Consider the following 144,179-nt stretch of genomic DNA (forward strand, 5'->3'; position numbering starts at 1 on the left):
TTATTAGTTTTGACCACCGGCTATCATCCATTGTCGTGATGTGTCCTGCCCATGATATCTCAATAAATAAGGAGACCATGCTCCTGCCTCTTTCGCATATCTGTCCCTCCATGTAAACAAAATCGAAGTCTTTTTTTTTATTCCACATCCCATCAGCTACAGTCTTCTGGGAGAGCACAATTTCAGCAGCTTTGGTTTAACACACTCATTTGTCTCAATGGCAGAGTTATATGTCTTTAAATTATTTAAATTCGTCCTCTGATCCACATGTTCCTCTTGCCGTATCTTAAGTGTGATTCATCAGCTTTTGTTCCATGTCTATGGACAATATCCTTGTTATACAGCCGTTAATATACGCTGATTAAAAAAAACTGGTCAGTGTTTTTTCCCCTGATTATATGACATTATTATTATTATCAATCTACACAAACTCATTAATGTGAAGAATTGTGGGTAACAACAGATAAAAATATACGGTCGGTCTGCATCTGAAGATCCAAATACCTAATCTGTTGTCATTGTCCTACTCGCATTTGTTGAAGCAAGAAAATCCTGGACAAAAACCGGTCCAGAGTTCGTTTGCTTCAACAAATGCTTTTGGGCAATATGGTCTAGGAAGCCAATAGACCGATGACTAAAACACATTCTACGACTAAAACACATTGCATTCGTATACGTGGAGACGCAGAAGGAAGGTGCGTTATCCATTATTGTTTTCATTATAGCCCCACACACACACACTGACTCACCCTGACCCAAAGCGGCACAGAGAGCCGCGCTCAATCACAGAGCACGGCGAGCACGTGACCTCTCACCGAACAGCGCCGGATCTCGCTGCCGTCTGCTCAAAGTGCGTCGCGGCACGCAAGGATGTCACACAGAGTACCCCCCCCCCGTCCCCGCGCCCCCCCCCGGGAACGTACACGGAGTGTCGCTTTTCACGGAATAAAAAAAAGTAAAAATGTCCTGGCGACACGCCGGAGGAGGAGGGGCTTACGGTTAAAGGGTCAAGGTCAGAGTTTGTGCGAGGAGATGGTTGGCTCGCTTGTTAGGGCGAGGGCACGTGGTCAGTCGGCTATTGTGCTGAGTCCCCTGGCAAGTTGCCACCGCCGCCCATTGCGAAATGTGGTCCCATTTTGATTTATGTCGCCTCCATCCACACTTACGTCGGTGACAGCATCGTGGCGTCCTTTCTCGTATCTGTGGCCTCTCAGCCTTCACCACCACCACGACACGACCACCACCACCACCACCGCCACCACCACCGCCACCACCACGACCACCACCACCACAACCACCACCGCCACCACCACAACCACCACCACGACCACCACCACCACCACCACCACCGCCACCACCACGACCACCACCACCACGACCACCACCGCCACCACCACGACCACCACCACGACCACCACCACCACCACCGCCACCACCACGACCACCACCACCACGACCACCACCACCACCTACCCTGTAAATCGCTGCGATTCACGTCGTTTCAATCTTCGTCGTCGCACATTTCAGGAACGCATCCGCGATGTAGCCCGGGCTATTGCTGTACTCACATAATTGGACAGCCCAGCTGTGTTGCACTTACTTCTCCTGTACTGCAATACTGGAGCGGCCGACAAATGTATTATGTTATGTCTAACCCTGCTGCACTGACAAAAACTGCACTGAGACGCATTCCATAGTCACACTGGAATGAACACACGTCACGCCAAATGGTGAAGTATGGTGAAACAACTCGCTTAACCGACATGACATGGAGAGACACACATCCACCAGTTGATTGACAAAGGGCTGTCGATGAATATTATTATTTATTATTTCATTCTAACTAAAATCAGGCCATCCCTCCATGCCGCCATCACCTCCCCTGCAACCAAATAAGAGTTTCTGTCCTAAGCTGTTATTTGCACGAATGTTTTGACTCAATTTCGGCCATTAGTGCTGTGCACATCAGGAGGCTGCTTGACTTGTAGAGTCCAGCAGACTTTGCCCACTCCATTAGGGAACATCGTGTGAGCCTCTATTAAGCTCCCAGCAGGTTGCAGTCTGGTGCGATTGGTGGATTAACAGATGCGAGAGGGCTCACACAAGCCCGTCGCTTAATTCATCGTGGCAGAGAGGTGGCTCGGTGTAGGGGCATTTGTTTCGTGCATGGGAGGGGCCTTTCCGTTAACCGGCGTATTTGTTATCGGTACGTTTAGATATCGCCCGTGGATCGCTGGGCTCCATTGCAAGGGAGCGACACGACACCAAGCTATACATAGACATTAAAAAAAAACATTAAATCAGTTGCGCAATTGATTTTGTTAACAGTTGTTTCCTATCATTAATGAACAAAAATAAATAGGTTAAGAGGTCACTGGATGGCTCAGGGGGGATGAGGCCCATGTCCGGGAAATGAGCCAACAAATCTGGAGATCCTGTACTGAGGCTCGGGAATGGACACACGCGTTAAAACGAAAATGAAACGGCGCAGGCCCCCGGGTCTACTCGACGCAATTCTCACGAGCGGAGATTGCAACGGTCCCGACACCGGCGCGGATTGGCTAGGCGCCAGCACTGACCCGAAACCGATGTCTGCAATCGGTTTATTCGGCATCGGCTTCAGAGAGCAAACGCAACCTCACCGGGATTTTTGTGGATGAGCGACTGTCTTTCTTGGTTCTTTCGGTAAAGTCACGTAGAAGGGAAATGATAAAATAATAAAAATAAAACATACTAAAATAATTCTCACGACGTTTCGGCCACAACGCAAGCAGCCGTCCTCTGTCGGGAAGACAGCTGTCTTCCCGACAGACCTGTTCTGCAATGATTCATACTCTTAGGTTATTTTGGTAAAGTCACGTAGGTAAAATAATAATAAAATAATAATAAATGAAAATAACTCAATTAAATCACGTTTCGGAAGCAACACAAGCCTCCGTCATCAGGTGTAACTGCTCCAGTAAAAATTAGTTACACCTGATGACGGAGGCTTGTGTTGCTTCCGAAACGTCGTGATTTAATTTACTTATTTTCATTTATTACTTTTTTACCTACGTGACTTCCCCGAAAGAACCTAAGAGTGTGAAGGCCATGCGGCAGTTTGGCGCCAGCTATTACAGAGCGCGGTTGTGTCGCTAGTTCTCTGCGTGCGGTGAGTAGAGTTCAATATCTTTAAAAACTAACGGCAATATGCGTCTCTAAATAAAATTAGCGTTGAACCGCTTGCACGTTCCGAGATTGAGCGGTGAACGGGGACACCCCACCCACCCTGCAACTTGCAGACGTCTCGCAACGGGAAAGGGTTCATGTGCACCGTGAAGGCGACGGTGCTGTATTTGTACGGCCCATACAGTCAAAGAGCGTTAACCAGGGCAGCCTGCCGCATTCCAAACTGTGAACCTCTACACTGGTGAACGCGCCACCACTGAGCTGTCGTTTTTGCTAGAGGTTGTGTTTCCAAGTTTTAGGAAACTCTTCCTGCAATTTGGCCAGTTTTCAATGTTCTTAGGTTTTTTCGGTAAAGTCACGTAGGAAAAAATTTTAAATTAATAAAAGTAAAATAAAAATAACGACGTTTCGGAGGCAACACAAGCTTCCGTCTTCAGGTGGAACCGTCACGGTTCCACCGAAACGTCGTGATTTTAATTTAAATTTTTTACCTACGTGACTTTACCGAAAAAACCTAAGCATATGAATCCTTGCAGTCACGAAAGCTTCAAATCGGTTTTCAATGGGCTAATATCCGACTAGGAATACCATGAGTCCACCAGACGAAGGTTGAAACGACACACTCCTCTTTATTTTCCACACGCGCTCACCCTGCGTGCCAACACTTCACTCCAAATCCCGTCAAGAAGCAACCCGATCGCCCCGCCCCATCCGGTGACGTCACCAACCGTCTCCTCCTGGGCGTTCCCTTCTCTCTCGCTCTGTCTCTCAAGCCCCGCCTTCTCTTTCTTATCCTTCGTGACGTCATCGTCAACAGTCTACTGGGATCCCGTGGGTATTTCTAGCCCCAGATCGTGTAAGTATTTGCCCTACAAGAACACGACTTGACAACCAAAGCTCCAACCCAAATTTGGATCATCATCATGAGAGTTACGGTGTTACGGACGGATGCACAGAGCTGATGCTCTCACACTTGCAAGGTCTGAAAGAATTTGGATGTAAAACAAAAACCCGATTATCCAATTTGATGCTACCCTGTAGATATTTTCATGCGGATTACATCAAAAGATGTCTTCCTACAAAAACGCCAGCACTTTAGTTGATTTGTCTACTTTGAGTTAATGCTGACCAACAGGCAAGTTCAGTAACATCACTTCGAGTGTCACTCAAGACCACAGTGGATGTTAATGGTTTGGACAGGATGATCCAAGTCGTCGAGTTATGTTATTTGGGTCTTTCGGTAAATGCAACATGCTTGTGTTGCGATCTTTGAACCTATCTACATGACTTTACCAAAAGACCCAAAGAATATGAATTCCTGCAGTCAAGAAAGCTTTAAGTCAAGACCATCGAGTTATACTTTACATTTTGGATACATAAATGGAACCCATTATGTTTTGGGCCGCATAGGCCTCACGGCATGTCTAGTGTGCTCTGAATCGAAAGGTTGCGAGTTCATATTCTGGTTGGGGTTTGACTAAGCCCATCATCCCTCCACGGTCAATAAAGTGTTAAGCGCTTTGTGGGGAAGTCAACAGTGGTTGTCCTCTGGATAGCCTCACCCCCGCCATAGGGACGTGGAATTTCCACCACTGGCTTTGTGGTGTAAACAGGAGATGAGCACCGTCCCATTGCTCATTTGAGCACCAACGACTTTGACTTCACGTGTTACTTTGTTTGCCTCGAACATCAGGCGACTCAGCAGCATGCGTTTAACTGACAACTCCCCGCTGATGAGACCCCAGACGTCAAAAGCAGTTCTGAGTTGGCCTCCCTAAACAAAAGCTGCTGGGAAACGCCATTTTGGAAGCGTAATAGGGCGATCGATCAACATTTAATTGTATGAAACGTTTTCCATGGACGTATTAAGAGCTGGTCGATCAGCAGGTCATGTGCGGTGGGGTAGAGTATGGTTACTACCACCTCTTCCAAAACATCTGACTAGGATGGAAGAGTAGGCCCAAGACCCTCAGAGGGGGGGGGGGGGGGTGCAGGGGTCTCTCTAGTGGAGACCTTCCAGCAGCAGCTAATTGCAGGGCTGCACCTTTACCCATCGACGCTTGACTTTGCCGCAATGTGAGACTGCACAGAAGCTGACATTTGCGAATCGCTTGAGAACGCCTGAGGAGGAAACAGGGCCGTGGATACGTTGGTGGTTTCGCACCGACCCCTAACGCTGCCCCGGATAATAGGACTCATGGGCAATGGGGCTGTGAATTCGAGAAGTTGTCCCGGATTCATTGCCAGGGTATCTCGGCATCACTGAAGGAGCAAAGCCTACGGAGAGAGGGGCACGGGGCAAGTTCCGTTTGTGGGTCACGCAGGGTCAAGAATCCCAGTCTCGTGTGCAGGTTACGCGTTTGTGCCTGTACGACGTAGAATTTGTAAGACAACTCGTTACTATTATTTAAGAAATTATGACGACATTCATTTACAACCCTTTGTCAGTTCACTGCTGGAGGAAGTCCTATCTACGCCATTTTCGGTCATGTTTGACCATACTTCCCCACGCTGGTCAATGTGGGCTGGTGAAGGAGTGGTTCAGTTATCACTCACCACTGATGTTAGCCATGGCCCTCAATCAAACTCAGAGATCTTTATGTTCAGAGCGCAGCGCGCTAGTCACTGTACCACCGGTCCACCCGGTATATAATAATGTGAAGAATTTTTCACGTGTTAATCCTATTGATAAGTAAAACTGATCTTAATTGAAAATAATGAAGGCTTAAATGCTCCAGTGGCATGATTGACCTCTGACCACATTTTTTTGATTGCATACCAACGTACTTAAAGTGGCGGAGAACCAAAGCAAACTTTCGCGAAAACCTCTTCGGTACGACGTGCATCCAACAACGTCTGCAACCGCCGTCCCTCTCACAAGGTTCCTCGAAGTGGATCGATCGCCTCCCAGAAATCTGCAGCGCAAGAAGAAGCGGTCAGTCATCCGGTCGGTCGGTCAGTCGCTCGGTCGTTGGTCCGGCCCCGAACCTTCCGTTTAGCTTGTCGGGCCGCGCTGTTGGCGGTGAAGTTTGCTCCACTGCCTCAACTCTTAGAGGGATTTGTACGGTCGAGTGCTAATCCACGGGGTGTCAAAGCGGCCCACGCTTACCCCCCCCCCCCCACCGGCAACCACCCCCACACAGCTATTCTCCAAGTCATATGACCATGGCGCCCGTAATAAGCGGGGCGCGTGGGCACCGCTGCTCTCACGCAAAAAAGGGGGCGAACGGAGCCGTGAGCGCGCGGAGGCAAACGCCATGCTCGCCAACTACGCCAGCGCGTTCCTGCAGCACATCCTGTGCAAGACGGTCAGGAACGACCGCGTTGGGGACGACTCACACGGTCGGCGGGAGGAGCCGAGGTTCGTGAAAGAAAAATGACTCGGTTTGCCGCATGCTTTTTTGGCTTTATCTTCTGCTCTTTCTATTTTTAGTGTTGGGTCGATCTCTCCCCGGTGCATTCTTGTCAGCTTAAAGCTAATGTCACAAGTCTCCTGGTTTTTTTTTTCTTTTTGTGAGTGTGAGGTGCGAGGTGTGTGTGTGTGTGGTTGGTGTCGTACACCGGTGTCTGTGAGTTGGCCAAGGCTCGTGTGTAGTTACAGTAATTATCATCTCCGGTGAACTGGTGGCGAGACAGCGATAAAATAAAAAAAAAATATAAAACAGCGAGGGAGGGGAGGTAGGAGAATCAATTTCACAGTTATTACAACGACGGGAACATTTTTCTATTTTTAAACGCTCTGTTTACGGCAGCTGATAATGGTTGTTATACGTCGTGTGTTGGTCTGTGTAACGCTGTAACGATTACCGTTAAACCAATGGCAACGCTGGTCCGAACCACCACGCGTTAACATGCTTAATGACCAGATCCTTCCCTTTTTACACGGTGCGATTTTTTTTCTTAATTACACAATGTAATTATTGATGTGTATCACAATTATTATTATTACGATACACATCGTCGCACATGACAGTGTTATCCGGTTAATACTCGGCGACTCGTTTGGAGATGCTATTACCTGTAAGAGTTAGCCGCGCTTTTAATAAAGCATCAGCGGAGTGGTGGCTCAGTGGTTAGCTCACGATGATGCCAGAGACCTGAGTTACGATTCCGATGTGTCTATCATCAGTGGTGGGTGATATCCGAATGCGTTCCTGGGGCTCCCTCCCTCAGCAAACCCGCACTTGCCAGCGTGGTGAAGTATGGTTAAACCATCCGCGTGACCAAGACGGCGTGCGGAAGCCTTCATCTAGCGGTGGATTGCCTAAAGGGCGTACACGTGGCCAGATAAATAGACGCGTACGTTTCGTTGAACTTCATTCGCACCGTGCTAAGACAACCATGCTCATCGGCGGTGTAGGTGAAGGACAACAAACTCACACACACACACAAAAATCAGTTCTAAAGAAATGGAAAGGTGACCTAACCCTAAATTAAGAAGTTAATAGTAATCAACAATTAATGAAAATAAATTTTTGTGGACGAAACACATACTTTGGATTAAACACATATATTATTTTATTATGTTTTATTGTTATTATTTTATTATTTCCATTCTACGTGACTTTACCGAAAGATCCAAGAAGATGAATCCCTGCAGTCACGAAAGCTTAAAATCACATGCACCTATTTATGGCGCTTGCCATTGTATTCTAACTACGGTAATGACATAACCCGTTTAACATTCTGAACTGCAGAGCTGCGTTTCGAGGTAGACGGGACAAGTGGCATGAATTGTGTCCAGTTAAGCAAAAACTGTTTGAACTGCACCCAATAACCCAAACTACGTTTGCTCACGTCAGTCCTGGAAGCTGTCAACATCTCTCGAGAAACTATTCATTGCATTAATTGCTTCCTTCGAAAACTTTCCGATTGTTGCAAGTTTTAATTGGTGATTAGGCAACTAAACATATAATTAAGCCAAGCAATTACTGCTTACGACATTTAAAATTGAGATTTTTTTTTTTGCAAAGAAAATGTAAAGTTTGATAAAAAGAGAATGGGTTTTCTGCTGCTGAAAATATCACTGATTTCGCCACTCATGTAGAAAACTGTCTACCAGACTGATTGTAGTCTCATCCACACTGTACTCAACCACTCACCCACTGAGTCATCCACTCACCCACTCACCCACCCACTCACCGACTCACTCACCCACTGAGTCACCCACTCAACCACTCACCCACTGAGTCATCCACTCACCCACTCACCCACTCACCCACCCACTCACCCACTGAGTCATCCACTCACCCACTCACCCACTGAGTCATCCACTCACCCACTGAGTCTCCCACTCACCCACTCACCCACCGAGTCACCCACTCACCGACTCACCCACTCATCCACTCACTCACCCACTCACCCACCGAGTCACCCACTCACCGACTCACTCACCCACTGAGTCACTCACTCACCGACTCACTCACTCACCCACTGAGTCACCCACTCACCGACTCACTCACTCACCCACTGAGTCACCCACTCACCGACTCACTCACTCACTCACCCACTGAGTCACCCACTCACCGACTCACTCACTCACCCACTGAGTCACCCACTCACCGACTCACTCACTCACCCACTGAGTCACCCACTCACCGACTCACTCACTCACCCACTCACCCACTGAGTCACCCACTCACCGACTCACTCACCCACTGAGTCACTCACTCACCGACTCACTCACTCACCCACTGAGTCACCCACTCACCGACTCACTCACTCACTCACCCACTGAGTCACCCACTCACCGACTCACTCACTCACCCACTGAGTCACCCACTCACCGACTCACCCACTCACCCACCCACTCATCCATTCACTCGCCACACAGCAGGTCAAAGCACTCTCTGATTCTTCCCTCGCATGGCTCAACCATGAAATCCCTTCCCATCTCCCCCCCCCTCCCCCAAGTTCTTGCATCTTTGCTCAATTCAAGAAACACGTTGACTCTCATCGATTACACCTTCGGCGTTGCTATTTGTTTCTGGCCTTTTGGCGTTATAAGCCTTTGGGCCATGTACTCAACAACCGTGATATGTTACAGGGTTAACACTTATATGGGACTATCGTTTTTAATGGAAAAAGAACGAATAATACTGCACTGTAACATGATAACAAATGTATGTTAATAGCTTCAAAAAGTCAGAGTCTCCACTTATTTCACCATCATTGCCAACATATGCCTGGAATCTTCTCCAGGTGGTCTCCAGAGCCCGGGAGCACATCTCTTGCGGTATTGTTGCAAGTTCTCAGAAGTGTTAAAAAACATTTTTAAAGCGCCCTGTATTTTTGCACACGACGTTGACCAATTTCTCTTGTAGCCCCGCCCACCACCCTCACGTTCCATTCCCTGGTTACCACATTCAGATAAGCCCCTCCCCCCTTAACTTGTATTTAAGGGCTGGTCTTTTGGAATTTTCCTCACTTGATACAGTAAATCTAGCTGTGACGGTCACACCTGATGACGGAGACTTGTATTGCCTCCGAAACGTCGTGATTTATTATTTAATTTATTTCCATTATTACTTTTATTAACTTTTAATTTTATTTTTTACCTACGTGACTTTACCGAAAAAACCTAAGAGTATTTGGGAAGGTGTTGCAAAGCTCTCAAGAAGAAACCTGCCAGATTTATTTGCGCGACGAACGCGGTGGTTTTAGGCAGAGAGTAAATAATGGCTCCTGGAAATCCCGGAAAAGCAGTGAGCTTGAAAATAGACATCGAGGCAATCGACGCTTTTGCCAATAATTCCACCACGATGCCCCCCTCCCATCCCATTCCACGGTGCCTGAACTATTTATTTGCCGGATATTTCGCGCAGACAGTGTGTGTGCCCCCCCCCCCATAAATGAACGCTCAAGACAAGACAATTACCAATCGTGGTGAAGACTCATAAGCCAATAATCTGGCCAATTCCTCCCCCCCCCTTGCCGCGTTATTGGAAGGAAATCAAAACAACCAGGTAATGACAGACACACCCATTGGTCAACACAGTGAGGCAGGGCTGTTTTCGGGTTATTCAGTTGAATTTGTTTAAATTCTACCTAAAATTGTTCGCTTTGATTGCAAATGCAAACGAATTGATTTTATTCGAGTAACGCTCAATCAAACACGCGAATTGCTATATCTAATTATGAGGGATTCCTCACGCGGAGTGCCTCCCGTTTCTTATTCCTAAAAACGTGTTCTTCTTGGTTAAACCGATGCAACATTTGATATATTTGTGGGATTGTCTTGAACGTTTGAATGACGTTCAGCTTAGGCTGCATCATTAATTTAGGATCGTGTAACAGGACATTCGCCATCAGTGGCATCGGCGGACATTTACACGGCTACACCTTTTATCCTTTTACCTATACTCCGCGAGAGAGAGATACAGAGTGGGAGCCTCTGCTGTGATTGATCAGAGAGTATATTTTGCCCCTTCTGAGGCACGGAGAGGCGGTTTCCCGCATTCAAGAGGAAGCCTTATCAGTTGCGATCCAGTGCTGCATTCAATAAAGGACCCTGGAAATGGTGTGATGCTGCACACAGTTTAACCGTTGTTCGCCGGCTAGCAACAGCCTGTGTGTCAAGAGCACAATAGTGCGGTGAACATGAGTAGAATTGAAGTCGACTGCCGTTCCTGTGACCAGCGTTCGCTTAGCAGGGTGGCCAATCCTCGTGTCGATACGTTGAAAGCAAAAGCCATCACATCGCTAGGCATTGGCCCTCCAAGCGCCAATGGGCCTCTCATGAAATGTGAATATGTAACCAGTGAATTACCACCAGCCCACAGGATATTTCAGTGATATGTGGCCTTTCACCACATGCGTGCGTTTGATCACAGTTGGGAAACTATGGGTATGTGTGTCTTCGTTTTTTTTTTCTGGGCGATAATTTCTGGTGTCCCGGTCAAACTCGGTGCTGTGTTATCTGTTCCAACCTGTGCCGGGTGGTTCTCGGTATACACCCCGCCATTCCTAACCCATTGCCCCAATGTGACAAGGCCAATTCAGCTCCCCGCTGCTCATTGGCTCGTAATTCTCGGTGGGTTTTCAGTGGTGTTTTTGTTTTTACCATGGGCAGAGTTTGCGGGAGGGGGGGGGGGCAAAGCCCCACCCAAACTGGACATCTTTATTAATTAATTTTCAGAAGTTTATAATTACGATTACAAATGAATTAATTATATGCACCCGCGATTCCTAATGTTAGGCACAAAGCAAACTCCTGACCCCCACCCCCTCCAAAACACAGGGTGCTTCAAAAAAATGTTAACACTTCTGGGAATTTGCAACAATGCCACGAAAAAATGTGCCGCCTCCTGGCTCAGGAGACCACCTGGAGAAGATTCCCGGCCACGCGTTGACAACGATGGCGAACAAGCGGGAGACACTCTTTGACTTTTTGAAGCTATTAACATCACATTTGTTCTCATGTTACAGTGCATTATCCGTTTATTTTTCCATTAAAAACGATCGTACCATAAAAGTGTTAACATTTTTTAAGCACCCTGTATAGAAGCCAAACTCCGCCTGTGGTTTTTGCCTTCCTCTTTACGAAAGGTAAGGGCACGGCCCCGCAATGTCTTTCTCACGCCACCGGTAGCAGAAGGGCCTCTCCTGGCCAGAGCTGTAGAGAGGAGACGGCACCTTCATGGAGTTTGCGGCACTGCTCTTCCAAAGCTGGCCAGATGTCTTGGAAGAGGCGGAAGTGCCCACACTTTACCCCACCACATGCAAGCGGCCAATCAACTGTTTTGCACACATGTACAGCACTGGGTGGACAGAGGCGGGGCGGGGTGGGGGGGATGTAGAAAAAAAACCCGCCAATTATTTTTAACTGCCATGATGGGAGATTGAATCGGACCGGGCGACCTCTGGATTGCGAACCATTACACACCATCCTAATTGATTGGTTGAATCTTGACTTAAAGCTTTCGTGACTGCAGGAATTCATATTATTTGGGTCTTTTGGTAAAGTCACGTTGATAGGTTCAAATTGATGAAAATAATAAATATAAAATTAGCAAAAAACTACGACGTTTCGATCACAACACAAACGATCGTCATCAGGAGGAAAGAGGGCAAAAGCTGCTGAATGACGACTGTTTCATAGGGTGTCGTCCTAGGGCCATAAATGACGTGGGCGGGGCTAGTGATGTTAATGTGAGAGATTAGCGTGTTAATGTGAGATCGGAGAGCGGCCTCCGCGGAGAGTGCGCGGGTAGCTATGTTCATGTGAGATATTCGCGTGTTAATGTGAGAGATTAGCGTGTTAATGTGAGAGATTAGTGTGTTAATGTGAGAGATTATCGTGTTCATGGGAGAGATTAGCGTGCTAATGTGAGAGATGAGCGTGTTAATGTGAGAGATTATCGTGCTAATGTGAGAGATTAGCGTGTTAATGTGAGAGATTAGCATGTTAATGTGAGAGATTAGCGTGTTAATGTGAGAGATTAGCGTGTTAATGTGAGAGATTAGCGTGTTAATGTGAGAGATTAGCGTGTTAATGTGAGAGATTAGCGTGTTAATGTGAGAGAGTGGCGTGTTAATGTGAGAGATTAGCGTGTTAATGTGAGAGATTAGCATGTTAATGTGAGAGATTAGCGTGTTAATGTGAGAAATTAGCGTGTTAATGTGAGAGACGAGCATGTTAATGTGAGAGATTAGCGTGTTAATGTGAGAGATTAGCGTGTTAATGTGAGAGATTAGCGTGTTAATGTGAGAGATTGGCGTGTTAATGTGAGAGATTAGCGTGTTAATGTGAGAGATTAGCATGTTAATGTGAGAGATTAGCGTGTTAATGTGAGAGATTATCGTGTTAATGTGAGAGATTGGCGTGTTAATGTGAGAGATTAGCGTGTTAATGTGAGAGATTAGCGTGTTAATGTGAGAGATTAGCATGTTAATGTGAAATATTAGCGTGTTAATGTGAGAGATTATCGTGTTAATGTGAGAGATTAGCGTGTTAATGTGAGAGATTATCGTGTTAATGTGAGAGATTGACGTGTTAATGTGAGAGATTAGCGTGTTAATGTGAGAGATTAGCGTGTTAATGTGAGAGATTAGCGTGTTAATGTGAGAGATTAGCATGTTAATGTGAGAGATTATCGTGTTAATGTGAGAGATTAGCGTGTTAATGTGAGAGATGAGCGTGTTAATGTGAGAGATTAGCGTGTTAATGTGAGAGATTAGCGTGTTAATGTGAGAGATTATCGTGTTAACGTGAGAGATTGGCGTGTTAATGTGAGAGATTATCGTGTTAATGTGAGAGATTAGCGTGTTAATGTGAGAGATTATCGTGTTAATGTGAGAGATTAGCGTGTTAATGTGAGAGATTAGCGTGTTAATGTGAGAGATTAGCGTTTTCATGTGAGAGATTAGCGTGTTAATGTGAGAGATTAGCGTGTTAATGTGAGAGATTAGCGTGTTAATGTGAGATCAGAGAGCAGCCTCCACGACGAGTGCACGGTAGGCTATGTTCATGTGAGAGATTAGCATGTTTATGTGAGAGATCAGCATGTTAATGTGAGAGATTGGGGCCGGTACATCAGCATTCAATCCTTGTTGGACCAAATCTTCAATGATTGCAACGGTGTCGGGCACAGGAACTTTGGTGAAAAAAGAAACGACATCGAAACTAACGAGAAAATCACCTGGAGATAGTGAGATGTCCTTAGTTAAGGATACCAAGTGAGCTGAGTTAAGTACAGATGAGGTGGTCTTACCAGTGAATGGTTGAATGTCTCAAACAGAAACCGGGCCAGTTTGTAGGTGGGTGGGTCAATGGTGGAGATGATGGGATGAAGGGGTGTACCATCTTTATGCATTTTTGGTAAGCTATACAATCTGGGAGATCTAGCAGCAGAGGGTTTTAAGGAAACCCGTTTGGTTTGTTCAATTAATGAAGCCGAATCAGTGATGATGTTGTTGTTTTTTGTGACGAAGCTGTTGGTGGGATCTCTTTCAATATTTGTGTAGCTACCATCATTAAGGTGGTCCTTAATGTTATTATTGTATGTGGTTTTGTCCATGATGACCGTGGCATTGCCCTTGTCGGCTGAGAGGATGACGATGTCATCTCTCTTTTTTTATTGAGATAGTTCAAAACGTCCATCCTACTGATGTTGCTGATTAGTGTCTTGGCGTTTTTGAGGATTGCCACGATTTCCAATTTAGCTGCAGCGATGTGTCCCAACCCCTGAAGGGCTACATCGACATGGGCAATTATATCATCCACTGGGATGTGTTTAGGGGTGACTGCAAAGTTCAACCCTTTAGCCAAAACCGATTTTAGGCCGTGGGAAATTGGATTATTACTCAGATTAGTAACAACCTTGTCAACGTCTAATTTTTTTACGTCTTGATCTGGCTTCTTCTTGGAAAGGAGGTTGAACTTGGAAATCAGGTTATCTTTACATTTAGCTGACCTCTCACATTAACACGCTAATCTCTCACATTAACATCACTAGCCCCGCCCACGTCGTTTATGACCCTAGGACGACACCCTATGAAACAGTCTGCATTCAGCAGCTTTTGCCCTCTTTCCTCCTGATGAACGATCGCTTTTGTTGTGATCGAAACGTCGTCGTTTTTTGTTTATTTTATACTCATTATTTGTATTAATTTGTACCTATCTACATGATTTTACCGAAAGACGCAAATAATTACTGGTGAAATATTCGCAATTCACAGGTACAGGAGGGCCAACACCCAACCGTATGCTTGCTTTGATTTCAACGTATCGACACGAGGGTTGGCCACCCTGCTAAGCGAAACGCTGGTCACAGGAACGGCAGTCGCCTTCAATTCTACTCATGTTCACCGCGCTATTGTGTTCTTGACACACAGGCTGTTACGCTGCGTGCAGCATAAAACCATTTTCAAGGTCTTTTATTGAACGCAGCACTGGATCACAACTGATAAGGCTTCACTTTTGAATCCTCGAAACCGCCTCTCGATACGTCACAGAGGCAAAATGTACCCGCTGATAAATGACAACAGAGGCTCGAATTTTTCGATGTAAAGTTTTCGTGACTGCAGGGATTCATCTTCTTGGTTCTTTCGGTAAAGTCACGTAGAAGGGAAATAATAAAATAATAATAACAAAACATAATAAAATACAATTCTCACGACGTTTCGGCCACAACGCAAGCAGCCGTCCTCAGGTGAAGAACAGGTCTGATGAGGACGGCTGCTTGCGTTGTGGCCGAAACGTGGTGATAATTTTTTTTTATTACGTTTCATTTTTATTATTTTATTATTTCCCTTCTAAACGTGACTTTACCGAAAGAACCAAGAAGATGAATGGCCGTTGTGTTCAAGAAACGGCCGTACTGGAGCGACCCACCTTTGAGTTAGCCAGCACACACTGGAAAGCATCGTTAAGCGACTTTTACCCGTGTCACTCGGCCCTCTTTCCCTCCGGAGTGCATTGTGGTTGCTGCCCCGAACCAGTGGTTGTCCCGAGAATAGAATCAGCCTCGCCATAAGATTGTGGAAACGTCACCACTTGAAAAGTGCTATGAAAAAGATATTGAGCAACGCTTCAATGATCTTTGATGAATAATTAACTTTTTTATTGTATGTATGTATGTATGTTGAACTTCTTTCACACAGTATGTAGTCAACCATGCTAATCGGATGTGCTGGGGAAGGACAACAAACTAAACACAAAAAGGGGTTCTAAAGGATAAAATTGTCAAATCTCAATTGAAAAGTGCATAGCTCCAGTGGCTTCCTACTATCAGAAGAGCATTTCAGACGTGCCGCAGAAGCACATCTGAAAGCGCGCGATGCGTTGACCATCTTTGTTCGATGGCCAGCCGAAAGCCGCTGCTGTGAAGATGACCGGATGTCGCGTGATGATCGTTTACGGTCCTTGACGAGACCATCAAGGCATTTGCGGTTCATTTGTGGCGAGCACTTCGTGCGCCACCTCGTAATGACCCTCACCGGCGCGCTAATCACCGTGCGCACAGGTGCGTGGGCATGAGCCAGCACCACGCGGCCGAGGAGGGGCTGAGTCGGCGTGGCACCATCTACCCTGGCGCGCTCCATGCCGGCGGGCCGGACAGCGAGGCCCAGGCGGGCGGCACAGAGGGCTTCTCTGCGGCGGCCGCGTCCTCATCCCCGTCGGGGCCCGACGAGCCGGGGTCGCTCGGTGGCTCCAACTGCAGCGTGAGCGGTGGCAGCGGCGTGAGCGAGAGCGGCCTGGACAACCCCGCGTTCGAGGAGAGCACGGACGAAGAGAGTGAGTGACGACGACGACCGTGCAGGCGACGATGCGTGGCTCAACCCCCGAACGTTGGGGGTGGGGGAGGGGGGGGGTTGGAGGGTGGTTGTCCCTCCCCCCCACCCCCCCATCCCCCCACTGAAAACTCAGACCGCCCCCATTATATATGTATTATCTATTTTGAAAAATTCTAAAATGATATATCCCGATAGTGCAATCGGTGGAATGGCACCAAGAAGTGAAGTTTCCTTTTGGATGTCTCGCAGAGCAGTGCGACTTCTCGAGTTGGCGAATGGCCACGGCAGTAGACATCTCAGAGCTGTGAATTGATTATCCTCGCTCTGAGATGTCGCAGCACCCCTTCCGAGTGATCTAGTCATACACGCTGGTTCAATATTTAGAAAGGGGGTGAGGGCTAGAGTGGAATGTATGATGTACAACATCAGATCGTTTTGCTGTTCGGGTTGAGTGTCCCAACGTTTGTTTAAAGTTTGTTTACTATTGACTGTGATGTCGTGCCCCCCTAGTACCCGATTAGTGATGCTAATATGCTTGAAGTGGTGGACAAATATCATTTGTGGGCCGTTTTAAAGTGGCGGACGTTACGTCACCACGGGGCGTATGTGTGTATGTTGAATCTCTTTCGTACCGTACATAGCCGACCGTGATAATCATGAGTGTGAATTTGTGGGTTGCATCCAGGTCATGCCTCTCTAGGTCCCCCACCCCTGATGTCGGATGCAGTCTGTGTTGTGAATTGATTATCCTTAACATCCAATAGCAAACTTTACAACAATTACTTTTTCTTTTCTTCTGTCTTGTTCTCAAGTGTTGCGAATGTCGCTTTAACTTGATTTCACGCTTGCAATTTCGCCAGACAATTGCAGAGTCCCTTCCGGGCGTAATTGTTTGGTCGCCTCCTCCTTTAATCAGGACTCGTCTGCAATTGCGGTGCTTTCAGAAGGGGAAAAAAAGTCACACGATACTTTGTTGATCCAAATTATGCATATGCGCTCTAAATGCAATTCTGCTGGGATTTCTCAGTAGAGCAGACCCAAGGAAACAATGCGAACAGTAAATTGTTCGAGTCCGTGGCCACTTTAAGATGTTCCATTTCGTTTGCAACTCTCCCCGCAAATGGCTTTCTTTTCAGTCGTCTGCAAATGCATTCATTGTTGGGGAGCACCAGACAGTCGCAAATGTTCCAGCAGTGAAGCATTCAAAGCACAGCCGTCTGCATGGGCAACTCTGTGGTGATAGCAGCAGAGAAGAAATTAATACAATGCCAAAGTGGTTACAAGGAGGAACACAAATCGGCCCATGTTGAGAATATCAATGGGTTCAAATTCAAACCGGTTCAGTGTGTGTATAAGCGCAGGGTGTGTGTGTGTGTATAAGCGCAGGGTGTGTGTGTGTGTGTGTGTATAAACGCAGGGTGTGTGTGTGTGTATAAACGCAGGGTGTGTGTGTGTATAAGCGCAGGGTGTGTGTGTGTGTGTATAAGCGCATGGTGTGTGTGTGTGTGTATAAACGCAGGGTGTGTGTGTGTGTGTATAAGCGCATGGTGTGTGTGTATAAATGCAGGGTGTGTGTGTGTATAAATGCAGGGTGTGTGTGTGTATAAATGCAGGGTGTGTGTGTGTAAACGCAGGGTGTGTGTGTGTAAACGCAGGGTGTGTGTGTGTAAACGCAGGGCGTGTGTGCGTGTGAGCGGTTGTGTAGCGGTTATCGCGCTGCGCTTCGAACCCAGCAAACCAAGTTCGAATTTTGCTCACGGCCAATACCGGTGACGATTATCTGAACTGGCCATGGGCCTCCCCTTGGTCTACTCAGCCTCAAATGAGTACCTGGTGCGCTGTGTAAACATCGCCACTAGGGAGACAAAGGCGGCCCGGCGCGGTGTTGGCCACCCACCCCCTCGTGTGCCGTGCCGGCATTCAAAGGGTGCTCCTCACTAACGGCACTTGCTCCGACAATCTCAACAGCTATAAGGTCGGGGGCGGGGGGAGTGTGGGGGATCTTTGTCTCCATGTGTTTGAATCCATGTATGCGCATGCCAAATCTGCGTGTAACAATACTGCGGGATTCATCTTCTTGGTTCTTTCGGTAAAGTCACGTAGAATGGAAATTATAAAATAATAAAAATAATACATAATAAAATTAGTTATTGTGAGAATTATTTTATTATGTTTTATTATTATATTATTTACATTCCACGTGACTTTACCGAAAGAACCAAGAAGATGAATCCCTGCAGTCACGAAAGCTTTAAATCGAAACATACTGCGGGAGTTTGGGACCAAATCATCTGCGCTAAACCTGGGTGGTCTCAACCGATGCACACCCCGGGTGCCGTGTTTGCCCATTTTCAGGGCCCACTTCCGGTTCTATCCACTTGTACACAGCTCCTACCCTGCCCTTGTTCTGCCCTGCATCATGCCATGAATTGTCCCCCCCCCCCCGCCCTTGCTTTACCCCCCCCCCCACACACCACCAGCTGATGTTACACAGTGTCGTGAGATACGCTCCAGCTTAGATGCTCGATTCAAACTATGATTATTCTTATTCTGCCAAAAAAAAACGGTACCTGGAACCGCATGATTGCGCCATTGCATTCAGAGATTACAGTATTATGCGATTATAAAACAACACCATTCGTGTTTTTTTTGGTTTGTATTGACAAGATCAAGCTGTCAATACAAACCAACCAGTCAATGCAAACCAAAAACAAATGCCAATTTCTTTACAACTGATTTTAGTGTTTAGTTTGTTGTTCTTCCCTGCACCTCCGATTAGCACGGTTGGCTACGTACGGTGCAAAAGAAGTTCAACGTACACACACTGAGTTCCCTACCTGTCACGTGGGGTACGCGTGGCCACGTCTAGGGAGTCGACAACTCGTGTAAACGGTCACATGGTGCATAATAAAGGTTTTTGGGTCAGATCGCGTTATTTATAAATGTGTTGTAACCCTCCACCACCCGACACGGCCAAACAGTAAAAAAATGTGTCACGTTTTTCAAAGGACAAAATAATTCACTTTTTTAGCCAACCGGTGTGCTGAAGAGAGAATCAACAGCATGCCCGATGAAGCTGATTGTAATTATCAGCGAAACGTCGTACTACTCAAATTTTAAAATGCTGTTGATTCTCTCTTCAGCACACCGGTGGGCTAAAGAAGTGAATTATTTTGTCCTTTGAAAAACGTGACACATTTTTTACTGTTTGGCCATGTCGGGTGGTGGCGGGTTATGACACATTTATAAATAACGCGATCTGTCCTAAAAACTTATATTATGAACAATGAGTAACGCTTTGCGGTGAGGTCAATGGTGGTTGTCCTCGTAGATAGACGCCTCCACGATGGGATTGTGGAATTTACGCAAATGGTTCATGGCTACGAAGAGGAGGTGAGCACCACCTCAATGCTTATTCGAGCAGAAAATTATCTTGACTTTTGACGAAGGGAATGGTCAGTCATCCGCATCCAGTGAAACTCAGCCTCCCCCCCCCCTCCGCTTCATCGCGATGGTAATTGGCTCGCATTAAACTGTACGGGATTTTTTTCTTTTCTTGTGAAAGTGTAAATATTTCATTCTAAATATTTAGTTGTGATTAAGTTATTCGGTGCTAATAATACGCATGAGGTTATAAATCAATGTAAATGTAATTAAAATGTAGATTTTTTCTTCTTCTATTCTTTACATTTTATGTTAAACCTATTTGTTGGTAGGCATAGGGCTCTGCGGGCAGCTGTTGTGGCTGGTAGGGGGTTCACGAGAAGCTGAAGGTTGGGAATGACGAGAGAAAGAGAGAGAGAAAGGGAGCGAGTGAGCGAGCGAGCGAGCGAGGCTCACAGCTCCGAATTGCACGCAAATATTTCTGAAAGAGCATCCACGTGTGCCCAAAATGCACTCGGCGTAATTACTGCGGAGCAAGCGGCGTGAGAATAAAGCGCAGATGACATTTTATGGATGAGCGCCCCCAGACTCGTGATGCACATGCTATACCACGCCGGGTATCTCTGCACCAAATAGCAGCAAAGACACCCCCCACACAATTTTACTTCCTTCTCAAACAGATGCCAACACCTGCGGGTTTAAATCCAATGTTTGTGAGTGAACACAATCTTGCGTTTGGCTGGCCATCTTACAAAAGACGGTCACCGCATCACACGCTTTCAGATGCACATTGCGGCCGTCTGGAACGCTCTTCCCCACGATGTTGGGATGCCACTGGAGCTATTGCACTTTTCATTGTAGATTGAAAACTAATTTGTTCAGAACTGCTTTTTGTGTCGAGTTTGTTGCCTTAACCCCCCACCTCCGATTATCACGGTTGGCTACGTACGGTGCGAAAGTTCAACATACGTACAGACAATATTAAAAAAAATGGGAGAACCAAGCAAAAAAATCAGACATTGCTTTTAACGGTGAATGCATTGAGCATGTGCGAGTGTGTAGAAGTATCGTGGGCACTTTGTGTCGAGCTGTACCCTCTCGTTCGAGGCCTCATCAATCATGTGTTGACACAGAATATGCATCCTCGCCGCCCGCATTACGCCTGTTTTGGCACGGCCGTGCGTACATTTTTAACGGGGATCGACTGCGTACCGTCGGACAACGTTTGAATAAAGAGCAGAGTACAACTACACTCGCACGGTGCAGGATGTCCGTAAAAGTATCGACCGTTTTTGAAGAATCGTAATGAGACAGCGGCGTGAAACTGCGTGGTTTTAATGGTGGAGTCACGTGAAATACAAAAGTGTTTGCCACGAGAGAAACGACTGAGCGATCTTCAGCAGTTGCACGACAGAAGCAATTGAAATAATCACGGCAGTGATGTTGGCAGACACTTAGGGCTCTCAAATCTCGATGCGATGGACATTGCGGGAGAATGAGCGTCGGACGGCAAAAAAAATAGAATCTTCACACGACCGGATTGTTGAATTGACCCAGCTCACACTGCGGTCCCAACTGAAATATTTTAATAATTTATGATACCTTTATGGACATCGTGTGTTTCATGCTTTGCCAAGGAACATAATTAGCAAAAAAACACTGCAAGGCCCGCAGCGTGTAGAGCACTCGTCAGCTCGAGCAAAATCAAACTAAAATACGTTCTCCTTTCTGTTCACGCTGCAAATGCAGTCCCACTAAGCCAGTAGTCAACCCTAACACTAACGCAAGCACATGGTTGTACCCACCATCATAGGCTAAGCACTAAATCACACACAAGCTGTAGGTGCTGGCCCAAAGCCAGTAACTACCGATTCAAAATACAAGGCTCTCTCCGCAGCCAATCACTCACACCTGTGTTCTCTGCGCCAGTCCTTCCCAAATCGCACGTTTTATATTAGACTGGTGAAATATCCACACGTGCACGATGCCCCCCTCCCTCCATTCACACCTGCGAAGACTCGGACCCCTGCCATTGAGCACGGTCAAACACTGGACTGGGAGGTGGCCAGGTGGTGCAATTGTCAGAGTGCTAACCTGGCATTGCTCTGAGATCCTCGGTTCAAATCCAGACAGCCGCCTGTGATTAAGTCGGGTCCTCAAATGTAGCGGGGCTGATGGCCCAAACGCGCAAAATATATCATCACTTAAAATTTGTTCCTGCACTTTATTTGGCCAAATTCCATCTCTGAGAATTGAAATATCAACGATATTGCAGAGTGTGTAGGAAGCACTTCCCTCTCCTGTGTGTGGCTCCGATTATCACTTGAAAAAGGGATTTTCAGAGGTAACTCTGCGATATCCACTTCCACAGGCCGTTCTCTAACACTAAAGGTTGCACTGCGCAGCAAGAGGTCTGGAATGATACTTTGTCTACTACATGATAAAACTAGGGGGGGGGAGGGGGGTTGATGGAAATTACTGAAAACAAAAGATGACATTTTATGGATGAGCGCCCCCAGACTTGCGATGCACATCACCGCGGACCTCGTAACCTCGTCACCGCTTGCGTCCCCCCGTCCTGCAGTCGCGCCGGAGCACCCCCTGTCGCACATGCGCCGCCCGCTGTCCCGTGGGGCGGGAAGACCAAGCCGACGACGGTACCGGCATCGGCCTCACCGGCGGCGTGGCAGGCGGTCCAGCCGCTGGGCTATGAGTGGCGGGGAGGGGGGGAGGCGTAGAATTGGACTGAGGGTGACCTCATTTCGTTTCCTACACCTCGACCGATGCACATCGTGCCAAGACACTACATCTCCGATTACCACGGTTGGCTACGTACGGTGCGAAAGAAGTTCAACGTACAGTACACATGCATACGTAGACCCCCACAGTTCAACCGTTGTTGGACCTTCCTTATCGTCAGCCATGATCAATCCACTGCTGCATAAGCCACCCGGAACATTACTTGGTTTTGTGATATAGCACCTGCTGATTTTGTTGCTCTATCACGAGCGAATTTACCTCCTTTGACTGCCATTCCGATGTTAGTCTTGACCACTGTCCGTCATCCATTGAAGCGATGTGTACTGCTCAAGCCCGTGGACCACCAACACATTCTAGTTTTGGTGGTCAGCAGAAGCATATTGTAAATGATCGCCAGGTTTAGGGGCACACGCATTTAATCGGTTGTTGTATAGGGAGGGTTGGTGGGTCACGCACAGATGGAGCTTGAGTAACACATCTATCTGTAGTCGTATTGTGCTTTAATAATAATAATGATAAACTCAGTTTTCCAGAGCGCTATTCGCACAAAGAGATTGTATGCTATGCACTGACCGCTGACCTCTTGCAAAAACCCCAAAAAATTGAGGCTACTTGCCAAACATCTTGAAGCACAACCCTCCTGAAAAGGAATATTGATACTTAATTAGGCTTTCTTGGGTAAATAAACCACATTTTTGCAAACAATAATTCAGTGGCTTGGTACGATGTCCGCATGGTAAAGTAACAATAGTGTTAACCTAAATCCACTGAAGTGCCAAGCGCTATTCATTATTCTCAACAAATCCTAATATGTTGAGCTAACCATAAACAAAATGGCTAATAAACAATGCTAATTATAATCTCTTACATCTGTTTTGACATTAATGCATTCTAACTGCATCCTGTGTTCTCATTCCTCTGGCTTTATCGGCAATACTTAGGCCCACATTGTTTTCCACAGTCCCAAAGTAATTATATTTAATTAAGGGCACCTCTCTAAGCACAGGCAGCGGCGCACAAACATTAGCAAGTTTAATGGCCACTGCGAAAGAACGCTTCTGATTACCAAAGTAATGGAGAGACAGATAAGCATTAAAAAGGCGAGAGCAGTGGTCGACGTTTGCATTTAGAATTTTGTTAAAGCCCTCGTGACCTTCGTGATGTCACGCTGCGGGTAAACGTGGCTGTACAAAAGTCACGCCTCAGTGACCAATACAAGAACATGGGTTGGCCATCAGCAGCGGCAGCAGCAGCAGCGGTCTCCCTGGCCAGAGCCGTGGGGGTAGGTGTCTCAGCTTGATGTTTTTTTTCTTCCTCCTCCATTAAACACATTCATGGCTTGAAGCGCATTGAGATTTGACGTGAGCAGACGCCGCTGCGTTTTGTCCAGTGGCGTTCACAGTTAATATCGCAATGCTTAGGCGGTGACTGCTATTTATTCCTGCTATTCCATTCCTCTCTCTTTACTTTATTTTCATATCGTTCCCGAGATCATAGCTGATGACCCGCCCACACATTGTTGACCCGCCCATACTGGGCATCTGTGAAAAGAGCTTTATAGCTCTTTAGATTCCTCCTGCAGTCGAAATAGAGATTCTGATTCTGTGGGCTGCTGCTGTCTTTTATTCCGGTCAGCTGGAAAGTTACTTACGTGGTTCTTTGCCTATTTTTTTAAAAACAGTTGTTGGGCATAGGTTCAAAGGCCCAATAATAACAAGCAACCAGTAGCAATCAGCACCATCAAAAGTTGGAATGGATAGAAATCAGAGTTTCTTGCATTGAGCAAGGTTATTATTATTATTGTAAGGGATTTGGAGAAGAGACGACAGGAGGGAAGTCCCAAAGTGGAGCAGTGAGAGGCAAAGAAGCAGGATGGGAAGCATCATGACCTGCAGGTTGTCGGTTGATCACCGTGTGGATGAGAAGAAGAAGTAGTAGTTTTCAGCTACTTCAATGTCAACCAAATGTAAAGTTAACGTGATCGCTAAACTCAACCTCCTGTCAAAAAAGAAGCCAGAGCCACACATTGAAAAGTTAGATGTTAACAAGGTTGTTGTCAATCACAGCAACAACCCAATTTCCGAGAGCCTAAAATCGGTACTAGCTAAAGGGTTGAGTTTCGCAGTCACCCCTAAACACATTCCAGTGGATGATATCATTGCCCAGGTAGACGTTGCCCTCAAAGGTTTGGGACACATCCCGGCAGATGTTGCAAGATCTGAAATCGCTGCTATCCTCAAAAACGCTAAGAAAGCCATTAGCAAGATCAGCAAGGACGAGCGTTTTGAACTCGCTCAATTGAAAAAGAGAGGTGACATTGTCATCCTCTCATCCGACAAGGGCAATGCCACTGTCATCATAGATAAAACCACGTACAACAGCAACATTCAGAACCTTCCTATGATGGCAGCTATACCAAAATTAATAGAGATCCTACCAACCGCATGGCCACGAAAACCAACAATATCATCACTAATTCGACTTCTCTAATCGAACCGACAAAGCAGCTCTCTCTTAAACCCTCGGCTGCTAGACCACCCAGATTTTATGGCCTTCCAAATAATCCATAAAAAAGGTCGCCCCCACTCCGTCCTATCGTCTCCACCATTAACTCACCAACCTACAAACTGACTCGATTTCTGTCTGAGACCCGGCTTCCTTTCACGGGGTGATGGGGGTGGCGATTAGCGACTCTGCTTACCACGTATCATCCTCAACGATGGGATAGTCATGTTCACGATACGGTGTGTTATGATCTTGATTTTAAGCTTTCGTGACTACAGGAATCCATAGTCTTTGGTTCTTTTGGCGCAACACAAGCAGCAGACCATCCTTTTGCCACCTGATGATGGACGCTTGTGTTGCGCCCGAAACGTCGTGATTTATTTTATTTTATACCTACGTGACTTTACCGAAAGAACCAAAGAGTACGTGTGTCATGATATTTCACAATTCTATCGTTGTGCTTCCGTGTACTTGCATCGCTTCGTGACTGAATACACCTTCAACGATGTCCAGCCGTAGTCCGCTCAAAAGAGCATTCACGGGATAGGCGTTCATCCCCATTTTAGAAGCAGTCTGGAAATTCCACATTGCTATGGCGGTGGCAAGTCTAACCCAGAGGGGGGGGGGGTGAGAAAAAAAAACACCCCCCACTGCAACCTTACTCACGGGCCCAAACGTACGTACTCTTAGTTATTTCGGTAAAGTCACGTAGGTAAAAAATTAAATAAAAATTAATTTAAAAAAATATCAAATGAGGCCTCACTTGATGCAGAAAATCTGGCTGTGACGGTCCCACCTGATGACGGAGACTTGTGTTGCCTCCGAAACGTCGTGATTTTTCTTAAAGTTAATTTTTATATCATTTTTTACCTACGTGACTTTACCAAAAAACTAAGAGTATGAATCCTTGCAGTCACGAAAGCTTCAAATCTAGAACCAAACGTACGTGTTTGCACAGAGCGGGGTTGTCCATGCAGAGCCACTGGTCATTGTGTGGGGCTGGCAAGATTGAGCCGTGGAATGTGGTGGCTCTACCTCATTTGAATGAGGACCTCGTCCTCCTCCCTCCTCCTCCTCATCCTCCTGCGGGCCCGTGCGCTTTGTTTCCCGGCGCTTGTGTTCCCGCAAACGTCTGGGAGCCGTGACCCCGTGGGCCGAGCCCTGTGGAGCACAAAGGAAACCTGGGTGAGAAAGAACGACCTTGACTTTGTGCTGACGAATCTGTCTCCGTGTTCAATTATTGGCTATTTTCCTTTCTAAAGCGACCGGCAATGAGGGTTAATATTCACCAAGCACAACGCGCCTCGGTACGGAATTTGCACTTCAATATAAAATAAAAATAAACGTTTCTTGCAGTAAAAAACTAAAGTGTCAGAGCGATTTCCTGCTCAAGTGACACCTGAGCCAGTGCTTGTATCCAGTTTACATCCTTGAAGCCAGCGGTGGAAATTCCACATTCATATGACGGGGGGTGAGTCCATCCGTATAATTGAACACTGCCGACTTGCCCACAACGTGGTACTCTTTTTATCGACCCCATAAGAACAACATTACTTTGCGTCGATGAGCATCGATGCAGTGACGGTAAAATCTCCAGTGTGTTTGTGGGTTGGGCCGCGTGCTGTTCGGCAATGTCTGATGTTTCACTCCTCGTGGTGTTGTACTGCACGTCGTTTTTGTTATCAATGCGCACTGCCTGCTGTGACATATATGGTTCAGAAACACGGTCATTATTGACAAATCGAGACCGAGAGCTGAAAAGAGCTCAAAGAAGCGTGGAGAGATGCACGGTTGGAATTTCAATGAGACAACAGAGAGAGAATACATGGATTTTAAAAAAAAACATACGCATGTTAATGACGTCACTCAAACTGTTAAGAAAACTAAGTGTGTTTGGGGGAGGACACATGGTAAGAAGGGATGATGGCCGGTGAGCAAGACTGGTTGATGGAATGGCAGTCAAGAGAGAACATGCACTGAGAAGATGGAGCGGTAATGGTCAGTTCTTGTGCAGCAGTGAGATGGATTGTGGGGATGGTGGGATCAGCAAGGATCACAGCAGCGTGGCCATGCCTTCAACCAGCAGTGAATAGACCATGGCTGACGAATGTCAATGACAATCATTGGTGTTGACGTTTGTCATTGCGAGAAGGGAGCGATGATGGCCTTTGGTGAAGAATAACAGCCGAGCAATGGAACGTGCCGGAGGGAGAGATGGAGCGATGCGATAGGCCGGTGTTCAGGTGCTCATCGGATCGTTACATTGCAGGATTGCGCGACGTGACGGCAGCTGGGAGAAGCCTCGATCCGGCAGCGGAATGATCATAAATGATGACGACGACGACGATAACGACGACGGTGATTGGTCCGCGCGTCTCCCGTTTAAATCCCGCTCGACCCCAGACACGCCGCGAGCCCTGGGGGGCATCCCGGACGGCGAGGTGACCACCATCGAGGTGGCGCGTGCCAACCCCTACATGGAGCTGGGCATCAGCGTGGTGGGCGGCTGCGAGACGCCGCTCGTCACCGTGGTCATCCAGGACGTGTTCCGCGAGGGGGCCATCGCACTGGACGGCCGCCTCCTCCCCGGGGACCAGATCCTGCAGGTGCGACTCCTCGCTGACGAGCTCGGAGGCCGAGCTAGCCGGGAACTCGCGTGCACCGGCTCTGTCCAATGCATTTCCACACCTGGCACTACACGTCCAGTCGAGCTGCTTTTGGTGTTACGTTTGTTGTCACTCGCCCCGCACTTCCGATTCGCACGGTTGGCTACGCGCTGTGCGAAACAAGTTCAACGTACACACATTCGGAGTCTGTCCGTGCCCACTGTGGCCTGCCAGCAAATTGGGAAATGTCCACAACTTGCACACCACATGCAGTCTACCTTTTGCTGTGGCTTTGGCTGCGACGAGTCATGTACTGCCTACTCCTGTCTGCCAAAGAAACGGAAAACATTCCCGCGCCTGTCACACTGCACGCAGCACTCTCGAGGCGACGTTTGGTGCGTGACGGTGGGTAATAGTCATCCGTTGACTGGGACGTCGATGAATTGATTGAAATCGATTCCACGCTCGTGATGAGCGCATCAATTTTCGCATGTAGAAGAATTGATTATTTACACAAATGGCACGTTCACGTGGGGTGAAGAGTGGGTACGTACTCCAACCTATTCCAAGACGTCGGGCCTGTGCGGAACAGTTGGCCAATTACCCTCGAGACGGGGCAAGAACTGGTTTAAAAGCTTCGTCAAACCGACGTCGCCGGGCCAATGCTAACCACCGTGCCACCACTTCACGTGCTAATAGACACATTGATACTATTAGCACGCGTTCATTCGTACGCAATGTCACACGTCGACGCCGCCCGCCCCACCCTCCCCCCCCCAACGCCGTCCACGCAGGTGAACGGCGTGGACATCAGCAACGTGTCGCACAACTCGGCGCGCGCCGCACTCGCTCGCCCGTGCCCCTCGCTGCGCCTCACCGTGCTGCGTGAGCGCCGCTACGGCACGTCCGGCACGCGCGCCGCGCCGCCGCAGCCTCCGCCGCCGGCGCAGCAGCTGCAGCTGGCGGCCGGCCAGCCCGCCCCGTCACCGCCCGGCGCGGCCGCCCCCCCGCAGCAGCACGCGCAGGGCTCCCAGCATGCACCCGCGGCGGCAGCGGCTCAGCAGCAGAGTTCGGACGGGGGGCCACCGGCATCGGCGGCGGCTCCGAGGGGGCCTCACTGCCAGGGGGGGCACCCACCGCCACCGCCGCCTCCTCCGCCGCCGCCGCCGCCGCCGGGGCCGCCGAGCGCGGAAGGGCCGGCAAGCGCCGTGGCGGCCGGCGGTGCGGGCGCCAGGGACGACAGCTTCCACGTGGTGTTGCACAAGCGGGGCGGCTCGGGGCGCGAGCAGCTCGGCATCAAGGTGAGGCAGAGGTTGCAACCGGGTACCCGATACGCGGCTACCCGTACCCGGCCGGATACGGGTACGGGTACCCGTTTGCGACCCTGGTGCGGCCGGGTACGGGTAGGTCGTGAGTCACTGGTGAGTCACCGTTTGTCACTCATTTCCCAACGTCTTGTCTCTTCTCACAATTCAAGTTCCTAGAATCAACCCACCCGCGCCTGCAACATGGCTTCATCCCAGAGGTCGCAATCGGGTACCCGTACCCGTACCCTACCCGATACCTGGCCGGGTACGGGTAGCCGGGTATTGGGTAGGGTATGGGTACCCGTTTGCGACCCTGGTGCGGCCAGGTACGGCAGAGCATCGCCGGCCGCTCGCAAAGTGGCGAGATGTTAACTGCCTCGCCGGGTGTACAGGAGGTCGTGGGTTCGATCCTAACCCTGACGACGCCTCTTTATTTGGAATTTGCGTGTCTCTCTTTCTCTCTGTGGTTGCATGGATTTTTCTAAGGGTCCTCCAGTTTTCCCCCTCCACATTGAGAATCAACGTCACGCGCCCAGAGTATTTGGCTGCTTTGAATGTCCACGTGATAAGCCACTTGGTCGAGCTATCATTTGCGGCCAGGTCGCTTCTGGAAAAAAAGAGCTCTCTATGGCTCAGTGGGCCTTCACACCTGGTCAAAAAAAAATAAAAAAGCTTCGTAGCTCATCGGATTTCTCCAGTCCAAAGAAAGATTTCAATTGTGATATCTCATATCGAGAAGCAAGCACATGAGCGACACTGCCTTCGCTGCATTGTGGCCCAGAGGGACTCGCGCAGCTCACAAAGTTCGGACGCTTAAACAACAGGAAGTTTTGCCCCGGCCGTTGTCGCGCGATGAAAATCTCATCACATGAAATATAATTGAAAAGTCCAAAAGAATTTAGGCGACACAGACTCCTGAGAGAAACCGCCCTGGGCTCGTTGTGCCAAAGCCACTGGCCCGGTGCGTGCGGCAAGAGGCGTGAGAAGCAACGCGAGAATGAACGATCGGCTCGCAAAACAAACGCTCGCATACACAGCACCCCCACCTTAACCACTTGCAGTGCTCGCCGTGGCGGAAGCGAGCGACACCATCACGCGTGTCGAAGTTGCCGTCTCATTGAACGTACGTGTGTAATGGTAGCACACAGTCAATCAACAATAACAGGTTCGTTATGTTAAACATCATGACGGGGTGGGTGGCTCAGAGGTCAGAGCGCGGAACCGGTTTCCCGCTGGGCTCCTGGGATCATCGAAGCCTGGTTGCAGCAGAGTTTAATCCGCGTTCTCGAGTGGAGTGTGAATCTGTGGTCTCAGCCCGGTCGCCGGTGATTGCGCAAAATACCAAAAAATATAGAGCATAAAATTTGGTTCTGCATTGGGGTGAATTCCAGCTCTTTGGGAATTCAAAATATGGGATTGTTATGAGACGAACACCCCTCTCACATGGCAGAACACGTCACTTGAAGGGATCTCAGAGGTAGCTCCGGCATATCCACTTCCGTGGGCCATTCTCTCACACAAAGGGTTGCACTGCTCTTCGAGAATTCCGACAGTTTTATTTTTTTTGGAGCAACTCATATGTCAGGCTGCCCAGGGTATCAGTTGACACACACGCATGACAACCACTCTGATGACAACCGGGATAAAACTGTCAAATATAAATTTACAAAAAGTTTCTTTTTTCCTGGCAGTGAGAAGGAGAAAATATGTTGGTGTTTTGGCATTTGGGCCAGATGTATTTTGTATTACAGAGGAAGCATTTTCGATATACATAACTGAAGAGGGTAGCATTGGGGAGCTGGTGATGTCAGACTCGGTGGAGAATGGATATCCTCTTCGAATGCCAGTCTCGAAACAAACGTGAAGAATGGAATGTGAGTAAAACATTTTGAAGGCACAAAACAACATACAGGTTCCATTTCAACAGAATCACGGTTAACCACGCTCCGGTGACACACTCGTTACGAAAATGTATTTACACATGGTCTTAAGAAATCGGTGGTTGGATGTTAAAGGAGCGAGTGGTTCTCAAGCAGAAGGTCACGAGTTGAAATCCTGACTAAACCCATCATCCCTCTGGGGTCGATAAAATGTATTCTGCTCTGTGAAAAAGTCCAACAATGGTTGTCCTTTGGAAAAAAACAAGTCGCCCTCGCCATAGCAATGTGCAATCTTGTTGTATGTGGAGGGTCTTACAATATTTATAAAAAAATGTTTTATTAATTTGTGCAAGCTCGTGTCTCGGAGTTTTCTAATTATAAGACCTTCTCCACAATGGTAACCAGGTTCATAGATCCGTCCAGCAGTTCAGGCTTTTTTTAAGTAATATGACTCATGAAACATAAATAACCCACTCGGACATTCAGTACATTAAAAAGCTGAGTATTTAATGGATCAAAGCGTCAACTATTGTCATAATCACGTCAACTCTGCACAATTCTTCTTCTACAGTGTACATGAAAAACACGCAACCGATTGGAGCAACCGTACGAACCAATGAACGATAAAGAAAAATATGTCTAGGTGGATAATCAGCTAACGTATGAGCCCTCTAAAGTGTACTCCCCCCCCTTTTCAGTAAAGTGATGTTATAATTGGAAAAGATCTGTTACAACAAGGCAACCGCTCGATGCGCCGTCCATGAGCGAGGACCGACACCTCCCGTCAGTCTCTCGCCCCTCTTGGCTTGCAACCACCCAGACAGTCCGCAGCTGGCACGCCGCTGCATGGCACCGTCTCAAGGCTGCCAGCGAGGATGCGTTTCGCTCCTTCGGCGCGTGCGTGCGTGCGCGTGCGTGACGCACGGGAGCCCCAACCGCCGACGAGGCTGGCGGTCGACCGCCAGCCTCGTCGTCGTGCCCTCGCTGGCGCACGGCAGATGCCCGTCACTCCGGCCGGCAGGGCCCCTCGTGGTGTCTCCGGTGTCGGGCACGAAGGTTCCTGCACCACTCTGACCTTTCACCTCTCAGGCGATGAGTCAGACTCGGTATGCCTTGTGTCAGACTCACTAATTAAAGACTAATAGATTGCGCACTCATGCCATGCGTAACAATGTGCCCACGTATGTGTTGCACTCCTTAACAGATATATCAAAACCAACCCACATTAGCAACTATAGAAAAATGTGCAAATTCTATGATATAGCCTTAGCCTTAACAAAATATGGAATCGCACTGGCGTTAGCACGAAAAAGTGCTCCAAGAACTTGACAGTATACGCAAAGTCTGTGCACCACGCAACAGACCACAAACAGAACAATTCATCACAGAAACAATCATTCTCCAGTAATATATCAGAACAAGTATCTTGTTGTCAGTGGGTCCTCTTCGCGAGGTAGCTCCTGGGAGCCCCATGCCCTTGGCATAGACGGACTTCGAGTTCAATATGAAAAATGGAAATTTCCAACCTTGAAATCACGCCCCTTCTCATCGATATTAATTACCGTTAATGCAACCTTCAAGTTTCAAGTTTTCAAGTTCATCTATTAGGCATAGCCCTGTGAGCCATTCGGCTCTTGAATCGGGTGCAACCGCAACAAACAAAAAACAAAAACATGAGCAAGAAAACATCTCAAAGTGAATATGTGACTAAGTGCAAACAGAAAATCCAAGAAAAGACAGCAAAATATTGCAGAAAAAGCACCGTACACCAACGCTGTGTGCAAAAATTCCAGTGGGATGCAAGTCAAACAACAACAACAACCACAATACAACTTAGATTAAGGCCATCAGTCTTACTCCGTACTACAACAAACAAACATGGCCCAACCTAGACCGTGGGACGATATAGACCCTAAGACTTTAGACTAGGAACCCGGATGTTATATCCATGTATGGTGTTTGCTACTCCTTGCAAGGACCAACATTTCAACTAACTTAATTCGGACAAAGGACCGATGCCCCGTGAAGGTCTCAGGTGCGATATCACTTATTTATATATTTGTGGCCGTGAGAATGGAAGCCTCCCTTCCTAGACGTAACTCTGCTGATAGGAACGAAGGCCCTGTCTTAATGAGCTCAACATATATGTAGTATAAACGAGAGCAACTCAAAGGCAGTTGTGACGAACACTTATAAATATAATATTAATCACGTATTCATTATCATGACGGGGTACACACCCAACACTCTAACGGACTGCATCTCTGAACGTGTGAATTGAGCTGTGAGGAATGCAAACTGATGTTTTTACCCCCACCACCCCCGTCAATGTGAAACAGCAAACGTTTCACACATTCCTCTCCAGTATAAATTAGACTAATTTATCTGTAAACATAAGCAACGCCTGGAAATAAACATTTGGCAAAACACAAATCTATTTTGCCTTCTTCTCAATGACAGTAAAAAAAAAATATTATATTTTATTGTTATAATCTCTACAGCGTACAAGCAGAGGAGCGCCTATTTTTAAATCCTTTATATTAAGTTCACTTGCTTGCTTGCGCGCTAACGACCATACAAATCTTTCGGTCGTTTTTTAACCCACTTCCCGTGATCCAATCGAGCTGACATTTTGCACACAGACTCGTTGTGCGTGACAATTTATTTTCGTGAAAATTATTTTTCAAAATTTTACACTTTTTAGGAAAAAATAAATTATATTTAATTACCAATTGCTTAATGGTGGCAGGCAATCATCTGGCCCATAGGTGGCAGCCATCTCAAGCCAGAGGACGAGAGGACTCTAGCCGCCAGGCATATAAAGGATTTATAGTGAAAAACTTTGTTTTTACGGGTTCATTTTTTTTGGAAACCTATCTCTTACTCCTCTATCTGCACCCTTAAAACTCGACGATTTATATTTTTCTCCGCTGTTGGTTAATTTGTGGATGGTAATTTGTAAGTGAGCACAAACACACGCAATCGATGCCATTCTTTGCTTGTGATTTAAGTCCCGGGGTTAGGGTTAGGCTTCGCAGTTACTCAACAATCAAATTCAGCCCTTCGTGTCAAGAAACATCATCGCAGGTGCGCTGGATGATTGTAACAAAGCAATCATAAAGAAACCCTTTGTCAGTTCACTGCCAGATGAAGCCCTCGCCATGCTGTGTTGGTCGTGGGGCTTGTTTGACCAATATTTCGAAAGGTTGGTCAGTGCGGGTTGGTGGTCGGTGCAGTGGCGGCTCCTGCAAAATCTCTCAGGGGGGGCAAATGTCTGGATGATTGATAAGGATAAGGTCCACCCATGCAATGGATAAACTAACAGCTTAAGCATGTAAAGGCAACTTCACTTCTTTAATATTAATGAAAAATAAAGTGACTCTTACAATACATCTTGTTTGTTTCTATACTCACTATTATTACAATCCACTCAGTTTCTTTTATTAAAGATTCCACTAGGTGGCGACAAATAATTTTGTTGACTGAAACGTGCTTACGTATGATGACGTAAGCACGTTAGGGCGAGCCCTCCCGGAAGCCATAGAGAATGCATTGCAGCGCCCGCCCTTCGAAAAAAAACATCTTTGAATGTAAGTCTATGGGACCACACGGGGCGATTCTCAGCCGGAGTGAAATCGCCCAAAAAGAGGCGGTACTCCACAGAACGTGACATGACGCTGATTGGACTATATCCAGAGGCACAGTAACGGCTAGCATAGCTCTGTGGTTGAATGAGATTGTTAATGTGATTGAAAAAGTCCCTTTCACACATTGGTGGTGCGTCGCCTAATCGCCCTAATGAAGAAACCGCCCCTGGGTTGGTGCCTGCCCAGGACCATGTTTGACACCGCGTGGCACCGGTGTTAGCCGTGGCCGTGAATCAAACTCAGCTTGGGGCGGGTTCGTAGCGCAGCGCGCTAACCGCTGCACCGCACCTCCACCCAACGTGACGGTTCGAGGCAGATAAGCACTTGTTCTAAGGTCCACCAATATTTGTATTCCCGTTGATGATAGATGCGTTTTATAAAAAAAAAAGGTCCCAGTGCTCATTTCCTGTTTACAGCCCTAAACCATCTTCTTGGTTCTTTCGGTAAAGTCACGTAGAATGGAAATAATAAAATAATAAAAATAAAACATAATAAAATTATTCTTACGACGTTTCGGCCACAACGCAAGCAGCCGTCCTCAGGTGAAGAACAGGTCTGTCAGAAAGACAGCGTCTGAATGAACACCACCAGGCTTGGCAGCGTATATTTAAGCTGGGTTGGAGGGGGAAGAGCGCCTTGACAAAGGAATTTGCATAACAAGAGGCAATTAGCATATTTATGGGAAATGCCCTAAACCAGTGGTGGAAATTCCATATTACTGTGACGAGGGTGAGTGTGTCCACAAGACAACCGATGTTGGTTTTCTCACACGGTGGTACTCATTGTATTGACCGTGAAGAGATGATGGGTCGAGTCAAGACTTCGGCTCGCAGCTTTCTGATTGCGAGCCGCTCGCTCCTTTACAATATCACCGATTCACAAGCCCATGTATGAATACAATTTCATAACGAACGTGAAAGACGCATGGTTAACTGTGATTTTGTTAAATGAAATCCATGCGTTTCCCATAAAGTCTTCTTTGCAAAATGTCGACACTGATCATTTGTGGAAATCAAATGGAAATGGGTTCCACGTGCATTACATGCATTTTGTATCACGCCCAGCAAGCCTTGTCCATTCTGGTTAATTCAACTGTGCGGTAATTCTCCGTATTTTATTGTATATTCAGTTTAATTCTGCTTTAATGCATTTGACCGTCGGAGCTAAGTATTGTTATTAAGACGTCATGTCGAATGTAATTGTGCAAATCGGCAGACATACTCCAGGCTCGCAACAACATTGGGCAGTCTGATTGATTTGACACTGAGCAGAGGTGAAATGGAGAAAATGGCCAAATTTGCCGAGACACAAAGTATGGAGCGCGATGGGCAATACTTTGTACCTCCTGAATAACGCGCACGAGTGATCGTCATGGGGAGCCACGAGTGGGTTCTGTTTGCTTGTCCGAGCAGCATCTCGGTTTATTTCCTTTGGCCGTACAAATTATCTCATTTTTAATTTTCCGATTTCCAATTTAAAAAGCCGTCACTGTTAATGATTTCTGCGAGGGTCTAAAATAACGCGCGAAGCTTCCCGCCGGATGAATTGAGAATAACAAGCGCCCTAAAGAGAGAGTTCAATTTCCACCGCCAACACATCCAATTTCCAACAATTCCCAACAGCGAGGGTCAAGTCAGCCGCGAACAAGCAGGCAGACGCTGCTGCTTTTGCATTACTGCGAACAGGCTGGGGAGAAAGACACACAAGTGAAAGCTTGACTTAAATCACCCACACTGCTCCAAGTGGAGCTGTGTTGGCAGATTCATTTTTTTTTACCCTTCATATGTTGAAGTTTTATTTTTCCTTCGACCCATTGTACTCGGAAATGCAGAGATAAGAAATTGGATTTTTATTTTTTTTTGCTGGGGAAGTCAACGAGTCAATCTTAGATGCGTTTACACTGAACGGGCTGAGGTTTGACTCCATTTGATTCATGGGAGTATTTAACCCGAAAATAGGAACACAGAATCATCAGTAGGGAAGCTGCTATGTTATGAAATGGCCAGCACACCGGATTTGCAATTCAGAATCAGGATCTTTATTCAGACTGGAGGAGGAGGAATCCGATGAGCTATGAAGCTCTTTTTCACAGATATTCAGTGTGGGCAGGTCAGCAAGTTACAACAGCAATCAATATAAAACAAACGATAGGAATGCAAAAACAGTAAAATCGGTAAGCAAGTGACTAAATATGAATAATAGAACATGATTATTTAATTCTAGATTTGAAGCTTTCGTGACTGCAAGGATTCATACTCTTTGCTTTTTTCGGTAAAGTCACGGAGGTTAAAAGAAAACAAATAAATTAAATCACGACGTTTCGGACGCGACACAAGCTTCCGTCTTCAGGTGAAACATCAAAATCACTTGATGCGGCATAATCGTCACCGGCGTTGCCCGTGAGTGGGAATCCATCCCGGGTCGCCGGGTTCGTAAAGCGCAGCGCGCTAACCGCCACGCGACCGCTCCCCACATCCTCTTGCACGCACGCGACCCCCGCTCTTCATGTCCCCGGCAGCTCGTGCGTTGCGGCGACGACTCGGGGGTCTTCGTCCTGGACCTGCTGGAGGGAGGCCCGGCGGCCGTCGACGGGAGGCTCAGGCCCAGCGACCGCGTGCTCTCCATCAACGGGCACGACCTGCGGCAGGGCACTCCAGAGATGGCGGCGCAGGTCATACAGGTGCGACCAACGTCCATCCCACCACCCGAGGTGGAAAACGTTCTTGCTTCAGCTCCGTCCGGCTGTCTGTCCGTCGTGACACTCAGCTGCGTGCCGTGACGTAGCTGCAGTGCCGGCTCCCAGCTTGCACTGCGCAGATACGCTCCCCGTCGCCCTTTGCGCAAAGCCAACGGCACGGCGAAGTGCATCTAATCAGCAGTCACGCAGCATGAGTCGCTTCGCAAATTAACACTTGACAACAGCCGACCAATGTTGGACAAATGTAAACCCATTGTTGGCTTAACCTCGGCGCGACCTTCAATTAATCACGTGCGGCCGCTTGTTTTTTTCCAATGATCTTTTTATTTTTTATATATAACGCTTAATTCATAACGCTTCAACTCATTAACATCAGAGCGTGACCTGCAATAATTCAGAGCAGAGCCTGTCGTGCTTTTCGCGTTTGAACTGCGGGGAGGGCCGAGGAGGCAGTGGCGTATTGGCTGCAGTTCAAATCAAAGGCAGGGGAGGGCCGTGACAACGCGAGCACTGTGCTTAATATTTGCATTATCTGCTTAATTTAGAGCCTGCCAGCACTTGATAGGACAACAGCAACTCAGCATTCCAATGAGAGTGGGGAACTGGGGTATGAGACTGGCATCTCAATGGGCAGGCATCTCCGAATTTTCTTTTGGGGGGAAAAATAAAAAAAAAACCCAGCAAAAACCTCTCCGTCTGTCTACGCTGCGAAACATATTCAACCCCACTTCAGCGGCTCGTTGTCACTGGGATAAAAAAAAAACACGAAAAATGTGGCCAAGGCAGAGGCGCGCGCGTTAATTATGTATTACGTAGCGCTCGCCAGCGCGCGTACGACACTCCGGCGGTGTTTAGAAAGCCGACGGGCAGAGAGAGCTTCCACAGGACAAAACAATACGTTTGCTCGTTTTGGCAGCCCGTCAGTAAGATTTGACAATTAGAACCACTGTTGGTGTTTAGTTTGTTATACCCCCCCAGCAACCTCTGATTATCACGGTTGGTCACGTAGGGTGCAAAAGAAGTTAAACTGACGTGCACACGAGATAAGTCCGCAAATTTAGCGTGAAAGTGTCATTCATATTTCATTCTATTTCGGAGAGTTATAGTGCTGCCACACCCCCTCATTGAACACTGCTTAGCGCATGGACACACCGTGTACACAACACGTGTTGTATAACACCATGTACACAACACGTGTTAGTAGGTAATACAGAATATCTCGATTCCTGCCTCTAAGTTCTCGACTAAAATTCATCGTACGGCAAGTCAGGTTGATGATATGACACTCATTGATCCAATCGCTCGCTCACTGGCTGTCAGTCGCCCCCTTATCACTCCTCTCTTGCTGCTACCATGGTTACCATTCCCGTGAACTTCACTCATCGATTCCTCCACCCAAAGTATGTGGTCTACCAGACCGTTTCAACCCATCCATGCTGTGTTCACCCACCACATGAGGAAGCCACTGGAGAAATGCACTTTTTAATCCAGATTGAAAACTCATTTCTTTCGACCTGCTTTCTGTGTTCAGTTTGTTGTCCGTCCCCTGCACCTCCCAATAGCACTGTTGGCTGTGTACCGTGCCAAAAAAGTTCAACACACACGTAAAGTGCACGTTGTAAAATATACCTTTTTGCGTCTTCCATCGGCACTGCTCAAACTTGCAATTTCCTCCATCTCTCCACCCCCCCCCCCCCCCCACGTGCTCTCTGAACACAACCTCGCTAAAGAAAACTCAAGCAACGCATTCACTCTCCATTGACCGCAACATTAATAGCGCGGACACGGTCTGCTGCTGCTGGGCCGCTCGGCATTGGGTTTTTTTCGGCGAGCCTTCGGAGCCATGCTCGGTAGCCGAGCCGCGACGAATGAAAAGAGACATTTGGGCTCCGCCCATTTCAAACCTTTATAAACAGTTTGCCTTTAGAAGCTTAACCCCCTTTTCCTGATGACGACCGCTTGTGTTGCGGTCGAAACGTCGCGGTTTTTTTGTTATTTCCTTTGAACCCATCCACGTGACTTTACCGAAAGACCCAAAGAATACGAATGGAAAGATGCGCAAAGGTGTGAGCGGCGGCGGTGGGCGGGGGGCTGTGCGCGGCACAGGGAAGCGAGGACCGCGTGCACATCGTGGTATCGCGGCCGGGGAAGCCGGGGCCGCCCGGCGCCAGCGGCCAGGACGGACGGAGCCACACGATCCCGGGAGCCGCCCACCCCAGCCCGCCCAAGCCCTGCCACTACCGGGTACCCGCACGGCGACGCGCGGAACAAACGCCAGCGGGCGGCGGCGGGCCAAGCGGCGCTTGGTGGCGGTGACGCGGCCGAGGGAGCGTTCGCCGCTCGTCGCGCGGGGTTTGGCGGTTCAAACCCTGGCGGCCGCCCTGATTAATACCGTCCGTGTAAAAAACATAATACTGATTTACACCATTGGAACCTCATTTGCCAGTAAAAAATATGATAATTGTTTTTTTTACCCTTCTATCTGGCAACAAAAGGCGTCATCTGGTCGCGTACACCTTTTGGCGTAATCTGGTCCAACCCATGTGAGACTAGGCTCTAAGGAAAGCTGTCTCGGGTGTGGACCAATCAACCTCAAGGACAGTGCATATATTATTAGAGTTATGTTTTTTGTTTGCATTATGGCTGCAGCTATTGTGGTCTATGCAAACATGACTCCTTGTAAAAAAGGTGTCAGTTTTGTTGCCAGATAGAAGGGTAAAAAAAAACAATTATCATAATACTGATTTATAAGAGTAGGCCATTGCGTACCACCATCAGGGTCCAGATGTAGCCAATTCGAAAAAATTACATCGCAAATTACTCAATTGGGATTACATACAAAAGGCAGCATGCATCGGCTCCTACTGGCAGACTAATGCCCCATGTCATGCTTGCAAATACGACTGTCCTGGCATCTTCAGTTTTCACCTGGTTGAGACAAAATAAACTGAACTTGCACTTGTGCCACGCTAGGTGCAATTTGAGGCTGCTGCGTTAAGCGCTGCACATTTGTATTCTAGTATTTGTTCATTGTTGTACTTCCAGCGTGCATGAAGATTACTTACAAGTTTTTCAGCAGCAGTTCGCTGAACATGTGCCTGCCAGGAGTCTTTCTAGCCATTACAATCTCTCAACGCTAATAACGTACACACAGTGGGTGAAAAAAAAATGAAATAAGTATAAGACCTACAAAATTGATGTCATTTCGATTACCCAGAAGAAGAAAAAGCATTACCTCGATTCTAGATTTGAAGCTTTCGTGACTGCAAGGATTCATATTCTTAGGTTTTTTCTGTAAAGTCACGTAGGTAAAACATCAAAATTAATAAAAAATAAAATAAAATAAAAAATCACGACGTTTCGGAGGCATGACGGAGACTTGTGTTGCCTCCGAAACGTCGTGATTTTTTATTTTATTTTATTTTTTATTAATTTTGATGTTTTACCTACGTGACTTTACCGAAAAAACCTAAGAATATATTACCTCGATTGTTACATGATACATATTTGGTCGTAAATATTGTTGTATTCTCCTCGATACCTTATCACTTCTGCATAGTGCACAGCAGACGTTCGCGGGTGCTGGGTGGATTATTAATATCGCGGGATTGCGAGAGATGGCGATGGCTTGCTGATGGCATTGGTGATGTTGTCGAGGCAGCACGAGAGCGAGTGAGCTGCCGTTTGTGTGCTGTGGATTTCGTGAAGAGTCCACGTGGCGTACCGGGACAAGTCTGCCTCGCTTCACCGTCATCGTTACCCGCGTTACTTACCGCTGTCGAAATGTTTTTTTACGTGTGCTCATAGTTAAGGTGACGATGGTTATCGTTCCTTGTGAACCAAGAATAACAATTATGACGTGACAGAATTCCTTCAGGTTTTACAATCCACTTGTGCTGGGTCAGAGGAAGAATATAAGTCTTTTTTATAAGCTTGTGAAAAAATACGATTATTAAGTTGGCTTTGGTGGCTCGAGGCATGGGACTTATCCACTGATCCAGCACCTCGTGGGCGCTGGCTTTAGCCATGGAGGGAGACAATTGGAAAAGGGAATGACGTCAATTTTTTTCGGATTGGAAATGCCATGAGTGTGATGAATTATGCGCTCTCGGCATTGTCTCTGACCAAAAAACAACTCTGCAAATGTGCAGTTTTATTTGCTTGAAGTTATATCCAAGAGAAACATTATGCCGTGGTTTTGAGTGAGACAGAATTGGCCAATTCAAAGCAAGCCACTGACATTTCCTTAATTCTAGGAATTAAGAAGAGACACTTTTTGAGAGATAATTTCAGAATTAATTGAATTATATTAATATAAATTATTCTACTTTCTTCAACGGCTACCCTGCTCAGATGGGAAAAGAATACTGCGATTATAATGATAATTCTCTGTATGCTCGTAAAAGCCTCGCCGAGTCAATGCTTTATAATGAGAGCCCTTCTTGATATGTTTGGCCAGTTTCTTAAGTATTTCTACGTTAGTGGCAAAACAGACGCATTGTAGGGAATACAAACGTAATAATGGTCTCTGCACTGTCATCAATGGCTACACAAATGCTCTCATCATATTTGTTTAATTTCCAAAGCAAATCTATTCCATTTTGATTACCATGACCATCCTGTCTCCATAAAACATGCACGTGACAAGGTTCTCCACTTGCTGTGTGGCACAAGAAGCACTTCGAGTAATATCAGAAGTAGTTCGATGATGTCATATTCCAGAGGCTGCGTTTTCCACGTGTGTGTGTGTGCATCTGTGCGTGTTTATGCAATTTCCGTGTGTGTGTTTATGCCTGTGCGGACGTGCATGCACGCTTCCATGAGGATGCGCGTTTTTGTGTGCGAGAATGTGCGTGCACACATATTCACGTGTGTGTGGGAAGCGGAAATGTAGTGGTTAGCGCGCTGCGCTATGAACCTGGCGACCCGGGTTCGATTCCCGCTCACGGCCAACACCAGTGATGATTATCTGAACCGGTCCCGGGCTTCCCTTAGGTCGACTCAACCTTAAATGAGTACCTGGTGCGATGTGAGACAAAGGCGGCCAGGCGTGGTGTTGGCCACCCACCCCCTCGTGTGCCGTGCCGGCCTTCATAGGTGCTCGCTAACACCACTAAATGGGGGATCTTTTTGTGCGCGTGTGTGCGCGCGCGCGTGTGCCACCTGCACGGCAGGAGCTGTCTCAAGCGGTGTCGTGCCAGGAGAAGGTGGTCACGGTGCGCAAGGAGGCGAGCGAGTCGCTGGGCATGACGGTGGCGGGCGGACTCGCCAGCCGCAGCGGGGAGCTGCCCATCTTCGTGACGAGCGTTCAGGGCCACGGCTGCCTGGGCAGGGACGGGCGCATCCACCGCGGTGAGCTCCCCACCCCACCCCTCCGACGCATTCAAATGATCGGCATCATCAGCCACCACCGTCACTCATGATCCTGATGGCACCTGCACGTGAGCTAAATGTCACGGCATCATCTCCCCGGTGGACGCCGTCTCGGACGCGTTCCATTGAAAATGGGCGCTCGAATATCACCCGCGCGACTTGGACCGGCTCTGGAAATTTCGGCACGGCTTGACTTTAGCAATAAAACTAATGATCAGCTTGTTTAATTATCAATTCGGGAACAATTGTTCTCAAGTGCATTTTTTATGATGCGTTTCTTTTAATGGGAAAATTGCATTGCAGACATCGGCCCTGTATACTTGCACCCTGTATCTGAAACTAAGGCTTGCCGGTTACGCACCGGCCTTCAACACAAAGGTCAATTGGCCTCTTTTAACCCTTTCCAATTCTGAGACGTCTGCAAGTTGCGGTGTTCACCGCCGAATCTCGGAACGCGCAGGCGGTTCAGCGAGGGGCGTAGGGCCATTGTTTTTAAAGACATTGTACTCACCGCAGAGAACTGTAGCGACACGACCGCACCTATGATAGCTGGCACCAACCTGTGCCACACGCCCTCCCACATGACCTTGTGGGAGCCTCAGTATCGATAAAGTTCGTTTATTTTAGTTTGTCTTCCGATTCCATTCTGATGATGTACACGTACGGCGGTGTCACTGGAACTGAATCGGAAGAAAAACTAATGACGTACACGTACACCTATGTCAACGGGATAGGAAAGGATTAAGGAGGCCAGTTTGTCAGAAGGCCATTCTCTCCCTCTCAGTAATTCACAAACAAACCAAGAGGATTTTTTTCCACTCTGCCTGGGCATTATTATGTCTGCCTTCTTGCCCGTCTATCCATCCCAAGATAATGCATATATTTTCATGAAAACTACAAAATCAACGGCTACAATATTTTACGCACAGCTCACCAACGCCATTATCCAGATCTCTTATAGTTCTTTTTGGAAATTGTTGGCAGAAAAACTCTCCGAAAAGTTTTTGACTTCACTTCGCAGTGTGACGGCACCACGGATACCGCCGTTATTACCGCACACTGGAGCACTCGTGCCACAGCGCACCACTTCCGCACCCAACATGTGCATCCGTTTGTGTGCACGGTTGAGTGTTTACGTGCGCACATCTCTCCTTTGTGCGCTTGAATCACGTGGCAAAATAGATCACTTAAGAGTGCTTGCCTGACAGCTTGTTTTTTGTGACACCATCCCCATCTGTTTCCTGACACTTTCCGCATGCCTCCGTTTTTCGCCTTGACCCTACCCCACAACCCCCCCCCCAACTCCTGTGATGGCTCGCATCCAGCTACTGTTAGGTTTTGATTAACCGCGGATATTAATAATATGCACTCAGCTCCTACCAATTAGTGCAGGCAAATGAGAGACTCATGCGCAGAATATTCTAACCAGCAAATATGGCCAGTGCTCATCTTGGTTGGCAGCCCTGAGCCTGTGGTGGAAATTCGACATTCCCATGGTTGAGGCCAGTCTTTTCCATGCGATGAACACTGCTGACTTCCTACAAAGTGGTACGTATTTTATCAATCCCGAATGGATGTTATGCAATCGCCGGCCGTGGTCTTCAACACACCGCCACTTGTGGTTTTGTGGCCAGAGTGTAAGAGTCGCCCAAATAGCCTCGTATTCGCTGTAAGGAAGGCCCTTCTGCTAGCAGTGGCGTGAGCAATCAGTTGCAGGCCTGCACCTTTACCTTTGTTAATATTTTCGTGAGAGTCTGATGTACTAAACACATGGCAGTTACTGATGGATTGTGGTACACTATAGAAATAATCGTAATTCATTTACTGGGTAACTATTTACTCATTTGTCTGTTGCAATATGTTCACAGTACAATAACAAGTTTTTTCTTGTAGTAAAATAAGTATATAACAAATAAATGCATTATCATCCAATAATTAGTATGTCCTCTTGTATTTTCAAACCTCATACTTTGGTAAATATTTTTTTCAATAGATTTTTTAAGTGAGGAATGTGTCCCTGATGTTTGGAAGAATCCATAAATATCATTAGTTACATACATTTCCCGCCAGAAATGTTTTGTCACGTGGCAATCGGGTGACATCATTTTTGTGTGCACGTTGAATTGTCACGTGATGTAAGTGATCCAACAAAATATCCAAAATTGTCCTTGAAACATCTTAAAATTCGAATCTGAAACGCATCGCTCGGACCAGCTGTTAATGTTGCGGTGGAGCGCTTGACCGCTGCACCACCGCTCCACCAGTCTGCCCAAAACAAGAACACACATCTCAGGAGGACACAATGCCGAGTATCCAATCATCGTCCCCGGAATGTATTCTTTTTGTTGTCTATTTAGCCGGCCTGTCCCCATCGTCACGATCCACGGGAGGAGAGCGGACGGGGCTGTGTGCCAAATATCGTAGCGGTGGATTTTGCAGTTTAATGCACGAATGAATTCAACTGCACGACGTAGAAAATTGAGCGTGACATATCAAATAAGCACGATCAAAGCGAAACAAATACAACAACAAAGCTGCACATACCCTAAATCAAACACGAGTGACCAAAGCTACTCAACAACAATAACAACAGCAATTTGACACTCGCACGAAGCTTCAAACAGTCTGGTTTGGCCTGGGTTTCAGAACGACAGAAATCCACATTAACCCGGTTGCAACAATCTGAATTCTGTGCTGATCCAATATACTCTGGGCTGCACGCTTAGGGGCCGTCCATAAATGACGTCACGCACCTAGGGTGGGGGGGGGGGTCAGACATTTGTGACGATGTGTGACGAGGGGGGGGTGTTGAGAAATGTGACGTCACATCAAAATGCGCAACTTTAAATAAATAGAGAATTGTTAAAACAACACTAATTGTTGAGCCTCGTAGACATTTGGATAACTTCTGAAGTAAATAAAACTAAACTACTTTTATTTGACCTGGTAAGGCCGACTGAGCCATGCACCTATTTTTTTAAAGCGACCTGGATATCACAAATGATAGCTCAACCAAGTTGCATTTCACGTGGAAATGTATCGCAGCCAAATACTCTAAACGGATGTTTCTACATGCGGAGGGAAAAACCGGAGGACACTGAGAAAAATCCACGCGACCATGGGGAGAAACATGCAACCTCTAAGTATACAGCAGGCATCGTCAGGGTCTAAATCAAACCCACGACCTCCTGTATACCAGGCGAGGTAGTTAATATTTCCTGGCAGCGATTTAAGCCGCATCATCTCTACATAACAAAAAGGCTCAGTCCCTTTTACACGCACCTTTACATCATCCGCACCAAGTTTACACAACAAAGGCTCATTCCTAGCAGCGTGCTTCAGCCGCACCGAACCTCACAAAAATAATATTCAGGGCCTGCCTTGGCTCCTCCCACCCTCAACCAGTATATATAAAAATACGGTTTTCTTGGAATTTCTCTCACTTGATACAGCTATCGTGCTGTGACTGTTCCACCTGAAGACGGTAGCTTGTGTTGCCTCCGAAACGTCGTGATTTTAATTTTTTATTTTTATTTTACTTTTATTAATTTTCTTTTTTTACCTACGTGACTTTACCGAAAAAAACTAAGAATATGAATCCTTGCAGTCACGAAAGCTTCAAATCTAGAGTTAATATCTCGCCACTGTGGCTATCGACCCCACCCCCATGCGGCACAGGCGACGTGCTGATGAGCGTGAACGGCGTTGACCTGACGCGGCGCAGCCACAGCGAGGCGGTGGCCCAGCTCAAGGCGTGCGCCGTGTGTCCCGTGGTGACGCTGCGCGCCCTCGAGGTGCGCGTCCATTCCGGGGCGGGTGCCCCCGTCACCGCCCCCCCCTCCTCCTCCTCCTCCCCACCGCCGCCCCCCAGCGCTGGCACCGGCGGCACCGGCGGTGGCACCGGCGGTGGCGAGGCCACCAACGCCGAGCACGAGTATGACGCCAACTGGTCGCCGCCGTGGCTCATGTGGCTCGGACTGCCCAGGCAAGCAGCCTCCTCTGCATCGCCACTCACTCGCCGGGATCAATCGCCCAGTCAACCATCCATCTGTCCATCCATCCATCCATCTGTAAATCCGTCCGTCCGTCCTTCAATCCATGCAGCCATTAATCAGTCCATCAGCCTGTCCGTTCATCGGTGCGTTCATCCTGTCAGTCTGTCCATTTGTCTGTCCATAATTCAAACGATCCGTCCATCTTCCTCCGACTCCACCGCATCCGTTCATCAATTTGTCGATTCAAGTTTGTAGGCCGGGGTAAGGGGGGGGGGGGGCGGGGGGCGTTATTCTGGTCGAGATGGATTGTGCACGGCATGCTGCATCGCTGCTCAATCTTCCCAACTCATATTTCCGTGTGATCATCATCACCCATGGACTAGCCACTGTTGAATGAAGGCATGCCAGAGCTGTCACCAAACCTCATGGTCACGCGATGCAACAATCCGTCTAGCACCGACACACAAGCTGATCTCGTTGCATTGCTTCATCCCTCTTCGTGAGTGTCCTCTCTGCCGCTGCGTTGTTAGTCTCGGTCCCTGGCCAGCATCCCATCCATCTGGTTTTTGTATAATGTGTGCCAAATTATACCACTGGTGACTTCATACAAATTGGTGCTCACTTGATCAACCCCTGACTCCGATGCAAACTCGTATTCTTCCAGATGCGATCCGCACACTACGAATACTGTGCCGCTTTGCCGGATGGCTCATGGTCAGGAGGGCATGTAATGTCAGGTTAAATCACCGAGCTAGCACTGCTGAGACCATGGGTTGGACTCTGTAGATCCATCAATGGCCGCACTGGGTTCTCAAGCCAGTCTCAGCCCATGATGTAGAAAATTCAGCCGATCCTAGTTTTTGGCGCTTAAATCTATAAATTGCATACATTACTTACAGAAAATGTATTTATTTTAGTATAAAAGAGTGTTATCTAGTGTTGAGTAATAAAAAGAAAGCTTACAGTATTAATGGGATAGTTTTGAGGTGTCATCCTTAAGGGACATTGCTTGAAATCATGTGCCGATGTTCCAGCTGAGAAAATACGAGATTGATCTCTCAAAGCAATGATGCACGAGGGTGATGTAAGCAACAGTCGTCACCGGTAACGCATTTCCTGTGAAAAACCGCGTATGGAGATAGCATCGCAATGGATGTGTCTGCAAAACAGAACATTCTGCGGTAACTTTTACCGGTGAATTTTGTTGTGGAAATTTGCTGTGATATCGCCTTTCTCTATCGTGTGATTTAGCCTCATGATAAGACCCTCAAGTTCAATGTAGGAAACTGCAGGAAATAAAATACATATAAATGCAATTGTATGGCATGTACGTTGAACTTCTTTTGCACCGTATGCAGCCAACAATGCTAATCAGAGGTGCGGGCTTATATATAAATTCAGGACCATGCTGTAATATTGCCATTCCTGTCAGATGTATCCAATGATACAGCCAAGCACTGCACGCATTACAGGAAGCTTACAACAAACTCGTGGTCAAGTTTAATCTACTGGACGTGTGTGAAAAATATCTTTATAGCTCATTGGATTCCACCAGTATAAATATTCTGATTCTGATTTGCAAAGAAGATTGTGACATGCTCTCTCTTCATTATCGTTTAGCACGAGCGAGCTCCTGCGAGCTCTCTGGCAAATACGAGTGATGTTTACAATATCTGTGGAATTTAGTCTCGTGGGAATTTCCTTGACAGTCTTGAATAAAAGTTGGATAATGTGTTTGCCATCTTGTTCATTGCTCAACCACACCAAAGCAAGACACGGTGCACACCGATCAATAACACGGACACATACATGCCAGTGGAGAGACATTAACATTCATATTTATCAAAATACGTTCATTGATGTAGAGCGGTGGTGTACACACTGCACTTAAAATCCGGCGTCCTGAAGTCAGTCTCCGAACACGGCTAACGGTTGTGGCGAGCGATATTTGAACCGGTTCTGAGCCCCCACCATCCTTCACCAATCCACACTGACCAGCGAAGTGAAGAAGGGTCAAACAATCGCCACGGCTAACACGGCGACCTTCGTTCTACCAATGGGTTGGCAAAGGGCAGTCGGTACATTTTTTTTTACATTACTACGATTAAACTCACAGAAGGCCGTGGACTGTGAATGCAATGTCACGTAGATTACACAAGCCGCATGGGATTTCTACGGAACGGTTTTGGCGAGGGTTTATTTTTTCTTTGTTTTGTATTCCTATTGTGCCTCCGGCAGCTTCCTGCAGAGCCGCAAGGAGGTGATCCTGCGCAGAAGCACATCGGGGAGCTGGGGGTTTAGCATCGTGGGGGGGTACGAGGAGAACCACAGCAACCAGCCCTTCTTCATCAAGTCCATCGTGCTGGGCACGCCGGCCTACAACGACGGCCGCCTCAAGTGAGCGCCACCACCTGCCACTCGTAACGCGTTCTCGGCCACTGCAGCCGCTCGCTCGCGGCAGTCTGTGGCCCTGGCGCGGCCAGGTGTGACATAGGGCCAGGTGTGATGAGGGCCAGGTGTGACAGGGCCAGGTGTGATGAGGAACAGGTGTGACATAGTGCCAGGTGTGATGAGGGCCAGGTGTGACATAGTGCCAGGTGTGATGAGGGCCAGGTGCGATGAGGGCCAGGTGTGACAGGGCCAGGTGTGAGATGGGCCAGGTGTGATGAGGGCCAGTCCGCTGGATGATTCAATCACCACTTGGTCTCACCCTGCGTTTGGACTCAACACACGCAGCTGCAGAGGCTGTAGTTGCTGTTGTAGCTGTAGAGCGGCATGAGCTGAGATCTTCTCCGACATCCGTCTGAAGTGAGCGAACAGCAATCATCACCTCCCAAAGATCACAACGTTCATGCTTCTGAAGCCCGCTGTTATTTTGTCCTAAGCACACGCATTATGGCAGCCAGGCTTTGGTGTCGGCCCGGTAAAACATCCAGTATATCTCTCGCAATGGCCGTGGCTACCACTAGTCACATGCTTACTCCAGTGCATCAGCGACACGGAAAATATCCAGTGAGAAACTGAGCCCTGATTACAGTGCAGAGTTATGTTATTTTTACACTTCCGGTGGCGCAGAAACATCGACAGGGTTTTGTAAATGAAACGAAGTGATTTAATTCCCGGTTGGCCAGTGGTGTAGCGTGGTTGGCAATGAGCCCTCTTGGAAGGAATTACATTGCTCCCCCGCCCACCATTGTCCAACGTTCCCTCTTTTTATAGCCCACCACCTGGACCCCTCTGGTTTACTGGCCCCGGGCACAGTTGCACCGCCTGCACACCCGCGAGCTAAACCCTGCTGTCGGTGCAACTCACAAACCGAATGCGCATTATTTGCCTTTAAAACACGAACAATATTTGGCCCACGAAGCCTGAGAATTACACATCACTGAGCTAGGCCGCTGTGTGGTCGGTCAGCTATACCCTCCTCTTTCACATCCGAGTCGTGTGAGCGCTGGGTGCGGGGGTGGGGAGGGGGCCTTGCAGCACGGGTGGCCTTCCAGCAGCTATTTGAGGAGCCAATCTCAAACCCAAACTGTGAAACTGGCCTTGGGACCCATCTGCATCTGGCTCGATGACAAGCGGGGCAAAAGACCCTTGGTTATTCGCTCTCATCGTACATGCGACCCGACACCTTAATTGTGCGTTACATCAGCGGTACTATGACTCGGGTTCCGCCATGCAAAGAGAACCTAAGCCTCCGTCCTTCTCTCCGCACCCCCCGTGGCAGGTGCGGGGACATGATCGTGGCCGTGAACGGGCACGGCACGACCGGGATGAGCCACGCGGCGCTCGTGACGCTGCTCAAGGAGCTCCGCGGGAAAGTGACGCTCACCGTCGTGTCCTGGCCCGGCAGCATCCTCTGAGAGTGCGGGCACGGCGGGCACGGCGGGCACAGCAACACAGCCGCCAGCACCACCGCAGCCGCCACCGCCACCAACGCCACCATCAGCACTACAACCACCGCCACCAACGCCACCGCCACTGCCACCATCATCACTCTCACCGCCACCACCACCATCAGGGGTGTAGCCAGACTTATTTAAGGAGTCCTGGACGGTAGGAAAAGTCCCAGTATATATGTGTATTTCAGTTACACGGAAACAAACACCGCAACTGTAATTTGAATATAAACAATTCCAACGAGGATTCTAATTGGAAGCCTCGTATATTGGTTATCAGCATAGGCAGTTTAAATTGAGGCTGTTTTCTCTGCTGCATTATGACAACTGTTTAAAACCATTTTGGAAAAGCAGAGGTCACCTTTGGTATTAAGAGATTGGTGTGTGAGGCACGAGACATGTCTATTACGGCTGATTTTTAACAAACCATGAATTAAGCATCTGGCCTTTGAGTGAATTACACGTCCAAACAATGTACTGTTTGGAGAGAGGATGAGGAATGCTGCAGTTCTAAAGAGAACACGGGCAAGGAATTGTCCCTGTAATCAGTAGGTCGTTATGCATGGGACAAGTCTGCAATGCCGAGGGAAGGTTATTGGGACAGGTGACCTTAGATTGGCGATCAAGGGGAATATCTAAAGCCAGATCGTGGAAGAATCTAAATGCTGACCTTGAATGTCAACAGCTTTGAGAGGAAAGCAATAGAGATGTCTGATGACCTCTTGACCTTGACACGATTATACATACAGTGCACAACAGAAAATGTCATGGTTACAAAGTAGAGGAAATGAAATAAATTTATTGGGTCTAATATGAAGAGGAAAATTATATTAAGTGCCTCTCCATCCAGTCGGCTCATTCACAAGAGTGAGCAGATCGCATTCGCAAGGTTCCGGAGTTCACATCCTGGTTGGGCGCCAATCATCTCTCCGGGGAAAATAAAATACGTACCACTTTTGGGGGAAGTCAAGAGTGGTTGTCCGATTGAGGGACTCGCTCCCGCCATAGGAATGTGGAATTTCCACCACTGGCTCAGGGCCGTAAACAGAAGATGAGCACCATCTCAATGCAGGAAATCACTTCAGCTTGACCTACTACCTGTCTGGACAATGATTTAAAACAAGCTGCCACATTTATCTGTGTGCACCGAATCTGGCTATACCCCCAAATACCACCACAACCACCACCACAACCACCACCCCAGCATGATCTCATGAACTATGTCACTTTACTTGACCGATAAGTATTTTTCTATCTTGGATTGCTCTACGTGTGGATAGCTATCGTGTAGTATACGCTATTGTGGCTAGCTGCCTTACAATGCTTTACCATGCAGCGGCGGATTTATTTTCCTTTTTCAAACGTATGAATTTTCCACAAACCGGGTCGTTTTATCAGCGTCGGTGTTGCAGGCACAGCATTCAGAGCCGCGTTAAACTGCAGGCAAGTTACAAAAGGTTACAAAGTGATGAATGCAGCTTGCAAAGATTTCCCCCCAAGACTTCCAGTTTTGCATTACCGTTTGGAGCAGACCGCCAACGAATACGTTTGGACTGAATTTTTTAATTGCTCCATGATTTTAACTGTGAGTGGTATGTACCCACAAAAAACGAATAACTTTACAGAGCGGAGTAGTGGTGCAGTGGTGAGCACACTGCACCATTACCATTAATGACCAATTTGATTTGCTGGCTACAGCGAACATCAGTGTTTATATCTGAATCAGTCCTGGGCTACCTCTTCATCACAAACTCGCAGTGACCGTGACTGGCACAGCATTCATCTAGCAGCGCATTGACCAAGGCCTGCAAAGTATTTTTTTTAAAAAGCTCCACTCACGTGAGCAAAATCTTGGAACTTTCCTCGACCAAAATAATTTTTAAAGGAAATACTTTAACATCATTATTTCACGTTATAAGAAGGCCAGAGGCAAGAGCCGGCCACGGTTCTGATGCCACTCGCAAATAGGCTCTTAAATGACTCTCCGTCATTATAAATTCTGGGGTTTTCAGCTTATTCGGGTGCAAGGCTCGCTGCCGTGGAGTAATGGCGAGTCCAATGGACTTAAAATTGCCGGTTCGATCTCCCACTGCCTCTGTCCAGCCAGCACTATAAATGGTTACCACCGCAGTCAAGGGATTTGCAGGTCGCGTTTGGTGGGGTCAAGTGTGGCTACTGCCATCCTTTCCAAGACGTCTGACCAGCGTAGAAGAGGAGGCTCTATCGCCAGCCGTGGCATGAGCAAGACATTGCTGGGCTGCGCCCCTTACCCTATTAGGCACAAGGCCTAGTTATCAGAGCACAGCGATATCCAATGGTTTTATGGGTCCAAATGAAACTCACAACAGTGGACAGGTGTGGGAAAATAATTCCCCATGTTAGCTGCTGAATTGTTCCCATTATATTTTAGCCTTAAACAAAGTGCCAAACAAACCTTAATATTTTTCAGCTACCTTTCATCCAGCGGATACACGAATCCATCAGACATTGTGTTGATGTATGCACACAGAGAGAGATACCTTTTTAAGCTATATGCTGCATACCGTGAATCGTTTGAAAGTGCTTTGCCACCAATCGTTTGTACTGATCAATGGATAGCGAAAGAAACGAAATTGCGACCAAATGTGCACAGCAAGTTTTTTAAAGAAACATTCGTGAATGTCAAACGGTGAAAAATCACATCTTGAAATGTCAGAAAAATATTCCCTCAGCTATAATAGCAAGTAGGCAGAGACGGTGTTCACTCGGGGTGACATTATTTCATCCCTCCCCGATTCTATGCATTCTTCCAATTTAGTATTCAATCCCGTTTTAGCTTTGTGGCTGCATACGGAGCCGATGAATTGTTGCCATTCAAGAGTTGATTCTCAACTTAAATGCTTCGTGAATGACAGCACCTCCAGTGACTGCATGGGTCACCTAGACCCATTGCCAAATATACGCGTGGAAAAAAGAAAAGAAAAGATGGAATTCGATGCACATCTCGCGAGCTTAAGAATCGCTATTAAATCGCCGACGCAATGCATAGACGCATCCCGAGTGTTCTGCTGTCTGTCTCAAGCCACCGGGGGACTGGTCTCCTTGGTGTCTTTATTCTTACCACTGGTCCCTCAGAAATAAACAAGAAAAAAACGAGGCCTGCGTACAGCGATGGGTTTATCCCGAGGCGCGAGAGTGACTGCAGAAACGTAACCCCGTGCTCCCAGAGCAAGAGTTCTGGTGGATTGCGATCTGTAGGAGGGTCGCGCGTACGTGCAAGCGTCATCTCCGTGCCCGAAACAACAAAAAAGCGCCACTCTAAATCACGTAAGCTCAAACTATTTGCATTTTCTGCGATGCGAGAATGACATTTTTGCTCGTGGATTCAAGAAAGTGCGTGCAAGTATGTGGCTGTAAATACTTTCATATGCATTCTGTTACATTCCTCTTCGCAGAGACGCCCTGCGTTTTTATGTTTTTAATGGGATTTTTTAATGCGGATGGCAAAAATGCTTAGACCTTAAAAAAAAACCAGGGCTTTGCTATTTAACATAATAATGTAATAGCTAATAGTGACCTTTAACACTCTCTAAATGTGATGTAATTATCATCTGTAAATTGTTTGCAGAGTTGGGACTTTTATTAAACACAACGCAGAAAATATGGCGTGGGCCTTTATTTATTTTGCTCCAAATACGAAGACAGCACACGCAGTTACTTATAAATACGTCTTAAAGTCAATGAAAAACACGTAACAATGGGCACACACACACACCCACGAACCACGGTATTTTTGCAATAATAACACTCATAAATATAGTTGTGCTCATTCAATGGACGTGACGGCAATATCAAGCTTGGACAATATTAACCCCTACATACTCGTTTAGTTGCGGTCATCTAAAAGCTCTTTTTATTATTCGTGTTACGTTAATATTTTTGTATTACTTTAATAAACTGCAACAAAAAAAAACATTCAGAAGTAACATTGTATTATACGAAATTTCAACGATTACATTTTAACATCCAGAATCACGTTTGAGACCGTACAATTAGCACGCTCCATTAAAAAATAAATACAATACAGTTCCCGCAGCAAGGTCGAGCGATAAGTCCGCCCCGAGTGTTAGCACGCATGCACGGATGCATAAATGTTGTTCCATACACACCCCGCGCTGGGCCAGGGTGTACATAGTCCACCAATGGTGCTCTCCACATGAAGATGTGTTTTTGAGAATAATTGCGGCTTTGGGTCCTCGCTCACGGCTCAGGTTCCCACAAGGCATTAAAGGCGGAAAATGTTCACACTAAACAGACGCACGCACGCACGCACGTGCGTCCGTGCCTCCGGACCTGCCAACTTTCTTGTGAAAAATACAGCCAGCCAAAAAAAGTCAACCTCATAAGGCATGCAAAAAATATATATAAATATAATTACAGCCATCAATATTTTTGTTTTTTTTCTTACAGAACCCAGTACTTTTACCGCTTCATTTTAAGCTTTGTACCAACCCCTTAAAACAATCTGACTTTAGCCCTTCAGTGGGAAGATGCCGGTAACTTGAAGCGAACGGCAACTCTGACCTTTGGTCCGACAAACTCTGGTCGAGAGGTGCCCTCTCAGGCCATGATGTGGGGGGCACCGTCCATTGTGTCGCTTTGGTTGAGCATCACCCCGCGGTGTGTGCGGCGAGTGCGGTGTGTGCAGTGGGTGAAGTTGGTGGGGTGCGAACGGTGGGTGCGGTGTGTGGAGAGGGTGCGGCGAGTGCGGTGTGTGCAGTGGGTGAAGTTGGCGTGGTGCGAATGATGTGTGCGGTGTGTGGAGAGGGTGCGGTGGGTGCGGTGCGTGCGGCGAGTGCGGTGTGTGCAGTGGGTGAAGTTGGTGCGTTGCGAACGGTGGGTTGCAGTGTGGAGAGGGGGCGGTGGGAGCGGTGGCCATTCAGCCGCACAGCCTCAGCACAGGCTGTGCTCCTCCGAGCCGGCCAGCTCCTCCCTGTGCCGGAGCCGGTGGTTACGGTGCCTGCGGTGCCCAGCGGCCGTCACCTCATCACCGCCGCCGCCTTCTTGCCGACGGCTGCAACTAATGACAGAGACAGCCGTATCGGCATCCCGCCGAACTAATCGCGGCACTCACCGCTCACCGCGTGCAAGGGATAAGGAGGGGGAGGGGGGACCAAAGAACGACATGAATAATTCATGCTGCTACTGTCCTTTCTCCACCACTCCTTGGTTTTCACTTTAATAATTTGGACGTGCAGTGTTAATCTCTCACTTAGCAGGTGAAGGTGTTTTCTCCGTCGCGCCAATAATATACGCTTACTGCATTCTCCCGCACGATAAAGCCCACTCCGGAATCAAAATATGCACGCCAAAACTCTTGTCCTGGGTGTCTGTGTACGTTGAACTTCTTTCGCACCGTACGTAGCCAACTATGCTAAGAGGTGCGGGCTTATGTATAAATTCAGGACCATGCTGTAATAATGCCACTCCTGTCAGATGCATCCAATGATACAGCTAAGCACTGCACGCATTACATGAATACATTTTTAAGAAATATGGTCTCTCGCCAGCGCGCACCTACACTTAACGGATTGGGACACACCCCTCAACTTGTGCTTTACAAGAGGGCGAAAGAAAGTGATCCATAATCCGCAAAATGTGGCAATTGTCCGTCGAATGTGTGCGCAATTAAACCACCATCAGCCTTGCAGGAGGAGGAGAAGAGGGCATGGGGGGGGGGCAAGTGAAGCGAAGAAGGGAAGGGTGACTGGTGAGGAAATTTTCTCAAACATTGATCGTGACGGGGCCACCAGCAAGCGCCTCCACGCAGAGTTAATGAGCGCGCGCGAGGCGACGCAGACCTGTGGAGCTGTTGACAGCAGCTGTCTGCCCTGTTGTCCCGGTCGTGACGCTGATTCTCCCACGGCCTGTCCTGGCCGCGCGCCGCCTCCCATTGGTCACGGCCGCCGGCGAACTCCCCCGAGCTCCCCACGAGGGCCTCGTGAGCTCCTCCGTGAGCTCTGCGGAACACGCACCCTCCCTCCTGCCACCTGCGATCCACCTCCTCCACCACCTCCTCCACCTCCTCCACCTCCTCCTCCTCCACCACCTCCTCCCCCTCCTCCTCCACCACCTCCCCCTCCTCCTCCACCACCTCCTCCACCACCTCCTCTACCACCACCTCCTCTACCACCACCTCCTCTACCACCACCTCCTCTACCACCACCTCCTCCTCCACCACCTCCTCCTCCCCCTCCACCACCACCTCCTCCCCCTCCTCCTCCACCACCTCCACCACCACCTCCACCACCACCACCATCACCTCTACCACCTCCACCACCACCTCCTCCACCTCCTCCACCACCTCCTCTACCACCTCCACCACCACCACCTCCTCCTCCACCACCTCCACCACCTCTTCCACCTCCTCCTCCACCACCTCCTCTACCACCACCTCCTCCACCACCTCCTCCTCCCCCTCCACCACCACCACCACCTAATCCACCACCTCCTCCTTCCCCTCCACCACCTCCTCCCCCTCCACCACCACTTCCTCCTCCCCCTCCACCACCACCTCCTCCACCACCTCCACCACCACCACCTCCTCCCCCTCCACCACCACCTCCTCCACCACCTCCTCCACCACCTCCTCCCCCTCCACCACCACCTCCCCCTCCACCACCTCCTCCCCCTCCACCACCACCTCCCCCTCCACCACCACCTCCTCCACCACCTCCTCCCCTACCACCACCATCTCCTCCTCCTCCCCCACCACCACCACCACCTCCTCCACCACCTCCACCACCACCTCCACCTCCTCCACCACCACCTCCTCCACCTCCTCCACCACCACCTCCTCCACCACCTCCTCCTCCCCCCTCCACCACCACCACCACCAACTCCTCCACCTACACTTCCTTCGTCTCCTCCTCACTGCGGGAGGCATCCCTACGCGCTCCCCCGCCCCCATCGTTGAGCGCAAATCACAAACCAGAACTAGGACTACCCTGAGGCACGGTGACTTTTTTGAAATTATTTAATTTTATGTTTAATAGCTTAACTTTTAATTGGCGAATAAGAGAGTCGTTTTGGCATTGGTTGTGCACTTTGGTTGTGTGTATAATGCTTTGCTTTGAAGGTAGATTCAAATATTGTTCATTAGCCGTTGTGATTCATATATTTCTATACTGGGAACAAATTCCATACCGTGACATTCAAAACACTTCCCTTTTCACGCCATTTCTCGCTCTGCTCAACAAGTTCTCGTCAGCGTGCTCCTCTCATTGAATACACCTCAGTGGTGCTGTTTGTTGCCGTCCCACTTGGGTGCCTTTCGACATTTCGGCCTGTGCTCAGTGACCGCGATAAATAAAAAAACATGGTTTTCTCATGCCTGCACGGCACGCTATGCTTCTGGGCTGCCAGCATTACAGCCTGTGTGGCACCATTACAGACTGTATGTACGTACGTACGTGTGTTGAACTTCTTTCACACCGTACGTAGCCAACTGCGCTAATGTAAGCCTGGTTGGCATCGCAAAGAAACTGCCCTGTAAACGAAGGTTTCGCGGATTCATCAAATTTTTGGGTTATACTGCATAAGTAAAATGCTGCGTCGTATAGCCTCCTCTACCCCGACACGGCCAATAAATAAAGTTGTCACGTGGTGAACAAACGTGCCAATTTATTAACTGCTTCAGCCGTACCACCGGTGTTGTTTGAGAGGCATCCACACCACGTTTAACAATTCAGTGTAAACGTTTTGCTGCTAGTTACAACCAGCATCAGGCAGTTGCCAGAATTTTGCGCAAATATCAAATACCCTCGAGTCTTTGGGAGCCTTACAATAGGTATAACTGCGTGATATCACGCAACATGATATCGAAAGTCAATACAGCGCACTACATATTATGATTGTTAGTGCCCCTCAAAACATGTATTTTGTGCAAGAGGGCCATCAACATAGGGACTAATGTAGCCCGTTACACCACAGGCCCTTTGCGTCAAGAATTCAGTGGCTGCAGAAGAACATTGTGTGTTTTTTTTTCCTGCGCTTTTTAAACAGCGGACTGTTTTTTGCTTATGTTTCCATGCTAAAATGTATGGCCGTGTGTGCTGTTGTTCTGTCCGTGACAACATCTTACTCCCCCCCCTCCCCCCCCCCCCCCCATGATTGCGGAGATCGGTGGCCTTGGTCTGAATCGGCCCACGTTGCTCAACGACAGATGAAAACTCTGCGATCGCGCAGCAGCCACGGCGTTCCATCACTCAAACGAGAACAGAGCGCACGTAAAAGCCGGGACATTTTTTGAATTAGATATTGATGGGAATTAAATTATATTGCACTGCGCCCAAGCAACCTAATACGGGACGCCCCGTTGCCCCGTGACGCTGGACGCAATTCACGGGTTCGCTTAAGTGGTTTTTACAGGCGCTTTACTGTAAAAGCGACCGAATCTACCACTCCCAATGAGCTTCGCTAAACTCTTAACTGGGGAGCAATACGTTTTAATGCAGGTGTCACTTCATTAGTAACAACCCTCCCAATGCCCGACTTGTCCTCAGAAGACTCCTGCACACCGAGACAATAAGCCACGAGGACTTAACGTAGACAGAGCCACTCGCAGTCGAGGCCAAGATTGCGGTCACCTCGCTTGCACTCTGGCGGCGCTCGCAGAACCTCGCGGGTGGTGAACAAATTTCCGTTGATGAAAAAGAAAACACCCCTCCCCTCTCTATGCATGTGTGTATGTTGAACTTCTTTTGCACCGTACGTAGCCAACCGCGCTAAGCGGAGAAGCTCCTCTAGAAGATTCCTCTAGTGGAGGCACCTCTGCTAGCAGTGGCGTGAGAAAGGTGAAATCCTGCAGCGGCTTTGCCCGAATAATAGAAACAAAAATAAACATGTAGACAACAAGTGTACAATCAGGAAATCCCAGCATGCTTTGCATGTCAAGATATTGGCACCCTTCCTGCGCACATTCTGCACACAATCAAACTATAAACTAAACTTTTTTAATATTTTACCAGGTAAAGCCCACTGAGCTATATAGCTCTTTTCAAAAGCGACCTGAACACAAATGATAGCTCAACGAAGTGGCTTATCGCGTGGAAATGTATAGCAGCCAAATACTCTAAACGCATGTTTATAAATGTGGAGAAAAAAACCGGAGGAGCCAGAAAAAAATCCACGCGACTACGGGGAGAACATGCAAACACCAAATATACAGGCATCCGGGTCAGGAACTCAACTGAATTCAAGAACTGAAGTCACGGTTGGAGAGAGCCATGCAGCGCAACTGTGAAAGATCTGCTCAGCAGCAGCACCTTATCGCGTATAATCATCATTGAATTTCTGGACCGCGTTAATTTTTGCACGAGGCCGACCAGTTTCCACACGAGTTGGAGAAAGTGCTTGAATTGGCCAGCACTGGGCATTCCCCTTGGCTCCCCTCACCGACATGCCCCCCCCTCGCTCCCTCTGCCGCTATTAACCGTCTGCGCCGAGAGGAAGCTGAATGTGGAGCGCGGGAGGGGGTCAGGACGGTACCCGTTGTTGCACGTGGCGGGCATGGCGCCGCTCAACTGGCCGGCGAGGGCCACGTCGCGGGCACACTGCTGCATGTAGAGGTCCCAAACGGCAGCGGCGCCCGATCTCCTGAGCAACGACGGCCAGCCCAGTGGTGTCTGCCCGGGGCTGGGAGTGTAGCTCATCCCCAGGGCTACGTTCGTTGCGGAGGAGAGAAAATAAACAAATGTGAGCCATCGCCATTAGGCGCGCAGCAATTCACATCGCCCACACACACCGGCAATTGAGCAAAATGTCACGATTCGGTGTCACGTTTTTCCATTCAAGAGCCCTGTCGTTATTTTTGAGTCGCTCGTTAACGGGGCCTCGTTTCTGTACGATCTCGTACGCTACGCGTGACTCGGGTGAAGAGCGGTCGCACGTTGTAGCCAACAACGGGAGTTTGATTCCTGGCCATGGCTAACATAAGTGAGCGAATTATATTTTAACCGGTCTGGCACGGATCCCCCGTACCAAACCGCACTGTGGATCAATGGGGTGAAGTATGTTCATGACTGGGACAAGCAGTGCATTGACCAGAAGCTTTAGATTATATAATGTGTCTCATTTGTAATTTATATCTTGGGTTATCGCCTTATCCTGCCTGATCTTGTAGCTGTGCATCTCGAATTGTATCGCCTGCCTAGTTCATACTCTACTTTATAATTTGTACGATTATTTAATTGTCTATACTGTACCCTTTCACTCACTAATACTGTCAATTTCCTATTTTCTTAATCGTGTGTCTAATTTATATTCTCTATCATATTTCATCAAGTCAGTATTGTCCGACTCAATTGTTCCATTAGCCAACATGTATTTTAGTACTATAATTTACAAACTGTTCGTACGAATCCCGAACAACCAAACCTGACACGCACGATTCTACCCTCGTACCGCGAACAAAAGAATGGACGGTTCGAGAGACAAAACGTTATGCGGCGAAATCATCGGCACATAAACGCCCACCTGAGTTGCTTAGCGCACTCGCTCGCTTAGCCAAATTTCACGGGACGTGGCGGGGGGGGGTCGATGCCGCGATTCCCGGCAGCCGCTCGGTAATTTCTGCGGGGAATTAGCGAAGTGAGCGGTCTGCTGTTGTAAAACGGATGTTAAATACCCCGTGGCATCGTTCGCCAAAGTAGGCGTTTACGTTCCGGCGCTAGAGTGTGCAATCCCAAGATGAAAAACCGCTCGCAAATTGCTACAAATTGACAACATTCGCTGCTTAGCGTATGCCGGCTTCCTCCGTGCGGCTCTGTTGCTCGACTACATTGGCGTGCAACCTTAATCCACCCCACCGCCGCTCGGAAGCAATGAGTGCACAAAAACAAACACAAACACTTAAATATTAATGACCTCAAGAGATACAATACCCTTATACATTAGAAATTAGAGGTCGGTTACAAATATCCGAGTCTTGTTTTAATGATGATAAAAGTAACAAAAAAAAATTCGTAACGTAACGTACAAAATGCACCAACCAATTATATTTTGAACGAACGTAATTTATGGCGGCACTTACCGTTGTAGTCGTACGCGTGAGCCATCGCACCATCATAGCTCGGAAAGCTTTAAAAAAAGAATAAAAATAGCATGTGTGCACTTTGTAAATCAATTTATCCCGCACGTTAATCCATTGGAAACGATGTCGCTTGCAGCGAGATACCGCCGTGCGACACGTATTTTCAGCCTTTTTTTTTTATATAAATCCGTACATCAAATTAAAATTCGCCACGTACGATTGTGAAGTAAATGGTAATCAAGAGCGAAACGGTTGACAATCCTGGACGCATTTAAACGATTGCGAGCGCGCCGTATAAGTCGGATGTTATTTTAATTGAAACTCACCTTTCCGCTGCATTGAGGACAGCAAATAAATTGGATGGGGAAATACCTGTGAAAGCCGCGTGGCCTGAAACAAATGAAAACGGCGATCGGTGAGAAGGGCACATACCCCTAATGAAATGGGACTCGTTGCAGAAACTGCCGCCTCAGCACCAAAGGCGAAATAAAAAATCGTAACGGGATTAAAATGGCACTAACGACTGAAAAACACGACGCGGTCCATGTTTCGGCTTAGAGGGCCCACCCCTTTTAAGACTCCGTTGGGAACCTTGATGGAAACCCTGTCCAGCAACTATTGACAAAAGCAACTGCTAATTTTATATGTTGTTTGTGTTTGCAAGAGGTGTGCACGAAGCGAATTGGGTGCAAGCGCAGACTTTGCCGCCTTTGATGATGTATTCCACCTGTCTCGTTGAAATACTCAACGAGTTAATCGCCTTTCCGCACGCGCGCGGTGACCAGCCTCCGTGTTCGGCCACCGCTAAGTAAGCCGCCCCGTGCCGTCTGATTGTGATTGATGCGACAGCGCGGCCTGACCTCGTAGAACGAGCGGCGCTCGCTCGCCCAGTGACAGACGCGGGGGCAAAACAAACCCGGCTCGATTTTTATTTCATTTCGTTATATTGAAGTTTTTTTTTCTCTCTCTCTTCCCTTTTTTTTCTCCTGTCAATTATATTCCAGTTGCGCAATCGGTGTCATGCCACGACGGGGCGGAGACGCCGCCACTTCGGAGCCGCGCTCGCGGAAAGCGGAGCAGCGTCACCCCCGTGACGGACAACGGCCTCTGGAAGAGGACATCAAAGAACCACCTCCGAGGTCGATCGAGTTGCTCGTTCATCCGTATTCCGCGCCGCACTTTCTCGAGTGCGATGCCAGAGGCGTCCGTCTCACGGGGGATCAAGCCCAAATATTTGTTTTGGTTATTCTATGCCCAATTGTCAGTGACAAACCACGTTCACTATCGTGGTTGTTTGTGTGTTTCGTTAAGGACGACCCTATTGAGTAATCACAGCACTACACTTTAATCATGGGTGGCCATCTCTGTTGTTCATCTCAGGATCTCGGGAGGTGCTGCTGGGCTCAGTGTTCTGTCACGATTAAGTCCTTGGGCCACCAAAACCCCTTATTCCACCGGCACATCCGACCTGTGCCAGCACGGAGGCCCTCGCGGTACAGGTGGCTTTCCCACTGGCTATTTTGCCCTGCCAAGCTGCAACCAAATCGTGATATGCCGACATCTCAATCTGGCACGGGGTCAAGCAAGGCCAGGGGTAGGACAAACAACACGGTTGTCGCGTGCGACGCTAGTCGGCACGTGGGCACGGCGTCTCCATGTCTCCTGCATGCGTCCCAACTAGTCAGGTTGTGTGACGTCAGCGGCATGGCTCGGCTTATGCTGTGGACAAAAAACAACAACCTGGCGCCTCGTGAGCTGCGCTGGGCTAGCTCGGCACGGCCGTGGCACGCTTTAGCAGTGGATGGGGCAAGCCTGCACACACGTGACGCACTCACCTGCTTGATGCATGGCCTGCAAAACCTCCGCGGTGAAAGGAGAGGGTGGCAGGAAAGTGGGTGACAGCGTAGGGAAGGACTGCTGATGAGCTATGTTCGGAGGGAAGAAATGTGCCGCGTTCTTGTGCACATCGAATTCCAACTGCTGCACGATCTGCTGCAGCCCGTCTGGAATCTGCGCGAAAGGTCACCGAAGCATTGCAAGTCCTCGAGTGCAAGATCATCCACTGGTATGAAATATCTACTAATACGTGGAATGTTTTTAACATACACGTTTTTTTTGGACAGTCGTTCAAAAGTAAACTTGATGAATCCTCCAAGTAATTGTATAATTATAATAGTAACGCACATTATAGTTTACCCAGGAAAGCATGGCTGAGTCGCAAGGCATTGTTGAGCTTGTGGGAGGAAAACCGGAAAAGAGAAATCCCACCACATCACACGTCCCAGCGGGCTCGCGGGCACAAATGAAACCCCAATACCTTGATGATCTCATCAAGGAGCATAAACAATCATCACGCGAACTCCGGTCATCCTCGCAGCAGCGCCTTTTGGCTAGCCATCGAACAAAGACGGTCACTGCACTGCACCCTTTCGGATGCGCTTCTGCGGCGGTCTGGAATACCCTTCCGCTATTAAATCTAGATTGAAAACTCATTTATTTAGCACTTTTTTTGCGTGTTTAGTTTGTTGTCCCTGCCCCACACCTCCAATTAGCACGGTTGGCTACGTACGGTGCGAAAGAAGTTCAACATGCGCGAGTGTGCGTGCTCACCACGTGCGCGTGGGCCTGAACCGCGCTGTCCTCACACAGGCCTCCGTCCACTCGCACCATCTCGTCCACCGCCCCGTACCTGCTGCTGCTGCTCGTGCTGCTGCTGCTGCTGCTACACAAAGTCACTTGGCGTTACGGACACGGCAGATGGCTTCAGTGACTCGAACATGGCAGGTAAACCGTTTAGATGAATGGTACATCACTTGACTACGAGTGCGCACCTACGATTAGCACGGTGGGCTATGTACGGTGCAAAATAAGTTGAACATACATACGCATATCACGCTCCCTCTCTCTGCCCACTACCACTCTAACCTCCTCTTGTCCTATGCGGAAATTGTCGGGTAATATTCCACTCCTTTCATTCGCCGAGTGGTGACACTCAAGCTTACAGAGGTTGAAACGCATGCCTTTGGATAATAAAACCCCAACTCGGGAAAGGCACTGCTCACTCTGCACCAAAGCAATGGACGGGCTATGCGTCGAGTGTGATGGAACTGGGGGTGGCGGATGCTCTCAATGACAAAACGGTTTCATTTTCGATCCAGCAGGAACGACTTAAGTCGCTATTCCCGAGCCTCAGACATTTCCTCCGAATCAATGAGGACCTTTATTTTTATTACGGCAAGTCTCTTCAAACGTTGCGTACATCCATCACCGCAGGGTTTGCTCGAAAACTCTTAATTGCCAAGTGAAATGTAATTATATTTCGAACCGAATTCATCTTGGCCACTGTAAAAAAAAATCTAAAACGTGCGTGTGTGTTTGAAGGCAGTGGTGTAGAGGTTCACACACTGCGCAATGAACCCGGCAACCCCAGTTCGATTCCCAGCCACGGCTAACATCAGTGGAGTTTATCGACACTCGTCTTATGAACATCGGCACTGGGAAGACAACGGCAGCAAGTTGTGGTCGCGGCTCTGACCACCCCACCCTCCACGCGTGCCATGTCGGCCTTCATTGGTGCTCCCCTAACAGTACTAGGCCCAAAAGCCTATATATGAGACTATGCGCAGAATCTTTGTATTTATCTTTGTCTGCAAGTGTACACTCACCTCAGCTTTGATAAATCATTACCTCTCTGAGAGTAGGCCAGCCTTGGCTTTGGCCCTGGATGCATCAAAGTGCACCTCGTTTCGGTGTTGCACATCGTTAGTGACTCCATTGTTCAGCTGCTTCGAGTGGACCTGATGACACAAGGAGGTAAAAGAGGCATCAATCATTGCCTTCATTTACTGCACCTTCACTTGTGACCAATTCGCACTCGAGATTGCTTTTCGCGTGGCAAAGTTCAAAGAACTTTTCTCCGAGTACGTGTCAATTATGGTCGGTCTCACGATGCCTCGTCAGACGCGATAAAGCGGACTCGGACTTTTTAGCTTGCTCAGTGCCAAGTGGCCTTTTCTCGCTCTCCTTATTGTTGAAAGATCCTAATGCCGTGCGTTTTTTGACGGAACTTATTTCTTACCGCGGCGAGAAACGCAAGATTGATATACCGCGGGACTTCTCCACGCAGCAAATGAAAGATTCTCACTTGGCCACATTCCCAAGTGGAGCCAACCACGAGTCCGCTCGTAACATCCTCACTTATATCCTCCCCCCCCACCACCACCACTACCGCCACCCACCCCAGTCTCATCGCCAAGTACGGGGTGATCCATTTCGAGATGGTTAAGACCTACGATGTGATCCGACTCAAATGAGCATCGAGGTGGTGCCCTCCTTCTCCCGCTTACAGCCCTGAACCAGTGGAGGGAATGCCACATTCCTCTTGACGATAGCGAGTCTATCCATAGGACAACCACTGTGGACTTCTGCAGAGTGGTGCTCATTTCATAGACCCAGAAGGAACGATATGCGGAGTCAATTCCCAACCACCGCATCCACACGCTTTCTGATACGCTTCTGCGGCCGTCTGGAACGCTCTTCCTCCCGATATTAGGACGCCACTGGCGCAGTGCACTTTTAAATAATCTCGATTGAAAACTCATTTCTTTGGAGCTGCCATTTGTGTTCAGTTTGTTATCCTTCCCCCGCACCTCCAATTAGCAAGGTTTGGCTACGTATGGTGCGAAAGAAGATCAACATACGTGCGTACGTACATACAACCATAAGTTGAATTCACTGCTTCCGATTGTGTGCCGCTTGCTCTACCGCTGATCCAACTGGCCGGATTATAGATGCCCCACTGAATTATAAATACCATCTTACTTTCTTCTCAACAAGTAATTTGATATTGTGAAGGTGATTGCTCCATATCTTACGGGGGGAGGGGGGGCTAAAATATTTACTAAGTGTTCTGAGATCAGTGGGTGAGGTGGAGAGGCATGGAAATAAATTGCAACTTTTTCTATAAAATGGATTCCCATTATTTTTAGTGGGATATCTATAAATTAATAACACTGCACGATTGAATCAAGATTAAATGCAAACACAAATGTCAGACTCTTTGTTTCAGCTTGTGCAGACCAGGCTTGTGACCATCCAATCAAATGTAAATAATTCTGTTCAATTCAAGTCGGAGGCGGTCTTTGTTTTGGGCCAAATCCGTAATCTCTTCAGCCACCAAAAAACAGCCAGGGGCTGAATCTCAATATTCTACACACACAGACACACACACAACATCAATACAAAAACTATAAGAACGTTCTACATTTCACAACATTAATGACACATTATATCTCACTCAACACACCGACAAGATACTTTAACTTCAGAGTATTAAAAATGCGATATGTTCAAAACCAAGTCCATTTGTAATCAATGTATCTTTGGAAGCTCTTTTACACAACAGTCAAGTGACATGAGCAACGCTAATGAGTTGGGATCTGACAAGGGTCTAACCACGATGCATAGAACCCCGTGCCAAATATTTAATGCACCGTGTTTTATGGGACCGCAATGTTAATATAATGTGACCGTGCTACATTGCACAATGTCAATGAAGCTTGCTGCCACCGCGCATTCGTTTTCAAAGGGCAAAAGCGGGAAAGGTACAGCTCTGCAATTGCTTGCGCACGCCACCGCTTTGGAGGCTGTTTTGGCCTACTCCACAAAGCTGGCTAGATGGCGTACAAGCAGTGGCAGCACCCTAGCTTTACTGCTGTGGCGAGATGTTAACTACCTCGCCTGCCATACAGGAGGTCGTGGGTTCGATCCCGACGCCTGCTGCTGTATATTTGGAGTTTGCGTGTTTCTTCTCCCCATTGCCACGTGGATTTTCTCGGGGTCCTCCGGTTTTTCCCCTCCACATTTATAAACATGCATGTTTAGAGGGTGTTTGGCTGCTAGAAAATTCCACGCAATAAGCAGCTTCACCGATAGCCAGGTCGCTCCTGAAAAAGAGCTATACAGCTCAGTGGGCCTTACCAGTGAAAATAATAGTTTAGTTTTAGTTTCGCACCATAATCGACCTGTCGATTGACGGACTACAATATGCCCTTCATACAGTATGGTGGACAGAGGCGAAACATTTTAAGAAATTTGCCTATTCCTTCGCGTCAACTGCCACACCGGCTGATTGAACTGTGGCACCCCTCTGGATTGCAAGCCGGGCGCGCGTCACCGTTACGTCACGGCAGCTCTCCTCGCGGTGCACTTGGGGACGACGGAAAAAAACTGGCGAGTAGAATGAGAACGGAAACTACCGTCAAATAACCGTGCGTCGGTGATTCACGGGCCTGCACACGAACGGGGCCCCAATTACCGTTGCGCCGCAGCTTTTGGTGGGGACGTGGTCGAGACCCATGCGCAGGCACCTCTGCTTCTCGCAGTACGCGGTCCACGTCTCCTCGGTGAAACCAAAGTTGAAGAAATCGGATGGGTCGGTGCCTGTACGCAAACAAGACGATGCAGCCACGTAGCCATCATCATTGTCGTCGTCGCCGCCACCACAGTAACAATAGTCGACTAGTTTAACACGTAGGCTTTCACGACGAATATCATCCATAACAGAGGGGTTTTTTCGGTTAGATCGCGTAAATGTATAAATGTGTCGTTAAACCCGTCACCACCCGATGCAGCCAACTAGTAAGGGTTGTCACGTAAACAGAACGTGGCCAATTCGTCACTAGTACAGCACTAACCGGTGTGTTGGAGAGCCAAGCCACAACATTTACAATCTGAGTACGCCGTTTCGCCAGTAATTAAAACTAGCTTCATCAGGCGACAGACAGATTTGTGGAGAAGTCCACCTGTTTTCGTTTCTTCACGCCATCACCCTGCACAAATAGCTACCGACTTAGTGCTGTGGAAGCGAATCATCAAATAATACATTGTTTAAATGCATGCCTATACAAGGCCACCACACTTCAATAGGGATGACCGTTGGTATGGCTATTTTGATACACACAATGGACAGGAAGGACACAATCAAAGGGCTCGCATAATGCACATGCATAATGTACGTTGGCTCATTAACCCCTCCCCCCCCACTTTGCCAAGAGCGCAGAAGTGTGGTCACCACATCTATGCCTCTATATAAGGAATGAAACAGGTGGACTTCTCCACAAATCTGGCTGTCGCCTGATGAAGCTAGGTTAATTACTGGCGAAACGTCGTACTCAGATTGTAAATGTTGTAGCTTGGCTCTCCAACGCACCGGTGGTGCTGTACTAGTGACGAATTGGCCACGTTCTGTTTACGTGACAACCCTTACTAGTTGGCTGTGTCGGGTGGTGGCGGGTTTTAACGACACATTTATATATTTACGTGATCTAACCCAAAAAAACTTATATTATGAATAATCTACTAGTGACGCGCCGCTGATAAAAGTATTCGTTCACTCTTGAAGGCACGAAAGGCAGGAGGAACCACAGACGAGCAGGAAGCCAAGCCACGTGGCTGACCAAGTGTCAACAATTGCCCAAGCTCTGTGGACCTCTATATATGAAGGTCTTATTGGCCAATTAGATTCATCAAAATAACTGGTTATTTTGCTGCGCCTTTTTTACACCTGATGAAGGAAGCTTGTGTTGCCTCTGAAACGTCGTGATTTAATTGATTTATTTTCATTTATTATTCTTTTATTTTTATTATTTTTTACCTACGTGACTTTACCGAAAAAACCTAAGAATATGAATCATACAATGTTGGCGTTCGTTGTATTGTAGCCTGGGGGGGGGATGAAAATCCGAGTCAACCCCTGACCGGGATTTGAACTCTCCAAACCCTCTGATTGCAAAATCATGAGCTCAAAACACCCGCAGCAACTCTCCGCTAGATGCATGACAATAACGCGTTGGGTAAAATAAAAATACAAATAAATAAAAGCATTACGGTGCATGTCTTCGCCATGCGGCAATCTGTGGAGCCTGTCAATTTTTAAACAACGGAATGGCAACACACCCATCCAATCACACCTACGAATTATGAATGAGGAGAAAATAAAACAAATAATGTCCAAGTGGACAGACGACAGTCTGGGTGACGATACTATTAATGAGTGTGTGGCAAGTGAAAGGAAACTTCAGATTGCCCAGAATAAGCTGGCACGCAGGAATGGATAATAAGACTCGACACAAATGGATTCAATAATTCATTGCTGTACTACATCTGCTGGCCACATCACTGTCAAACCCTGCCACAATTTGTTTTAGCCATGTGACCAAACATTGCCAAGATATATTGTCATGCCAAGCTTGCGAAATTTGGCCCGGGCCGCACACATCGTTGTCTGCTTGTGGGAATGTATCCTCCACCCAAGGGTTAACACCCACCCATAGCTTACACGTGCAGACGGCGCGGCGCACACGCCTTTGCATTTAGAGATAACGTCACATCTTTTGGCCATCAGGAATCACAATAAGGCCGCCACTGTACGCACCGGTGGGGCCATAACCCAAGAACAATGCACCATTGCAGCCCCCGTGCATCAGGACGCCGCGTTGTGTTTTCCACGCCGTTAAAATGCGGGCGGCATCTCCAAACGTTGCGCAGATTAATTACAGGGATATTCGTGAAATTGGCAAACAGCTCAGCGGAGGATAAAAAGACTGGCAGATGGAATATAAAACGGCGTTTGTTAGTTATGGACGGTGGAAAGAAGCCTGCATGCGATTGACAGCGAGGGGGCGTCACAATGAAGAGGGGATTCCTCATCACAGAACAACTAAATCCACGGGGAAGGGAGCGCCTGATACATCTAAGAGTAACAATTGATGTCAGAGGAATATTAGCTTCTAAAGATAATGGTGCGCTAGGTTACAGAGCTCTGTGAAGACTAATGGAGATCTTACAGTGAATTTGGCTCGTGCCCCATGAGCAAGGTTCATTATAAATCCTAATTGTATACAGAAAAAATCCGCGACTGCCCACATTGGGTGTGGCGAATAGATCATGCGCAAATTTAACGGAAAACTATCAGTCATTCCTCTAATGGTATTGGTAAAGTCCATCAAATTCCAATGCTTTCGGCAAGAATCAATTCCGAATTATGCCAAGATGCAATTCGACGGCTGCATTTCAAATCAATTCCAATCCATTCGGTCAATGCTTAGGTGAGCGGTAAACACACACCGGCTGAAACATTGCTCAGTAAGATTAATGTGCATTTTACTCACTCGCATGCCAATCCGGTGTCGTGGGTGTAACTGAAAGCACAGATGGCTTAATTGTTTTAATAGGCGTCATATTCGCTGTGTAATGTTTTAGTTAGCTGCCTCCATATCCCTCGCCAATATAACACGCAGCTACATTCACTGCACAAACCACCAGAATTGATGTTGAGCTAAAGCCAATTATGTATTATCGCACACAACAACAACAAGACCTAACAAGCGCGTTTGCACACATACACACACACACACATACAGAAAACCCAACAGCTACATTACCAAGTTAAAGTCATCCGCAATTGATTACCAATTAAATGTGTTTTACAATGCTATACAATGCACCGCAAAGAGTAACAATGTAAGCCAAGTGCCGGCCATGGACACGAGTGTGGGTATTTATTAAAGCTCGGCTGCCTCATTTGGCAGCACACGATGAGAATTCGAAATGAACCTCGAGAGCACCGAGGTGCAGTGGCGGCGGCGGTAGCAGCGGAAACAGCAGCGGTAGCAGCGGAAACAGCAGCGGTAGCAGCGGAAACAGCAGCGGCAGTAGCAGCGGTGGCAGCAGCGGCGGCAGCAGCGGCAGTATCAGCGGTAGCAACGGCGGTAGCAGCAGCGGTAGCAGCGGAAACAGCAGTGGCAGTAGCAGCGGCAGTAGCAGCGGTGGCAGCAGCGGTGGCGCTCAACAAAAGCACAAGCGGTGGAAACGTGAAGAAGGTGCACAAGCGACTAACCGCACGACGAGCGGCCACGTGCACGTTCGTTAAAACCAGCGGAGCTTGGCCACCGACCCTGCTGAAGGTTGAAATAAAACTACGGCAGTAAAGAGTTTGGCGCCGCCGGTACGGCGGGCGTTGGTTAAGGCGCTTGCCACGCGTCGCTCGGCACGAACAACCTCATACAACGGCGAAGCCAACTTTGAGACGGCGTTTAGCGGTCATCAGCAAAAACAAAGTTTGGCCCTCGGGATGTCCACAGGGAGGGCCCTCAATCTCCCAAGACTTTACCGATGGAAAGGCAGTGTGTCTGCACACCGGGGCTTGCGATGGGTCAGGGTGCGGCAAAAGTGTAATGTCGTTGTTTGTGGTGTTTTCGTGAATTTCTAAGTGGAACGTTCACACACGGGTGGACTGGATGGCAAAGTCCCACTGATCGGCCACCAAGGTCACCGGAGGTCACGGCCTCTCGACTTCGGTTTGCTGGGGCGTCTGTAAGACGGTCGACTACGCCGATCGTCCCGCGGACAGCGGAGCACCAACGAATCGTGCACCGCGTTCGATGTCGACACATCGAGGAATGTCCACGCGTCGTGTGTGAAAGAGGCCAAGGCGTGCTTTCCTGGCAAACGGCGCGCAGGTCTAGCATCAGCTGCAATACGTTACTGTGCGGACGTCTGGTCCCGCATCCTGTGTGCGTGCGTGCGTGCGCGCGCGTGCGTCGTCCGCTCAGGAACGGCATTGCACAGTCTCTCCCCGACCTGGCTTCCTCCACGGCTTCTCTTCCAGCGAGTCGAGGTTGAAATCCAGGACGGGGACGCCATTGATGTTCCCCAAGGCTTTCATGTCCACCCCCTTCTTCTGCTTGCCGGCTGCGCACACACGACGACAGTTCATCGTTAATCATCGGCTCATCACCGGCAGATAGGCCACCTGGGGCCATCAAGAAGCCACGAACTCATCAACCGGCGAAGGCGTTCAGCTTTTTTTGTTCCATCCCACTTGCTTCATGGCGGGCACCCCAAGGTGTCTCGCTGAAGGTCGCTTTCCAGACAAAGCGTGCTCTTTCATCCACCGTTATATTCTTGACAAGCTGTTCACATCTAATGACATCAACAGCACAATAACGTAGACAATCGTTTTTTTTTACGGCGAGGTCTGCCGCGGCTTGTTCATTAACGCGCCTTCGGGGGATCGTCCCGTCTAGCGCAATGGAGACCCGCTCAACCCAGCGCTGCCATTCCTGCCACAATGAGTGGCTTGGTCGATGACCTGCGGGTTCTGACGTGTGAACTCTTATCAATGCTACAAAATAGACGCGGGTCCACGAAACTGCCCGCATTTGGCGTACACTCATTACCAGCCGTCCAGATTTTTTCGCTTGTCATCCAGCACCTGACAAGATTGACACAAACAAGGCTATTATAATTTGACTTCACGTAGCCAAGGACATCAGGTTGGGTGTCACTTCTGAAAATCTCATTATTGAAACAATAGGTTTGTTTCATTGCCTCCTGTAAAGCAAATCTGAGCCTCGCACATCCAATTCTACCTTTTCGTGCGAACAATAAACGTGCGCAGGGTGCGCCGTGTACAGCGGAAAAAAGTGTGGCTGGCATGGGCCCTTGCGCCAAGGAATGCGATGGGGGGCGGGGCGGCCCCCCCCGTCCAATAACTTTTCCCTCCTCCCCCCTACATAGACTGGGCACTGGGCCCCCCGCGGAACCAGTGGGCTCTGGTTGAGTTGCACCACCGACACAATTGACAGCTACGCCACCGCTTATGCAACGGCGTGAGCCAATGCACGTTTATCTGCCCCCCACAATGTTTGGACTGTCCAATGTGAATTTCACACATCGCGGACATGGGACGGCGGGATGCGCCGTGAGCAACAGCGTAGGGCGGTACGTGGAAACTTCAGGCACGACGGTCTTGCATCGAGGCACGTTTTACCTGCAGCAGTGTTGACACACGACTGGGTCTGGGTCTTTATATTGAGGCTCACGGGATTGCCACTGTGAGCAGAGCTGTAATGAAAGAGCAACGCCGACATATTCACATGGAACACAACATCGCCATCTACACTGCCTGGTGTCTTCATGGAGACCAGGAATAATAGGATCGTGAGATTAATGTCCCACGTCAATCTGCCGCCTCTGGTTGCAGGCCACTCCACGCCGTGTTGGTCATTAGGGTCGTCTGACCATACTTCACCACAGTGGTGATGGAGGAGGGGCCAGTACCGGTTCAATCATCTCAGCTGGCTGTCACGTTAGCTGCAGTTGAGATCGCAACTCATGCGCGTTCATGTGAATATGCTTTCTGTGGTTTAGTTTGTTGTCCTTCCCCCGCACCTCCAATTAACATAGTTGGCTACGTACGGTGCGACAGAAGTTCAATATGCATACATATAGGTCACTGGGTTTGTATCGAAATACTGAACACACTGTGCCACCGCCGCCCCCCCCACCCCCCCCCCCCCATTAATATGGTACGAATCCAGCAATAACACAGCTGCCTTAAACACGGCCGTAACTTACGAGCGTGTTAAATTCACAGTGATAACCATTCCATTTGTGCTCCGCTGAACGCGTTGTAAATCGCACACTTGCTCAGCCATTAAGGTAAAAAAAACCGAACCTCAAACCCCAACTCTGGCTGCCGCTGATGCTGTCATTGCTCCCGAAAGCTTTAACAAACGGCGCGCATCGTTTGGGAGTAAACGGGCGAGCGGTCGTTGTCAGCAGCGGTGCCTGCAACTGCTCCCACGTGAGCAGAACGCATGCGTTCCAGGGCACTTGGTACATTTGCAGATGCAATCGGGGGACACATCCCCACAATGCCCGCTTTATAGGTGTGTAATGATGCCATCAATCCATTAAAATTGATTCTAAGGCACACGGCACATGCGCAGGATCGCACGCGTGTGCGTATATTGCTCTAGATACATACACGTTGTGTGTAATGAGTTCACGTAAGCCCAGCGGCCACTAGAGGCCCCTAAATTCACAGTAATAATCAAGTCCTGAATTTAAATAATAATAAAGTCGTGAATTGAATCGTAACCCATAATTCTGAATATTAATTGAATCGCAGGGGGGGGGGGTGATATCATTCCATATTCATTTAGTTATATTCAAAATCAGTTTCTTTGCTGCTGAGTTTGCATTGATTGTTAAAGAGTGCTGGCTGGAATCACTGAGATCCTGGGTTCTCTAGTGTAGTATTGGAATTGATGGTCTCAGCAGGTCACCAATGGCTGCACCAAAAAAAAAACCACAGACTAAATTTGGTGCTACACAATTTGGTTGAGGTCCAGCTGACAATTTAATATGAACGTACTGCGACAAACCTCACTGTCATTTGCACAGTGAGTGGGAAAGTGCTACTCCCGATTGTGTAGACCACAGGTTACTTGAATGGCTTTTTTTCCCCGAGGTAGCTCTCTCTGTGGTATCTGCTTCCGTAGGCCATTCGTTTGACATTAAGAGTTACACCGCCGTGGAAAATCGGAACAGATATGACACCGATGGCACAATTGAGATACAATTGTGGAAACGCACGTTTAAAAAAAGGTTGTTGCTATTAGTCCACTTATATGCAGATATTAAAAAAAAAATAGCTTCACGTGCACTTAAGAGACAAGGCTGCATGCATAAATAAGCATACCGTTAAATCATAAAGTATATGATCATGGGTGAACTGTGCTGGCACTTTTGATCTTAATCCCACTCTGATGTTTAAATCTCACAGGAATATGCCCAGCTGTATGATTCATAACCTGTGTGCGTAGGTTACGTGCCGAGTACGTGCCTCCGGGGTTTGAGGCACTACGGGCCGAATATTAAAAGCCTGCCATGCTCCAATGCCGGGGCTTCATTTTATCTGATACATAGTAGAAGGAAATGATAATCTACCATTGTTCTGTAACTAAACAATTTCCCATAATGCACATGGTTTGGGACAATTCAAGTGATTATTAAATTTCGATTTAAAGCTTTCGTGACTGCAGGGATTAATCTTCTTGGTTCTTTCGGTAAAGTCACGTAGAAGGGAAATAATAAAATAAAAAATAAAAATGTATTATGTTTTATTATTTTATTATTTCCCTTCTACGTGACTTTACCGAAAGAACCAAGAAGATGATTATTAAATATTCTCCCCAATTTTACTCCCATCACGCTCTCGGTGTCACTCCATGAGAGAGTGACTCGTCAGAACCCGTGCAATGTGGCGCGTCACAACGTGTTAGAGAAAAGCCCGCAGGAGGAGGTGGTATCGCACGGCCACATCGGTGGTCCCTTCCTGTGACCTCTTTCCCACATCAAAAGCACTGCACTTTTTCACGTGCCCTGCTATAGATGTTCTTTGGGTATCAATGAGACCCAAAATGTGTTTTTTTTTCTTTTTCAGAGTTGGAATTTGAAAAAACACATGGATTTGTGTGTATTTGAATGCAGTCGTTGGTGACCTGGGTGAGATCATTAACTCGTTCTATGCTTTGTAAGCCCAGACCTACAGGACCCGTTTTGCCAGCAGTCCATTTACCATATTGGCCAAGTCTGTGTTTGAACATCTTAACATCTGTATTATTGCCAGGCAGAGTAAAGCCTTTTCCTTCATTTTTAATCAACTTGAAAGGCCGGTTTAACTATTTAACTTTTTTTTTCCACCAGGTAAGGCGCACCGAGCAATAACAGCTCTTTTTCCGAAGCGACCTGACCACAAACGATAGCTCAACGAAGCGGCTCGTCGTCACATGGAAATGCACGCTGATTCTAAATGTGAAGGGAAAAAAAACCCAGAGAACCCAAAGAAAAATGCACGTGACCATGGGGAGAAAAAGAGAGAGAGAGAGAGAACACGCAAAGTCGAACTACAGAGCAGGTGTCAAGTGGACTGCTGAGCCACTCAGCCACCTTCAGCACTGGTGGATGGGGGGGGGGGTCCAATTAAAGCACCCACAGAAGGATTCTGTAAAACCACCCTCTTACACAACAAGCCGCCCGTAGCACATACATGGCTAGGCCATTCACGTCACATTTCTCCTATCATCGGAGCCTTTGCACGGATAAATAGAAAGTGGAAGTCTCCGTCAATTCATCATATCGTCAAGAGTCATGGTGCAGGTGAGAGGAAGTCGTGACGACAATGTAGTGGCCACGCAATACAATCATTTAAGCCTTTGTTCACACATGACAAACCGACTTGGAAGTAGTGGCAACATCGTGTGTGCTCATCGGAAACCTTTGAACGGATGAGCTCTGAAGACCCGGACGTGACAGACGAGTCAAAAGCGGGGCCACGGATAATCAACCACAAAAACAAATCGCCAACTAGATTATTTTTAGCGAATGTATCTAACTTCATCGTCGCAGCTCATTTCGAGTCACGTGCAAGATTTGGAAGCAGAACAACTTATCACATGTGTCATGCGAATCAGTAAATGCATCTTATTATTATTGTTGTTGTTGTTGTTTTGTCCAGGACGAGTGGCCACACACCTGCGGGTTTTGGTTCCGGTGCGGATGTTGCCGATGGTAACTTCAATGTCATCGTCGTCGTCGTCGTCATCGTCGTCGTCGTCATCGTCATAATCGTCGACATCAAAGCCTCCGCTCTCTCGGAGATGCTGCTTCAATCCACCGACATCAGTGCCGACCTCCTGCTCGCCCAACAGTCGACAAAGCACAAGTGCGGAACGCGATCAACCACGGGACGCACGCTCAAGTCTCCACGTCGTCCCAACAAACCCTCCTGGCAATCCGCGTCTTGGATGAGGGATACCCAGCGCCGTGCGAGTCGCGGGGGGGTTATTTGACCGTACTTCACCAAGCCGGTCGGTGCGAGTTGGTGAAGGCGGGGGGAGGATAGACGTAGGAGTTGATGCACTGCCCTCTATAGCCTCGATAGCCCATCGTGTGGCACAGCCCTGGAAATCCTCACACAGGTTGGTAAACAAATGCCTGGGGCTATTTGGCTATGTGTGCATATATACAGGGTGATTCAAACTGTTTTTGTTAACACTTATATGGGACTATCGTTTTTAATAGACTGTAACATGATAACAAATGTCATGTTAACAGCTTTAAAAAGTCAGAAGAGTCCCCACTTGTTCGCCATCATTGTCAACACACGCCTGGAATCTTCTCCAGGTGGTCTCCAGAGCCCAGAGGCACATTTATTGTGGTATTGCTGCTTCTGAGAAAATACAATTCTCAGAAGTGCTAAAAACATTTTTAAACACCCCGTATAAATGTATATATAAACCACACAACATCGACACTGGGGGAGACAAAGGCGGCCGGGCATGGAATTGGTCACCCACCCCCTCGGAGTGCCGTGCCGACCTTCATAGGTGTTACTCGCTAACAGCACTTGCCCCAAGTGTGTTAAGGCTATACGGGATATCTTTGTCTTTGTACTACGAAGATACAGTGTCACCGTGCCATTTACATGCACTTCAAATATTATCGCGGCGAGGTGAGCGGCACAAAGTGCAGTTGTTCCAGTTCTGCAGTGGAAAATTCACTCGAGGCCCCCACCGAACCTTACGACCCTGTTAAATATATACATCTACATAGATGTATCGATTTAATAATAATAACACGCAATTCATATTTAACCTCCAGACGGGTCCTCATTGCAAAGCTTTACGTTTTTAAAGAACCAGCCGACGAGGCAGAATTCACCACGTGGTTAAAGGGCGTGCGAAATTCAATAGCCTCAGCGATGGTGCGAGCCTTCGGTTATTACCGATTTCATGGCTCGTCTTGTACGGCTCGCAGACTGTTTGAAAATGAATGCACTAGGAGGCATTACTACCATATGAATCGTTTTTAATCTCTTCCCCGGCAAGCACATCATTTTAATTTACAATGGCAATTTAAGGTTATGCAGGTCTACCTTACTGTCATGGAGGCCGGTAATGCTCGATAAATCCAAGCAGCTGTCTCTGGGGGGGGGCAGGGCGATAGGAAAAAGGAACAATCACAAACAAACCATTACAATGACAACAGAGGCATTGACTCCACGCCACAATGGAGAGCACATTAACCCTTACAAATCGGAGAACATTTCAAGACCACTCGGTGGTCTTTAAATTATGTGGATGGGAAGTTACTGCCAGGGACCACAAAACCCGCGACCAGAGTTAGAAGCTTGGCCATGGCCAACATCAGTGGTGAGTGAACCGTTGCTGTCAACGCCCCCGCGCCTCCCTGACACCCCCCCCTTCTCCCCCCACGGCCCCCCACATTCACCAATATGCACTGACCAGTGTGGTTGACGATGCTCAAACCAACCCCAATGACCGACAGACAAGTCATGGGGAAGGAGGCCTTCATCCAGTTGTGGATTTAAATGGCTGTGAATGATTACAGTCGAGCACGGAGTCATTCACTGACAACAAATCGCAGATTTACAGTTATTTTATTTCTCATTATGTCTGTTAACCCAGGAAAACGTCACTATCAGGAGGGTCATGCCAAGTTTTGTTTTTGCAACAATGGGCGATGTTGCACTTGCATGCAATTCCAATTGGGTGATTTGAAAGTAATTTTTTTTCAGCATTGGGATGTCTTGGCCAATACCTGTTGCACGACACGCTTCTTGTAATCTATGCGAGTAAACCGGAGAATCGAATAGAAAGCGCGTGCACAACAGGGGGGAGAATCGTACAGTGTGAGATTGTGGGGCCGCAGTGGCTAGGAGATGTTAACTACCTCGCCTGGGATGCAGGATGCTTTGGGTTCGATCTCGACCCCTGACGCCTGCTGCTGTATATTTGGAGTTTGCATGTCTCTCTCCCCGTGGTTGTGTGGATTTTTTTTATCCGGGTCCTCAAGGTTTTCCCTCCACGTTTAGAAACATGCGTTTAGCGTATTTGGCTGCTATAAATGTCCACGTGATAAGCCACTTCATTGCACTATCATTTGTGGCCAGGTTGCTTCTGAAAAAAGCTACATAGCTCAGTGGGCCTTACCTGATCAAATATAAAATCCACCCGAGTGGGGAATCACAGCCAGGCTCTTCTGGACATGAAGTACAAGTGTTAACACTTCACACCACCCTACCGCCTTAAAGATCACTTGTAAAAACACCATTATTGATATAGATTACAGCACCCATAGTGTTGGAGGCCCCTCTAACGACTATCGCGCAACTGAAAATGAGTATTGAGGGCAGAGCGGAAAACGAGTGAGCGTAGTTGACTGCTTAAAGTCCTCAACGACTACTAAACATCTATCCACTGCTGCATGAAGGCCTCTCCAAAGCTGCAGTCATCCCTCGTGATCACGAGACGCCACAAACATCCATCTGGCTCCCGCGCAGGAGCCAATTCTCATCGCTCCACCTCCACGGTGGACGTACGTTTTTTTTTCGGGCGCGGCCCCCTCCCTTGGGTGCCACCCCGGTGTGCTGTGCCACCCCTGGGTGCCACCCCGGTGTGTCAGGCCAGCCGGTCATCGGCGTCCCTGATGTTCCTGCTCAAGCCCAGTTACCTTTCTAGATTTGAAGCTTTCGTGACTGCAAATATTCACACTCTTAGGCTTTTTCGGTAAAGTCACGTGGGTAAAAAATTTAAATAAGATTAATAGAAGTAGTAATAGAAATAAAATAATAAATCACGACGTTTCGGAGGCAACACAAGCTTCCGTCTTCAGGTGGAACCGTCACAGCACGATTGCTGTATCAAGTAAAAAGGAAAAAAAATCACAAGTTATTTTTTTTCACGAGTTATTTTTTTTACTTGATACAGCAATCGTGCTGTGACGGTTCCACCTGAAGACGGAAGCTTGTGTTGCCTCCGAAACGTCGTGATTTATTAGTTTATTTCTATTATTACTTCTATTAATTTTTTTTTTACCTATGTGACTTTACCGAAAAAGGCCAAGAGTATGAATCCCAGTTACCTTTCCCAAACAATCTACAATTGTCCATAATGGAAGTTTTTTTTGGGTTATATCGCGTAAATATAAATGTGTCGTTAAACCCACAAACACTTGCAATTTGAGTACGACACATTTATATTTACGCGATCTAATCCAAAAACCTCTATGATGGATAATATTGGTAGCAAAAGCCTACTACGTGTTAAACCAATCTACAATGTCTCGAGCTCGCTTGCTCACCAATCCAAGTGTTCCTCCTCTTTATGTCTCTCGGTGTACGCCAAGCGTGCATCTCCCCACGCTCCTTTGCACACTTTTCAGATTTGGTTCCATTTCATTTCCAGTTCGGGAAAAGACTCATTAGTGTCAACTACATTGGTCAACAAAAAACACTTTTTCTGGCCTGGACTTTTGCAGCTGTTTTAGACTAATTTCAGGGTGCTGATTCCAAATCTGATCTCAGATTTGCTCCATCACATCTCATTTTATGCTATCGGCATACCCCATTTTCATTGATTTTACCCGAAATTAACTCTGTCACTTATGATTGCAAGTTGTTGCGAGCCAGTGACTGCTTTAGTGTTAAAATATAGTGCTGTATGTTTATAATATCATTTTATGTAGATATCCACATTTATTTAATATTTTTCTTCTGCAGTTTTTATTGAAAATGCAATATTTGATATCTCAAAATCCTGATGTGATCGACAAAAACTGATGCCAGATTTGGAATCAGCACCCCAAAATTACCTTAAAACCGTTGGAATACCTTATGCCAGAAAAAGTGTGTTGACCAGTGCTATCATTACATCTAGCCTTTGGAGACTAAAAAAAGACATAACTCTTCCAATGTGGTATAAAATAGGAAATTTGGTGCATTAATTGTAACACAAAATGACACAAATAATACACTTTGTATCATTCCTATGAATACACTCACTCTTTTTGAACACCTGTTAACTAGTCCATAACAAACGATTCACTTGTCAATACCACACAAGGTGACATGAACTAAAGTGGTAGCAATGTTTTTATGTGGCCAAGAATAGTGATATATGAGATATCTACTTAAAATTAGTGGGTGTTATCCAATAGTTAAGTCATTCAACGTATAAAATAAATTGGTAGATAGGTTCTTTGAACCTATCAACGTGACTTTACCGAAAGACCCAAAAAATTCGAATTCCTGCAGTCACGAAAGCTTTAAGTCAAGAACTACTAAAGTTTTGCTACCTTCGGTGGTACCAATATCCGCTACTGCACATTAACTAAATACAGGAATTCATAATTTCACACATTTCCAATGGACATTTTTTTCCTTGCACATATTGTCACTTATTTTGTAAAAACATTATTTAGAAAATTGATGGGACAAATAGGAATAATCGTAAACAGGATATGAATATAAACACCCTTTGAATTTCATCAAACAATTCAACTAGGGGAACACTGAATACGTTTAATGTCAAAATAAGCTACACATGACCAATTCCATCCAATCACAGATAGTTAAAATAATGACACTTTTGTCAAAGTAACACGTAATCTTAGCACATGGTGCCCCAGAAACTAGTACCAATCACAAGTTATGTGTCTTACTTCCTGAAGGAAACTCAATATGTGTGTGCTATATTCTGATAAGAATCTTGATTTGAAGCTTTCGTGACTGCAGGAATCCATACTCTTTGGTTCTTTCGGTAAAGTCACGTAGGTAGACATTCTGATAAGGGTTTGAAGCAATTTATAAACGTGCACATGACAATAAAAACATCAAGCTCAATTGTGTCCAGTATTTACAAAAACTTTTTATATTCCACCCGAATGCACAAAATGTCAATTATTAAAAATATTTATACTCAAAGAGATAATCTGAAGCTGCATCTTCTTCATATGTTCCGTCTTGATTATCTGGAGAAAGAAAAACAAGAAAATATTAAAAAGTGGTTATTACATTTTTATACCTTCATTTTTTTTAAACCCAACTGTAACAAGTCCAACATTATCTCACTTATTAAACTTGAAGTTAATTTTCCATTTTCTGGTGGAATATTAGAAGCAGAATATCTATACCACAATAATAATAAATGTAATCAATGAAGCATAAAATTAACTAAATCTTTAGCCATTTCATCCGTGTAATTACTTTATTAAAAGACACTGTAAATGGAGAGGTGTTGTAGCATGTTCTGCATTTCTGAGCTTGGAATTAAAAGTTTTGAATTGACAAGTCCCTATTTCTATCGGTGTCAGCACAAAAATACGATACCTTCAGTAATTATAGCCTCCAGCATTTATAGATATTATGTTTAAGCGTGAACGGCATTTTCAAAGTTCAACATAACCACATTTCAATGAGCAAATTTGTTTCATTTAATACCCGTTATTCAAAAAAAAATCTGCCATGGTACAATGGCTAGCACATTGGGTCTGCAATGCAATCTTTTGGTGCGGCATATGAAACAATGGGGCAATTATCTTAAACCCCTCTAGCCTCTGCCCACCCAGCACACATCACACAGCCGTATAAGCGGGCATACATCACAACAAGAGGGGTACACATCACAACCCCTCCTGCCTCTGCCCACCCAGCAGTGTAAGCAGGTACACATCACAGCCAGTCTATCGATCGCCAGGTCACGCGTGTTGGGGGAAAAGGTTGGAAACGCTCACACATTTGCTAGGATGCATGGCCAGTGTGGAAGATTAGGCCAAATACCCGCTAGGCGGCCTTTATACAGCTCCCTCCAGTGGCCTTATCGCCAGCAGGAGTGTGAGCAAGCAACTGCAAAGCTGCACTCTTAACGTTGATAATAAAAGCCATGACGGATATGTATTTACGTTGAGGATGTTGGCAGTAATCAGTAGACATGTAGAGATAAATACATTGATTGATTAAAATGTATTCTTATCTTCTTGGTTCTTTCGGTAAAGTCACGTAGAAGGGAAGTAATTTAAAAAAAACATAATAAAATGATTCTCACGACGTTTTGGCCACAACGTAAGCAGCCGTCCTCAGGTGAAGAACCAGACTCTGTCTTCTCGACAGACCTGTTCTTCACCTGAGGACGGCTGCTTGCGTTGTGGCCGAAACGTCGTGAGAATCATTTTATTATGTTTTTTTTAGTTTTTTTATATTACTTCCCTTCTACGTGACTTTACCAAAAGAACCAAGAAGATGAATCCCTGCAGTCATGAAAGCTTTAAATCGAAATGTATTCTCATGTCCAGTATTCACACGTTGCAGTGTATGAGAAAATATGATTTACAATTTTTAGTAAAAATGATACGTGAAGGACATGCCAATGTTACATATAGACCAATGGAATGGACAAAACTATACCAATGAGTAAAAACATAAATAACACAAACAAGATGATAACAGCTAGGCCAAAAAAATAACTCATTCTTGACTTGAATCATGACCAAAAATCGTGACAATCCATCGGATTGCCTGGAGGCTGAATAGTTTCATGTCTTGTAATCAGTCAACCTTGGAATTATCAGCACCATTCATTTTGTAGGCAGGAAAATGGATTGCAGCCGGATCACCATTTCACAAAGCACATTGCGTATTATGCAATGCGAATAACTTCATGTACAGTACCAGCGCAGTAGGTCCAAGAGAGAGGTAGGAAAAAAAGCAACGCAATATCCCGCTAAATCTCTTTTTGAAATGCTGAAATGAAAAATTGTCGAGCGGGCAAATGTGCAAAAAAACGTTGCTGATTGAGCGCAGGGGGGTAAAAGTGCCTTTTCGCAAAACGATGGGCGACCAGGACTCCCGCAGCAATTGGGAATGCACCACACGAGTTGGCCACGCGCGTCTGAAGATGTCGCCGGGACAGGCTTCAGAAAAAAGTGGCGACGGTCACTCGCCTCCGCCGTCCAGACTGGCCGGGTTAATGCAACGCAGGCGCACTTAGGATTCTGGGGGAACGCGCCTCGAGTGTTTCATGTACACGCGTGCGCGCGCGCGCTGCCAGGACCGTTTGACACCGATGGGATTTCGTGACAAGCGACAAGTCGGCCGTCGGGACGGAGTGCACGCACGCGCGCGAAATGTTTCGCGCGGCGGATTCGGACGAAGCCTTCTCGAGGAATTGGTCGCCATAGCGGGGAAGAGAAGGAAAAGCGATGGGCGATGTCGCTTTCAACAACAAATCCGCGCTGCGAAAATGGCACACGAGAAATTCAAGCAAAATTGCCCTTTCGTACAAAATAACACTTGTCATTATGCAGCCTCATTAGCGCACCCTAAATAGGTTGACCAAGTACTGTTACTCGGCATTATCTAAGAGTTGTACAACAAAAGATAGGCAGCTAATTTAGCAGCTCCAAAATGCCACTAACTTTGTTTTATAATTGCAACGCTAATCTGCGCCACAGTCCCCCCCCCACCTCCAATAATTTCACTTTAGGCCACCACACTGAGATAGCATAATTGGTCACGCATAATCGCCAGGCAGGTTTAAAACTATTTAGGATGGCTCTCGTGGGCATGATGCGGACCTGAAATCTCTGCAAACGCTCGTACAAAACGGGCCCCCACTCTCTCTGCACCTGCGTGTAATTACTCACGAGTTGGCAAGGCTGAGCAGGCCTGGCATAATTAGTGGGCATGTTCATGTACCGCTGGTTATTTAAAATTGTGTTAATCCAACGTGACTTTATGCAATAATAGCCGTTTGAAGGCAAGTGCTTATTTCTCCACAGCTGTCATCACGAAGCCGAGCACAACTATAGGTGGATTCTTATTTCACAGCAAATAAAACGGGCAGCACTTGGCCTATGAAGATATACATTGAAAATCAAAAGCAGCAATAATGCTACTTTTTGTTCAAACCGCTTACGTTCGAGCTCCTGCACTGAACACCGATGAGATAAAATGAGAAAGTGAATTAAAGTAGAGAATCATAATTGTCTACAGTGCCATGAACTCTATAGATTACCCCCACCAAAATAAAATGGAGAAATTACAGAACGTATCATTGCAAAGCCTCCACAGGACTCCCCACCAATCTCAATACAAAGAGTATTACAATAATTCGTTTAACACTCTCCCGATGCGCTATTTCAATGCAGCCAGTCTCATTTCCGTACAGCATTCGACGGTGCGTAAAGCGGGAGGTCGTTGATGTCTCGCCGCTCGTTAGAAATCAATTGGAATTCTGCTAATTCAGCCGGGCGGTGACGGCGGCGGCGCACATCTGTAATCCAGCACTGTGGATGCGAGGGTTGGTGGGTCACACCAGGAGAAAACGTTACAGCAAAAGGTGGACTCGGCCTGATTAATCTAGACGCGATAGAGTGCTGCCCCATCGCACGCGTGGGTTCTCTCCTGTTTCCTTCTACACTCGTTTACCCATTTGAAAACATCTTAATATATAAAGGACCACAGAGCTTGGAAAATTGTTGGCACGTGCTCACGAACCGCCTGGCTGCCTTCCCACTTGTCCGCGGTTATTTGCGCCTCTGCGTCGTTCTCTCTCAAGTGTGAGAAATTCACCAAACACATAGTCATCTTTATATACGCACACCGCAACACGGTATATGTATTGTTGTGTGCACAGTACAATACACTGCAGGAATAATGATAAGTAGTCATTAGGAGCAGCCGTGCACAATGAGGGATTACTCTGCGCGTTACAAGTTGAATTATAACGAAATGGGGCATCCTGTAAGCATAGGTACAACTGCAGTACTGTACACTAAATACATTGGTCAAACGTCAAAATAACAACCCACCAGAAAGAGTCTTGAGACTCAGTTTGGCTCTTCTGAAATTGCTGGATATTAAGAGGCAAGAAATGTATATTTTATATGTTTACTGATTGCAATTTTCCTTCTAATTGCCCAAGACGATCAAGAAAAGCAACTTCCCATCTGTTGCAGTTAGGTGTTGGGAGTGGGAGCTTATGTATAGTTAAAATCGTTCAAAGTGCAGGCTCCCATTACGCCTTCGTATATACACATTGATGTATGGAATTAATGCTGTAACCGCTGTACTGTGTCTAGATGCAACTCTTATATTCTATTAAACCAACTAAGTGCACTAAAACTAAAAAAATTATGTCAGACTGTTTTGTTGCATCAATAATCACGCCTTAAAGATGATAAGTTACTTTGTCATTTTGAAAGGAGGCGATAATGGAAATCTATTTCTAACATACTAAACATGCTATGTTGCAGTAAAGAGCAATTAAAATACCATAAAATGTGCAATGGCATTTTACATTTAATGGCTCTGATGATAACAATAACAAACACTTGCACATAGCCACGATGAAAATTGCTTCCATAAAGCCTTTTAAAATGCAGTGCTGCACTGATATATTCAAAAAATTTTAACCCAGACCACTCATCGTAATGAAATGTAGATGGAACCAGCTGTGCAACCTGTTGTGATCCATTAAATATCAAGGACAACGTGGAACTTGCTTGAAAAGACAAATTGCTAAGAAAGCGACAATGCTTCATGCATCGGATTAATCCGAACAAAATAAATTATAATCGGAAAATAAAGCGTAGACATGAAATTTGGAACAATCTGAACATAACCTCCGTTTTAGATTAATTAGAAACCGGGGTGACGTCTCATCACTATTTTTTTTATGTCACTTCAGCGTTTTCCTGACCAAAACATGTGACACTGGCTGGACAGTACTACCGTAAAATTGCAAACACATAAATATCCAATGTAATGTAAATGGTCTGAAAGTCCACAAAAAGGGTCTGAAAATTGTCCTTACTAATCAGACACGCCAAAGTCTAAAGCTTTCGATCCAAAACTCATCCCTAACGAGCACTATCCTCCGCCAACGTCCGGTTGACCAGGTGGCAATGGTTTATCATCCTATATGGCATGCTCATGATATTGAATTAAGTCAAAACCAAGATTGCCTTTCTTCAGACAATTGCTGGGATGAATGACTCTTGGGTCTGTCTGCAGATGGATTGCGTGTTATTTACCTTTGGCGATTAAACAAACTCCCTGCGGCTCGTTTTATTTTAGGGAAACACCAGTCTTATTACGTGTCGCGAATGACCTGTGATCCTGGCGAAGCTTGTTTATTTCACATCTCAGCCGATTATTTACACATCCGACCAGTGTGCTTTTCATTCACCACATCAAGCAATGATGTCCCCCCCCCCTCCTGCTTATTTGTGTTCATTACACGATTTTCGTACCAGAGTTTTTTTTTCCTTCGGTGCATGACTCCTGCAGAGGCAAATATAGTCCCTTGAGTTAAAACACTGTTAAAACAATTTTGATTTACATGGCACCTAAACACAAAGCCAAATATCGACTCAAAAACAGTGTGATATGTGCACCATGCGGATGGTTTTATATATAGACTATATATACACACACACAAGGTACCATGTACAACAGTGTAAGGAAGAGATGGTGAATAATAGGCAGAAGAGAAGAGGAAGGGCCTGATATCCAATGTGAACAGGGGCAATGGAGTCGATACCACATACGGCAGGAGGGATTGGAGTTCCGTGTTGCATGGGCGTGTATGTATGTTGAACTTCTTTCACACCGTACGTTGCGAACCGTGTGAATCGAAGGTGCAGCAGAGGATAAGGAGCGATATCATCCAATATCATGACTGTCATTATGGTATTAGCTGATTAGTCCTATAATGGAAGCAACATTCAAAATGATCCTTTTACTGACCTAATAGCTCAAGGGCATGTTCCCAGTCGCCTGCTGTTATCACTGCGAAACCAAGTTGCACCATCTTCTAAGTGTGAACAATGGCCAGCTGGTGCACTCCGTATTCATTTATTGTACAACTCACTGGATTTTTAATTAGCTTTTTTAAAATCAAATCTGAGTCCTGTTTACATGGATTTGAAGCAAAATGTGCAATATCTATGCAATGGGTAAATATACTGACCACAAATGGATACACACGCTATGTCCTTTAAAGTGTGTTATCCCATTCAAGTCCATAACATAATTAAATAGATACTGTATTCATCATTTGGGGCACACTTAATGTGCAGAATGGGAAAAAAAATTGAAATTCATATACCGTACTGCAAGGGATTAATTTGCCATACTTCTGATTTAAATCCCATGACTTCTGGCAACGTTTTCCTTCTTGTATACCGACGTCTTTTGTCAATGCACTGGTGGATGAATTCCTGACCATACTTCACCACGCCGGATCAAAGGACCGGTTGGTGAAGGTTGAGTGGGTACAGTGTGGAAATCTTGTAACGTCTATCCGAAAAATGTCTTCATCATTTAGAGCCCATTCTTTTAGTGCCCATATAGACTATTTTATTTTTTTATGTATTACATAGAATTTTGTTGTTGTTGAACGTGTTGTCAATGTGTACATAATTACCTGACACGGGGGGAAAATAGTAAAGAAATACTATCGTACCGATTTCTTTCAACTTATTTGAGAATGTTTTTAAAGGCCTACAAATTACAGTGAAATCAATACGCGTGCTCCCGAGCACATTCCCTGTCGTTTTAATTATCACAGGTATTTACACCTAAGTGCTAAAAAAAAGTGTGAAGAATTCACCAAAAATACAATAATCTGGAAATGTGCGCACTGCAACACGGTGCTGTTTTTAGAGTTGCGTGCACGCTACAATACACTGCAGGAATAACAATGCATCATCAGTAACAGCCATGGTCAATCCACTGCTGGAAGAGGACCCTCCTAAAGCCGCTACCATACATCACCACCCTGCCACGTAATGAATAACAATGGGATAATTTTCAGTATTTTATAACCACGAACAAGCATATTTCCAACAACGTTCTATACCACTCATCGCATCGTTATGTACGCATCTACTTTACTGACAAACCATTTTTGTTTTCATCACGTTTGTCGATTTTAACAATTTGCTTTTTTAGTAGTTTTTTTTTTATTATCGCCCCGAGATTTGAAATAACCAACCATTTTCTCCCCCTGGGAGACTTTTTTTCTCGTCTCTAAATGAACGTATCCACCTGGATTCGCAATACAATCACATTCACGTCGCCACGTATCCCTGTGAAGGCACACAACACCATGCAACGTAAAGTAATATCACAACGCAAGGGTCCATTTAAAAGAATACAAATACACACAGTACAAGCATAACAATTTCGCCCCGAGACACGCGTGACTTACAGATGCACAGCCAATCTAAATCTTGTGGGTTCAGATCCCGGAGATTCAAGACTTCGCCTGCCATGATCTTGCCCGTCGGGTTTAAGCTTAAACCCACAATGGCAACAATTTAAATGCCAATTATAAAGTTGCCGACAAGAGACTGGAATCTTGTTTTTTTTAAAAAGTTGTTTCCTTTCATTCAAAGTTTAAAGGAACACGCCCTGCACTGAGAGCGAGAGGGAGGCAGAGAGAGAGAGCCACACCACGCAAGTTGCGAATGAGAAGGGGATACGATCTGCGGTCCTACAGGAATAAAAACTCCGGCCCTACACTGCCCTCTTGTGGCTGTGACCAGCAATCATCTCAGCTCACTCATCTCTCTTGCTGTGTGTGGGGGGGGGGGATATGACCCGGTGGTTATTCCAGCGTCACGTTCGCGTCACGTTTCTTTCCTCTCGGAAGCGATTTGGTAGTTCTCTCTCTCTCTTTCGTTGTTGTTGTTGTTGTTATCGTCGTCGTTGTTGAGACATTTGGTTCTGAGTTTATAATTCAGCTTACACGCCTTCTGCAGGAGCCTCGCTGCGCGGACGACCGAAGCGAAACCTCCCACCCACCCACCTTGAGATTATCCAAAGGCAAAACAAAAGTTTCACAGCATTTTCACACGACGGTGCGTGCATCGATTACGAACCCTCCAACCCTCTCGCCCAGCCCGACCGCTCGAGTTCGATTCGCTACCGAACTGGGACCCAATCCCTCCGCGAGCAGCCCGGACGAAGTTTGGTCACAAACAACAGACGTCTTCACCTACCTAGCTTCGTCTCCGAGGCGTGGGGGGAGGGATGGGAGTAAGCCTGTCATCCAGCGGTGGATTGACAAGGGCACTGTGTGTACATTATTATTGTTGTTGTAATGTGGCACATTTGCTGGTGGCGTCTTTGGCGAGGCTTCGTTGCTGAGCGCTTGCTATGTTATCGCGACGTGAGACGGAATCGTTGCCAGTGCCCGGATTAAGCTAAGTGTAGCATACTTTATAAAGGGGCCTTAAATATAATAAAAACCATAAATATTAAAAACATTAATTTTTTACTTGCAGAGTCAAGTAATTGTATTTGTTTACTTGCTATACAGCCAGATAATACGACAAATCGCTAACCTTAAACACCCAGTAGTTCATAAAAGTTGAAGGCGGTATAGTACTATAGTAATAGAGCAAGTGCAGAATCACTGAACCGGAATTCATAGCTTGAAAGCATTTAGCGCGGGGCCCTTGAAAGTGCGGGCCCGTAGCTACTACTACATATGTAGTAGCTACTACATATGTAGAAGTAGCTACTATATATGTAGTAGACTACTACATATGTAGAAGCTACTATATATGTAGTAGCTACTATAGCTATAGTAGCTACTACATAGTAGCTACTACATATATATACTTTTATTCGTTGTTTGTACGTGGTGGTGGTGACACACCACTGCTGATGGATTCGTTAAGACCCCAGGGGCCACCGTTAAACTTGACCACGATGTGCTTGCGGCTTTTGCTGGTTGGGTTTCTCGTGAAAATGTCATCTTTCCTTGTTGCCAAACGGCCACAATTAATTGGTGATCTCAGCCAAACGTCCCAATCCAGTATCCAGAGAGTTCACGCTGTGTTAGTCTGGCATGCAAGTGTAAATAAGTTGGAATCTCAGAATAAAAAAAGATCCCCGCTCAAGCGAGCATCGACGCGGTTCTCCTAGCCCCGAGTCGGTGGTGGGAATTCGACAGTTCTATGGCGAGGACGAGTTCATCCAGTGCTACTACTGCAGTGGTAATAATAGTTCATGTCCGGGACGGCTGGCAACTTGGGTGCAATTTGAGACGCGCGTGGTGTTTCTTTGAGTATGAAGGATCACGTTTGAGGACATAAGTCCCCGTCAGAAACCGCGGGTCAGACTGCCACAAGGGCACTTGAATCGTACCCGTGACAGTCCCCGGTTGTGGTGATAGATTGTTAAGGAAGGCATTCGATACGGATTCTGACTTAATTTGCCCACGCTAATTCATCATTGCATTGGGCTCCTCAAGAGAGACGGCACCGTGGCTACAAAAAACCTGGTGCTTTAAACATTAATTGGCCTCGCAGAATGCTGCGCTGTTCCATGCAGGCGCGCGCGCATGGGAATTGATCGGGGCTTGGGACATTTTCAGACCTGCTTTGATACGGACATTCCGTGTTCGCCCCCTTCGCGGATCGGTGCTGCTTCAGAGCCGTGGCTGTGGGCCATGAGAAATTAAACGCTCACATTTTACAGCCCTTTGTCATCAACCCGCTGCATGAAAAATATTTGTGTTAGCGTAGGTGCAAATCGTGGTCTTGGTACTCAAAGAAAGATACACTGGAGTCAAAAGATTTGTCATATTAGGTGTTCTAGCAGCGGACTAAATTGTATGTTTTGGTGCATGGCGTATAGTCTAATGTGGAAATTGTGTGGTTGATCGGGCTTTCCAGACATGGTCCTAAAGGTCATTCAAATGTCCAATCAGACTATGGGATGTTGGCTATCAACAACAAGGCAACTCCTATGACTAATTGGGAATGGGACGCAAGCGTAGGATTGATCACCCTGTCGCTGGCCGCCTTTGGGGAGGGTGTATAGTGTGAAAGGCCGAAACACCCTAGGAACCAAAGGTTCACTACTGACGATGCGCTCCCCAAATTTCACCAGGCTCACTGTTCATGAACTCTTGGAAGTGCTTGCACAAAGGATAGTAACATCTCATCCTGTGTTCTTGGAATCTGAATTTGGTGCATGGCGTATGGTCTAATGTGGAAATTGTGTGGTTGATCGGGCTTTCCAGACATGGTCCTAAAGGTCATTCAAATGTCCAATCAGACTATTTCAGTATTCACTTCATGGAGATCTTGACCGAGTGACTGATGTAAATTCTAATAGTGGCTAATGTAAAACTGGATTTGATGGAATGTATTTCAGGATCCAGCTGTCATCATGGCCAGTGACTTTGATGCCACTACACCTCGCCAATGTTGTGTACCCTTTGCTAATCGGCAAAAATCTGAAACCCAAAATGTAGACGTTGGACTCTTAAATATGATGGTCCCAGAGGTTGATTGGTTTCACACTCACAGGGCAGGGTCAGCCTAAAGTCCTACATGGTTTAAGTCTCGTGACAAACAATCAGCAAAGCAAGTAATTAGCCTCTCATGGAGTGTGTCACTAAAGCTAGTAGAAAGTTATTAAAGCCTGCCACTGGTCACGAGCGTGGTCTAATATATTCTTGTACCCTTATACACACAGTAAGGGCAGTGGAATTGTTACCGTGCGCACCGGCGGTAACGTAATTGTCACTGCTTAAACTTATATTGCGTTCGTTCACGTGCGCTGCAGTCTGCCGCCAAGAGCACCAGGCTGCGCCTGGTGTTGACGAGGTGGCAATGGTGGCGTCCTGCTTGCTGCAAGGAGCGTCTTTGGGCCTGCTCTCCCGGCTGACGTGCTCCTGTCCGCGGGCCTGGCTGCGCAAGTCGGCGGCGGCGGTGGGGGGCGGCTGCCGCCCTGTGTCGTTGGCGCGGGGGCTGGCGGGACGCGCGTGGCGCACCGTGCTGCCACCCGCTACTGCGCCAAAACAAGTGTCGCACGTGCAGTGGCAAACGGCGAGGCCGTACGGGAACGACGCGGGTAAGCAACCGACCGCTGCCGATGTAAATAACACCCCCCCCCTCCGCCGCCCCTTATCACTGGCACATCCGAGCTGAGCCAGCGCGGGGCACTCGCAGTGCGGGTGGTTTTCCACTGGCCGTTTGGCGTGCCGAGCTGGAACAGATGATTGCCTGTGTTGCGATCGAAACGTCGTGATCTATTTTCTATCTACGTGACTTTACCGAAAGACCCAAAGGGTATGGAACAATACCGTGGTAGGCCGGCCTCACAAGACATCTGCATCTGGCTCAGAGCTCAACAGGGTCAGGGGGTTGAGTTTAATGCTGCGTTAATTGCTCGTGACGTAGTCAGTCAGTTCGCCGTGAGGATATTCACGGCGTCATCTACATGCGTCAAGACTCATTTGTTGCTTGTGACGTCGGTGGCACGGCGCGGCTTGTGCAGTGGAAAAACAACTTGGAGCCTCCTGACCCATGTCAGGCTGGCTCTACACAGTCCCAGCGCAGCTCTGTTTTACGGTGGGAGAGCGGTATATTAGATTTGTGTGAGATTGTTCAATATTCTTTTTTTACATTTACCAGAGTATTAGAGGTCATATGTTTTCCATCTTGATGGCATTATCGTTTGCTTTGAAAGCGTTCATTAGACTGCACCTTCCTCCCCAATTCCTCCAGTCTGTACCTGCCTAAGAACATTGGGGTAAGAACATTGCGCTATGAACCTAGTGACCTCCGTGCAACTTCCAGCCACGGCTAATGTGAGGAGCAAGTGAATTCGTCAGCCCACGCTGACCAGCATGGTGAGGTATGGTCAAACAATCCGATGATCAACATAGCATGGGGGGGAGAACCCTCTTCAGTAATGGATTGACAAAGGGCTTTCAGTTAGTATAAAATGATTGAACTATTTGACAATGGTAATGAATCCCATACAAAAATTGTAAATTGAGTTTTTCACTGAAACAGTCCAAACATACAAATCAATTGAAATGCAATGTTATTGACAATTCTGCTTAAAATTCACCAAGCATGTCTGTCGCCAGGTGCTCATTTACTGTCGCTTGACACGATTTGCAGGGTTTTCCCTACGTTGGTGTGCTAATTATTAGGAGTGTAACAACGCATTAATTCAACCATTAAAATCAGTTTTCACACTCGGAGTATACGGATCACACTGTGCCTCTGAGAATTCTTGATGATACACAGTTTACGCAAATTATATGCACATAATATGCTTATGTTATATTTAGGCCAACGTGAACAAAACTGAACAAACTAGAATAAAAAAATAAACTAAATGTGATATAAACAAGAGAGTAAAAATAACTTTAAAAAATGTAGGTACTTAGATCGAAAGTAAGAATGGTGACAATGCATCAATTACCGACGCATCAACTACATGCCTACTAATGATGCCAGCTACCAGTTAAATCTTACTCTGTCATGTCCATGTTCCCTTGAGGCACCACATGTACAGCTTTTCCATCGAGATCGAGCGTAGAACACCGCAATCGTTTTTGAACAGTGGACATGCTGACACATCTTGTTTAAAAAAAAAAAATCAGAGGACCGTTCTGCTCCGTTCGGCCCGCACTTAATATTCCCCGCTAGGAATGAGCGGATCGGGTGCAGACGCGGCCGTCTGAGAGTTGGGCAGAGCCCCATCAAACTCACTGGACTGAGGAAATGTTCCCTCCTCAAGCAGCCCATCCACATTCTAGATTTGAAGCTTTCGTGACTGCAAGGATTCATATTCTTAGGTGTTTTCGGTAAAGTCACGTAGGTAAAACATTTAAATTAATAAAAATAAAATAAAAAATAAAATAAAAATGACGACGTTTCGGAGGCAACACAAGCTTCCGTCTTCAGGTGGAACCGTCACAGCACGATAGCTGTATCAAGTGAGAGTTTTGTGTTGCCTCCGAAACGTCGTGATTTTTATTTTATTTTTATTTTACTTTTATTAATTTTAATTTTTTACCTACGTGACTTTACCGAAAAAACCTAAGAATTTGAGCCCATCCACACGTTGTCACACGGGAGTTGCTTCCTCAGCACCGTTGACACGCCATTGGACAGGCGAGCGGCGGAGTAAACTTTTGCAGTCGGGATTACTGCCATCTCCGTGAGTTTTAATAAATAGATGGAGTTTACAGCCATTTGTCAATGCACTGTTGGGCGAAGGCCTCCCTGTGCTGTGATCAGTCACAAGCGTTTTGACCATACATCACCACATTGGGGAATGCGTGTCGGTGCAAAGGAGTTGGATCTCCAACTGCGTGTGTTTGCCACACTACCCCAGTTTACATGCATAGAGAATTTCTGTTTTCAAAAAGGATTGCTAATGAATAGCACATGCATCAGAATGTTTAAGTGTTCCTTTTGTAAAATTGAACATTTAATAATTCTCATGCTGACATGTAACATTAACATTTCAACAAGAATGCTCATATCAGTAATTAGAGTGACACAGAATAAAGCGCGTGACATTCCCGTGCGAGACGTAACAATGAAATGCCAGTCGAATCTGAACGCTCAGAATGATTTATTTCATTGCTCCACTTGTTTGTTGCACCGTGCATTTCATAAAGTATTTCCGAGGCATTTGTCATTCGGTGGCTCTTTTCAATTCCCCCACTTTGCAACGTGTCCAACTGCCCTTTGCCAAACCTCCGCCAGAGATGGGAGGCACGGACCGCGAACAACACGAGACGGCGGGGAAGCCCAGGAAAAAGACGCCCCCCCCAGGCAAGCAGACCGTCAGCAGCATCGGCCGCAGGATCGAGGCGCGGGTCGTTCACCTCGTCGACGAGAACGGGAACGACCTGGGCCACGTGCACCGGGCCAACGCCATCCGCATGATGGAGGAACGAGGGCTCAAGATGGTGGCCCTGCGGGAGGATGCCGACCCGCCGTTGTACCGGCTCATGTCGGGCAAGCAGATCTACAACGAGCAGCTGAAGCTTCGGCAAAAGCAGCAGGACAAGCCCCAGAGTGGTACGGGGATGAGGGGGGGGCATACCTCGCACACAACAACTATGATGCTCATACGAATCTTAATAAAAGTATAAGTACAGGAATACATTTTTGGTTGGAGAAACCTCAAGGAGTTTGCGCACGTGTTATAATAATGATTTATTGCCCTTTGTCAGTCCACTCGTGCATGAAGGTTTCCTGATGACGTCAGTTACGAGGTTTGTTTGACCATACTTCACCACGCTGGTCAGTGTGGGATGGTGAACCGGCGGCCTGGTCCAGGTTACATAACTCGTCACTGGAGTTGCCTGTGGCCGGGTGTCGAACTCGCGTCGCTGCGCAGTGCTCGAACCACTGCGTCAACGCACGACCCCAGTAGTCACGATGATGTCAAGTATTTACCAGGAGAGCTTCCCTTGAGTCTCTAGACTCGTTTTTCAGGAGGCTTCTGCATTGTGATCCCAAGACCATTGATGAGTATTTGGCTTAATTTGAGAAGAAACCGGAGTACCCAGAGAAACCCCACCACACTCAGCACCTCCTGGCCACCTCGCAGCCCCGCACCTACAACGTCCGGCAAGCCCTGGCGGTCACCCATTCAAGCGCCAAACCAAGCGCGACACCAAGCGCGACCCTGCTTAATTTCCGAGGTCTGACGAGAGTCAGCTGATCGTATGGCGTCTGTTCCTACGAGCATTGTCACTTGCCACTGAACGCTGGCACACAGCGGACACCTTGAGCATCTTTGCCAAAGTATTTCTGCTGCGAGTGTATTTTGTATTCTACCTGGGTAATCACTTGAGATGGGAGCATCTCGTTCGCAAGGGTGTAAATTGGGAGTGGAGATTTTAACACGTAGGCTTTCGCAACAGATATCATCCATAAGAGGTTTTGTGGGTAAGATCGCGTAAATATAAATGTGTCGTTAAACCCGCCACCATTCATTAACCCCCCACCCACCCTTCCGGCCTCCGCACGTGAGGTGCTCACAAGTGATGCCATCACATCTATCCCTCTATTTAAGGAACGAAACAGGAGGATTTCTCCACAAATCTGGATATCTGCCTGATGAAGCTAGTTGTAATTACTGGCGAAACGTCGTACTCAGATTGTAAATGTTGCGGATTTTCTCTCCAACATACCGGTGTGCTGTTCTAGTCACGAATTGGCAGGTTCTGTTCACGTGACAAAACTTACTAATTGGCTGTGTCGGGTGGTGGCGGGTTTAAGGACGCATTTATATTTACACGATCTCACCCAAAAACCCTCTATTGTGGATGGGAGTGGAGATTTGGTCAATGAAGATACGGTTCGCTACCCCGAATTAACGTTTTTCATCACGCGAGATGTCTGCACGCAACGATTAGCCACCGCTCAAGGTTAAACGGCTTGTCCGAGACGTTGAGCATCACAATGCAATTCAAGAATCAATTATTTTTGTTTTTTTCTTTATATCGTGCTGAATGTATCTCGTGGCTGCAGGGGTAAGATGAATCAATTGCGCGCAATGTAATTTTAAAACAACATTCTTACGTCGATTCTTACCCATGTATCATGAGCATACTCAAATAATAAGAATAGATTAATCGATCCGTTGTTGTCGTATGAAAAACTAAAAAAAGTGTAATTCGAACTGTGGGATTAACAGGAAAAATATCTAAAAGGTAACATTTACAGTAATGCCCTTCTTCAGAGCACGTTGTTACGTGGTTAACGTGATGAAAGAAATCTGAACAGTGCAATGAGAATACATATTCGCAAACACGAGGACCTGGACCTAATATCTGAGTTTAATGAGCTGAACTTGTTCCATCGTAGTAATGGCCTGATTACATTTTAGAGAACACTATAAAAGTTAATAGCTTTTTCTTTTATCCGCCGCAAAAAAAATAACTTCACGTCTAAAAATTAAAGCCCCTCTCTATACAATGGTAGCCACTTAAAAAAAACGAAAGCTTTGTTCCTTGGATGTTCCACGTTTAGTTTTCACCTCTCACTTAAAAGAGTGCATTTCCATTCCGATAACATGCCGTGTTTCATCCGGCTCTTTTTCCCGGGGGGCTTGTGTCGAGCACCCTTGCAATTTCCAAGTTGTATCGACACGTTTCACCCACCTCCACCAACGCCCCATGGTACACGTGGAATGACAATACGCGAACACGATGATTCGTGTAAACGAGTCTACACGCCAACAATTGCGATTGGCAACCCGATGATTGCTCCGCGCGTTGTCCCACTGCGCTCGCAATGCCTCATCCAGCGCATCCAAAGTTGCACGCAAGCTTTATGCCCGCATCAATCACGACAAGCGTATCCCGCAACAAAAACCGGGACCGTAAGCTTTTTCTGAGATTTACCGTATTTACTGGAACAATTTTGACGGCTGTCAAAAATAATCCACCTCTCGAGCGCTTCATTTTTTGTCTCCCAAAGTTAAACGGCCAATTTGCTGTTCCAGCGCACAAATGTCCGGGGCCTCTGCCGCGACCAGGAAAATGCGCACGTGATGGGGCTAATGGACATGCACTCTTCAACTGGAAGGGCCTCCCTCCGTTCAGTCGGCACATCGATCGCATCTCTTGCCGCGGAATTGTGGAGGTGGGGTTAAACCAGCTGTGCCTCTGATCCTCCGTGATCCACCTCTGCGTGCTTTGTTAACAACGATGTGGTTGTGTTTCTTAGATGTGGCCGAACGGCAACAACGCGGTGTATGATATAGCGTCTGAATGCAACCGCATCTAAAGACGCTTTTATCATCATCATCGGCCATGATCAATCCTTCCCCGAGCCGTTGCCATACCTGATGCGACAAGAAAGGGATGGAAGTGGGAGTGGGATAGGGAAATAATAATCTTGCATTTCATAAAGAATCTTTCACAACGAATTCTCAAAGCGCTGTAAAATACACACACGACGTTCCCAAGTAGGAATAAATTCCCAACAACACAACAAAAGCTGATATCTACACTCGCAATATAGATGAAGAAATACAAAGCCAATAATCATGATCATTACACTCACAGTATTGGTAAAACCCAATCAGATTACCGGCAAAAGCAATGAATAACAATAGGTTTTCAAACTAGATTTAAAAGTGCGGACAGTCACAATTTCTGACATTGGGATAGCAACATTGCCCGGTGTTGTTGTACAGCAGCAGCATGCACGATTACCCAGCAGCGTTCGGCTCTTTGACGCACGTACGTCGAACTTACTTTCGCACCGTACGTAGCCAGCCATGCTAATCGGAGGTGTGGGGGAAGGACAATAAACTAAACATTAAAAAGAAGTTGGCATCGGTATGGAGAGTAGACCGGAACTCCAGGTAATGTAAATAGCGAGGGGGGATTGCAGCGTGAGAACGGTTCACCGAGGTAATCAGGAAACATGGGAGAGAGATAGAAGAGAGAGAGAGACAGGCCTTGCGTCATTGTCCTGAATGAAGAACGATGCCTCAGAGACAGCTGGAGCAGCCAGGGCACCACGCCAGTGAGTCCCACGGTGTCCTCAGGGAGCCAGGCACATCGCAAATCTCAGAGCAGTGGTGAAGCAGCAGATGGCTGTCCGCTCTGCAAGAAGGAAATGATGATGAATACCTTCCACATTAGATACAAGTGCCGAGGCTGCATTGTACAGCACTGAGTTGCCACAGGAAAATATATAAGTGCTTCAATGTCAAAATACCTAAAGCCTGCCTCGTTCATACCACATCAAATTGTACTCTCCTTTATATCATTATGGGAAGTATACCACCTATCTGATTGGCGTTTTATGATTCGCCTTCACTTATTTTTGATGACTTTTAACAAGTCACAGCGCGATCAAAGCGAATGTTCTTTGTTGGGAAATTTGTACCGCCTGCTTGGAACGGGCTCATTCTGATGTGTTTGTGTTGTTCTTTTATTTACATTCGCCTTGAAGGTAACATTTCCATGTCATTTGCCTAAATTACAAATTTTATTAGTACGTTTTTTCTGAATAGCGTTCCACACATCAACGCGGATTAGAGGAGTTATCGTGCACAGGGACTCCTCTACTTACGAACAGACCTCTGGAACCGAACTCGTTTGTAAAAAGAGGATTCCCTGCAATCCTTCCCAACAGGCCATTGAATATTGTGAACGCGATTAGTTCCATATTCTACAGAAAAGTGTCAGCATTCAATCAATGTATTTAATTCATGTGTATTGAAATTATAGTGGAGGGGCATCAATTAAAGGTATTTTAAGACCGTTTTTTTGTACGGTACGTATGGATTTGGACAGTAAAAAGGCTTGCGCATTTAATGCTCAGTTTGTATTTTACATTTACTCGCTTTAGGCCAGACGCAGATCAAGGAAATTTCATTCTCGGCCGACATCGGGAAGAGTGACCTGGATGTGAAGGTGCGGAAAATCCAAGAGTGGGTGCTGGAGAAACGACACCACGTGAAGGTCACCATCAAGAACACGAAGAACTCCGACACCGATAAAATGGTCAGTGGTGTTGGTCTAGCGATAATTTTTTTCATTTTCGTCCATTGTTGTAGTAAACCAGAAGTCTGCAGCAATTAACCCTTTACCTTTCCGAGACGTCTGAAAATTGCAGCGTGGGTGTCCCGTTCGCCGCCGAATCTCTGAACGTGCAAGCGGTACAGCGTTAGTTTTATTTAGAGGCGTTGCGCCTTGAAGACGTTCTACTCACTGTAGAGAACTGTCGTTTATATTTTAGTTTTTTATCGGTTCACTATATGGTAGTCATTATATAGTGTAGTGTATACCCAGTTACTTAAAGTTAATAGCTCAGCTCATTGGAGAGTATATTGAGTACATTGATTATATTGATGTATTTTATATTTAGCTTTTTCACATCGGTTTATTGTATGGAAGTAGGGTAGTTGCAGTTCTTTAGCGTCAATATGCTAAATTCCTGTTGATATGTAAACTCCTTTGTCAAGGCGTTCTGCTCCTCCCACCCAGCTTAAAATACACTGCCAAGCTTAGCGGTGTTCATTAGGACGCTGTCTTTCAGACAGCTCTGGTCTCCACCTGAGGACGGCTGTTTGTGTTGTGGCCGAAACGCCGTTAGAATTAAATGAAATTTTTATTATTTTATTATTTCCCTTCTATGTGACTTTACCGAAAGAACCAAGAAGATGTAGCGACACTACCGCACTCTATGATAGCTGGCGCCAAACTGTGCCATGTCCTCCCGCAGGACCTTCCGATTCCGTTCTGATAACGCACACGTGCATTACATGTGCCTCAACGGAATGAATTAAGAACTGGAATCATGTTGGGAACGACTCTCCCTACAGACTTTTGAACACCTACCCAGTGTTGAAACCACCACAATTTTACCTCCCCGAATGTGGACTAAATGCAACTGCTAAAATGAAGATATGGTTCACAAGCGCATAAAAATAAGGCTTGGAATACGACGACGATTACGATGTTGGCAAACCCCTCTCTCAATTCAGTTGGCGATGGCAGGATCTGTGCTGGTGCCCATCGCAGACAACGCCACGTACGCGTCCGCGCCGCGCGCAGTCAACGACGGCGCCACCGTCACGTGCATCCTGCGGCACATGTCGGAGCGCGAGCGAGCCGAGCAGCGTCGCAAGCAGGGCGCAGATGGCGCAAGGGCGACCAAGAGCCAGCCGAAGATGGAGGCTCACAAAGGGCCGGAGGTGGTGGCAGTACAAGGAAGGGAGGCGTCTGGAGAGGAAGCAGACAGCCCGACTGCTGGTGGAATTGGCTCTACAGCGCAGGAGCAAGCCCCGGAACAAGCCCCGGAGCTTGCCAGCCAGAACACGCCGCATGAGCCCAAAGATGGGAGATCCTGACTCTATAAAAAAAAGGTGTAATATTTTTCCACGTACGCAGATTATTCTGAAAGCGTCGCTTCAGGTAGAATTGAAACTGTCCAGATTCCACTTTTCGTTACTCGTATGACTTTGCAATTGGTAACAAGTCTCTCTTGGGGCTTTGATGGGTTGTTTTTCCACACTTTTTGTTTGCACAATTATTCTCTCTGATTTGCGTACAAATTTACTTGGAATGTCACTTTGAAAAAAAAAATGCCGTTGTAATTTTACTTTCATATGTACATCCAATAAAACAAATTGCCCAGTCGTTACGAAATAATAGCTTCAGAAGTTTATTTATAAAGAAGAAATAATCTGCAGAACAATCTCTACTTTCATGTTTATTCACTGCAAGTGGACAAAAGAAATTTGAAACAAAAAACATTTACTGCACTACTTATGCAGTATTCAGAAGAGAAATTGTGAAAACAATATAACAGCTAGGCATGTGCAAATGTACAAGTTCTGTTATGATTTACAATGCAGGCGTGCAATTACATATTACACAGCTGTAGCCATTAACGTGTATTCACAAGTACCTTTTGAACACAGTAACTCAGCCAGCTGGAAATGCAATTTGGCTTCAGACTCTTAATGCATAGCGGGTTTTCAAATACATATCAAAATTCATGCAAAGCACACATTATTCGTTTAAATGAATATTACCTTTATTCATATTGACGGTGATGTATGTGCCCACTTTCAAGATGCTTACATGACCACAAAGCTTTGATTTTGCAGCGTACAAAAACCACACGCCCAAGGGGTTCATTCCTCACATGGAGGCTTCATTGTCAATCTGGTCTTCGATCGGCGATATTTGCAGCCTATCGACATTATCTTTGCAACCAATCGGAATCGGACCACCTCGTTTGTCTCTGCTACACATTTTAATGACGCTATTTCTCTGCAAACCAGAATCTACTTCGACTGTGTCAATCTCGGAAGTAAGCGCCGTTTCGTTTCCCTCGTCAGGCACGGTCGCAGCGCCGCCGTCCACCCCGGGTGCGGACGGAGCGTCCGGTGACCGGGCAGCCGCGTTTGTCTCGCCGCATCGCTCCTCTGTGGGGTCGCGAGAGCCGCAGCGAAGGTCAGCTGTTTCGGGCGAGCAGCAAGGAGGCGGGGAGCCGATGCTCGCCTTGCCAAACAGAATTTCTGGCAATTCTCCGTGGCACGCTTCAGTCCCCGACACGGCCTCGGAGACCACCACGGTGTGCCGGATCCCACTGAGCCGTGACACCAACGTGCGTCTCCGACAAGCGCGCTTCTTCTGCAAACGTAACGAGGAGGAATACGTGATTTTTTTTCTCTCCGTGTAAGGCATGTACAGTGTACTAATAGGGTTTTTCCCCTTTTTTCTGGCAACAAAACTGACACCTTTTGCAAGGAATCATGCTTACATTAACCACAATACTTGCAGTCAAATGCAAACAATCAGTTTCAAAGACAATGCATAAATTATCAGAGTATTGTTTTTTGTTTGCATTTGACTGCAAGTATTGTGGTTAATGTAAGCATGATTCGTTGCAAAAGGTGTCAGTTTTGTTGCCAGAAAAAAAAGGGAAAAAACCCTATTAGTATATTTTGGTACTGGCAAAGGAGGTCCCATGATGCATGTACAATGTATGAATAAACAATGCCGATGATTGTTGAACAATAACTTACTTTGAGTTTCTTCTTTTCGGGATCGTGCATCACCCCATGACGGTCCAAGCTTTGCTGTAAAGGCAAGGTTTGTGACTTGACAATGAAAAATGTAAACACTCGTAACACTGGCTGTGATGTCAGCCTTTATTTTGCAACAGGTGAATAGAAGCAATCGTAACTAAATTAACAAAAATGCTCCATTCAGTTTTCACGTAGTATTACTTAACGTAGCCTTAGCATTGCGATTAATACGCAAATCTTAAAAATCACTATGCACCAGCCTCATGTAACTGAAAATGCTTTTCATGCGGTTTGTGGATCATTTCAGCATAATAAGCAAAAACGTAGTGTATTGGGAAAATTCTGAACCTTAAACCATCTTGATATCTCTCACTTTGTTGGTGCTTCTGTTTCAACTTCCAAAAATGACACGAATGCCATCTCATTGCTCGTGTAAATCGTAGACTTTAGATTCACCTTCATAGCAAATTTTCGTCCACAGCCAGGATGAGGGCAGCTGTGTGGGCGCACGTTTTCGTGGAAGGAGATCAGGTGGGACCGCAGGTTGAACGCCGTGGTGTAGGTTCGTTCGCAGCCGGGGTTCGGGCAGGCGAACACCTCTCGCGACTCGGCATGCGTTTGCTCATGCTCGTGCAGAAACGCCCGTCGTTTGAACGCCCGCCCGCACTCGTTGCAGACGTGACAACCTGCGACGCACAATCGAATCGTTCACCCCTTTTGCTGCTGGAACATCCGAGCCGCGCGAACGCGGGGCGTCCTCACGGCTACAGATGGGTTTTCCCACCGGACATTTGCTGCCACGTCAGTCGGTGCGCACCAACTCCCAACACGGCGGTGCCGCGCGCGCGTGTCGTCTCCGTGCGTCTCGACTCGTTCGTCGCATGCGACGTCGGTGGCGTGGCTCAAATTGTGCCATGGAAAAAAAACAGCCCGATGCCTCGCGAGCCGTCCTGGGCTGGCTCGGCATGGCCTCAGCCCAGCTCAGTTGTACAGTGGACAAGGGATAACCTTGTAACCGAGGTCAGAGTGTTATCAGAATGACGTAGATGTACAGCCCTGAGTCAAGCCGATGTTGGCGGCCTTCCCACACAGTGATGGTAGGTTATTTAACCATATTTTAACCACGCTGCTCACTGTGGGTTGAAGATTTGAAGATGGGGAGCGTAGATGTAGGCACATAGACGTAGAGTACAACGGTGTATTATTGCTGCACTGCCACCATGCACTAACCAGCATGGTGAAGAGTAGTCTTGGTTCTTTTGGTAAAGTCACGTAGAAGGGAAACATATTTATATTATTTTATTATTTCCCTTCTACGTGACTTTACCGGAAGAACCAAGAATATGAATCCCTGCAGTCACGAAAGCTTTAAATCAAAAATGGTGAAGAGTGTTTAAGCATCTCCAAATGGACATGGTGCAGAGGCCTTCATCCAGCAGTGGATTGACATAGGGGCTGTAAATAAATAAAAAACGAGAAGACGTCACGGACCTGGATGCTGCTGTGCTGCGTGCGATCGCACCTCGCTCCAGGTTTTCGCAACAAAGTTGCAGCCTTCCGTTTTGCACGTATAACCTGCACAACAAAAATATAATCAGCGGAAGTAATACACAACAGCTGCTGCAGACATTCCAACAAGCTCACCGAACCTAAACGTTCCAGCACTTACCCAAGTGGGTTTTTTCATGTCTCTTGAGTTGCCTTGCCTGAAGGAACTTCTGTTCACATCCGCTGTGGGGGCACCTGTTTGAGATAATTGGCAAAGATGAAATCCCTGTGCCAAAGGAGGTCACCCAACGATTTGCCGTGGGTTTTTTCCCCTTCAATACCATGACAAATACGTGGAAAACTGCATTTATTTTTACATATTGTAAACAATGTGACGGGTACATTTTTGTTTTATAACATCACTCACATCCGTGAGCAAAACTAAATTCTCAAATAAGTTCAGGCGGGAACATCTTTAATGTTTTTTAGGGGATCAATAGAAATGAACGTTACATGTGGGCTAAACGTTCAATCAGAGAAAAATTACTATAATTGCGTCAATGGGTTTTTTTATTACTGAAAATGGAATGTTAAGACACGAGAAAACAAAAAAGAATGTTATAATCAGGCTATTATAGTATAAATATTATGACAACCATTGGTGACTTCATGGCAACTGGCAAGCGAACTTGAACTCAAAACAATGTTTTAAACACTCTGGATATATCTTACAACGTAACAGTTTGGCAGATGATTGGCATTACATACTCGAAGGGCAGCTCCTTTGTGTGTTCATACTGATGAGTCTTCAACTGCTGGTGCTTTTTGAAAACCTTGCCGCAGCTGTCAAATTCGCACTGACAACGAACGGCGTGTACATTACGTCACTGAAATTCACATTAAAGAGTAAAAAAAACTACTGACGTGTATCAAGACACGAACGGACACCAATATATGTGTACGACATGCTCACTTTGTACGAGGGATTTTCCTTTTCATGTTTTCGTTTCACGTGCTTCTTTAAGTTGGCGTTTGTGGTGAAGCCTTCACAGCATCCTTCGAACACACATCTGCAACGGCAAACAGAGAAGGCAATTCAATGCACCGTCAGTCCAGGTAAGCATGCAGTGGGTGTTTTCGCCAGCATTTGTAAGTTCAATCTTGATTTGAAGCTTTAGTGACTGCAGGTATCCATACTCTTTGGTTCTTTCGGTAAAGTCACGTAGATAGAAAATTCATACATCACGACGTTTCGATCGCAACACAAGCAACCGTCATCAGGTGGGACAACCACAGCTGGAGAACTGCTGACGTAGGAGAAAGAGTTTGTAAGTTGTCTGTCTTGGATTTCACAATAAACAAAATAGGTTTGCATCAAAGTGCCCAAAAAAAATCTACTACTTGAATAGAATTATTATATTGCAGATGCGTACCGAATCTTTTATGCCAGCGAATTAATCTCACGGTGTTTTTCACTTTAAGCCGAAAGCTATGTCGGTATAATTCCCACAAATATTATAATTCATTCTTAAACACGACTCGATGCATGCATTGTACGCGTAATAATATATTTTCAAAGATATACCGTTAGATGCCTACTAATGTGGACCATATTGCGTATGTGTTGAGATAAACCATGACCTCTTTCAAGTGGCCTACAAAGGACACACCTTGATGAGAACACCCATGAACATTTTGATGTAAAGCTTTCGTGACTGCAGGGATTCATATTCTTGGTTCTTTAGGTAAAGTCACGTAGAAGGGAAAAAAAAATGCTTTATATATTTGTTATTATTTTATTTCCCTTCTACGTGACTTTACCGAAAGAACCAAGAATACACATGAACATGTTTACAATTAATGTACGTATGCATTTCATCGTGCATTCCTGAGGCACAGGGCAATAAACACGTACCATCTCAAGTTCATAATCTATTTTCATTACCAGCCACGTTGGTTTGTTAACGTTCAGGTCGGTTCCTATGTATGGAACTCGTACAAAGAAAAAATAAATGAAACTTGCCGAGTTTAAACGAGTGAAATTGAGGACAGAACACGATCTGAGCAAGCACATTATGTGTACACGTAACTGCACAGAGCAACAGATGTGGAGTGATGTGTTGGTCAGGACCACGAAGATTCTGTAGCTAGCACCTCCGATTAGCAAACCTGTCAATCCATACGGTTTACCCGTATGCTTGTACAGGGAAATTGAGTTTTCAGGTCCATACGGCGTACAGCCGTTTCAATACGGGCAAAAAAAACCCGTGTTTCTCACTTGCGATGGGACTTTGTAGGATGAACGTTGAGATTTATAAGGGCACGAGGTGACCAATGAGGTCTACATTGGTCTGTAATGGGGTAGGCACTGATAAGGGGTGGACAGGTATAGATTAGCGCGGTTGGCTACGTAAGGTGTGAAAGAAGTTCAACATACGTACATCACTGCTGCAGCAGCTTTGATTTCCCTTGGTGTACTAGTATGGCTGCATTGTCTCCGTGAACATAAATAAAGATGTAAAAATAAATATGTACAGTAAAACCTTGGATTGCGAGTAACTTGGTCTGCGAGTGTTTTGCAAGACGAGCAAATTTTTTAAATAAATATTAATTTGATAAACGAGCGAGGTCTTGCAATACAAGTAGTACGTGTACACGCTTTGTCTGCCGAGCGTCACGTGATCACAACTGATATACGAGTGCTTTGATATACGAGTGCTTTGATGTACGAGTGCTTTGATATACGAGTGCTTTGGATTACAAACACGTTTCCGGAACGAATTATGCTCGCAATCCAAGGTTTTACTGTACATGCGAACGGAGTGTGTCAACGAATCCGTTACCGATAGGGCCTATCTCCGGTGTGGGTGAGCCTGTGCCTGGACAGGTGGAACTTCCTCGTAAATCCCTTGGCACAGCCTTCATAGTCGCACACAAACGGCATCTGGAGTAACACAAGAGATGTTTTGATTGTTTTTTTTTATAAACGAGAGTTAAAACAGCAAATACTTGAAACGCATGTATTTTTGTACGAAATAAAAACAACATCATACTGTGACAGAACGTTTAAAGGGAAATGCAATCAAGTTGTTCATGAACACAAACTTGTGATCTGCAAAAGAAAAGAGTCAGAAACTGCTTGGGACTGACAGAAAATAGTCATGGGAGGTCTGAGATCAGATGTGATATTAACTAGCCTGACAATTTCTGACAAGCGCCTCTGCAAGCCTCTTACAGCAACGTGATTTGAAGACATTTCCTGTTAAGTATTAAAGGTATAGTGCAAATAACAGTCCATATTCAGAAGGTCCCAGTGGAAACTTGCATAAACTTACTCCTGAACAATGATAATCAATCGCAGATGTGAAGATACACAGTTAAATATACAGAGGGCCTGTAAAATATTGTAATATTTGGTAATACTGCTTTGGCATCGTCCTATTAAGGGCCACCGTCCAGTCTTGGCAAATGTTGAGTTTTTATTTGTTAAATATTGTGTCCAGTGTTTGTCTCTCCAGGCCCTCGTACCCGAGCCAGTAGTAGAAATTCCATATTCCCATGGCGAGGATCAGCGTTTCCATTCGGAAAACCAATGCTGTCCTAAACATCAAAAGGATCAATCTTACTTTAGAACAGACGGGAAAAACACACGCGTAATAAACTACCCATGGGTATACATGTCCCGGCCCTTTTCTTAACGCACTACTGAATGATGGCTAACTCCTCACGTCATACGGATGGTGGGGGTGACTTCGCCATACTTCACCACGCCGGTCCGTGGAGAATGAAGGCGTGGAGAGCAGCGGATGGAGCAAAGAAATTTGCTGCACTGCCCTCTGCTGTCCACTAAGGAGCACCGCTGGAATCAGATTGCACCCCTGTGAGATGCGTGGCCACCCATCCCAAGGACTGTCCAGGCTAAAACCTGCTGATCTTACGTCAGCAGCAGAGGGAAGAGTAGCAAATCCCATGGTTGTACTGTACTTTCTATGCCGCCACGTCCAGTACTCCCCGCTTTCACCAACGCACTGACCAGCGTGATGGATACATGTAAATCGGCATATTGTGTTCGGGTGGCAGCAATTTGTTTGTACCGCTTTCTGGCGGTACACGTGGAATTGCGATGAACTTTATTCCACTGCTGTGTAACTGTAACGCACAGTTTTGACAATAGGCCTGCAGTCGTGGGGAAATATAGCCGGGGTTTGGTTTCGTTTGGACGGGTGGCAACCGCGGTGAAGTATGGTCAAGCAACCCCTTCCCCCCCTCGCCCACTGCAGCGTGTAATAAGAGGCCTTCATCCAGCAGTGGCGAGAGGCGTGCTGACGCCCACACACTCCCGACTCACCAAGCCCTCGTGGCGGTACAGATGCTCCATGAGACGCCACTCCTTGGAGAAGGTGGCCGAGCAGCCCTCGTGCGAGCACAAGTAGAGCTTGCCCCGGACACCCGCGGCGACGGACATGGCGTGTTTTATTTTGTTGTTGTTTTAAAATTAAATGTTAAGTTTGACAGAAAACAAAAGGAGTGGGGGAGCCGCGTGTAGGCCTTGCCGACCACGTGCTCGCTGAGAAGGGGAGACGGAGCGAGGTTGTCGCCTTGCGATTGGTCCGCGCCGCAACACGTGACCGGCTCTGTGCTAGGAAGTGCTGCCAGCTTAGAGGTTTTTTTTTGTTTAAACCTCCAGATGTAAAACTTGTTCGTAGCTTGATTCTTGGTTCTTTCGGTAGTCACGTAGAAGGGAAACAATAAAATAATAAAAATATAAATCAATAAAATTCTCACGACGTTTCGACTGCAACACAAGCAATCAGGATAAGTGACCAAATGTGTCTAGGTTTATTCACGCCAACGACACAATTTTATCATAATTCCATGTTTATTTTTTTGTCTTTGAATGCACTGTAAGTAAAATAGACATTTAAAATGTTAATTCGTGTAATTTGAAAACATCCCATCCCCATTTTCGCAAAATTCTGCCCTGAAAGGAAAATGCATATTCAATAGGCGACGTTTCGGGCAATGACCCTTCGTAGCACTGGGAGCTGTGGCTTGTGCGTGTGCACCACTGCCCAACAACAACAAAGGGCAGCCGCCGTTCTCCACGACGCGCTCGTGCCAGGCTCGGTGCACCTCGAGGTGCCCTCAACGCGTGCGGCGCGCGCGTGCGTCACGTGGGGGCGTGACGCGCACGCAGCGACGGCACGTGACTACGTCTCGGCCGAACGCACAGCAAACGTCGGGATCGCTCCCGGCTTTAATCTTTCGCGCGTTTGCGCCTTCGCCTCGGGTTTAGATTCACTTTCGAGGAGAGTTGCGTGTGGTTTTTATTTTATTTTAAACCACTCGCGTTTTGTGACGATTAAAAAAGTGAAAGTCCCGTCGGTGTTTTAGAGCAGGCCGCGCTTGAAGCCGCGGCCTGGCCTAGTTTCCCTACGGACTGTGGGTGACCCCCGTGCCCGGCGGAGATGCAGCCCGCGGAGTCGCCTTAAGTGGCTTAAAGCGACGTTTTAAATACATTTAATACGACTGTTATGTGGGCAGCTTGTGTCTAGCCGAGAAATAACTACAATAATGGACGAAGCCGAGCTCGAAAGGTGATTTTATTTCTAACTCGGAGGTTGTGCCGTGCTGGGTCGATAGATCGAATACCGGCGGTGTGGGCAGTCCGATAAGTGTGGCTTTTGCCTGTGGCGGTGCAATTGCTAATTTAGCGGGAGGTTCGTAACAATGATGTGACTTTATAGTCGTGCTGAAGTTTGTTTTCCCACGTAAATAATCATGCACAGCCCATTGTAAATCCACTGGCAGGCCTCTTCCACGCCGTGGTGTTTCGTGGTGATTCGTGGTGATTGCTTAACCGGTCGGTGCGTGATGGTGAAGGGTTTGGGTGAGGTTCGAATCTCACGCGCCACTGATGATAGCCGTGGACAAGGGGGTGGCTAAATTAGTATTGCGAACCGCGGACCACTTAAATCACCGCTATCCCACTGGTGAAATTCGCCAAATGTCCCAATGCAGAACCAGCCTCAATAATAATAACGTTTTAATTTCTCAACAATTTTCTTCAACACAAGAGTGTTGAGACTATGATGCTTTCCTGGATAAACGGGACAGTACGGTGTTGTGTTTTCACAGTGCTTGTGATGTCACTGGATCATGACTTCAATATAAATTATTTCAACATTGCTAACAATGCTAAACTATTGAAGTAAAAAAAGTGCCAATATGTGGATAGTCCATAGTGGTTACCATATACTCGAGATAATCTGATCCCTGCCCTAGGAATGAGGAATTACCACCACTGGCTCAACTCTGCCAGCATATATGAACTTTGTGCCATGCTCGTTCAGCGTAGTTCATAATTTCTATGACCTAATGTTTTTCAAGACAACGTTTGGATGAGTACATGATAAATAAGGATTTCGGGATGTATTGCCGTAATATTCGTGGCCTTTTTTTTCTTCAATATTTTAAGGCTTGCCAGGGAAGAGATTCTACAAGAAGCAAATCGGGGCAGAGTGCGAGCAGAGACTATGGGAACTATGGGCTGGTGAGTTCATCATGGGCTTATAAAACATACTTTTACACTTACCACATTTAATGGCTAATGTGCATCAATAAATGTATTTCCACCAGTGAAAAGTGAGTTTTCGATCCGTTTTTAAATAAACTGCTTTGACTTGTGGGCTTTGTTGATCAAAACAGTCGAACCTGTTGCATTTAAAAATGCTTCACTGAACGGGGGCTTTTGAACTTTTGACAAAAAAATGTAATTTCCCCCATTTTTTTTATTGTGCAATTGGCATTATGTAAAAAAACAAAGAATCAAGTTGGATCTCTAGCACAGCAGTACAACCTTTAGTGTTTTGGGAATGGCCCACGGAATCGGATATCACAGGGTTATTCATACATGTTTTTGAGTTAGATCGCGTACTGATTGGCCGTGTCGGGTGGTGGAGGGTTTCGACACATTTATACTCACGCGATCTAACCAAACAACATTTATTATGAATAATACTGGTCGCGAAAGCCTACGTGTTAAACTATCACAGGGTTACCTACGAGATTTCTTCAAGTGATCACTGTTTCATACAACAGAGGGCAGCACTTTCCTACCTGCTCTCGGAATGAGTGTTATTTGTCACATCATGGTTACACTAATATTTGTATTCTCATAACTGGAATATTAACAAATTTGTTTGGAACCAAATGTAATGTCATTTTTTTGTTTTTATGCATTGGAGACCAGGTTCAGATCAACAACTTGGTACACTTGAGAATCTGTGCCAACACAGGCAGCTATCTGGATACAATTCCAGTCTCAGTGGAGCCAATTCAGTGCTCTAAGCTCTTGAGAGACATATCTACATCTTTACACTTGAATATTCGATTGATTGTGATATTCGAAAACAGGGCCTTCTATTAACATGTCTTTCAACGATTATCCAGGTTTAAAACCGCCTTCCGCCATTATAATTACCTGTGCTGCACCAGCTAATGCCAAGACATCAAATTCAAATTTGCACTGGTTTTCACTGTTCCAGGCAAAAGTGCCCCCTGCCTGCCACCAACAAGCGCTTCTTGGTGAACACGCTGCGCGGTGCACTGATGCCCCCACGCAGCCGGGTAGCTTCCTCGTCAAGAGACCACGCCAGTCGTGAAGACACTTCCAGCCCACCTTCAAAAAGCCCTGTGCAGGGACACAAAGAGGAGAGCCATGATGACGGAGCAAAAGAGAAACATTCAAAGGAGAAGACCAGGAGAAGGTATGGTTTTAAGCCATACCAGAAGCCCGGGGAGACACATCATAGCGGCTCAATGAAGGAGAAAATGTATGAGCACAATGGCACTGATAAAGTGATGCAGACCAGCAAAGGCGAGTTTCGTAAAGAACGGTAGTGCCGTGCTGTTTGATTACTGCATCACCCATGCTGTTACTGCATGCACTGCACTGCTGCACTGTGCTTTGTGGCTACAAACTGTTCATGTTACCAATATCATTTGATGTGACCTTTCTTTAACTGAGGGAATATCCTTTTGGCAACTTTGACCTCACCTCAGGACTTAACACAGGGTTTGCACAATGTGATTATCAAACTGATAAATGGCAATACGGTATATTAAGTTTAAATGCGCTTATTCCTATAAGAGGTGCCATGGCACAGTGGTTCGCATACTTTGCTATGATCCTAGAAATACGAGTTCAGTTTCCTGCCACAGCTAATATCAATGCTGTGTGATATCTGAATTGGTCCTGGTGCCTGTCCGATCTCGAATTTGAATGAACGAACATGGTGAAAAATGGTAAAACAGCCCCCATGATTGACACGGCATGGGGAAGCCTTCATCCGGCAGTAGATTGACAAAGGACTGAATAATTTCTAATATTCCTACGAATTAATGATATTCCTATGAATTAATGTCACATTATCTTTATTCATTGATTAATGGTGTCTACCAATAATTGTACTTACATTTTACAAACATAGCAAAAGCAATACAAAAAGCAATATGAACATTCAAACCATGAACGGGTCCAATGATGTTTGTGAAATGTTTGTGGCATTATCTTGCCATGAGGCAACCCAACAGCATTTTATTTTACTGGCCACGATGCTGTTGGGATCAGAAAGTCAAATCAGATGGCCCTGCAGGTTGATGAACCCAATTGTCACTTTATTTTTACATGCAAAAGCATAAACACGTTTTTGTGTCAGTTGATATAAAAACAGTTCTGCTGCACAAGTCTCGTATGCCTGGTATATAATCTTCCAATGTAATTTACTGGTGTAATACGTAATGTGTATATAACGTAAAAATTAGGTTGATCAGAGGTTTATACCAGTGGTGGGGACCCTTTATCTTATGGAGAGCTGAATAAGACTTTCTAATTCCTTTCGGCGGTGGCACATTAACACACTTCAGTCACTTCTGTTGCTATAAGAGGCCCTTGAGGTAAGAGAAGTGACTTAAGTGCACTAAAATTAGAAACACTGTTGCCAGGTTGAAAATATTTTGCACGAGTATCGATTGATGTGGCTAATATGCTTGAACAAATATCGTCTACAGGCCTCTTCAAAATGGTACAAGTTGCGTGGCCTCTTGCCGTAGGAAATTAAGTTGCGGGGCGTATCCAGTCCATGGCACGTGGGTTCCCCATCCCTGGTTCATGCATTACAATTAAGTGTTTCCAGTTATGACAATAGTCAATTACTCTATGTGACTTTGAGGATCATTCCTTATTATTGCCATGTGCACAGTTGTGTGTACGTGCCGTGGGTGACTAAAAAAAAGGGAGCCTTGGCTCAAACAGATGCTGTGGATTGTCTCTTCACTAGATGGCAGTGCAGCATAGGCTGTGAACACAAAATAAAAAAAACCCTTGACTATACTGCCCCAAGGAAACTCTTTTATGTAAAGCATGTAAGTGCCACTTGAATTGCTAGCGCAGTGTGTTTCTGTTAACAAACATGTATTAATGTTTGTTAGTCGCCTATGCCAACCTTTTAGTCTTAATTGTAAATATATTCTTCGAGTTTGTTTGTATACTCATGTTGATATTGCAGTAATGTGTATGTTGAAAGTGTGGAGTATTTATTGCCTTACCTTATCACTGGAACACATGTAAAAAAATGTGAACGTAATAAATCTGTTGCCTTCCTGGTTGAGAGGCTTGCCATTCATGAGACGGTGCGATTATTACATTACAAAAGCTTTTGTGTATGCCGCATAATACAGCACATCAAAACTGGTACGTAAGCCACCCTTTACCAACTTGGACTTACCAGCATTGTGAAGTATGGTCAGCCAAACACTGACACATGCCTTGGGAACCTTTCATTCTGCAGTGGATTGACAAAGGGCTTTAACTTCGTGAATATTATTCTATTGCACCATTTTTTTTTACCAATTCTCAAACATGCGCAACTGTGTGCAGCTGTAGTTTTCTCGTAGCTGACGTGTGCTACTCCCCGAAGCACACCTGTACTGCAGACAGGTATGTAGGCATCGTGGTATCTAATCTGCCTTGAGGCAGGGGCTTGTTCTTTTTTATCTTTCTGCAAAAACTACGCACGCCGTACCAGCGAGAGTGCTTACTTGAGAGGTGATGGATTACACTCGTACATGTAAGTGCTGATGGTTAACAAGACCTTGTCGAGACACTCAAACCTATTGAGTCCATTGCACGCCACTCGTATTAACATATTAGTGTCTAAGTTTTCACTTGTGGAGACGTTTTTTTGTTTCTTTTACCTGCGTAGTAATAACATGACACTCAGGTGCAGGTGTTTCACAGTGGGACTTTGTTACAGGGACCTGCTTTGAAGAATGGTACACGATGGAACAGGTTCCCAACAAGTGACCCTACGAACTTCCTATGCCTCAATTGAGGCTACCCAGTTTGCACAAACGAGCCAGTCGTAAAACGCTGTCCAAGCTGAAAAAAAGGAGCCAGCACACCCCAAGCCTTCTGTCCTCTTTCACACTTTATTGCGCTTTGCTTCCGATTTTTGATTTGCTCCCTCTTTTGAATTAGGCATGCAGGGTCCCTTCCCACAATTCCTCCCCCTCCTGTCTTTTTTTTTAAAGGCTCCCCCTCGGAGCCAAGAGGAAATGAGAGTGTGTAGAATTGGCCCAAAGAGTCTGGTTGCTTCTTGTCTCTGGCTGAGGGCTTGCCATTGTTTCCAGTGGCAATAGCCGCACCATAAAATGCTTTTCTTGGAATGCGGCAGGTTTATTTATGGGGTCACCGCCTCTAACAGTAAATTACAACATGCCTGACAGTTTCAGCTGATAAAGTTGACACGTATGAAGTGTGGTTTTTTGTTATTTCCATTCTTGTGTTTGTCCCGCAGACCCAAGCAAACATCCTATGAGTCATAAACGTGTCACATAATTACATTTCAACATTCTGAAAAATACAGGATAAAGTGTTTATGTGATGCACCATTGTTGCAACATGCTTCTTTTTACACCTAATTGAAAGTTATTCATACATGCGGTGGCTTTAAGTTGACAGAGTGTTACAAAGTGTTGAAATAAAAATGCCCTTGAATGTGACACCATGTCGTGCTCACGTTCTCACAGGAATATCTGGATGAGGATAGTTCGTTACTTAAATGCCCTGGGTGGCACTCGGATAATTAATACTATTTTCAACGCAGTAAGCCTCATAACTTGGTGTTGATATTTTAGCACACACCAACGTGGCATTGATGTATTTATAAAATGCCATGTGTTCTTTAAAACCGTTTGTTTCCTTAAAGAAGCATTTAGCATTCATAGTTACAATGTATTATGCATACCATAAGGTGGCCGTAGGGCTTATGGAGCAACTAGTCACGAGTATTCATACTTTCTGTTGCCCCTTTGGCTTTTGTAAACTTAAGGAAATAAATTTCCATTTAGTCAGTCAATGCCTGTTAATCACCTTAAAGTGTCCGACTTATATAGGCTTATAATCCTAATTTTAAAAAGTGTGGGACAACAGGATAAAAGAATCATAATTGATATCAATGAAAATGTATATCCTCCAGACTTGAACGTAAATTAAATGTGTTTAAAAAATGTGACAGATTAAATTTCTGACAGGCAGCAATAATCTATTTTAACAAACTACACTAGTATTGAAATGGGAAAACATATTCATGTATTTGATGAAACGGTGACTTGAGTGGTACGGAAATTGGGGTCGCAATCGGAATTCAAATCCTGGGTGGGAGTTGACTCAGCCTATCATCTCTGCAGGGGCATTAAAATAGCTACCAGTTTGTGGGTAAGTCATCAGTGGTTATCCTATGGATAGACTCACCCTCCACCGTAGGAATGTGGAATTTCCACCACTGACTTATGCCTGTCAACAGATGAATCAGAATCAGAATATGTATTTGTACTCGAGGCATCCGATGAGCTACGAAGCTCTTTTTCACAGATGCCCAGTAGGAGCACGGGGTAAGAACGTTACAGCAACAAACAACACAAAAACATGATCGTAATGCAAAGTCCAAGAAAGGTAAACAAATCACACAAACACATTAAACTAAACCATCCTACCAGGCAAAGCCCACACAGGTATTAACGTACTTTTCAGAAGTGATCTGGCCACAAATGATATCTCAAAAAAGTGGCCCATCATTGGGACATATATAGCGCGACATCACTTTGACTTTTTACTTTGTATTTTTTTGTAGTACAGAAATGATAAAACCGCCCGGTGGACAGCTTGTAGCTGACAATGCATCATGTTGAGAACGACTGATGTGGCTGTGTCAAATTTGAGTCCCACGGCACCTATGCACAAATACGTATTGTTGTGAATTGAGATGGGGGGGGGGGTGTCTTCCACAACAAAATAAGTGCCCACTCCTTGGACTGAGAAGTTGTTTTGTGCCAACATTACAGGGTGGGGGGGGGGCTGATAAGGAAGCTTGAACCTGTGAGCTATTTATTGTACATATAATTTGTGTCCATAATATGGGTTTTTGGGGTTAGATCGCGTAAATGTGTGGTTAAACCCGCCGCCACCCAACAGGCAATTATTAAGGTTTGTCACGTAAATAAAACATGCCGTTTCGTTACTAGTACAGCACTAACCGGTGTGTTGGAGTAAACCCACAACATTTACAATTCGGTACGGCGTTTCGCCAGTAATTACAACTAGCATCATCAGGCGACAGCCAGATAATTTATGCTCAAGATAGGAAGAAAAAAACTCCCAAACCAGCATACGCAAAACAAATGTTATCACAGTAATTTCAAAGAATCCATGTGTGGAGAAAACCCGCCCCCCATACATGTATTTGTAAATTGAACATAAGAACATTGGCACACCTGTTTTTAGCACAAGGGAAGAGGGGGTTAGTTACCTCGGCAGGTCAGAAGGTCATAATCACTTTTGAACTCTGGGTCAAGACAAATGTACCAGCCTCCACCACCATCCCCCACTAACCCAAAGTGTGCGAAAATGCCTCCTCGACTTGCTTGTACAAGCCAAAGTATATCAACATGGTATCTCAGCTTCTTGGTTCTTTCGGTAAAGTCACGTAGAGGGGAAGTAATAAAATAATAAAAACAAAACATAATAAAATAATTCTCACGACGTTTCGGCCACAACGCAAGCAGCCGTCCTCAGGTGAAAACCAGGTCTGTCGAGGCGACAGCGTCTGAATGAAACAGCACACGAGCTTGGAGCATGTATATAAGCTGGGTTGGAAGGGGGGGAAAGGGCGCCTTGACAAAATAATTTGCATATCAAGAGGAATTTAGCATATTTATGGGAAATGCAGGAATGTGATTAGTACTACATATGCCCGTGCACTATGCAGGACCAGCAGCATCAAAAATGGTATCTCAGCTCAATACGCCCATTGTTTTTGAAGCGCCGATGACTGCGTTCAGGTTTTTTCTTTTGCTGGGTCAGAAATGTTGAATTCCTTTAGCGCTGCGCGCACGTCACGTTCGTCTCGATGTACTCGAAAAGATGGTTTGATTTTTTCTGTTGCCCTTAAATGTGCCAGGCGTAACACTTTTTTTTTTCATCTGGCCAAGCCTGCAAGCAAACAGCACGGGAATCCGTGCGAGCACGCGTTCGCTAGTGTGAGTGAGTTAGTGCGCGCCTTCTCGCTGCCTGCAATAACTCACCCGTAATTGCAGAAGCACGTCCGTTTAATTGACAGCTGGGAGAAATGCCCACTTCCTGGGTCAAAGGTGAATGCCCATTCATCTTGTAGGACATGCTACTCCAAACAAGATCCACCAATACATGGTGTCAATTTAACATTTTTGCACGTGACGTGCGAACGTTCACATGCCGATACTGATTTGTTTAGTGAACATCGGTGAAGCAATATCCACCACCAATCTTTGACCTGCCAGTATTTGACAACACAATCCACACTGTAAAGTGTGGGTGGTGTTGTAAAATGTGAAATTCCTGCTTTATCTAAGAAAGGCAAATACGACGGTTTCTTGGCATGCTTTAATTCTCAGGTTGTTAAATCGATGTCAGGATTGCCTTATCGATGGCAGTCTTATTCAGCAAGTGCAAGTGCAATTCAAAGAGGGTCAAAACACGACATGTAAATACATCCAAGAGGATGGCCGACATTGCCATCATTCGTCGTGGGGTTTTTCTTTCTTCAAAGCAGAGACATTTGTTTTGTTACTTGGCCACACCGTGGAGGCATTGCGTCCATGGTGTGAAACGCGAGTGAAAGAGGTCCGCTAAAGGTCAAGAGTGCGAATCGCCCACCCTAAATGCCAGGCGTGTGCCCACGTGTGTGCGAGCACAAGTGGGGGGGTGCATTCGGTGTGTTCTCATGGGGAGAGAGGGTGAATGGGGGGGAGGGTGAACAGTGGAGGGAGGCTTTGTATTCGTATCTACAGACAGGTGCATTGTTTCGGCCAGCTGTTCATGGTGTACATGACAATAGCTTCAGAGGCCCTTTGTGGCCTCGCATTCCCTTTTAACTCCTTGTTGGAGTGCACATTGAATGTGCAAACAAACACACAACTTCCTTTTCCTACCTCGCGACTGCAAGCGGTTAACGACTGAAAGCTTCGCGGCTCGTTTGTATCTGCGGACGTGTCCGATGGCATCGCTACATTCATATTGCGGGCACCATTGACTTTTCTGCGTCACGTCTACCTACGTTCGTGTTTGCGTGATGGCCACGATGCAGCTATTGTCTGCCCATTTATTATATACATTCTATATCCGCACCTCCGATTAGCATGGTGGGCTACGTGCGGTGCGAAAGAAGTTCAGCATAAGTACAGACAGACATACAATGCGGTCGTTAAACTGTGTTGTTATGAGAACCACCCAGACATCAAATTGTGTCGCCGAAATTTTTTTAGTTTTTAATTTGTCCACACACCCCGATGTGCTGTCCCCCACACATTGTGTTGGAGCTGGCGGCGCCGCGGTTCGCGCGGTTCGCTGTGAATCCGGCGACCCGGCACCCGACCACGGCTCAGGCATCAATGGCGATGCCTGAGCCCTGGGCACTGCGACCGCCTCCCTGTCACCGAGCTGCTCCTACCGACATGGTGAGGTTTATGCTCTTAGGTTTTTTCGGTAAAGTCACGTAGGTAAAAAAATAAAATGATTTTTTTTTTCTATTATTACTCTTTGCAATTTTTAATTTTATTTTTTTACCTACGTGACTTTACCGACAAAACCTAAGAGTATGAATCCTTGCAGTCACGAACGCTTCAAATCTAGAATGGTGAGGTTTGTTGTAAACAAGAGCAGTGTCGGGAAGGCCGTTATCCAATAGTGGATTGATAAAGGGCTGATTGTTATGATTATTTATCGTTATATGAGAGCAGCAATGGGAAACTCAACGTCTCAGATGGTAAGACAGTTTACTTCAGAATCAGAATATTTACTGATACTGGAGGAATCCGATGAGCTACAAAGCTCTTTTTCACAGATGTCCAGTCGGGACAGACAGGAACGTTACAGCTTTGCTTGCTTGCTTAAACAAATGACGCTTGTTGATATTGGTCTGGAAGGTCAATAAGCCAATGGACTGAAGAATGTTATTTTGTATTTATATGTGGAGACACACAGCGTCCCCGCCCCCTCTACGCTTGCTTCACCCACGTAATGCTGCACGACAACGCGTGATGAGTTTATGTATCGCCGCAGCAGAGCCCTTCCACGCCACCAGCCAACAGAGCAACGTAATGCTCGTCAACATTGCAAGTGAACGGCAGCTTGCGTGGAAAGACGGGCTGGGCACATCTGCCACGAGGCTTGACGTTGCCAATCGCTGTGTGCAAACCAATCACTCGTCGCTTTGGAGCGTGTTTGGTTGAAGCGTGTAGAGGCAGTAACCCTGTTCTGTGTCTCCACATTGAAAAAAAAACATTTTTTTAGGTCGAACGCCACGCGGAGTTGGCTTGCTTAAATTAATGCCTTTGAATATTATTCGTCTGGAAAGTCGGTAGGCTGATGGACGAAACACCCTGGCGTTCATATGGAGAGAGACACAAACATTTAGTTCTGCCCATATATGGTTTTACTACCTTCTTGTTTCTTTCGGTAAAGTCACGTAGAAGGGAAATAATAAAATAATTAAAATATAACATAATAAAATACAATTCTCACGACGTTTCGGCCACAACGCAAGCAGCCGTCCTCAGGTAAAGAACAGGGCTGTCGGAAAGACACCGAAAGAACCAAGAAGATGAATCCCTGCAGTCACGAAAGCTTTTAATCGAAATTTATGGTTTTACTAATCACTGATCGCCTCGGGAGAAATCTGAGTGTGTATGGAGCCCCCTCCATATCACGGGCATCATCCACGTGGCAGCGAGTGGTGGCGGTGTCGCTAACCCCAAGCTGCAGTGCGTGTGTGTACACTGAAGAGCCCCTTGAGGCGAGCTCGGGCGGATTGTACTCGTCTCCCGGAGGATCAAAGGTGGCTGGCACCGTTGCTATCTGCGAGCAAACCTTTCGCTCGGTCCACACCCTTTGAAATGCACTGCCGCCACAATAAGATGGTGGGGGCAACCTCTGCACATCAAACACACGACCTCTATCAGATCCCAACCTGCTTGAAAGGAGGCACGAACTGTTCACCCCTTCAGGAGGACACGGGAATTCCCTCCCCCCCTCCCTCCCTCCCTCCACCTAACCCTGCCCTACCAATCTGTGTCAATGCTCGAGGAGAAAGAGAGTGGGCAAACATACAAGTGAGCTTCAGACAGGATGACCTCTTGTTGGCATGCCCCTTAAACAAGTGGCTTTTTTCCCTCCTTGCCATCCACGTGATTATTTTGATCAGTTATCTATCGCGCCATCTATCTAATTATCGAGGCTATTGTATTGTCTAGAACGTAATCAATAATCACGTAAGTCAAGTGCTTTTTTTCCCCTGCCCTTTTTGTTCTTGCTATCGTTACTATTTTTTATCAATGATCTCCAGCTCCATCTATCTAATTATCTAGCATATTGCATTGTTGAGAACATAATTAATAATCACGTAAGTGAACGGCTAGTTGTACCCGTCCGTAGCAGAAGCGTGCGATAGATTGACAAGTGGATGCACTTTAAAAGAGCAATCTTCTAAGCAGCGGTGTACATTTCACTTAATTAGCCTCTTACAACGCGATGGAATGTGTAATCCTATCAGGACAATGGGCAGAACACAGGTGGGATGTTTACATGGCATGAGACTGTGATTTGGTTTCACTCATAGTCGTTTCTCAGTCCACTGCTGGATGAAGTCCTCCCCAAGTTGTTGATCTTGGGGGTTTGACCAATTTTTACGCTTGTCAGTGAGCAGGGCCCAGGACTGGCTCTGCTTGAATTTGCCACTGAATTGATGCACAGCCGCAAAATCAAACTCGGGACGCTTGGTTGATAGCGCGGTGTGGCAACAATTCAAGTGATGTCTTGCTCAAGTAATAATTGAGGTGGTGCTCATCCAATGTTTGCAGTCCTGAGCCAGTATTGGAAGTTCCAAGTAATTTTGGCTGTCTGTGACGAAACTATCCATAGATTAATCGAGAATGTTAACCAATCCCGGTTAGATAATCGGCTGAGTCAACCCGCGGGTCTCAGTATATCGCAGTAAATGTTGCTTTAATTAAGATGGATTTCCTGATACTGTTTATAATTTGAACTCAGGTATGTGATTTAACTGGGATGTACAATTAATGTTGTCAAGGAGTAAATACAAACATGGTAATTATGCAAATTTGAGTCACTTTATTTTTAAGAACTCTGCAAACATACAATTATAGATTTGCAATGCACTTTTAAAATTAATATTACAAAGATGGATTTAAGGTAGTTAAAGTTGATGAACTCCACAGTAAAGTAGAGGCAAACAGATGACAGCCAGTCAATTTCTCACGTAATCCAGTAATGAGTGGCATATTTGGTAGAACGCTGCTAGGGCACACTTCGGAGGTCACGTGTCTGCTGTGCAGCAGCTGTGGTATCTGGCAGAGGGTTATGTATGCATGTTGAACTTCTTTTGTACCGTACGTAGCCAACCGCGCCAATCAGAGGTGCAGGGGAAGATCAACAAACTAAACACAAAAAGGAGTTCTAAAGAAATGCGTTTTCAATCTAGATGATTTAAAAGTGCGTAGCGCCCAGTGGCTTCCTAATATCGGAAGGAAGAGCGTTCCAGACGGCCGCAGAAGCGCATCTGAAAGCGCATCGCGATGCGGTGACCGTCTTTGATCGATGGCTATAGCCAAAAGCCGCTGCTGCTGCTGCTGTGAGGATAACCACCGGAGTTCGCGTGATGATGGTGGTTTATGCTCCATGACGAGCCCAGCAACGCGATGATGAAACGTGGTGGCGTCAACAACGCCCTCAGCCACGGTGACTTCTCGATCTTGATGTTTGTTCACTCACGTCCACATTAATACAGGGGAGCGTGATTGGCAGGTCCTCTTTATCCGTGCTTATCTTGCAAAAGTAATTCCTCTCATACACGGCGGTCACCGACAGGTCAACTGTTATAATAGGATGAATTCGGCACTGGGCGAAGGCCATTTCCCGGTGCTGAAGACACAATCGTATCAATTTGTTGTGCGTCTCCTCTCATACCTGGCATTGCGGATCATAGGATGAATTAAGTACCTACAGCGATCTCGGTAACGGGGGTTTGTGTGACCGCACTTAACACCGCTCGGTGAGACGTTGGCGAAGCAGTTGCTTGCTGTGACCAGAAATCGCTGCTTCGCCATGGGTAAATGTGAATAATAGGATCAATTTGTCATCTTCTTAGGTTTTTTCGGTAAAGTCACGTAGAAAGTAAAATAAAATAAAAACAAAAATCACGACGTTTCGGAGGCAACACAAGTCTCCGTCATCAGGTGGGACCGTCACAGCCAGATTAGCTGTATAGCTCTTGATACAGCTAATCTGGCTGTGACGGTCCCACCTGATGACGGAGACTTGTGTTGCCTCCGAAACGTCGTGATTTATTATTTCATTTTATTTCCATTATTACTTTTATTAACTTTTAATTTTATTTTTTACCTACGTGACTTTACCGAAAAAACCTAAGAGTATGAATCCTTGCAGTCACGAAAGCTTCAAATCTATAATTAGTGGCTGCAGATATGACGTTTTAACCGAATATTATTACGCGATGTCGCACCTCCGATGAGCACGGTTGGCTACGTACGGCGTGAAAGAAGTTCAGCATACACAAATGACTAAACCTCCGACTCCTGGCATATATTCTCAGCTTCTTGTAACTCACCGCCCCGCGCCCTACGACACATCTGTGGGGGGCGGGGGGGGGGTGAAACAGAGCTTCACAGGTCATCGGGTTCCTCCCACAGTCGAAACAACGATGCTGAGGTCCTGCCCCATGACTAGCCACAGCTTGCTGACATCCGTGGAGCTGAACAATAGGAACCTCAGAAGTGGTCCTAATTTGGGGGGGGAGGGCGGGGGTTCGGGTGGTATTGGGGGGGAGGGGGGAGGGGGGGCGCCGTGGTGGGGGAACTGGTTAATGATCCCCGCCGGACTCAAAGAATAGGAAGTGCGGTGGTGGGGGTCTGCCTGTTTGTTGCCTTGTGGGGAGGGGGGGGGGTGAAGAGGGGGTCATAAAATGTGTTTGCTGGAAGTTGTGTGCGTGTGTGTTTACGCTGCGCATCTTTGTAGTATATGTGTGTGTGTGGACGCGCCTTCGTATACAGCGTGTGTGTGCGTTACATCGGTACAGATGTAGGAACCCGTCCCACATGGTTTCGTTTTTGTAGATTCGGAAGTTCGGGGTTGGAGTGGTGGGTGGTGCAGTGGCTAGCGGCCTGCGCTACGAATCCAGGTTACCTGAGTTCGACCCCCGATCATGACTAGCATCAGTGGCGGGCGATCTCTAATCCGGTCCTGCACCAGCCTGCGCTGACCAGCGCGGTGAAGTATGGCCAGTAAACCACCATGGCCGACACGGCATGGGAAGGCCTTCACCCAACAGTGGCATTGACAAAAGGCTATACAGTACCCTGCAGATTCGATTTAAAGCTTTCGTGACTGCAGGGATTCATCTTCTTGTTTCTTTCGGTAAAGTCACGTAGAACAGACCTGTTCTCCACCTGAGGACGGCTACTTGCGTTGTGGCCGAAACGTCGTGAGAATTATTTTATTATGTTTTATTTTTATAATTTTATTATTTCAATTCTACGTGACTTTACCCAAAAAGTACCCTGCAGATTTGGACGCACCTTTTGATCTTCGAGGTGGTTTAGTTATTAGATGTGGAGGTACTGTACCCATACGTGGTGCATCTGATGGTTTAGGGGATATAGTCGTGTGAGTTTTCTCCTGGCACTCAGGACATTTGCCAACCGTCTTTGCGGCACAGAAAATGAATCTCTCCTCGGTGCACATCTCGTGTTCATCATGCCACTTCCACGGGTCGTATTGTGTTCGCTGTCTTGCATCCGTTGCTGCTGTGCAGCTGAACGCGATCGTTCTCATGCAACATCAAAATAAACTGAATCTTTTAACTTGGTGGGCGGGGTTGTCGAGATTGCATCATACTGGAGGGAGATATCCGTGTCCGTCTCGATGTTGTGGCCAAGAGTGAAGCTGCGAACGCATGGATGTCGGTATTCGTGGACGTGCGTTTCTTTTTCTGAATTGAAGTTGAGATGAATGTTTGTTATTGTGCAACTGAGTGTGTGGCTGACCGCATACGAGGCGAGGGTATTTTTTTTAACAAGGTGAGAACGCACGAGACCAGGATCGTCTCATGTTTACTTGTGCAACGGTTGAATTTCAGATTTTAAGCAACTGATCTTGATTTGAAGCTTTCGTGACTGCAGGAATCCATACTCTTTGGTTCTTTCGGTAAAATCACGTAGTTAGAAATAAAGTAAAACAAATCACGACGTTTCGATCGCAACACAAGGGACCTTCATCACGTGGCACCGATACAGCAGAACAACTGCTGCTTTAGAATTGTTAGTATTTGCTGCAGGACAATTTCAGATATTTTGGGGATTTCCAGGAAATGTCGACCATCTCCCGCGCATAAAATGTCGCCACTAGGGAGACAAAGGCGGCCGGGCGTGGTGTTGGCCACCCACCCCCTCGTGTGCCGTGCCGCCTTTAAAGGTGCTCGCTAACAGCACTTGACCCTATAGTCCGTTAGGGCTATATGGGGGATCTTTGTGTGTGAGTGCCGGCCTTCATAGGTGCTCGCTAACAGCACTTGCTCCTCCAGTCTGTTACAGGCTATACGGGGGATCTTTGCCTTTGGAGCGATGCCACCGGGGTTTGCAAGACTGTGCCGTGGTGCTTGCAACTTGAGTTCGATCCAGAGTCACAGCTAACAACAGGCGCGGAACCAGAAATGATCCAGGGCATTCCCTGGCTAAGCCCACGCTTCAATGATTACACGTCGCAGTGTCTATACCTCGGCACAGGGAGGGGAGACAAGGCGGGTGGTGTGTTCGCCATATCCGCTCGCCATTTCGACCTTAATAGGTACTCGCTAACAGCACTTGTCCTCACGGTATGCGTGGCTATGGAGGTCGGGGGGACGGGGAAATGGGTGAGGGGGGGAGGGAGATCTTTATGTGTGTGTGTGCATGTGCGGTGGGTGAATGAGGTTCGGGTGATGGTGTTAATTACTAATCTTTTACATCAGAGCCAAGGCGCACACAAAGCCATGCCAATGCTCAGTGCAGGGGGAACTGAACGCTCTTTGTGTTGGGAGAAGGTGGGAGCCACAGTGGCCTGGGAACTCAAAATAATCACGTCTTTGCGAGTGACGCAACAAGCACATGCAAACGAGGAGGAACCCGCCCAAACCTCGCATCTTCCCACTGCAACGTTGCATCTGCACTACTTTGGTCGACTTCACATTTTTTTGTTTTGTTAATATTAATATCCTTCCGCCCTGCAGGGGTAACCCCCTTCAAAGGGTGGGGGGCAGGGGGGCAAAGACAAACTCAAGAGAACAGCACAGGTTGGTGTTAAAGTAACTCTCAACAAGTTTTAACGCGAAGCAATATTTAGTAACAGTGTTCTGTTCCAACACGTGGAAATTCCACATTCCTCAGGTGGGGGCGAGTTTATCCGAAGGACGGCCACTGTTGACATCCCCTGCTAATTGCTTCCTCGTTTTATCTACCCCGGTAGGATGATGGGCTGGGTCAACCCCCCAAACCGGGTTATAAACTCGTAACATTCTGATTACGAGCTGCTCACTCTACCGCTTTAGCCACGTGGCCGAAAATGTTTTCTCTCTTGGCTTGAGTTGTACGAGTTTATATAAAACGTGACATTTCAATGTCCACGTTGCATTTCAGATATAATTTTTCAATTCGAGCAAATCGGCTACTTGCTTGTCCTGGTTGGCTGGGTCCTCTGCACATTATGCTTGATTGGTCAAAAATATTATTTCGACAGGTAACTTTGTAATTATTTGCTATCAGTGATTACATTGGCTCAGATTTAGTGTAAGGATGGTCTAAATTAATATAAAAAAAATCATTATTATAAATGTTAATGCGTCGTCATCCTCACCCGTGACCGCCCTCAGATGTATTCTTGTGAGGCCCGAGCTTCGTGGTTTTGTTTTGGCTCCGTCTCGTCAAATAGCCAATGGGAAGCCCCCAATACCGTTTGGTGCCCTGTCATGGCGCTGCCCGGACGTGGCAGTGCAAAAGAGGTATGCCAGTTTATTTTAACACGGAGGCTTTCGCGACCAGTATTATTCATAATAAAGGTTTTTTGGTTAGATCGCGTTATATGCGACACATTTATAAATAACGCGATCTAACCCAACACAACTTTATTATTATGAATATACATTTTTTTTGTTTTTTTTACAACCCCATGTAAATTGAACAATGTCAAACGGAGGGTAATTGTTTTGTTGGCTGTAAAATGCTGGACCCTCGCCAAGGTTAAAACACGAGGCTTGAACACAACCCCTTAGGATCGTACCACATTGTTGGCCTTTCATTGCAGAAAAAAATAATGACTTCCTTGGACCAACCTCAAGAGCCTTTGGCTGCAGTAGCTCACTCACAGTTTATATCCGAGTGCCCCCTTCTCGCTGACCCATTGGAAGGGCAACACCATGTGGGGGGAGATGAGGCTACGAATGCGTTGCTGGTTGGATTTGGCCGTTCTCAGCTGCGACTCGGCATTGTAGCGTTTCACTTTCCCCTGAATTTCCACAAATCCGATTGGATTCAAGAATCGATTATATTAACGATGCAATGATTGTAGCACCGTCAGTGGACGTGCGGTCACGTGAATCGATTCCACGATAATTGGGACGGATTTTATGATATCACTAAAGCTGAGTAGGATTGGGTGCGGTTAATATTTAAATGGGTGATGGCTAGGGCTTGCCAGGTGTTGCAGGATCTGCGAGGTCTGACCAGCAGATGGCGGTGTTGAGTACATGTTATGTAGATCGTTTATTGTAAAATTTCAATCACAGTTCCTATGATCACTGTTACATCATTGCTTTTATAGCTTTATTTTGGTGATTTCGAAAACGTTTTGGATTAGCCATATCTGTTTGTTGTAGTACAGAGTTAGACTGGTAACTTTAATCTAAATTGTCTTATGGTTGTTATTGTTTGACTTGCATCCCACTGGGATTTTTGCACACAGCATTGATATACGGTCCTTTTTCTGGAATACTTTGTTGTTTTTTCCTGGATTTTTCTGTTTGCGTGTAGTCACTTTAAGATGTTTCTTGTTCGTATTATTGTTTGTTGCGGTTGCACCCAATTCAAGAGCCGAATGGCTCACAGGGCTATACCTAATAAATGAAATGAAACTGAGTGTCACCCACCTCGTGTGCCTCGCATTGCGATTTCCTCCAACACGAAGCCAAACAGGAACACAACGACGTTGGCCCAATGTCCCAGTCGATGACCTTTCTGGAGAAGAGTCTTGAGACTCAGAGATGCTTAGCTGGTAAATCATTTAATCACGACATATAGGAATTAATAATTGATTCCCACGCGCACGACTCGACGTATGTATCGTGTCATGGATCAATGCATCATTACTTGCCCAGCTATTACGCAGCGGTGGAATGTTTGTCTGCAAGTAGAAATTCATCAAAACCTTCGAAACACCAACCAACGACAACCCAAATCTATCGTTTGTACCACCAACGGTTGCCGTGAGTATTGTATAAATTATAATTAATATAAATATACATTTTAAGAACTCAACGCAGAAAATGAATGGAGCTCACATTGGGGTGCTCCTCGTGTCCTAATGGTGCAGATAAAGGTGAAGATGTGGCCCTGCGATCGCCCACTCGTGCCACGGTGGGCAGAGTGGCCTCCAACTGGAGCCCCTCCGGCCAGCGGCGTCATCTGGTCCAACCCCATGTGAGACTAGGCTCTCAGGAAAGCTGTCTCGGGTGTGGACCAATCAACTTCAAGGACAGTGCACATTATCAGAGTTGTGTTTTTTGTTTGCATTATGACTGCAGGTATTGTGGTCTATGCAGTTTTGTTGCCAGATAGAAGGGTAAAAAAACAATTATCATAATTTTTTACTGGCAAATGAAGTTCCAATGGTATCCCCAACGCTTCACCTCACTGACCGCGAATCTGTCGATGGACTCAAATCGCGCCCCGCGAATCCGTCGCCACTTGCGTCGCCCGCCGGCTTCACGGCCGCGCCGCCTCTGCCTCCGCGTGGTTCTTGCATTCACAGTGGCAGCTCGCGGGCAGCTCCACGTGGGGCGACTGCGACGACGATGACGATGGCGACGAGGAGGAGGAGCACAGTGTGGAAGACGAACACGGCGTCTCGCTCTTCTTTTGCTTGACGCGTCGGTTCTGGAACCAGATTTTGACCTGCGGAGAGATGCCCACCGCAGAATCTAAACTAGATTAAAATTATCTTCTTAGGTTTTCTTGCAGTCACGAAAGCTTCAAATCTAGAAATGAATAGATTAAAATTAAACTTTTAAACTTTTAATTAAACTTTTAATTCAAGCGGGTAAGGCCCACTGAGCAATACAGCAATTTTTCTGAAGCTACGTAAGGTGCGAAATAAGTTCTACATACATCAACTAAACTAAAACTATGTTTGTTTTTATTTTAACAGGTAAGGCCCACTGGGCAATACAGCTCTTTTTCAGAAGCGACCTGGCCACAAATGATAGCCCAACGAAGTGGCTTATCATCATGTGTAAATGTATAGCAGCAGCCAAATACTCTAAACGCGTGATGTTGATTCTAAACCGGAGGAACTGCAGAAAAATCCACTTGAGCACTGGCAGCGAGACACACAAACTACATATATACAGCAGCAGCAGTCGTCGGGATTGAACCCACGGCCTCCTGCATAGCAGGCGAGGTAGTTAACATCTCGAAACCTTTTGGCGTCATCTGGTCCAACCCATATGAGACTAGGCTCTAAGGAAAGCTGTCTCGGGTGTGGACCAATCAACTTCAAGGACCATGTGAGACTAGGCTCTAAGGAAAGCTGTCTCGGGTGTGGACCAATCAACTTCAAGGACCATGTGAGACTAGGCTCTAAGGAAAGCTGTCTCGGGTGTGGACCAATCAACTTCAAGGACCATATGAGACTAGGCTCTAAGGAAAGCTGTCTCGGGTGTGGATCAATCAACTTTAAGGACAGTGCATACATTATCAGAGTTATGTTCTTTTGTTTGTATTATGACTGCAGGTATTGCGGTCTATGCAAACATGACTCCTTGTAAAAAAGGTGTCAGTTTTGTTGCCAGATAGAAGGGTAAAGAACCAATTATCTCGAAACCCTCCGAGATATCCCAATATTAATTGTCAAAAGTCAGAATGTCAAAATGCAAAAGCAGCTATAATCTTTTAAATTAAACAAAAACTGATTTTTTTTTTGGCAAAACACATTCACCACAGGTACCACATGCGATTTCCAAATTGAGTAACTGCTGCAAATATAATAACACTGACTTATGTTACTCGGTGGATCAAGATCGGTGTTGTTACAGAGAGTCTAACAACGTGGGTTGGTGAAGGGTTGGGTGCCCATCGTCGGTTCAGACATCGCTCACCACTAATGTTAGCCCTGGCTTGGAATCAAACTCAGTTTGCCAGGTTTACAGCGCAGTGCGCTAAACAACGCTCCACCAATCTCCAGTTTAACTTTATTGAGAATACTTTTTTGTTTGTTCACAAAGGCTTTGCAAATCCTTCGTACATTCATCACAATGCCTTAAATGCTTACTTTGGAACATTTTCAACATTTTATTATTCAGCGTCGCAAATGGAATGTAACCACGTGACAGAGTGAATTTGTGAGAGTGAATCCAGTGCGGGTTTGCTGCGTGCATGGCGAAATGCGCTCATCACTGCCCCACGGCCCCACCTCACCAGACAATAAACCTTATAGACAATGCGAACGAGACAGATAGAAATGAAATTATATTACCATCAAGACCAGAATTAAGTATCAAATGTATGTATGTTGAACCCTTTTCGCACCGTACGTAGCCAACCATGTTAATCAAATCGCACTTGTTGCACTCCCAAACTCCCCCCACCTCCTTCCCCACAGTCATGTGAATTAATCCCATCGTGGGGGTTGGGGGGGTGACGAGGTTTGGTCCATGCCCAGTCATTAGTGGCCTAATCCCCGCTCAATAGAGGGGGAGAGAGAGAGGGACCCACAACCTAAATTGGTGAGCGCACCGGGCACACAGCACAAATATTTACTCATTACCTCCTGCCTGTAATAACACAGCAATTCCCTACAGCCCAGCCAGCCAGCCAGGTGAACGCACCAAGAAAAGGAGGCTGATAACGCGTGGCCAGTGTTGGGCATGAAGTGAAAATGACAAGTAACAGCATTTCCATGCATTCATACATACTTACATGTATAATTCTTCTTCTAAACACCAACTAACGAGAATCCAAAACTATTGTTTGTGAGTATCGTATACATTATAATAAATTTTTTTTTTAATAAGAACCCAACACAGAAAGTGAATGGAGCTCACATTGGGATGCTCCTAATGTCGTAAGGGTGCAGATACAGGTGAAGATGTGGCCCCACATCGGGCACAGCGGCCTCCAACTGGAGCGCCTTTCGGGGTTTGTGCGCCACTTTGATGAACCCGGCGACTTGAATTTGATTTCTGGCCACGGCTACCATCGGTGGCGTGTGACTTCTGAACCACGTGTGGCCCGCCCCCTTCACCAGACCTGCAATAACCAACGGAGTGAATTGTGGACAAACAACCCTCATGGCTGACAATGGGATTAGGAGCCCTTAACTAAGCAGAGGATTGTCGTAAGGCTTTAAATTTGTATTATGTATACTGTCTGGACTATATTTGTGTCGTTATGTCATGTTCCAATCATTGGGTTTAAATCAAACATTTGCATGATTCTCAAAAATTCCAGTCGATTCTTACCTGCACAATTCGCTGCATCTATCGTGGGTTTAAGAATCGATGTTAATCTGTGACTCTGCGAATTGTCACTGCCTGCTGCTGCGGATGCTGCGATAACGCGGGTCCGATGAGGTGGGGCGATTTCAACGCAATGTATTCATTTCTCAATAAACTCGGGTAATCTCCATAAATCCACTTACTTTTGTAAATAATTACTTCACTTAGATGTGAACTTCTACTGAATCGGAACAGAGCGGTTGTAAGTAGAGCACTGCTCTGTCGGGCGACCTGTGTTCAGAATCGGAATATTTATTTATACTGGAGAAATCCGATGAGCTATGAAGCTCTTTTCTCACAGATGTCCAGTCGGGGTTGGTAAGAACGTTACAACAATCAACGTTACAAAAACATGATAGTTGTGCATGGTACAATGAAGATAAACAAATCACCCAGACACATACAAATACAATACTAAGCCATCCCCATCCCACCAGGCCAAGCCCACTGAGGTATTACATTCAATGGAGGGACACTTCGAGAGAGGAAGAGGAGAGGGTGGGAATGTTGAGAATAGGAGAGCAGAGGGGGGGGGGTGGAATAAGAGAGGATCGGCGTGGGGAGAAGTGATGCGAGTACAGAAAAGGGGAGGGGAGGAGAAGAGAGGAGATGGTGCCAGAGGATATGAGAGCGGAGGGATGTAAATAAAGGTGATGAGAAAAGGAGATGACAGGCGAGGAGAGGGTGCGAGGGTGTGGGGGGAGGAGGAGGAGGAGGAGAGGGCTGGAGAGAAGAGGGTTGTGTCTACCGTACGTTTGAACTTCTTTCGCACCGTACGTCGTCAACCCTGCAAATCAGAGGTGCCGGGGAAATGTTGCAGAGTAGAGAGCTGCACCTGTTTCTCGGAGAGGCGCAGGCGAGCGGCCACGTGGATGCGTCGCAGTCGGGACAGGTATCGGCTGGCTGAGAACTCTCGCTCGAGAGCCAAGAGCTGCCCGCTGCTGAACGCGGTGCGTGCTCGCTTCCCGGCACCTGTGGGCAGGTGTGCCCCGTGGGGCAGTGAGGGGCAGTCAGGGGCAGCCCATGGAACTGAGACCCGACCACAACTGACCCAATCCTTAGTGGGGCCGACACCTTGTGAAGTACAGTGTCCCCTCGTTATTCGCGAGGGTTAAGTTTCGGAGAGGCTCGTGAATAGTAAATTTCACGGATAATGATATTGGCCTTCTTGGTTCTTTCGGTAAAGTCACGTAGAAGGGAAATAATAAAATAACAAAAATAAAACTTAATAAAATAATATAATAAGATTATTTATCATGTTTTATTTTTGTTGTTTTATTATTTCCCTTCTACGTGACTTTACCGAAAGAACCAAGAAGATGAATCCCTGCAGTCACGAAAGCTTTAAATCGAAATTTAATGATATTGACCTCAATAAAATTCCTTAATAAATACGTAAATAAGCTGTGAAAATACATAAATGATCGCATTACTCTATCTCGTCACTTTCTCGCATCACATTCTTTCTCGTGTCTTTATCTCGTCATGTTCTCTCTCTCTTGATGCAGTCGCGGAGCGTTCCAGATGCGATTCGCTGATGGCCAAAGCTGCGGATAGCGAGTTCGTGAATAACGAGGGAAAACTGTAAATTGAATAGGCTTGAGCAGGGCACATCGCTATAGAAGTTATGATGGCCATTAGTCAAGAACTAAACTATATATGTTTTATTTCACCAGGTAAGGCCCACCGAGCTATTCTGATCTTTTTCAGAAGCGACCTGGTCACAGATGATAGCTCAATGACGTGGCTTATCATGTGGAAATTTATAGCAGCCAAATATTCTAAACGTGGAGGGAAAACCGGAGGACCCGGAGAAAAATCTACGCGATCACAGGGAGAGAAACACGCAAACTCTAAATACACAGCAAGCGTCAGGGTTGGGATCGAACCCACGACCTCCTGCATACCAGGCGAGGTAGTTAACATCTCGCCACCGTGGCACCCCTGACAGTGGAAACTAACCTATTCCCCTGATTTTGTGTGTATCCCCCCTTCCTTTATACTCCAGTGCTTTGACATCATACGTCCTGGAATTGATAACTCAATTTCAGGGTATTTATTGGAAAACGTGTGATGCGAAAACCTGATGCCATGCACAGCCTACCAGCAATTACTAATAATGATGTATCTCTAGATGTGACTGAAGATGTGCATTTTGATTATGTTCTAGAAGGGATAAAAATCTGGAAATTGGCACAAATATAGTCAAGTTTCTGCTTATGCTATAACTAGAAAAAAAATCCCCAAAACAACTTCAGGATTTTGAAGTTGGGCCTCCAAAAAATGTTGTGTCCGAGACATTCATTGGTTTCATCCTGTGCGCAGGTTCACTGAGAAGTTCTAAATTTCTTTAAATTCTCACCCTAAAAAGGTGCAAATGTCTGGAGTGGTGACGCGGTCTAGTGTGATGGCGTTCGCCGCTCGTTGCAGAGGTTCACGGTTCGAATCCAGCGGCCGCCCTGGTTATTACTGCGGTATGTCATAACCATAATAATACTATGCTCCATCTGCTACACTCACGTTGAAGATCAGCTGACGTCATTCACAATAGCTATCCATTGTGTGCCGGCGTCAGAGTCCAAATTTGCCAAATTTCAAATTTACCGACAAATTACTCAATTGGGATTATGCATAGCAATAATCGCCCCTCTCCCACCACACTAATGCCCCAGGTCACTCGTGCACATGGTTGACAATTGAACTCCTATGGAGTGTGCTGCCAAAGCTGATAGAATACTGTTGGTGTGTGCATGATGTCTACACATCGGTGTGTGTGTTTTAAACGGTAAATACAAGGCTGGCTGCGCACGGCACGTCGTTTCTGGGGAGCGACCCAAATCGGAAGCAACGCTTTGGCTGGAGAGAGGCCCATAAAGGCATTAACGCGGTGGGCTCCGTTTCTAAAGGAGGTGCCCACCCACGCTTGCTCGGAGCAAGAGAGCTTTGATGTGATGGTATGCTCATGCGCGCGGGTGCGAACTTAACGAGCGTCACCTCTTGGTGTGGGCATGTCAAAGTAAATTACGACACGGGGGTGGCCTGGTGGATCAGGGTCATTCACACGTGAGAGGCACTGAGGCACCACCGCTGGGGAGCCTGGGTTCAAATCCGGGTTTTTTTTTGTTTGCCATCATTGATTAAAGCGGTGTTCCAATTGCAGTGTGTTGATGATCGCAGCCTTGTCATTGTGTTTGTTTTTTGTTTACATGATGCTTATACAATTTTTTGATTAATTTCAATGCGATTAAGACACTTAGCATGGTATGTCAGAAGATGCAGCTCCACCTCATGTGCGTGGAAGTTAATCGAAGGGAAGCAGCTCCCTAACGTCACCTTCCAGGAGCCGTTCTCTAACACCGGGTGACGTTGCACTGCTGTAGGTGAGAGTTCCACGTGGAAGGGTCTCGATTGCATCACATGGGACCAATAAAACAATTTGATTTCATAATTGTTGTTTTAAACGATGGGGGTGGAGGGGGAAGGGACTCTGATTTTGTGAGCTACAATGTGCGTCTCTCAAGTTTGCCTCGTACGTGTTCACACTTTATCAGCTATAACAGATCCTTGGCAGCTCGCATCATGCAAACACAGCAGTGAATCGAAGTACACCACTAAAACGTGCTACGCCCCTGTCTTTATGCTGTAATAAAATTCAGTTTGTTCTAAAGCCGTGATTTATAGTCAATATCAATTATTGTAAAAAAAAGAATAGAGCTGCGTGGTGATAATTTCCCGTTTACAGCTTTAGGTAAATTGTGAACATTCCACATTCCTATGACGGGGGCGAGTTAGTCCATAGTACAACCGCTGTTTACTTCCCCACTTAGTGGTACTCGTTTTATGGCCCTCGGAGGGATGATGAGCCGAGCCAATATAAGACACGTATTGTTCAAATCAGCTTGTCACTCGACACGCACAATAATATCATTGCAATTCACTGCATTTAAATTCCAAATCCACTTCCAACATACTCACACTTTACCACACAGTCAGCGGTTTGACGATGCCCGACACGTGTTCACCGCTGAGATGTGGCATATCAATCTACTCTAGCCGCGACCAGGCCGACACTCGGCAGGGTTAGAGGACAATGCCACTGCTCGTTTGACCTTCGACCTAAGCGGAGTTAAAATGTTAACACGCGAGTGCATTGGGGGTTAAGCAACGTTAAAATGGCAATAACGCCACTCTGTTACAACAAAGCCCCCCTCTGTTTTCGCAGCTTTAAATCAATCGGCAGGCGGACCATTTCTTCTTGGTTAACTTGATTTATGTCACAGCTGACCGGCTGAAATCCCTCAACTGACTCATGGTCGTCAAAACGTTGGGTCTAGGTTTCGAGTTTGAAGTAGGAGAAAAGCAAACTTCAATTATCGCCAGGAAAAAATTATTTGGTGTAATCATCCACTGTGTTCTATATGTAAAAAAATACAAGTACATTTAAATATATGTATATATGTAAGCATGTATCATGAGTAAGATAATTTTTGTAAAGGAGATATACATTTTATATCTGTCCTATATATTAGAAAAAACTTTATACGCAAATAAACAACCCTTATTTTAATACAAAAATCGAATTTAAAGCACGGAAAATGTATCCTGGATGTAAATCAAATTGTCTCCCTGTTCAACGACCGTGACATATTGCTCATCAAAATTATTAGGCCTGATCCAGTGGTGTAAAATCAACATTCATATGGCACGGGCCAGTATATCTCATCATCACGACTCACCATGGTCAGTCCACTGCTGGAGGCCTTCATCCATATCAAGTACCTGCCAGTCAGTGTCTCCCTGATCAAATGAAGATCCCTCAACTGTCTAGGCAGCCCTCGGCCAGTGGTGGAAATTCCACATTCCCGTGGCAGTAGTCTGATAGGTATTAGAGCACCACAGAACATAACGCAGTTCACTGGGCACAGTCGGCTGGCGTACGCTGTGATCCAGCCAGTAGCCGAGCGTCGTTGGCATACGCCCTGCTGCAAGGAATGAAATGGTTCCCCCCGTTCAATTTCAATTCCCCCCCCCTTTTCATGGCTCGGTGCCTGGGCCCCTACGGGTCACGTGCCCTGGTGTAGTTGCACCCCCTACACATTCGCCGGCTATGACGCAGGATCCAACCCTTTCAAAGCGAGAGTTGCCGGATCCTACAAATCAAATAATAATCGGCTCAAACAAAGACGGCTGGATAATATTTTGATTGGGAAAAACCAGTCCATGCCAAACGACGTTCTGCTAATACACACTCATTTATACTGCTCGGTGGACCGAGGTGTGAATATCTAAGACATTTGCGCCATTGTTTCAATTGGCATGGTTACGGGATAATCAAATGCCATCATCATTATTATTTCAATTTAAAGCTTTCGTGACTGCAGGGATTCATCTTCTTGGTTCTTTCGGTAAAGTCACGTAGAATGGAAATAATAAAATAATAAAAATAAAACATAATAAAATAATTCTCAAAACGCAAGCAGCCGTCCTCAGGTGGAGAACAGGTCTTCTCGACAGACCTGTTCTCCACCTGAGGACGGCTGCTTGCGTTGTGGCCGAAACGTCGTGATAATTATTTTATAATGTTTTATTTTTATTATTTTATTATTTCCATTCTACGTGACTTTACCGAAAGAACCAAGAAGATCATTATTATTGTTATTGATATCGATCTCTGTGCGTGCGTGGTGCCGGTGCGACTTCACCTGTGGCCACGTGCGGTTGAGATGAACTCAGCTCGTATGTCGGGGCAGCCACAGCTGCTCCGGCTGCCCCCGTGAGCAGCTGCCCGGGCCCTGCCCTGTGGAGCCACACGTGACCCAGAGAGGCGGGCCACGCGGCGCACAGCACGCACAGGCAGGCAGCCTGAGACGGGAAGGGCGACCCCGTGGCTTGCAGGGAGCCTTCGCGAAGGGCAACAGCCGCTCTTCGGTCGGGTAGGGTTGCCATCAGCCCTGCTTCTGCCGTCGTCGTTGTTGTTGTTGATGTAGCCGCAGATGTTGATGATGATGGTGATGATGATGATGCACGTCTGTCATCCTTCTTGTCAGTCAGAGAGTCATTGATGAGCGAGTCGACTGTAAACGCGAGCTGCATCGCGAGTCTTTGCGGCGTGTGGAACGGTTCAAATTATTCTTCAAAGAGACACGCACGCCCAAAATTGCATATACGCTGTGTGTATGAGTGGAGAGAGGTCATATTTAAAAGTGCTTTACATTACACGAGCCTTGCAAAAAAAAATGAAGCCTTTAGCTCCAACTATATATATGCGCACGGGAGCAAATGCTCTCTCTCTCTAATGCCTTAAAAGAGAAATTGATGTGTGATGCACTTGTGCGAGCTGATCGCGGTTTAAATACTCGCGACCTAATCGGCTTGTGCGCGCCTCGCAAATTAATCAGCCGAAAGCAATCTCTCCTAATTGGACTGTTCCCCCTGTGCTCGCCTTCACCCCCCGCTGCAGACGAATTATCGCCTGCGCAAGACACACATCTCGTGTCGCGTAGGCGCAGCCCCGCAATTGCTCGCTCTCGAACCCCTGCCGGCGGACGGTACCTCCACGAGAGGGAGCTCGCTCGGGGTCTAGACTCGAGACGTGTCATTCGCGCCGCCCCTCTTCCACGCCGGCGGGACGTCTTGGAAGGCGTCTTGGAAGACGTCTTCTAGACGAGGTGACGGGTCCCTGGCGCACTTCACTCACCCCGTCACACGCGAGCTGCCGATCGGCCGAGCGTGATGGACTCAATTACGCTGCCGGCTGGACAGAGACGATGGCGGCACTAAAACAAATAAAAACGTCCCAATAATTCAACTGGCGCAACAGGGAGTTCGAACCGGCGACCCTCTGTCCGGAGAACCATTAGATTCGTTAGAAGGCAATGACATTGCAAAATCATTGCCTTTTAATGAATATGCGGAACTGTAATAGGCGACGTTTCGGGCAATGCTCCTTCTTCATATCAGAGAGGTGACCCTGTGTGTGTTATATCCTCGCAGCGGATTTTGGCCGGCCATCGAACAAAGGCGGCCGCTGCATCGCGCTCTTTCGGACGCGTTTCTGCCGGCCGTCTGGAACGCTCTTCCTTCCGATAGTAGGAACCCACTGTGGCTATGCACTTTAACATCATCTCGATTGACGAACTCATTTCTTCAGAACTGCTATTGGCGTCTAGTTTGTTGTCCTTCCCCCCCACCCCCGTACCTCCGATGAGCACGGTTTGCTACGTACGGTGCAAAGGAAGTTCAACATACAGCCATAGCTTTGGGACATTGTTGCCAGTATCCGTGTTTTTGCCACAAGCACTGTGTGGTCAATGCGGACTTGGTGCCTTGCAAAAGATGTCTATCTGGCGTTCGAACATCTATTCCCCTGTTTTATTACCAGAAATCTATCTTGTTTTTCATACATACACCAGGCTGTGTGCAGCTGCATCGCCCCTCTCTCTCTCTCTCCTGAGTGAGCGCGCTATCAAATAGTGATGGGGATTATCGGAGATTACTCCTCGGCGCGTGGTTATGTTTTTAAGGGCCCCCCTGCTTAACGGGAGGGGGGGGAGGGGCGCGTGTAAAATGTTTGGCTAATTGGCCGCTTACGGCAGGGCTCTGTGCGCTCTCAAACTATGCGCTAATTGACTTGTCACGAGATGCCCCCCACCCCACCCGCCCGCCCAGCCTCAACCCCCACCCCATTCGCCAGAGCCTTGCCAAACAGCCAAGCGGCGGCCAGACTCCGTGGAGGCGACGTGGAGCCGCGTGCGCGCTGTTTCCTAACCCAAGTGGCGATGAATGTGGGGGGGGGGGGGGCTCACTGCTGGTTTTGCACGGCGTGTGGAGTAATCTGGCCCAGCCCCCCCCCCCCCTTCGACACCACCACCACCCTCGCCGCGCATACTTGAAGGAATAATTGGTTTTGGATGTGTTTGTAGTACTCGGTAATGATGGCTTTGGAACAACGTGGATTTGTATAAAGTCTAATAAATGCGACCGCGTATAGAGACGCTGTACGTGGAACAGTGGGCGCGTTGTTTTTTTTTTATAGAAGCGGTCAGTCAGTCATCATCGTTTGCCATGATCAGTCCACTGCTGCACGAAGGTCTCCCGAAGCCAGCGTCATTCCTCGCGGTCCAGCAATGCAATTCACAGAGCACCCGCACGCGAGCTCATTGTGTCGCTCCATCTCCACGGCGGCTGAATTCTCTGGCGCATGTTGCATATCGTGCGCTACCTTTCCTAATGGCAGCACAGCAAATAGGTCGCTGACTTGTCTATAATGTCGGTGTCAATTTTCCAGCGACATCCGCTCGAATGCCGGTTGGATTTTTTCCTTCGCTCTCCTCTCATTACGCACACAGCGCTTGCCGCAAATTAGCCGCAATACCTTCCTGATCTCGTAACAGGGCGTAAACCATCACGCGAACTCGCAGCGGCTTTTGGCTATAGACTTCAAACAAAGACGACCACTGCATCGCGCGCTTTCAGACGCGCTTCTGTGGCCGTCTGGAACGCTCTTCCTTCCGATATTAGGCATTCCATTGGAGCTACGCACTTTTACATAACCTAGATTAAACACTCCTTTCTTTCGAACTACTTTTTTGTGCTTAGTTTGTTGTCCTGCCCCCGCAAACTCCGATTAGCACGGTTGGCTACGTACGGCGCGAACACAGTTCAACATGCGAACATACACACGCAAAGTGGAACTGGCACAAACATCCCAAATGCGTGAGCTTCTCAACAATGAAGCTGTGAGACTCCGTGAGACTGTAACCCATCCGCGTCTTCGCCTGATGGGTTTTTCTCCGTCTCCTGAAATGCCCTCCCACATTCCAAACCCCCCCCAAAAATTCTAGATTTGAAGCTTTCGTGACTGCAAGGATTCATAACCCTTCGTTTTTTTTCGGTAAGTCACGTAGGTAAAAAAATGAAATTAAAATTAATAAAAATGAAATAATAAAAAATCACGACGTTTCGGAGGCAACACAAGTCTCCGTCATCAGGTGGGACCGTCACAGCCAGATTTGCTGTATCAAGTGAGGCAGGGATTCCAAGATGCAAGTTCTTAAATACAAAAACACAATACTTTAATGTAACTGCTGGCTAAACATCCACATGCAAATAAGCTAGAGACTCGGCGTGGCTTTCGTGGATAAATAGAGCCTTGATTGTTGTTGTTGTTATTGTTGTCATCTGGCTCCGGCGGATGGGAGGTGTTTGCACGCCCGGTATCGCAGGCGGCATCTCGCGGGCCCACGTGGGACACATGGAATGCGGACCAGGCGGGCAGCCTGCACGCCGGTAGCTCTGGCTGGCCTACCCCAGCCCTCGTCCATCCTGGGCTCGGTAAGCAAAACAACAACAATAATAAGAAGAAGAAGAGCCATTTATTTTTTGAGAAATATATATTTTTTAAACCTCTCTCAATATACTCTTAGGTTTTTCGGTAAAGTCACGTAGGTAAAAAAATTAATAAAAATAAATAATAGGCATCATGGGGGGGAATCGAGCTCGGGTTGTCAGATGTCGTGGTGCATCGCAGGCCCCACTGCGCCAGCTCGCTCACTCCCCACACCGCGACTCCACTCGCTCTGGTGGCACCACCACCGCCACCACCACCGCCACCACCACCACCACCACCGCCACCACCACCGCCGCCACCACCACCACCACCGCCACCACCGCCACCACCACCACCACCGCCACCACCACCACCACCACCGCCACCACCACCGCCGCCACCACCGCCGCCACCACCACCACCACCGCCACCACCACCACCACACGCTGGTGCCGGTCCTGCGCTTGAATGATTTTCTGCGTCATCACGTCTCGTCTGTTTGCACACCGCGTTGTGTTTGTGTATTAGGTGACACGTTGACGCGATGGGATCTCCAAACGAAAGATGAAGCGGAGGAAACACAAACGACAACAGGAAAAACATCCGCGAGCAGGATAAACAGTGTATGTGGACTGCAGTGCGATATGGGTTGTTTATTTTACACAGCAGTGGCAGGGCATCTCCAAGTAGAGAGAGTGTTCTCACAAATAATAGCAGGCAACGCAGCAACATTTAATCGAACAGGCGTGACCTCTGCTGATGACACTCACAAAGTCGAAACCGGTCAAAGGCTTGCTTTCTTATTTTATAAACAGTAAATGATTTTACGCAATAAGTGCTTAACACTAATAACAAGGCTCCGTCATTTAAACGGTATTCCATCACGGGTACCCGCTGGTAAATCCACGAGTGATGAATTCGGAATGCCCTTGTGCTGACGGTACGCGCACCGTGTTTATCTTTGACTCGTAGAGACGGCAGACATGTGTATTGAAGATCAAGATGTCATCAAAAGCCATCGCTGTTGATGCTCCCACACCTCGCCAGCGCCTTCTCCCCTCCGTCAGATCGCGCAGCTGCTGCAGAGCAGACAGACATGCGACTTCCAAGGCCATCTGGCCTCAGCTCTTCCTCCTGGTCCTGGAGCCGTGCAGACCATGCCAATGCCCTCTCTCGCCAACCGCCCCCCCCCCCCACCACAAAATTGGCCCTCCCAAGTGTACGTCGGTGTGTACGTAAGTTAGAGGGCGTTGGACTTCTTTCGCGCCGTACTAGCTCAACCGTGCTGACAGGAGGTGCGCGGAAGGACAACACACGTGTCAGACATTGATGTAAAGAGCACGATTTTGAATGCTGAAAGTCACGGGGATTTTTTTTCGATGATATTTTGGGTGACGGAGCCGCGTTTTACACGCACGTAATGCGTATTGAATACATATTGGAACACGTTTCTGATTTAAAATATATTTGTTTCAGTTCTAAAATGTCACGCGTCTTGTTATGGTATGTATATACAAACCGTATGGCTTAGTTCAACGGATACATCAGTAAATGATCAATGCGTGTTTTTTGTCAATCCACTGCTGGATGAGGACACCTCCCCACGGCGTGACGATTTGCTTGACCCTAATCACGCCGCTCAGTGCGCGTTGGTGAAAACGTTTCGTAAATCACTCGCCACTGATGATAGCCATGGCCAGGAATCGAACTCGGGTCGCTGGTTTAGAGCAGCGGGCAAGCCACGGCACCCATCACCCTGTGCACACGTGAATACATTGCACGTGACAACACAATTCAGAATCACACGCCAGACGCAAGCTCTAAACATGTAATGGCATCTTGACATGCGAGGCATGCTGAAATTGTTATCCTCTACTGCATGAGACACATGTTTGCGCGGCCATCCGATTAAAAGAGGTAGAGGTGCAGCCCTGCAATAGCTAGCACACACCATTGCTAACAGAAGGACCTGCACCAGAAGGAGCTTAGGAAGGGCGTGCTACTTTGGGGCTTTCCATAAGTGACGTCACGCACCTAGGGAGGGGGGGGGGTCAGACATTTGTGACGATGTGTGACGAGGGGGGGGGGGGAGTTTGAGAAATGTGACGTCACATCAAAATGCGCAACTTTAAATACATATAGACAACACGTTCTACTTAATTAAATATACTTTTTAATAAATATTTTCTCCTACAACATCAGAGTGCAGCGCCACACTAAATACGCACTACAACGACAATAGTTTAAAGCGATTTGAAGCGTGTTTTATTTGGGGGGGGGCAGAGCTTTGTGACGTCATATTTGAGGGGGGGTTTGACTTTTGGTGACGCCGTGTGACGAAGGGGGGG

General features: G+C 46.7%; 4 protein-coding genes across 4 annotated transcripts; 2 read left to right on the forward strand and 2 right to left on the reverse strand.

Moving 5' to 3' along the window:
* Window positions 1-6,327: 6,327 nt before the first annotated feature.
* LNX2 (ligand of numb-protein X 2) lies at window positions 6,328-54,104 on the forward strand. Its single transcript, XM_078865064.1, is given in 11 exon segments — window positions 6,328-6,400; window positions 6,403-6,529; window positions 16,134-16,405; window positions 27,457-27,659; window positions 28,454-28,960; window positions 37,012-37,173; window positions 39,298-39,435; window positions 42,366-42,543; window positions 46,243-46,549; window positions 48,798-48,956; window positions 50,287-54,104. Coding segments are annotated over 11 exon segments (2,262 nt in total). The 3' UTR covers window positions 50,423-54,104.
* Window positions 54,105-54,111: 7 nt separating this feature from the next.
* Window positions 54,112-62,097, reverse strand: LOC144937666 (uncharacterized). The gene is made up of 5 exons (XM_078865065.1): window positions 61,856-62,097; window positions 61,530-61,576; window positions 59,987-60,158; window positions 56,299-56,457; window positions 54,112-55,517 (listed from the first exon to the last, which is right to left on the reverse strand). The coding sequence occupies exons 1-5, from the start codon at window positions 61,957-61,959 to the stop codon at window positions 55,391-55,393; spliced, it is 609 nt and encodes a 202-aa protein (XP_078721191.1). The 5' UTR covers window positions 61,960-62,097; the 3' UTR covers window positions 54,112-55,390.
* Window positions 62,098-89,914: 27,817 nt separating this feature from the next.
* MTIF3 (mitochondrial translational initiation factor 3) lies at window positions 89,915-103,023 on the forward strand. The gene is made up of 6 exons (XM_078865067.1): window positions 89,915-90,069; window positions 92,827-93,114; window positions 95,775-96,092; window positions 100,392-100,546; window positions 101,530-101,910; window positions 102,892-103,023. Exons 2-5 carry the CDS (start codon window positions 92,874-92,876, stop codon window positions 101,893-101,895), a joined length of 1,080 nt encoding a protein of 359 aa, XP_078721193.1. The 5' UTR covers window positions 89,915-90,069; window positions 92,827-92,873; the 3' UTR covers window positions 101,896-101,910; window positions 102,892-103,023.
* Window positions 102,214-109,678, reverse strand: GTF3A (general transcription factor IIIA). Its single transcript, XM_078865066.1, has 9 exons — window positions 109,421-109,678; window positions 107,916-108,016; window positions 106,046-106,142; window positions 105,841-105,929; window positions 105,254-105,327; window positions 105,076-105,159; window positions 104,041-104,270; window positions 103,582-103,635; window positions 102,214-103,186 (listed from the first exon to the last, which is right to left on the reverse strand). The coding sequence occupies exons 1-9, from the start codon at window positions 109,535-109,537 to the stop codon at window positions 102,692-102,694; spliced, it is 1,341 nt and encodes a 446-aa protein (XP_078721192.1). The 5' UTR covers window positions 109,538-109,678; the 3' UTR covers window positions 102,214-102,691.
* Between the last annotated feature and the right edge of the window lie 34,501 nt (window positions 109,679-144,179).

Source organism: Lampetra fluviatilis, chromosome 19, assembly GCF_964198595.1.
Source record: "Lampetra fluviatilis chromosome 19, kcLamFluv1.1, whole genome shotgun sequence".
Taxonomy (NCBI): domain Eukaryota; kingdom Metazoa; phylum Chordata; class Hyperoartia; order Petromyzontiformes; family Petromyzontidae; genus Lampetra; species Lampetra fluviatilis.

Bases quoted from the DNA above. Each gene is read 5' to 3' on its own strand.
- MTIF3 (XM_078865067.1), top strand. From the start codon at position 92,874: ATGGTGGCGTCCTGCTTGCTGCAAGGAGCGTCTTTGGGCCTGCTCTCC. The intron at 93,115-95,774 runs GTAAGCAACCGA...AACCTCCGCCAG, and splicing joins GCCGTACGGGAACGACGCGG to AGATGGGAGGCACGGACCGC. The intron at 100,547-101,529 runs GTCAGTGGTGTT...CTCTCAATTCAG, and splicing joins ACTCCGACACCGATAAAATG to TTGGCGATGGCAGGATCTGT.
- GTF3A (XM_078865066.1), bottom strand. From the start codon at position 109,537: ATGTCCGTCGCCGCGGGTGTCCGGGGCAAGCTCTACTTGTGCTCGCAC. The intron at 108,017-109,420 runs GTGAGTCGGGAG...GTGTTACTCCAG, and splicing joins TGTACCGCCACGAGGGCTTG to ATGCCGTTTGTGTGCGACTA. The intron at 105,930-106,045 runs GTGAGCATGTCG...GTTCGTTGTCAG, and splicing joins AGGAAAATCCCTCGTACAAA to TGCGAATTTGACAGCTGCGG.
- LOC144937666 (XM_078865065.1), bottom strand. From the start codon at position 61,959: ATGTGCCCTTCTCACCGATCGCCGTTTTCATTTGTTTCAGGCCACGCG. The intron at 61,577-61,855 runs GTGAGTTTCAAT...CTTTTTTTAAAG, and splicing joins GTCCTCAATGCAGCGGAAAG to CTTTCCGAGCTATGATGGTG. The intron at 60,159-61,529 runs GTAAGTGCCGCC...CAACGAACGTAG, and splicing joins TCACGCGTACGACTACAACG to CCCTGGGGATGAGCTACACT.